The sequence below is a fragment of the Electrophorus electricus genome, chromosome 5, assembly GCF_041902795.1.
Source record: "Electrophorus electricus isolate QZ-2024a chromosome 5, ASM4190279v1, whole genome shotgun sequence".
In the NCBI taxonomy this organism is placed as follows: domain Eukaryota; kingdom Metazoa; phylum Chordata; class Actinopteri; order Gymnotiformes; family Gymnotidae; genus Electrophorus; species Electrophorus electricus.
The window spans coordinates 26433064-26577242 of NC_137501.1; the positions used below are offsets into that span (position 1 = coordinate 26433064).

The 144179-nt window shown below is 38.8% G+C and overlaps 6 protein-coding genes and 3 long non-coding RNA genes across 22 annotated transcripts in view; 5 read left to right on the forward strand and 4 right to left on the reverse strand.

The window, feature by feature from the left end:
* Positions 1–301: 301 nt before the first annotated feature.
* Positions 302–2986, reverse strand: LOC113585488 (uncharacterized). 2 transcript variants are annotated; one of them, XR_004776492.2, is made up of 4 exons: positions 2771–2986; positions 1250–1359; positions 983–1076; positions 302–674 (listed from the first exon to the last, which is right to left on the reverse strand). It is a non-coding gene; the product is annotated as an uncharacterized LOC113585488 (long non-coding RNA). The 2 variants fall into 2 exon arrangements; XR_004776491.2 differs by lacking the exon at positions 2771–2986 and adding an exon at positions 1467–2757.
* Positions 2987–17814: 14828 nt separating this feature from the next.
* On the forward strand, positions 17815–29999 carry LOC145658016 (uncharacterized). Of its 2 annotated transcripts, none has more exons than XR_014123954.1 (3): positions 17815–18137; positions 18244–18462; positions 29923–29999. It is a non-coding gene; the product is annotated as an uncharacterized LOC145658016 (long non-coding RNA). The 2 variants fall into 2 exon arrangements; XR_014123955.1 differs by lacking the exon at positions 29923–29999 and adding an exon at positions 19700–19791.
* Positions 30000–32336: 2337 nt separating this feature from the next.
* On the forward strand, positions 32337–47254 carry wu:fc17b08 (uncharacterized). Of its 10 annotated transcripts, none has more exons than XR_014123845.1 (8): positions 32337–32438; positions 35446–35511; positions 37472–37548; positions 37830–37959; positions 38585–38924; positions 39148–39244; positions 40774–45307; positions 45418–47254. XR_014123845.1 is itself a non-coding variant. In XM_081714599.1 (8 exons), the coding sequence occupies exons 6-8, from the start codon at positions 38858–38860 to the stop codon at positions 45242–45244; spliced, it is 4635 nt and encodes a 1544-aa protein (XP_081570725.1). In that variant the 5' UTR covers positions 32337–32438; positions 35446–35511; positions 37472–37548; positions 37830–37959; positions 38452–38696; positions 38834–38857; the 3' UTR covers positions 45245–47254. The 10 variants fall into 10 exon arrangements, 9 of the variants coding, with proteins under 9 accessions (XP_081570725.1, XP_081570726.1, XP_081570724.1 ...); XM_081714599.1 differs by having other exon boundaries at positions 38452–38696; positions 38834–38924; positions 40774–47254; XM_081714600.1 differs by having other exon boundaries at positions 38628–38696; positions 38834–38924; positions 40774–47254.
* A 9245-nt stretch (positions 47255–56499) lies between these two features.
* On the reverse strand, positions 56500–86887 carry LOC113583886 (tripartite motif-containing protein 2-like). 3 transcript variants are annotated; one of them, XM_027020483.3, is made up of 12 exons: positions 86737–86887; positions 77141–77319; positions 75138–75378; positions 74136–74287; positions 73550–73730; positions 72572–73073; positions 71852–71955; positions 71550–71717; positions 71273–71441; positions 70945–71015; positions 70447–70587; positions 66391–68595 (listed from the first exon to the last, which is right to left on the reverse strand). In XM_027020483.3, exons 3-12 carry the CDS (start codon positions 75255–75257, stop codon positions 68443–68445), a joined length of 1761 nt encoding a protein of 586 aa, XP_026876284.2. In that variant the 5' UTR covers positions 75258–75378; positions 77141–77319; positions 86737–86887; the 3' UTR covers positions 66391–68442. The 3 variants fall into 3 exon arrangements, with proteins under 3 accessions (XP_081570728.1, XP_026876284.2, XP_081570729.1); XM_081714603.1 differs by lacking the exons at positions 77141–77319; positions 86737–86887 and having other exon boundaries at positions 75138–75625; XM_081714602.1 differs by lacking the exons at positions 66391–68595; positions 71550–71717; positions 71852–71955; ... (4 more) ...; positions 77141–77319; positions 86737–86887 and adding exons at positions 56500–59628; positions 60341–60473 and having other exon boundaries at positions 71208–71344.
* A 6590-nt stretch (positions 86888–93477) lies between these two features.
* Positions 93478–100220, reverse strand: fgg (fibrinogen gamma chain). Its single transcript, XM_027020479.3, has 9 exons — positions 100092–100220; positions 99934–99990; positions 99537–99720; positions 98692–98776; positions 97915–98045; positions 97327–97460; positions 96674–96858; positions 96061–96338; positions 93478–95734 (listed from the first exon to the last, which is right to left on the reverse strand). The coding sequence occupies exons 1-9, from the start codon at positions 100149–100151 to the stop codon at positions 95556–95558; spliced, it is 1293 nt and encodes a 430-aa protein (XP_026876280.2). The 5' UTR covers positions 100152–100220; the 3' UTR covers positions 93478–95555.
* A 15565-nt stretch (positions 100221–115785) lies between these two features.
* On the forward strand, positions 115786–117759 carry lrata (lecithin retinol acyltransferase a). Its single transcript, XM_027020461.3, has 2 exons — positions 115786–116368; positions 116694–117759. The coding sequence occupies exons 1-2, from the start codon at positions 115853–115855 to the stop codon at positions 116844–116846; spliced, it is 669 nt and encodes a 222-aa protein (XP_026876262.1). The 5' UTR covers positions 115786–115852; the 3' UTR covers positions 116847–117759.
* A 12472-nt stretch (positions 117760–130231) lies between these two features.
* npy2r (neuropeptide Y receptor Y2) lies at positions 130232–133222 on the forward strand. The gene is made up of 2 exons (XM_027020487.3): positions 130232–130476; positions 131188–133222. The coding sequence occupies exon 2, from the start codon at positions 131200–131202 to the stop codon at positions 132325–132327; it is 1128 nt and encodes a 375-aa protein (XP_026876288.1). The 5' UTR covers positions 130232–130476; positions 131188–131199; the 3' UTR covers positions 132328–133222.
* A 2353-nt stretch (positions 133223–135575) lies between these two features.
* On the reverse strand, positions 135576–141665 carry map9 (microtubule-associated protein 9). Its single transcript, XM_027020486.3, has 13 exons — positions 141269–141665; positions 141088–141181; positions 140270–140875; positions 139648–139835; positions 139248–139350; positions 138949–139007; positions 138696–138766; positions 138309–138468; positions 138143–138232; positions 137601–137762; positions 137171–137316; positions 136437–136572; positions 135576–135904 (listed from the first exon to the last, which is right to left on the reverse strand). The coding sequence occupies exons 1-13, from the start codon at positions 141341–141343 to the stop codon at positions 135785–135787; spliced, it is 2010 nt and encodes a 669-aa protein (XP_026876287.2). The 5' UTR covers positions 141344–141665; the 3' UTR covers positions 135576–135784.
* Positions 141666–142790: 1125 nt separating this feature from the next.
* LOC145658000 (uncharacterized) overlaps positions 142791–144179 on the forward strand; it is a 6982-nt gene continuing 5593 nt past the window's right edge. Inside the window, exon 1 of the long non-coding RNA XR_014123926.1 lies at positions 142791–142821. This is a non-coding gene — a long non-coding RNA (uncharacterized LOC145658000). The remainder of the gene's footprint in view (positions 142822–144179) is intronic.

The window sequence follows — 144179 nt, forward strand, 5'->3', positions numbered from 1 at the left end:
CAGTATGCGAAATGGGAAACAATGGAGGATGGTACGTGAGGGGTTTTAAAAAGGGAGAGAGTTCATTAGAAGTAGGTGATCGTGATGGTTGATAAGTGTGTGATTGTGAACCGAGCAGTGGTCGTGGTAGGTGATTTGTGCGGATATGTGTGTACGTGTCTGTGTGCTCGTTCCTGGTTGGGTGCGGACCAGAATCTAACAACTTGTTTCCACTATGTGTCTTTGCTGTTATTGAAAAAGGCCAGTTGAAATAAGACCAGACAGTTATGGACTGTAATTAAAATGAAACTACATGATGATATTGGAGCTATATAACATCCTTCTTTAATATAGTATTCTCTAAAATAATGTAAATACATTGAATATATGAATAAAAGTGTAGTAAAATTATCTAGTGTTGTACTTTATTATTTTCAAAGCAGGACCTTAGTTATTTAAAGCCAATGAACTGTGTCAAATCAATTTCCCCTATTACGATTGAACGTTTACTATTACTATTACTACTAGTCTGCACAACACGTTTTCAAGCGTTCAATGCTAAGATTTAGCATTATCTAATTCAAATCTACAGCTTAGGAAGAGTGCTATATTACACACAGTGATCATTGTGAGTTTACTCTGTAGTGGATCTGATGCTTCTTTATAGTGAAGTGCCTGGTGCTTCTATGTAGAACCTGAATAAAGGAAAACATAGACAAAGACTTTATTAAGACTAAAACAATGAAACAACAGCACATTGGCCATCCAGTGCAATTCTCACTAGGCTGGACTTCTTGACATAGATGTAAAATCTAATAATACTAAGGAGAACTTAAAGGATTCATTTACATTTAAATTAAAAACTTAAAAAATTACATGCTAGTACACCTGCTTCATTATGACTAGTAGAGTTGAGAAAAGGAAAAGCACAGTTCATGCTGGGGTTAGTAAAGTTCCTGTGCCTAAAACAAAATAAATCAAAAGAAGCAGTGCAATTACTTACACAGATCTTCAGGAAAAAGAAGATTTGTAAGGGTATTTTTATGCTCATACTGCAACAACCGGCATTCAGCTTGCTGATTTTTTGATGATCTCATCTGTTTTTATGAAGGAAAACATAGGAAAATGGAGTAATCAGCAACAGAAAAACATCTGCCTAAGTGAGTTTATATCTATTCTTATAACTTCATGACAGACTGCATTTAATATTTAAATACAAATGAAAGCTACAAAGCATTGCAACCTTAAGTCTGCTTTGCTGAGAACTTACCCATCTATGGTGTCTGCTTTATAAAAACTGACCAGAACCATTTCTTGGTCTCAACATGCAAATGCAGTGATTTCCATGAAGCGTACTGCCCTGGCAAGGTCTGGTGAAGTCTTCCAGTCAATAAAGGAATATTGTAAAAGGATATTGATGAAACATGTAAATGTATTTATTTATTTGATATTTATTTTTATTAGTGAAAGACAGAAGATGCACTAACCAGTGGAGGCTGCTAAAAAATGTACTAGGTACGACTATTGTCATTTTCTGCAATCATTCCAATACAACTTAACACATACTATTAGGGGTCTGTGAAGTAGCCAGTCATTATTTAATTTGCATTAAAAATCAACAGAATAATAAATGACAATTATCTCTAGTTGCAGCTCTAATTTGTTCTGATAGAAGGAACAGTATGCATAATTACAAAAATATTTGAATCTTTCGTTTACTGTAAAAGAAGGCTTGCATTTTAAAAGTTAATGCAGTGGCCTTTTATTATCTAGCTATACATTGGGTATCAAAAATGACACATTACAACTGCTTAAACTTCATAACTGGAAAGCGAGCTCAACATAGTTCAGTTCGCCAGAACCACCACTAAAACACACAGCTAGTTAGCTAGCTAGCTAACGTTCAAAAGCTACTAGCTAAACAAGATAGCGAGCTAACAGTTAGCGAATGCTCGCCAGTTCAATTCACTAGAACCACTAAACTAAACCACCAAGTTAGCCAGAGAACCAAGTTAACGTTAGCTAAAAGTTAACTAGCACTAGCGAAACCTAGGTTTCACTATCTTAACTAATTCATTGGTACTATAAATGAAAAACTAACACAAAATACACAGTACACAACTTGACTAGCTAGCTACGCGGCCACCTCAGGAAGCTCCCCAGTAACGTGCAGTTCACCAAAGTTCTCTTGGGTATATAAATGAAGCGCCATTAGGCTTCAGATTCGAGGACGCTGATTGGCTACATTTATGTTGCTGTGTGCGTGTCTGGTGTCAGCAACTGTCAGGAAGTGAGCAATTGTAAGTAGCAAGTGAAATTGCAGTTTCACACAATGTTTAGCATGACTAACGCCTAAACATTAAAAAAATAAAATAAAATTAAAATTATATATTAGGGGTGGGACTCGATTAAAAAAATTAATCTAATTATTAGAAGCTTTGTAATTAATTAATCGAATTAATTAATCTTCACAATAACCTGTTTTACTTCCCTTTCCTCATCATACAGCTGCTGGAGCTTTTTCGACATTGCCTTTCTGGACGGCAGTTCTTAACTTGCATCAGATGACGCAATTTGCAGCGTCTCTTGTAACCCTTTATCTTCGACCAGAGAGCGGTCTACAGTCCACAGCAATCCATCTCGCCCGTGAATTGGTCAATTTGTCTGACGTGGACTTTGACATTTTGTTTCTGAATGTGAACCCCGACATGTGGTCGAGTGTTGACTGGCGACACTGTTTGTTCGTACTAGGAATACTATCACATTTAGCAGCTAAGTTAACATTACTGACCTGCGCGCTATATCCAACATGTTTTGCGTTGAGGGGGTAACGAAGTGTGGAAGTGCTCCTGTGATAAGCAAACTCCTTCCTGCCTAAAGTGCAAATAACAACATTTTTGTTTGTACTTCCATCTGGAAGTTTCTTGTATTTAAATTTCCCATCCACCAGCGTAACCTCTTCCGTCACATCCATCATGCTCATCACATTGTGCGTCAATATAATCTGTATGCCTGGAACTGGCACTGAGAAACGTTCCACGGTGCAAAAGTGTGATTAATTAATCGAAATTAACGCGTTAAAGTCCCACCCCTAATATATATATATATATATATATATATATATATATATATATATATATATATATATATATATATATATATATATTAGCTGTATACGATCAATATTCAATTTTTATGTTAACTGTGTGTGTTAATATTAGGCTAGTAATATCCTGTGATTTACTCTACTATCTAGCAGGCTTTCGAATCTTCTTAAATGATCATTTAAGATGTCTGTGTACTAACAAAAACTAAAAGAAGACGTGAGCATGTATTTTGCATTTTAATTAGACAGCATCCACCAGTTATCACAGACCCCATTAAAGATTAATTTCAGTGGCTTGTGTAAAACATCATACCACCAATTATGAATATCTAATCTGCATAACCACTAAACAAAAGCTTGTAATGTGTCAGGACAGTGATCATATATATTAGTCAACATGATGATACACATTGCTGGCTTTGCCTCGGTGTAAAATGGTCATTCTTTAATTGTCATTTTCAGGTTCATGCCTCTGTGAAACACTTGTCTGAGACCATTGAGGCATACCAGTGGACTAAGTGCAGCAACTTTTATTGCCCTCTGTGTCTGTTTGTTTGTTTGTTTGTTTGTTTGTTTGTTTTCGGTGACCACGGTTTTATCACGGATAGGTATGTGATACAGAATGGAAGACCGACCTATTCATGCTCTGCATTCTTGCATATTTATTTATACATAACGCAGCCTTAAAATCGTGGGATGAAAACCCCATTTAACTTAATTTGGGCTGTTTTACAGCCAGAGTAAAATAAATAACATTCTCCTTTTAATGTTACATTTCTTTAAATGATAAAAATCTAAACTATGTTAGTGTTTTAGTTAGCTGCAAAAATGCTCCCATTTTGAAATTTGTATTTCAAATGTCACAAGAAAACTTTATTTACATATCTCTACCTATTCAGCCTATAGAAGTTTAGCACACCCACTTAAGTTGCCTTTCTCAGGCATCTCAGCTGAGTACCTTTTGATTGAAGCGCAATACAGGGCAACCAATCATAAAGGAGCTCATTTATCTTACATCCGTCTTAAAGGTGCAGTAGCAACAGGTGCCTGTTGAATTCCAAGCGATATCTATAGAGGTTGGAAATTGGTTGTGTAAAAATGAATTGTGATTGTTAAGTCACATAGATGTAAGTGGACATGAAGGGAAAAAATAGTGTGGGTGCCAAGTATGGTGATTGTATCTTAAAAGTTGTAGGAAATGTTACATTCAGAATGTTTGTGAGACAAAAAAATAAGATATAATTACTATCCATGGTTTAATTGACTGTGTTGCAGACAACATAGGCAGGGATTAGACTGAAAAATGTCAGAGTATTCTTAATGCTGTTTATTGCTGTTGTCAGAGGTTATGAAGCCATATCCTCCCTAGCAAGTACGGCTTCTGCTTCTAACAGTTTGGCTACCTGCAAACACAAGTACCGTGTTGAGCAATATTTAATTACATCTACTTGAAATGCATATTTCATTGCATTGTTATTATTTATGGAAAACAAGTTTTAGGATTGCTCTGCTCCACTGCAGACTTTCACACTCTAGCAAACATGGCTTCCACCTCCTCAATACAGTTATCCCACTCCAGTTCCACTTGTAGTTATGAGTAGAAATATTGTTGAACAGTATTTAAATACATTTAATTGAAATATGACTTTAATTACATTTTGATACATTTGTAATTTATAGTTTGTATTGGACTGGAATGGAAACAAATACAATTTTTATCGCATAGCTGTTATCACATAGCCTGCAGGCCTAATGATGTAAAAATGTGCCCCCAAACATCAAATGTTCAACAGAAATAACAGGACCTGACACACTAAGGTACCGTAGACCCATTCAAATTGTGCTATTGGAATAATAAATTCCAATGCATTCAGTCATTTTAGCTAGTGTTGATTTTGATTCTAGCCACAATTATAGTAATAATCTGTTACAACTCAGCATGCAATGTCACTGAACAGTCGACTGTTAATTCTATAGTAATGAGAATGTAAAAAAAACCAAAAAAACACCAACATTATTTTTTTCCTGTAACTGACAAAGATTGCATATGCTAAATGTATGTGTCCTAAATATTTTCTAAATACACTTACATTAGTGTTTTTAATTAATTTCTCGAACATTTGTTGAAATGCATTTATAATTTATATTCAGAGACCTTTCAGTGTACTTAAGTACAAGCATTAAATTAGCATCACTGTTCACCATAGCTGTTTTTCCCCTTTTTGTGGCTTTTGTCCCTTGCCTCAGTATGGCTTTAAATCTTTTGTCTTGGTTCTACTTTACATACTATGGCTGATTCAGTTCTCTCAGAAGTCACGTCATTCTTCATTAAATACTTTGTTCTAGTATCTGTTTAAAAAGTAACAGAAAATGTCTTATTAGCGTGGTGCGTGCGCACGCGCACACACACACACATACACACACACACACACACACACACACACACATACACACACACACACACACACACACACACATACACATACACACACATACACACACATACACACACACACACACACACACACACACACACACACACACGGAGAGACAGACAGACAGACAGAGACAGTTCATCCAAGTGGTGGCTGTGGTCAGAATTTACCCTTAAAGAAGTCATCATCTGAGGTGGTGTTCCTTCTCTTAACACCCTTCTGACAACAGCAAGTGAACAATAGCACAAGCTGCGTGAATATTCTGGCAGGGATCTGGGCTCGTGTCTTTTCCGTCTTCTTTTTCCTATATTTACCAAATATCCCGTGCTTTTCCTTTTCATATTTCTCAGAAGGAACCGGTTCCTTGCGTCTTGGTTTACAACAGTAACTACTGGACTGACCCATAATAAATTTTGTTTGAAAATCCAAGTGTAACTGTCCCTACTTGATAACAGAAGAGATTGTTTGTCTAAAACAGAAATGTGATCTGTAGACTAAAAATGGTTTACAGAAATTGCTCATTTGAAGAATCTGTTGGTTGGCTACATCATAATCGCATAATTGATGTGGATGCATTATGAGGTCTCACCAACTTTAAAGAGAAAATGATTAGCAAATGTAGTTGCTAGTGATTGTCTAGTGATTGCAAGGCACAACAACCAAGTGACAAGCAAGTTTTTAGGTTATAGTTTTATCACAGGTACCTACCTGTGTGATACAGAATGAAAGACTGAACTATTCGTGCTCTGCATTCTTGCGTATTTATTTATGCTAGGCTGTATATAATGCAGCCTTAAAAACATGGAACAAAAATCCCCATGTAACACAGTTCAGTTTCTGTCTAAATACCTGGCTAGCTAGCTAGTTATTTTACAATCCCATTTAACACATGTATCGCTGCGAATGTCCTGAACACAACACGCTGTACCTAATCCCCATAAATGACCTTTAAAAGTCGTTCTTACTGTAGGCCTGTTATAAACAACATGGCGGAAATTAAAATAAAGATACTTGAGTTAGACAGTGGACACAGATTGTTAATAAATGAAGTAAATGAAACTGGATGGACTGCTTATTTATGTAACAACACAACATGTATAGTGACGAGGATGTTTCACACATATACACTCTTAAGTGATGCTAACCTCAATATCCATATTTCACATTGTTACTGTAACACTATAGATGGACAGGATTATGTCCGGCATTGACACACGTCCCCTGCGCTGACCAGTACCACCAGAAACCACAACACATGTGGAGACGTAATCCTCTTTAACTTCTTGTCCTTCCTCCACGCATACACACTCAAAACTCCAGTTTAGAGTGGTTAATGCCACTTACGCCAGCACACTACCGGTTTGTCCACCTGTAGTCGGAGATGCACAGACCTGTTGGCGCGTATGCGTAACTCGGAGCAGGTACTGCTGCTGGTTATACTGCTGCTTATTGTCACTCTCTCATGAGCACAAGCCCTCATCTACTTTAACAAGGCTAAGTCACTGATAATGTAATAACAAACATGTTTGACAAAATACTAGGTCATGGATTGCAGTCTGAAGTACTTCTGACCTGCTGAGAGTTAGCCTGATTTGATTTAGTCTGTTCCTAACCTTTTTTTTAGTATGTTATGTAAAAGCTCATGGAAATATTTCAGATGTAACATACATGTAACTGATCATTTTCACTGAGAGAGACTGGTAGCTACAGGATTACATGAAGCTACAATCAGAAATCATTTCTAGTCACTGAGCATTATTGTTGTGAATAATTAGAATTTTAATTAATTCATGTTTTTTTAATTATGTAAATAAGTTGTAATCTTGGAAGACAGTTTGTATTCTGTTTCTATATGACAGTTATATATTTGTTTGTTTGTTTTCTTAATGTAAATAACAATCGTGATCTTATAGTTTGTTTTCTAACTGTGTTTCCAAATTTCCGTTGACTGCTGTATGCCTAATTGTAGCATTTAGCCCCTCATTTCGTCTCTAATTTTTGACATGTACTCTTGACATGAGTCTTGCATAAGTGGAAAGTTGATCAGCCCCCGTTTAAAAATGGTGAGCTTTTACTGTCACGTTAATAACATCATGCACATGCACACATAATGCTTCAACTGTTCTGCACTTTAAATATCTTCTGCACATTATGGAGGGTGTACATAGTTACTAGTTCACCTTCATGCAAAAGGGTTGTCTTAGGTTTCTGCATGCTAATGCAGTAAAGACTAATGCACATTTGGAATCCTTTCTTTTGCTGAGATGTTACCAGCTCACATGATACTCAAAAATGAACACAATCATTGAAATGCGGATATCATTGGGTACAGGGGTGCCTAGCCATGTCATGAATAACTGAATATAAAAGGCTGAACAATCGACTATAAGCAATTGCATATTTCATTAGGTTTTTTTTTTTAAGAGGCTGTAGAAATTTCAGGATCTCAGGCAGGGGCACATTAATATATATGAGTGGCTATGCCACACCCACTGAAATAAAAGCTGAGGATGTCATTGCAGAGGAAGGAGGAGCCAGAGCAGAATATTACAGAATATTACATTGCTTGAATAGTGGTTCTGTCTGCCCTGGGGGTATTATTCAAACCCAAAAGCTGAAAGGATGGGGAGAGAGAGAGAGAGCGCGAGCATGTGTGAACATAGTCTTGTCACGGTATGGCCCCTTCCCCCAAACGTCTCCCCGTGTGTGTTTGTGTGTGTTCATCCGTGTGGCCACGCCCCCACGTGTTTCACACCTGCTGCTTATTGTGTTGTTAATGTGTGCATATATAAATCCTTTATGTAAACATTAACGTTGCCAGTGTTTGATCCCATGATAGCCTTAGTGCTATGTTGTCTTCCGTGTCTCTAAATAAACATCCTTGTATGTATCACAGCTCCTCTTCTGCATCTTGCCAAGCCTCCCTGCGTTACAGAAACACTGACCGCGGAAGGATGCCAGGGAAGAGGAGCAAGAAGAAGAAGAAGAAAGGGAAGAAGGCGTGTAATCGTTCCTCTCCAGCCCTAGTGGGGAAACCCCCCAAGTTCTTGAGAACTCTTCACACCGGTACAACAGCGAAGAGTGCTCCTGGAAAATTTTGGGGAGGCCCTGAGTGTAGTATGGGGTTGGACTCGGCAGAATACTACAGACCCTCGACGAAGTACCGGAACGGGTATGATGGTGACCGGTTTTCGGGGTCAGACTCCGTGGGGTCCTACTATCTGTACTGGGACTACCGGGAGGACTAGGGCGGGTATGAGTAGAGTGAGGAGTGTCAGGACATCAGCCTCCGGTCAGACTTGGAGGTCGACCGTTTGGAGAATCCCGTGAAGGAGATAGAGGATGCCCTCCAAGAGGATTCCCCTTCTGTGATGGGCATGTGGTCAGCAGATTCGGAGAGCGACAAACCTCCAGCGCCCAAGGCTCCACCCAAGGCACGTCGCACTAGAATCAACAAGCTGCCCCACGTGACTCACAGAGAGGTGGCCCCGTCATCTTCTGAGGACACTCCCTCACCTGCTGCACACAGCTGCAGGGCTCGTGTGCCTGTGCGCAATCCTCAAAGAGGAAAAAGGAGGTGACACCAGTGCCCGTCCTAGAGGCAGGCAAAACCTCTGGTGCGCTTCCTAAGGTGGGTGCCCCAAAGCCAGAGAAGCCACCTCCACCCAACTCGGTGAAGGGTGATCCCCACAGCAGAGTCGGACTCCGACCCAGCCGACGACTGGGAGACAGGCTGGTGCTCCTGCCAGCTTCCCTGGATTTAATCATAACCCATTGTTTAATTATGTGCATGTACCTATCCCGGTCACTGTGCTGGTCCCAGTCACATTTAATGAGTGCGTCACTTTGTCTCCCTTTGTGTCTGTGCCTGTGCCTGTGTGAGTATATAAGTCCTTTGTGCAAACTTTAACGTTGTCATTGTTTGATCCCACGATAGCCTTAGTGCAACGTTGTCTTCCACTTCTCTAAATAAACTGCCAAGCCTCCCCGCATTACAATTCTGAACACGGCACCGTTTTGTCTGTGCATCAGTGTCAATGATGTCTGAACTCTCGCATCCACAAAAGTGTTAGAAGCCAAAATAAAAAAGGGCATTCTGACCCAATCTAGCTCTGACGCAGAAACAGTCTTGTCGAATTATTAGTCATTAAAGCCACATGAAAACAAGTGATGACCCAGCCTGAGCATGGCAAGCGTCTGAGCCCATTATCCTTGCCATAAGCAGCACAACATAGCTTGCTTGGAACGGGAGATGGTCACCGTCTAAATAATACAGTCCAACGCAACGGCTGTAGGGAGTGTGTAGCGAGACTTGATGGACATTCAATCGGTCAGGCTGCATTGTAGGAGTGACTTAGCAATTAGCAATATTTTCCTATGTGGCTATCAAAGTTTTCAGGTAACAATTTTGCCAAGAGTACTCTGTGAGATTTTAGGTTCAGATTTAATTTGATCTTATTACATACTTTTGCAAGGTATGCCATTTTTAGGTACTCATTGCTGCTTCCTGGGACTAAGAAGTTTTAACAGTATTTGGATGAGTAACGAGCAGTAGAAGAGCTTATTTACACACACACACACACACACACACACACACACACACACACACACACACACACACACACACACACACACACACAGGTGTGGGAGGAGGGGCTGTACCTTGACAGTAGTTTTTTTTCTTTTTCTTACACACATCACATTTTTATTACATAAAAGCCAAACATAATGCTTAATAATTATGAATAAGTGAGAGCATATTCTTAGAAAGCCCATGTGTATTCATATTTACTCCACTGTAGGATATGACATTGCAGTGGATCCATATCCATATCCAGACTTAATAGCTGTGTTTTAGATACTCCAGGATATGAATCAAATGTGATAAAAATGTGATGAAAATTCATTCTTACCATTAATGTCCTGGTCATATCTAACGCCAGATTATAAACTTTGATAACACTGGAATTTGCTATATATATATATATATATATATATATATATATGACTTGCTTGCACTCACATCCTGCTTCCTTTTCACCATGTCGTTAGAAAGGACGATGCTGAAGGACACCTTGTATTTGTCACGGAACGCCAAATTTGGACACAGGGAAGATCTGATAGTAAATATTCTGGCAGGGAGAGGCCATGACGGCTTAGGAAAGTTTATAATGAAGGTTAATTACACAATTCCATAAAATATAGATTCAGTTAAAATGATCAAACTTTTAAGTCATTCACTTTTATTTTTATGTAGTTAACCCTTTCTTACCGACTTAGTACAATGACAGGAGTTCATCAGAAACGCTCTCAGTGGCATTTCTGCTTGAATTGGCTTGACTTAGAAATGGTTGGCTAGAAAATTCCTACCATGAGATCACTTTGGACATAGGGAAGATCTGATAGTAAATATTATGACAGGGTGAGGTCATGACTGCTTAGAAAAGTTTATAATGAAGGTCATGAAAGGTCAGTTTTGACTAATAGAAAAAAACGCCATTTAAACTTTCTCTCTTATCAATGTAACTACCAGGGGACAAAGTTGTGGATGCAAGCATAGAATTCATATAGCAAGATCACTATCCAAAGCCACAAAACAAAAGAGTCCAAAATCATCCAAGTCATGATTATGCATAATCCCACTGAGGCTGTATGAAAATCTAAAAAAATAATTCCATAATCATTCCATAATCTGTGCAACAGCAACACAAGAGAAAATAACAGGACAAAACAACCATTATAAACATGACACAAATGAATATTATCAAAAACAATTCTTAAGAAGCAACTTGTTAACTCCATAAAATTGTTTCAAAGTTATTAATGACCGAAATTAAAACGTGACCCCGGAGAACAGAATAATTTCAGGTGATCATGTTTTCTGTGGGTCGGTTTCAGTGTGAATCCACATTAGAATGGGAAAGTCAAGTGGTCTGTTCGAGTGTCATTGCTGTCTGAGGCAAACAGAATGGAAAAGCTCCAGTGGGCAGAAGAGCAGAAAACTAAACAGTGGAACATCATCTTGTCAGATTAATCCAAAATTCTGTTGCACTATGATGACGGGAGGGTAAGAATTTGGCACAAGCAGCATGAATTAACGAGTCCTTCCTGTCAGGTGTCAACAGTTCAAGCTGGTAGAGGTGGCATAAAGGTGTGAGGAATGTTTTCATGGCACACCCTGGGTCCTCTGAAATCAGTAGATGTTTGAACAGTAGGGCTGTTACATGTGCAGGTTTGCAGTTAAATTCAGTGAAGTAAAACACTTTAGGTTATTGCAAACAACAAGCGGATCAACAAACTCAAATATCAGAACTAGGGCAATGTCTCGGAGAACTCACCTCCCGGCTGCACATGACTCCTCCTTCACAGTCCATTCCCACGCCGGCACCTAGTACCGCTGCGACCAGTATTCAACCGACCTTCCCCGTGAGTAAACTTGGAAAAATATGATGGCTCCCCAGACAAATGTTGAGGTTTCCTGCTATAATGTTCATTATACTTCAATAGCCTTACATCCCTTACCTCTCGTCTCTCAGACAAAGCTCTGGATTGGGTGATTGCAATCTGAGATAATGTACAAACAGCATCGTATGACGATTTTATCGCTCAGTTCGCTCAGGCAGTATTCCCCAATCCACATGAGGGAAGAACCTGCGGGAAGATATTCATCAAGTTACGCCAAGGCAATCGTTCTGTGTCCGACTACTCAAGAGAGTTCCGTACTGTCGCTGCGGGTAGTGGATGGAATGAGGCGGCATCGATTGTCACTTTCCGGACCGGCCTCAATTCAAAGGTCCTACATGAGCTAACTTTCTGAGACGATAAGCTAGATTTGAATCAGCTGATAGCCCTACCCATTCGTCTGGATCGTTTCATTCAAGAACGAAACTTCATAGAGCTAGCAGTTCTCGCCCTGCCTGTCCCTCTCCCAGTGATGGACGAGAGAATACAGTGGAATGTATGCAATTCATCATGCTTAACCGAAGAGGAGAGGTCTGTGCCTTTACTGCGGATCCTCAGGACATGTTGTCTGGGATTGTCGACTTAAACTCAATCGAGCCTCATTGATAAGCCATAGAAGGAACATGCAGCCCATGTCAGCATAAAACAAGGTATAGATCTTGCCCCCAAGTAAGATGATAACTAAGTCATTATTAACTTTTATTAATGTCTTTCAGGCCTTCATCAACGATATCCTGCGTGAATACATTGGAAAATTCATCATTGCTTATATTGATGACATCCTCATCTATTCCCCCCGATAGTAAAATCCACGTACAGCACATACGAGCGGTATTGCAGACTCTTCTGGAGAACGGGTTATATGTTATGGGGGAGAAATGTGAGTTCCACCTTCCAACTACAACTGTTCTGGGATATGTGATCAGCCACGGTGGAATCACTATGGATGATAAGAAGATCGAAGCAACCATCCAGTGGCCCGTTCCTGTTATCATTAAAAAACTACAGAGCTTCTTGGGATTTGCAAACTTTTACCGACGCTTCATAAGGAATTTTAGCAGCATTGCAGCTCTTCTCACAACCCTCCTAAAGGGAGCAACAACTAAGCTACTTTGGACTCGGGAGGCAGATCAAGCATTCAGGAGATTGAAAGAAGCTTTTACCATGGCTCCTGTACTTCAAAATCCCAATCATTCCATTCTGTTTGCCATGGAAGTTGATGTTTCTAACATTGGGGTTAGAGCGGTACTTTCAAAACAGTACGATAAGACCAAATTACACCTAGTGGCTTATTTCTCCGGTAAACTGTCCCTGGCAGAACAAAAGTATGGGATAGGTGAGCATGAACTTTTGGCCTTTAAACTGGTCTTAGAGCAGTGGAGGCATTGGTTAGAGGGGGCTAATCATCCTTTCTTAGTCATCACGGACCAAGGGAATCTGTAGTACATACATACAGCTAAACAACTAAACCCACGTCAAGCCCGCTGGTCTCTGTTCTTTTTGAGGTTTGATTTAAGATCATGTATCATCCTGGGACCTGCAATACTAAAGTCAATGCCTTGTCCTGCATTTTTTGGAGACAGAAAAGGAATTTTGTAAAAAGGAAACTATCCTTCCTAGCTGGATACACCTGTCTTCTATATGATAGGAGATAGACAATAAAATAGAGCAAGCCATGCAAGACACAGTCATCCCAACAGAATGTCCGTCAGGAAAACAATGTGTACACACCTTCTGCTGTGACCATCTATTTATGTGGGCTCATTCCTCCAGGTTTCAGGGCATCCTGGGGAAACACGTACTTGACACCTTCTAGCTAACCGGTAATGGTGGGAAACTATGACAACCTGGTGACAGAGTGTGGCTCTTCCGCAAGCCGGGGTAGTGTTGCAAGTTAGGTACCAAATATATTGGTCCATATGAAATCACAAAGCGCATTACCTGCTCACTTTCAAGTTTCAAGGTCTTTCCATGTGTCCCTTCTTAAGCCTGTAGTTCCAAGGCCTTTGGATGAGGTGTCTCCTGAAGTTACTCCTCCTTAACCGATTGACTATGACGGCACTCCGATTTATGCAGTACGCATATTTTGGATTATCTTTCTGTGTACCAAATCCTCACTTTGTATATCTCGTTTCTGATTTTTGTGTACCCCTATTGGATTCTTCTGCCTGGATTTTGGATGGTCTTTCTGTTTCTACATTCAAGTTACTCCATTCCTTGTTAGTTTTGTGACCTGCTACGTGTTACCACAATAAAGCCATATCGTTTATCCGCAAGCATCTGATTTTTGCCTGGCCCATTACACATAATGGAAAAAAACACTGTTCTTAAAACCCTTTTCTCTGTTTTGTTGTTGAGTTAGAGAAGTAATGTTGTACTTTTATTTTGTTTTTCTTTTTTATTTAGGGTTTTGATAAACCACCAGTGTGCCACCACTTGTTTTAACACATCTGAAGCTAATTCATCAGTTGTGCTCAAATAACTACTCATTTCAATGTTGTATGACAGTTTCCTGAACCTGAAGTAATATATAATTTGCGTTGGTCAAATCAACACTCGATGCCCAATGACCAAACTGCTGAGGACAAAGCCTCATTAGATAGGTGGGGCAAATTTCCTTTTTTGGGGGGTTCAATTACTAGAAATACTGAAGGTTTAAAAATCAGAGAGTTTCTAAAGCTAGTGGTGAGTTCATGTGCTTGTTTTTCTTTTTTGAATGTGTAAATTAAGTGGAACAAGGATCTCCAGCTCCACTTGTTAATTAGCTGACTCCGGCATGTTAGATTGTGTTGGAACTGAACCCTGCAGGAAGGAGTAGGGAAGAGCAGGAATCCTAGGTTCAGATTATCCACATCTCTCATGCCTCCACTAACAGCCATGTTAAACTCATTGCATTACCAAACCTATAGTGCAATGCAAAATTCACACATTTCCAATTAAGTATGGATGTTTTAACAATGTTTAAAACTTCATTACATGCCAGCTGTGCAAGTTTGTGCTTTGTATTAGTTGCTTTCATTGTTGCAGGTAAACCAATGAAAGGCCTTGTGTGCAGAAGTGGGGGTGGGACTTCTGCTTTAAAAGTGGACCTCCTGCAGAAGTGGAGCAGAGCTGATCTGGGGCATGCTGGAGTGTTGTATAGTTAAGGCATCTTGCAAATGTGTGTGAATGCTACTGTTGTTGAGTATTACTTATGGGATTGCTGTTAGGTTTTTCCTATCTATCGATGTGGACAAGTAAGGTAACATGGTCACAGGCAATTTCAACGTATAGATGTGGTAGATCGGGGTGGGTGCCACTTTGTAGCATGGTTAATCAGGAAAGGTATATGGTAGGCAAGGGATGCTGTTTTATTATCTTCATTTCTTTGGCATCGTCCACAATGTCCACCCGTACTTCTTAACCACTCACAAAATTTGTTCTTATTCCTTGAACCATGCACTCTCATCATTGATGTTTTTATTGTTACAAGTAAATCAATATAAATGCAGATGTTACTGGTGTCAGTCTCATCCTAGGCTACTTTACATCCACACACTCCTCTTAAGACTGTTACATCCCTGTTGTCTTGCCATCAAATGGGAGCATGTAACATTCATATAGGCTTTTGGTTACTCTGCTTAACATTCTACCTCTCTTTATAACCAACCATCTGTCCACCTGTTGTCCATCTGTCTACCTGTCATCCACCAGACATTCACAAGAATCTGAAATTTAATAGTTAGTAAAAAATCTGGAAATTGCAATGCTTTGTTTCCTGATGCCACTCAAAAACAGAGGTGGAGCTTCCTCTACAAATACCACAAATATGCAGCTCCAACTCATGAACACATGGGCAGAATGACAGCAAACTTTATACACATGTACCTCAAGGGGGTCTGGGATAGGGCAAAACATTTGTTGCACCTGCATTACTTGGCGCTGCTATAGTATAAGAAAGTGACCCACACATCAAAATACATAATCTGGCACATTGCCTATAAGTGTAACATCTGAAAAATAGCCAATGTCATCAGCCAATCAGCTTTAAGCGCACTTTTGACAAACTTAGCATTGATTGGCCAATCGACATGAAACTTGAATGGTTTGTGCAGGTACATACTCTACTCTAATGTATTAAAGTTTTATATGAATTTGCCACTGGGAGGCACTACTTATATTTTCAAACATGTAAATTGGTCTGTGTCATTTATTTACAAACATGTCTGCCTGATCTTGGCAAATAATGTGGCTCAATAAATCTGGCAACTCTGCCTTTTCAATAGTTGTTCTAAACATTACAGTTTTTGCACATTTCACCATTATTTAAAACCATTGCTTTTTGAACTAGTCCTAGGCATTTTGCTCAGTTGCCTCAAAACTGGTCTCATTGTAATCTTTGGACACTCAAAGTAAATAATTTTTTTTTTAAAGTCAGTTTTAGTACAGTGGGGATGCTGCATGTGAGTCTATCAATGTGGCTGGAGGTATTGTATTGCATTAAACTGTTCTAGGCATCATAGGATTTTGACTAAACTTGGCAGATCATTATAGTTTGACAACCTGAGGAGGCATACTAAGTTTGGGGCAAATCAGCCTCTGGCACTAACTACAATGGTCAATTAGTTGAAAACAAGGCAAAACTAATATCTCTTGTTTTTTTACAATAGAAAAAAAAATCACAAAACAATGAAAAACACATAAGGGTAGCAAACATTTATATATGTCAATTTCTAAATTATACAAGTAATCAGATACATCAATTAAGTTCTATTTACACCACACCATAAAAAATCACAACACTTAGTTCAGCCATCAGTCAACTTCACATATGTGTCAACATCTTGTTAGAACCTGACAGAAATCTGACTGGTATGAGTCAGTCTCATTCAATCATTTACTGGAATTTAATGCCATACACTAACTGTAGTTGCATTGGATGCCCATCTTGTGGTCATATTATATAATAAGGGCAGGCTATTATAGCAGAAGGTTTAAACCTAATGTAATAGTATGGAATTCATTTCCAGTAAGTGTTCCACTGAGTCATATTGATATTCATATTCATATTGATAGTCATATCAATCAGACTTAGTTGAGGGCTTCAAATTAATTTTATGGACATTGTTATACAGTCCTGAGTTTTTTATACTATCCCTAGCTTTTTATATTAGATGCAAAATTCAGGATGCGCATTTTAAACACACTGACTTCTCTTTAAAATTGATAAAATGGAATTATTTTTATCGACTCAACACATTCCATATAGGAGGAAGAACATTTTATTCAGGTGGGCAGCCTACATACTTATGGTTTCCTGTCTTGCACTTTTCTGTCTGGATACCATAGCAACTATGTTGCAAGATCTGATCTTGTGGCCAGCTGAGGCTCTAACTTTGGGTGCAAGTGTGCATGTACTTAGTGCAGGATGATACATGAAAAAAAAAAAACTGCATAAAGTTCACCAGATGGACTGGATTGCGGACAACATTAATTTCAGAACTTAAACCTTTTTGCAACTGTAACATGGACCGATCACGCGGTGGACGCATTCTGAGATTTATTATGGGTAAATCCAAAATCAGGGTTGATAGTATGGTTCAAGGTCATAGAGCCAACTCAGAGAGTATGTGCGTACATGACACAACAATTCACACAATACACACAAAGACAAAAAGGAAAGTAGGAAAAAAAAAAAAGGAAACACAAATTACACAATCAACGGAATGAACAAAAACAAGGATGACTAGCGAAAACTACGGCTAGGCCTCCGAGTTGCTCTCACTGCTCTCACTTCCTGGTTTCCAGATCATGTAAGACTAGAGTATAAGGAGCTGCAGTGGATGCAGGAAGAGTAGTTGCTTGGCACGATACCCATGGTCACATCCTCGGAGCTCAACGTCAACGCCGCTCATGGCGCCGACTCATGATTCAGATGTTCAAAATGAACGTGTTTAGTACCAGAATAATAATAAGAGAGGACCCAGACTCCCCCAACCTCATACAGGAGTGGCTCACCACGCTCACTAGGAGCAACTCGATGGGAGCAACACCAACACACGAAAAGGATGCTGATGTGTTTTTCATTTTTTTAGGAGTGCTCAGGCAGGCTACGGGATGTCTTGGTCTGATGTGTATTCTTCAAGCGAATCTCAACGTTTTCCTGAGGCTATACTGTAGGTTATTTTTCATTTTTGGGATTACTTTCTGTTCTTTTTTGTGTTTATTTTTGAAATTGGTTTCTAGTTGTTTATATGTATCAGTATGTCCTTTACTTTCCAGTTTCTTTTCAGGACGACACACATCTGTTACTTACCGGCTGCAACAATCACTCTATAAAGACAGACCAGTTACAGACCTGTTACAACAACCTGAAAACAGAAAGGGACCAGTTACAGACCTGGTATAACAGCCTGACTACAGAGAGAGACCATTTACAGACCCGTTCCAACGACCTGTTTAAGGAGAAATATCAACCCCAGAAAAGGCTTTCTGAACTGTGTGAGTACTTTTAGTTTTTAAAACAAATTTTATGTTCATAAACAACCTTGTGTCAGCTGTTGGAATTTACAGATTTGTTGTTATGCTTTTGTGGCATTCATGCATGGATGATCAGAGAAAAAAAACTTAAAGACCCTGACAGGGGCATTTAAATTTGTTGCCAAATCAAAGATTTGCAAGGTTGATATTTCAGTTACTTTCCAAATGTTATTCACAAATATGGTCTTGAAAGAAGAATTTTGCCTTTTTTGCCACCTGTTTCCATTCTGCTTTGTGGAGCCAAATGAGAAAAGCAGCAAAATGGCAACAAACCTGGATAACCTGAACATGGAGCACATAATTCATATCCAAATCATTTTCACTGAAAAATAAACTATTTACTGTTTTGTAAAAATGCATTAGTCCAAAGCATGTGAGTGCATTCCAAACACATTAGATGTCTATGACTTTGTTTCCTATTACATTTATTGTGTATTTAGCTACTTGGAAGAGGGGCGATGGGTATATAAGATAATTTGTCTATTGTCTGACTCATGTTGAAGCATTGTGAGCAGTTACAGCAGATCAGATAGCTTGGAAGATAATAATCAATGTCACTTACAATAACTGGTTTGTTATAATACAAGGATTCAAATGAATTATCTTTGTTCAGCAGTTAAATATTCAACTTGCAACTTTTCCCCAGATAAAAGCTTGCTTTTATTTGAAATCTAATTTTATTTAAAGTTAACTGCCATTTTTAAGTTACTTCTCTTTTTTAAAATAGTTATCTGTTTTTGGCTGATTTTATTTAAGTGACTTTTTTAAAATAGGCTTTAATTTTGCCTTTTTATGTTTCATTTACTTACATATGGGTATTAGCATAAATAAATTAAAGACGCAGCCTCTACCAGAAAACATCAGACATTTGGCTTCACTTTGCAATTGTCGCCATGCATTTTTGCATGCACAGTTAGAGCTCTTACCCTATGGGTAGCTGTAGTCTCTTTGCTGTCTGGAGCTCAGCGAGCTGTGGTATAACTTATAGGTCACGAATATGAAATGTTAGGCAGACCGTCTTTCCTCGGTTGCCAACTGTGTTAAATTCATGTTGTAGGTATCGACAATTATGTAATTCACAAAATATTATATTTTTATGTAGCTTTGACAGATAATTGTTACAGTGTACTAGGTTAACATTTTTTGATAAAGAAGGAAAAGTACTATGTAGTACCTTTTAATATATTCTAATGGACAGGTGAAAATCCAAGATGGAAATACTTCAGCTGCAGTGTTTATTACCTCTCTACTGAAGAGAAGAGCTGGAATGTGAGCAGAGAGGACTGTAGAGAGACCACCGAAATAAAATTTTTAACATTTTAAATATCCATTTGAGAGGGTTTTGTGTGTTATATGTCTCTTATTTGATCTTTTCAGTAAGGGAAAAATTAACCTGTCACAACCCAGCCAGGAACAATGACTTTTTTCCAAATATTCAAATTCATATATTCATATATGTTGAAATAAGAGGCCTTCACTAAATGCATATTGACAAAACTAGTAAGTACAGTGAAAGAGCTTTACAATCATTTAGCTTAAATATCAATTGTGTTCTTTGTTTGGTGCCAAATGGAGTGTGACATCTCTTTATATGCAAAGAGAAATTGGAATTAAATAAGTTCAGAGGGTTTCTGAAGTATTGAGTTATGCTGCTGCTGATGATGATGATAAGAAGAACAAGAACAAGATTTAGAAAGTTACTTGGTTTTGCATTAACAACTGTCCTAACTTGAAAAAAGGCCTTTGACTGACTACAAAAATGGTGCCTGTATCCACTCCTGAATACCAATGGCCATGCCTATTTTTTCAAACAGTTTCAGTGATAGATATTTCAGCTTCCTGATGTTAGCTGACATTTGGTACCGGATCTGCAAAACTCAGCTTCATCCACATGAATAACTGGCCAAATAAATCACGACTCAGTGTGCCATAATATTTTCTGCCTGCCTGCTCGGTCCTGCCCATTGGATTGAATTACCCAATATTAAAGGTGGTGTATACCTTTGTAGGGGTTTCACCTACTAATCCTTTAATCAACCAATGTCATTAGATCCATCTCAAGTTATCAGTCTAATATATTCAAACCAATCAGAATCACAATCTTTAATTTTTAACTAAAGAAAGTAACACTAATGATTTGATTCCTAATCACCATTACTATGATTAATTAATTAAATTAAGAAATATGATTGCTGTTAAATGTCCAGAGAGAGAGAGAGAGAGAGAGAGAGAGAGAGAGAGAGAGAGAGAGAGAGAGAGAGAGAGGTATTTAAAACACCTGAATTCACCATGGTCACATTCTCAGAGCTCAACATCAAAGCCACTTATGGCTCCGACTCATGATTCAGATGTTTAAAATGAACGTGTTTAGTACCAGAATAGTAATAAGAGAGGCCCAGAATCTTTGCTGATGGAGATGCCACATATTGGATTGCCATGGTAGCTACACTTTTTCCACAAGTTAATAGAGTTTCATTGGATCTTAATGAAATGTCTGTGAGATGCTTTGGTAAAAATACCACAAGGACCAAGCACCACTGCATCCTCCCCATCTTGTTGAAACAGATCTGTTCTGAATGCTCGACTTAAGTACCTTGTTCCTTTAAATGATAATGAGACACTGCTCCATGGCAACTAATGTGTGAAACTTGAGAGAAACATGCCTGCTGGTGGTGCAACCACATATATTTAAATGAGTCAGACCCTGAGACAGACACTGAGCAAGTAGAAGCTCCTGAACAAGTTTCAAAATCAAGGATACAACAGAATGTTTCTGAATGCTTAGTTATTAACTTTATTCACCTTCCATTTCTTTTTGTATATTTGTATGTTGGCTCACGTCTTATGGTCTTGCTGAAAATTGTGACTGTGTGTTGCAGACAGCCCACTCCTAGTGATTTAACTATGTGTAATATAGTGTGTTGATGTACTCACATTATTCATGTGTGGATAAGATAAAATTTATCTTGCAGACATTGTGTGAACAAACTAATGGTGAAGATATTCAGTGAATGAAATCTCTGGTGGTAGGTATCTGAAGTGTTCCCATACTGAGTATCCCTGTATTACATACAGAAGAGTCTACATGGGTCTGTGCAGGAGCCCATGTGAGACAGTAAAATTCATTTAGATTGTCTAGAAACCTGGACTCATCACACAGAACAAAAAAAAAAAGTGTGACAGAGTTAATAATCTTCTTTAGGCCTTGTTTTCTTCCTCATGGAATTTGCACTCAAGCTTGTAAGTGAAATCTGCCTTGGCCTGTTTCACAGCTCACTCATACTTGGATTGGGCATCTCTGTAGGCATCTGTGTCCCCTTTTGTAAAGGCTGTTTCTCTCTTTGCAGAGTTTTTTAACCTCCCTGATCTACCATGGCTTTTTGTTATTAAAAGTAGCTGTTCAGTTCTCAGGAAAACATATTTTAAATAGATATAGTGTCACGGACTGCTCCTCTTTCCACTGGTCATGTGGTTCGGCCTGCCGCGTGTAGTGGGAATTCATTGTAATTGTTCTTGTTTGTAGCCACGCCTCTTGTGTCTCTTGTGTAGGGAACTGCACCCCTTGGGGAGGGGTTGTCTCATGGATTGCTTCTCTTTCCACTGGTCACATGGTTCAGCCTGCCGCATGCAGTGGGAATTTATTGTAATTGTTCTTGTAATTGTTCTTCTTTATTGTAATTGTTTGTAGCCACACCTCTGGTGTGTGCGCATACCTGAAGATGGTTTAGTGTGTACTGTTTGTGTGTATTTAAACCAACGTTGTTCTGTGCTGTTTTATCAGTCCTTGAACATATAGAGTGGTATAAGTACATTTGTCATTGCTCGTTAGTGTTTGTGTTGACAATGTTTTATGTGCTTCGTTCTCATGTGAGTGATTGTCTTCCATGTTTCTCAATAAATGTCTATTACCGTCGAGGGAGTCTGAACGTCTTGCTCCTTGCCCTGCTGCACTTGGGCCGATACATAGAAAGTGACTATGTTCACATACACATCAATATTAGGGCAAATGTGTTTAAAAACAGCCAACTCTTGTCTTGTTCTTTTGGTCTCTATAAGATATATAAAAAAAAAAACTTTGTTTGACTCTGAACCCTTGGCTTGTCAGATTTCAGTCTCTGACAATATTTGGGCATTAAGGGTCAGAGAGTCCAAAGAAAGTCCAAGCAACAACATGCAAGGCCTCGGTAATGACCCAGTAGCAGGGGTCAAGGACTTTGTTATACCTTGTGGTGACATGAATGTGTTGTTAAAATCTGGGAAGGTTTCTCCTTATGTCAGGGTGATTCAAAGATTAAAATCCCCATGAATTACCACCTTGGAGTCATGAAAATCATTCTCAACATCTGAAATCCGATGAGTCTACTTACTGGAGAAGAGCAGCTGCCACAGGGACTTGAGGTGTCTGAGTACATTAAAAAGTCATTTTCAACCTAGTGCACACACACACACACACACACACACACACACACACACACACACACACACACACACACACACACACACACACACACACACACACACACACACACACACACACACACACACACATATATATATGAATTAAACATTAAAGGAAACCAGATTATCCTGTTCACATCACACATTCATTAACTCTATTACTATATGTTTAGTTCCTTTCCTGCTGCTCCTGTTCCTCTTGCTTCAAGTCTGTGTGCAGCTCCTCTCCAGCTCCACTGTCCCCATTCTGCTGCTCTGTAGCACTGAGCTGCAGGGACACCAGCTCTGTGTTCTCACACTGCACTGCTGCTGCCCCTTCTGGCCTGTAGGCACCACAGGAAACACAGTAATTATCCATACTCTCTTAATTAGGGATCTTCTTTCCTACTAGAGTACTAGAGTACAGCAGCACTGTACAGGTTAGTATTTCCCTTTTTCTAACACACCTGATTTAACACTGCACATTGTAGTGATTAGCTGCATCCCAGCCACTGAATGTGTATCCTCATCTGAAATTTCAGAAGATTAATCACCAGGGCATTTTTGTGTATTTAAAAAACAACAACTGCTTTGCTTACTGCCATTCTTTCGAGTAGTCAATTATTGAGTTTCCTGTGAAGAAATGTCTGTACTTTCTGGAGGTCAGAGAAATGAATGAGCGTTTTTCCACCATCAGATACGACAAGCACAATTATAGTGATGGCTGCAGACAACAGAGAATCTGAATCATACATATAAACAAGAATCAACATGAGTGACATCAAAAGACCAAGTCAAATGTATTTATATATCGCTTTTTACAACAGTCATTGTCACAAAGCAGCTTTATACAAGTCTGAGACCAAGTCCCCAGTGAGCAAGCCAAGGGCAGCAGTAGCAAGGAAAAACTGCCTAGAACATGAGGAAGAAACCTTGAGAGGAACCAAGATTCAAAGGGAGGGCCCAGCTTCCTCTGGCTGACAAGATGAATATTGGGATACTGTTAATAAATGATGTTAATAAATCATTAATAAATTATGGCTATAACAAATAAATTGTGCTATAATATGGTCTATGGCATGAGAATAAGATAATTATAATACTAATATATTATCTAGGGTTACATTCACACAGCAGGTAAAAGTGGTCCAAATCCGAATTTCTGACCAGATGTGATTTTGTTAGGCTGTTCACAATACATTTTTTAATTTGACCTATAACCGACAATAGTCAGATCAGGCTCCTATCAATAAACAATGCTTCACATGACATGCTCATCCAGAGATAAACAATCCAAAAAGTCAACAGTAATTGCCAGTAGCCTAAAGTTAAAGTTAAAGTCTTACACTCAATAATAACTGTAAACATTTACAGAATTTTTTTTAAACCTAAAGTGAGTGTAAATGGGTATAAACTGAGTTAAAAACAGTGTGGCAAATACATATTTAAACTGTTTTAATTGTCTGTTGGAGACACTCATCCTCCACCAGGAAGCTGTGTTCACACATAAATGCAAGGGTTACGAGTGACAGTAGGCAAAAAATATTTTTTCTCAAGTAATGTTAACATAAGGACAAATTGCCTGAATTTTCCTTAGCCTGTTCTCTCTGGTCCCACCATCTGCCACACCTGAATCAGTTTTTTTCTTTACACATTAGAATACATAGATAGAAAAGCAGAACTACCAGTCATAGAATATTCCAGTAGTACAGAAATATGTGTCTAGAAGTAAAGACTAGCATAAACTGGTTTGTTTGTATGACATTGCGTATTAAAATAATAAAGAGTGTATAGAAGGTGTACTGTATACAAAATAATTCTCCTTGTAGGAAATTCTAACAATGTTTCAAAAAAATCAAAAACAAATGTTATCAATAGTGTTACCAATGATGGCAATGAAAAAAAATGTAATACAGTTTGCATTCATTAGAATTGCTTCACATGATGTGCTTTACAGTAAAAAAAAAAGAAAAAGAAACAATGACATCACTAATTTTATATGAGGGCCATTACCTCATTATCTTCAGCCTATGTGAGGGCTGTTAGCTCATTATCTTCAGTCTATACAAGGGCTGTTAGCTCATTATCATCAGTCTATACGAGGGCTGTTACCTCATTATCTTCAGTCTATATGAGGTCTGTTACCTCTTTATCCCACCACTGAAATCCTCGCTCACTGCTGTTGTCCAGCTTTCCTTCCCAGTGCAAAATTATGAAAAATGTTGCATTGGATTGATGTAAAAATCACATGAATTCTGATCTGCTGGTTCAGGCTGTGTTCTACATAGCCTACTACATACTACTCACATACTGATTGGGCCCCAAATTAGTATGACCTATCCAGGATGCGACCAAAATGATTTTTTTTCCAGTATGTGAAAGATAACCAGATGACAGACTACTCCGGCCAAATATTTCAGTACGTGACCAGAGCGATCTTTGTGGTGTACCACATCCCATTGTGCAAAGATGGCAGAAAGTCTTTGACAAGTGGGCGGAACCTTCATATAATTGTGTAACCCTGTAGTATGGTTTGCGTTTGTTGCATACTGGATACTGTACTGCATACTACTCTGGGGACCATTATGTAGTGTACAGTATATGCTGAGGTATACAGTATGTAGAAGGCTATTTTAAACATAGCCTCCGACTCAGTCACACTGTCACATACATGATCCATGTTGAATTTCAGTACCACATATGAAAGTGACCCAAATTGGATTTGAAAATATCAGATTCAGTGTTTTCTGCTGTTCACACTGCTACTTATACTTGCTTTATGAACATAGCATATATCTACAACGGGAAAAAATTCACACTCATAAAACACATGAAGACCTGAGCTTAAGTATTCATCTTATTTTTTATACTATATATCTCACCTGAACAGTTAACTCCAGCATGATAGCTGGTTGGCAAAATATTTCTATATTTCTAGATCCAATACACCACAGTGTACCTGAAGAGCCCATTCAGTTTTATCTGGTTTTCTCTTTGTAGCTGCAACAGCAGATCCATATTTCAGCTGTGTGCACACCACAGCAGCCTCTGTCATGGTCCACTCATCTTCCTTCACTCTCCTCCACTCTCTGCTATGAAACATCTCCACAGTCCCAACACAGCGACTGCTCCCATCCAATCTCAGATAATTATTTCCTGATAAGAGACAAAGTAAAATGTCATTTATACTCACCAAACTATCTCATAATTTACCAGAAATGTATAAAATCTAGCTCCCTACCAACTACCTCTGCATCCTGGCAGAATCCAGCTCCACCCTCAAGAAAGCACAGGAAAAGAAAAGTTTAAACTCTCACCTGAGCAGCGTGCAGCTGTGCGGATGTTTAGGAAATTGGAATGGGTGTGAATGTTGGGATGGTACTGCGGAAAAGTCTCTCTCTCCGTTGCCCCCTTTTCCTCTACACCTTTATTTCCAGGAGCAACACTGACTGCATCCTCACAGTCCAGCTCTCTGCACAACACCACAGCAGGGAAAGAAATTACTCTGCTCTCCTCCACTCTCTCTCATAAAAGAACCTCTAGTCTCCTAGAGAAGCGACCATCACCATCCACCAGTCTGACCCCAGTCATCTCTAACCAGAGAGGAATAGAGAAAATCAACCACTTTAACTACACGGATTTTAATTACAGTAGTTAAATTAATCACAATAAGTCTAAAACGTACAGAGGAATTTATTTACAAAAATGAGATGAATGTGAAATGAATCACAGTAAGAGTAAAACAGGAGAGATTAAATAGGATTGCCATGGTTAGAAACAGGTGAAATTAATAATCCAGTTACGAGGATCTGGTGAGGTTGGGCTGTGGAAGCCGGGAGTTGTAGCTATGAACGGGGCAACAGCCTGACAATATGAAATTAATATGATGCCACATATTATTAATCTGTAATGATAAAATACAGACAAGCCAAACCCTGCCTAAAATCCAGCACAATCTACAAAGACTCATGCAAGTGATCTACAAACTCGTTACTTTTCACAGGAACATAACACATGGACTTTATTGACTTATATTATTATTTCATGCACCAAAACCCTCCTATTAAACTTTAACATGTTGTCTTCAGACAAAAAAAAAAGTGTTTAACCCTTTGAAAGATTAACTGTTAATATACACAGGTAGTTTCTGATTTTTATAAATCACTTATTTGTACTCAAGTTGATAACATAACACTAAAGTGGCACAATACTGCTGTTTTTAAGTTTTCTATATCATTTTTTCTTTGCTGTTCCACATTTTTTGAGTGTGGTGTGAAAGCAGTTGGGAAACACTACCAGGACCAGACACTGTCACTAGTTCACAACAGCGAGGGGCACAGACGTTCATTCAACTATATAACAACTTAAATGGTCTACAGTAGGATTTTTATTATGTTAGCAACCATATGAGTCAGAATAAAGTATTCTGCTCAGTCAGTTTATTTGTCATGTACTTGACAAAGACAGGGTTCCCACTGTTTTCTAGCAATCTTTTTTGTGAACTTTTCCAAGACATTTTCATGATGATCTAGCTAGCTGGTATGGCAAACAGGAATCATGCCATACAGTAACGTGTTCCTCGCTGAAGCCTACAGTTTTGCCTACAGACAAATCTAGACTGTATTTACATACCTAAATGTATGATTCAAAGTTTGATGTAACATAAGGTTTTCTTAGTGGTACTGTAACGCGGAGGCTTTAAGGAGGATGCAGGGACAAGTAGTGTGACAGACCGACACACGTTTATTTGACATTCAGACGCACACTAACAGAGGCAAAAACCGACAACACAAACATGTAAATGACAGACCTTTATACATATGATAACGACACAATAAGGAGCAGGTGTGCGACGCAAGGAGGGCGTGGCCACACTGACGAACACGCATACACACGCACGGAGACGTTTGGGGGCAGAGGGGCCATACCATGACAGGTACAAACAAACTCAGGTCACTTTGTATGGGAGACTTGTAGAAAAGGACCTAAGCGCTCAACAGTTCACAGAGTTACAAAAAGCTAAAATTTAAAAAATATTAATAAAATTTAAAAACTGATCTCGACTGTGCCAGAATGGCTTCACTATGTGAGTGGAGTCAAAACAGAATACTCAGAAATAATAGATACTCATTATCATCACTAGTGGGCATTCAAAAATAATTTATTGTTTTCCTGCCAAATGAGTTCTCTGGAAAAGTCTTTGCATGTATGAAAGAATGGGTCTACAACCCCAATTTTCCCACTTAATCTTTGCTTTGTCTCCAGATCCATTTCCCCTTGTCACAGTATCAAGCTGCCCTTGATCTCAGCGGTTCATACTGAGTTCAGTTTTAAACAAGCTTTGAATCTTTTCAGAATTTTATATACTAAAAAGTATTTGATGTTTTTGTAGGATGGTAGCTAGCAGTCAGGTACTTGAGGGCAGCACAGTGAAGTTAGCAAAACAATGCTGAAATTATTCATAAAATGATTTGCTTAGAAATGTTATTGCTCTATAGTTATAACCTAAGCTGCACATAATATTGGAACTAAGGTTTTGTTTGTCAGTACGTACTATAGACTGTAACAGAAAAATCGTGTCACTATCTCAGATAAGTAAAGGATGAAAGAGATGATAAACTGGTCTCCCCTTGGGATCAGGTCAGGTAGCTAGTTCTAGGCCCATTTTTGGTTGGTTGGCTGGCTGGTTAGCTTGCTAATGCTACTTTTGCAGTAGTACAGACCAAAGATTGTTTATTTATTTATATTTATCACCAGTAAGAGTAGCACACATAGAGAAACAATGTTCATTCATCTTATGTGTAGCCTTTGTTATTGAAAGTGAGCACATAATGTCCTGGTTAATGTGTCTATTTTGAGGTTTGATAAATTAAATACAGCAGGTTTTTGAACATTTCAAGGTCTGTTACTTTGGCTCATTAAGACATATAGAATTACAATTCATGTGTTTTAAGCAGTAGGCTACTGTAGAAAATGAAGATGTTCTTGTAAGTCAAATATACAGAAGATGATAGACCAGCCTGCTCTGGTGATCTGGACAGGTGTGTTTATATGTTGTTATTATTATATATTATGATGTTTAAAATGTTTATATACTGAGATGTGAAAATAGCTAAAAATTTAATTGAGAAAAGTAAATTATTCTGTTGTCAAATGTCCCTTTGTCTTTAAAATTTGGTCATCGAGATTATTAAACATAAAAGCATCTACAGCGTATTTGATTGTACCAATGAGCATTGTATTCTTTGTATTTAAGTAACATATTTAGAATTTAAGTCATGTAAGGTCTGTGCCCAATACAAATTTTGAAGAGAGATGCCTGATATAAGCCAATTTCTCCAAACAGTCATATTTTGATATCATGCCTGTTTCGTAATGGAGACCTTTAGGTGTCATCTCTGTCATCATCAATAACTCCTTATCTTCTGGACATGTGCCAAGTGCATTCAAAACTGCCAGGGTGGTCCCAATCCTCAAGAAGGCCACACTCGATGGCTTTCAAAAGCCCTTGAATGAGCAGTTTAGAATCAATTATCTCTATTCCTCACCCAGAACCAGCTGCATGATCCCAATCATTCTGGCTACAAACCATCACATTCAACAGAAATGCAGTGACAAAGAATTTTCATTCTGCTAAAGCTACCAAACTGTCATCTGTTTTGATTCTTCTAGACCTTTCGGCAGCCTTTGACACAGTAAAGCACAGCATTCTCCTCTCTGTTCTTTCCATCCTTGGTGTGACTGGCTCTGCATGGAAATGGTTTCAGTGCTATCTAGAGGGACGGTACTATCAGATAACATGGAGAGGATCCACATCGAAACCATGTAGACCCTCCACCGGTGTTCCAGAGGGCTCAGTATCATAACCTCTTCTCTTTGTATACTCGTTGTCTTGGTGATGTAATATCTTCTCATGGTTTCTCCTACCACTGCTTTGCTGATGACACTGAATTATTTCTTTCTTTTCCACCCTCTGACATGTAGGTTTCCAGATGTATCTCAGCATGCCTGACTGACATTGCATCATGGATGACAGCCCACCACTTGAAGCTCAACCCCAGTAAAACTGAGCTTCTGTACATCCCAGGAACTCCCAACCCTTACCATGACATTACAGTTTCCTTTGAAAACTCCCTGGTATCATCATCGGAAGCTGCCCATAGCCTGGACATAACTTTGGACAATTAGTTGTCGTTCTCATCTCATATTGCAAATCTAACCCAGTCTGGCAGGCTTCTCCTTTGTAATATGTCTATTGAGTATATAGACAGAGTTGCCAGTTTATTAGGCATTCTTTTTCTGTGACTATGCACCACCAATCCCTTTTGGTCAATTTTAGCTTTTTAGACACAAATTTTGGTTTTCACAAAGTTTACTGCCTCTGTGTTTTTTCCAGATGTTTATATGGTATAGTGAAGTACACTTATAAGCATTTCATAAGTTTTTAAAAACCTTTTATTGACATACATCCAGTTTAAGCAAAGAATTAATATTAACAGTGTTGACCCTTCTTTTTAAAGACTTCTGCCATTCGCCTTGGAATGCTGGATAACAGCTTCTGGGCAAAATCTTGACTGATGGCAACCCATTCTAGCGTAATCAGTGCTTGAAGTTGATCACAGTTTCTGTGTTTTTGTTTGTCCATCCTCCTTTTGAGGATTGACCATGGGTTCTCAATGAGATTTAGATCTGAGGAGTTTCATGGCCATGGACCCAAAATTTCAATGTTTTGTTCACTGAGCCACTTGGTTTTCACTTTTTCCTTGTGACGTGATACTCCAACATGCTGGAAAAAGCATTGTACATCACCAAATCGCTCTTGGAGGATGTTTTGATACCATTCCTTATGCATGGCAGTGTTCTTAGGCAAACCTTTGAGCAAACTTTGTGAAAACAAAAATTTGTCAGTCTCAACTTTTGGCCACGACTGTATTCAAATTCTATACTCCTGGCTTTCTGAACAGTTTTTGGTCCCATTATAATTTCTTATTATGACTTGTTCTCTTGAGCACTATTTAGTTTCCCCCTTTTATATGTACAATACACTCCCAATACATTTTTCTCTCTCTGCAATGCAGCCCTCTGCCTTTTATGGACAGTTTACCTGTATATGTATATTGGCCACTGTATTAGGCACACTGACACAGCTGTACCGGTTCTCATTTTGTCGGCACTATTGTAATAAGTTATTTGTTAGCAATTAGTAACTTTGCAGTCTAGTAACTTGACTTGTGCTGTGCTATATGTGGCTTTTCTCACGAGTGACATATTCTGGTAACAGGGCACATGTGATCTGGATATTTGCGTATGCATATACATATATATGATTTATCATCCTACAAATAGAACACTGTCTATTATTATACTTACAATATAACACTGCAGAATCCTCCATGATAATGCAGAGACAGCATTCTTTTTCAAGGATCCTCCACTAATCTCCTTCAGACAAAACAAAAACATCAAAGATATGCTCATCAAGATTGAGTTAAATGATCATTCAGATAATAACTGTAGTACTGTAGCCTGCAACCGCTCTAGATTTGCTACATGTAAATTTATTAACACAGTCACCAAAATAACTGGCACAAACGTATTGTTGTCTCCCATTCCTCATACATTACGAGTGAGTTGTCTTCTATATTACTTGCAAGAGATGTAATCAGCTTTACATTGGAAAAATCCAAGAGAAGGCTTGCTGATCAGTTTGTTGAACTCCTTTTGACCATCAGAATTAAAGTTGTAACATTTCCCGTGGCAAGGCATTTTAATACAAATGGACACTGTGTTAATGACACATCTGTTTGCATTGCCAGATGTTGCTATGGAAGCAATGAAATTGAAAAAAAAACAACAACTTTAGAACCACATGGAATAAATGTTATGATTTAAACATCTACATTTTCATATATATCCTGGATTGCCCTACTATTAATTCAGAAGCACTTTGCTTGCACAGCTGGTGAAGGACCTCTGTCCGAAACGGCCTGTTTGTGTACACTATACTATACTATACGATACTGCGGAGCGTATAATACAGGCTATATGCCAGTCCTCTTTCACAAACAGACCAATGTGTTATCAGTGATGTGTAGTGATGTGCCTAAAATACATAAATACTATGCAACCAGTCCTAGATCATAGGCAAAAATAAGCAACTTGGATAATCAGAAAATGTATCTTGACGGGTTTCAATATCGAGTTAGCCAAGACAGGATATAGAACTGTAATTTCATTAATTTATGTTTCAGATTATAAAATATTGAATAAACCTTTGATTTAGTGGTAGATATTTCCATGTTTCAGCTTGATTAAATCATTTGAGATAGTCTCTGGGTTGCGTGCATCGTGACGTGTACTCCTTTTCCGCACGATTCAACGTGCGCGTACTTGAGGGTAGAAAATGGCGAGTTTGTGCAAAAAGCAGATTTGCACAAATGCGAAGCACGGTATTCGTCAGGACTCGGATTCGTGGCGGTGTACACTTATTCGCTGTGTGGGTAAGCTGATTATACGTGGCTTGTTTGACTAAAGATACTGTTAGTGGTTTACTGATTATGTTCTGCATGTGCGATAAAAACGGACTGTCTGAACCTGGTAGCTAGTTAAGTTAGCCAGCTAGCGTGCTAGCTAACATCGCTTAAAGCAGTTCTGCGACTTATTGTGTTTTTTGCACGACTCTTTCAGTGACTGTCACGCATTCAGCAACAAACCGTTGGGTTGCCTGGCATATTCCGTTGTTCATCACCAAATAATGAGTTATTATTTGTTTTATTTTATTTACTTTGCCATAAATTGGGTGAAGTTCCTGTGTCGGAAACTAGCTAGCGGTTGTAGCCACAGAGGGAGTGTTCACGGCAAGATGCGGGAACGAGCAGTCGCGTGAAGGTAGATGCGCGTTCTCATGAGTGCGCGCGCTTGACAAATTTAGAGGTGTACTGTGTTTTGTTTTGGGGGGAGGTGACGTGCTGCTATTTAAACTCGTGGTCGTCGCCTTACTGAAAATGTTTTTAAATGCTCGGAAATATGCTTTGCAATTTGTTGTGTCGGCAACTGCCATTTCCAAAAACTAACAGCTATAATAGAGACAAGATCTTGTCTCTATTATAGCTGTTAGTTTTTGGAAATGGCAGTTGGAAATGGCATATTTCTGAACTGAAAAGGGCTTTGGGTTTCTATCTTTTACACTTCCCACTTTTGCCCAGTTGTTCGTTGGGTAATATCTAGTCAGTTTTTACATGTAAAAATCCATTAACTTAAACAGATCTGTACTGTTGTTGTATTAGATAGAAATGAGATTTTGTTACACTTATTGTTAAAATCCATTGAATATTTAGGCTTCTTCCACTACACTAAAACCATAGTAAGTGTGCCTGTTTGGGAATGTTCTATGTGCTGTGGTCTCCAGCGAAACAATGCACCGTTCAACTTATCATTTTCATTACTATATCACCATTTTAGAGGTATGTAGCCAGCATTCCCTAGGCCATCACATGTTTTGTTGACTTTGGGATAGGGAAATGAAAGTTGCTTCTATTAAACAGGATGAGCCTTTGGTGGTTTGGAGCAAAAATGCAAGCTTCTTGAAAATGTTTGCCTCATTTTCGATAGTCAAATGCATTTTCTATCCTCTGTTTGCTGTCTGTCTGCTCATTTTCTGTCTGTTTTCAGTTGGCCTACATACTTTTCAGATCTTAGTAGACTGCTAGTTGTAGTCAACCAGCTTGCTTGGAAGAAGGGGAGAAAAATGGCTTCTCCTGCTTACCATAAACTGGTTTGTGCATTAGCTGGTGGATGAGCTGGAGGCCTGGGAAGGCTTTGAACGACTAGTTTGTAAGATGTCTGTTTACAAACTTTAAGTAACAATAGCTAGCAATGTAGCCTAACCAGCAGTGCTGGATAGCTTTTCTAGAGCTCCTTAGTAATGCACCCCTTCCCCCCCATTTTTCCTCTTCCTGACCTTACTTGGAAAATGATAAGTGGCTCCTTTTATATATCAAAAATGGCAGGCCTTGTTTCCTCCATGCAAAGCAGTATTATCTAGCTGGCCAAGTTAAATGGCTCTTTAAGGGGTGGAGACTTGTCTACAGTGGTGTTTCTTTTTCAAGAACTGCTGTCCACTGTCTTAGTACATGAATGTTTTGTTGTGATATGAATTGGGTGGTGTGATGCTGTATTCACAGATAATGGTAGTTTGAATGTTTTGCTCATGTAAACCTAACTCAGTTTTCTTGGCTAAACAAGCACTTGTGCACAGCCTAACTGTGCCCAACTAGAGACTGATTTGCTTCCAACATCACAGAATGATGAAAACGAGTATCAGGTTTTGATGATTGGCCTACAGATTAAATAATTGAATTTACTGTGCCTAAGCACAAACTGGCTTTCAAATTTAGTGATTTATCATTTAGGTAGCTAAATTAGTCTAATTATAACTTTGATCCAATGGTCATTACTCTTTATGCTGCTGTTCAGATAACACAGCTGTTTGGTCCCAAGTTGTGTTGTACCATACTATGAAACCCATTTCTGTTTGTTCTTGAGTTATTTGGTCTTATTTTGAGCAAAGTCATCATGTCATTAGTAGGCTTCCTATGTTGAAAGGACAGTTATTGTCATATCTTTTGAAATCTGTCATGTTACTCTTACACACTGTGAGCCCTGATATATATTTAAAACAAATGTTATGTCATTACACTGCTTCTGCGAATGTAGTGTTAACATACAAATGAGGCAGACAAAACCACACAACTTGCTACCTATGTCAACAATGCCACCACAGGATGTTGGTATGTAGATTGCCTGTCAGGTGCCTCAAAATGCTGAAGTTCAGGAGGAAGGGGTTTGAGGTTGCAGTCATGGCAAAAAAGTAGGCCCAATGACTTCTCTGTATTCTCAAAATCTAGTATTCTAGAAATGCCTCTGTCTACAGAGATACTTACTATTGTGGAGAAGCAAAGACTTTTAGAGCCCACTTCATTTGACAGCTTGTTTTGCCACTACTTGATCTTAACTACAAGTTTCTTGAGCATGTATCCCTTCATGATGACCTTTTTTTTTTTTTTTTTTTTTTTTTTTTTTTATTTTTTTTATTTATTTATTTTATTTGTTTGAGTTTGCATAGTCTTGTGAATCTTGATTGCATGTGTGCCTTTTTCTGTCAGATCAAGGTTTTTGTAAGCACTGTTGCAAGCAAACAAACAAAAATGAAAAATTACAGAAATCTTGAACACCTGTGATGCTGACTGGGAGATGTATTGAAAAAACCTTTATTAAGTATGACACCTACTAGGCTAGTCTGATTTCTTTATTCTTGTTAGTGTGCACCCTTCTGTCTGATCCTAAGATGAACCTGTCAAACTAGGAATGACTACCTTATGCCTTTAAAACTTCAAAGGTTCTGAAACTAGAGGCTGAGGCATCTTGTTAGATATGTTTGGGATTTTGGCGTTATGCATGACACCAGAATAGTTAACAAGAACTCACAATAGTTCCCACTCTGCATAGGTCTTGAGAAGATCTTGGACGTGTTGCATGGGACAAGAGTTTTAGAGGACTTGAGGCTTTTTAAAGGTATGTATGTTTGTACAAAAATGCATTTTCTGAAATGAGTGTGCTATGACAACACAGACTTGCAAAAGATTTTGCTGCATTTCATTCTAAATTGCATTTCTATTTTTTTTAAGTCATTGTTGAGAGACAATAATAACAATAAAAAAACACAAACCTTATATGAGGCCACTTAAGCAGCAGCAGATCTTTGGTGATCTGCATTCCTACAGAATTCAGTTCCAACATAAAATGAGAACCATGATTCAGTTAATCAAGGTGTTCTTCAGCTTGGCCATATTTGTGGTGCAAGTAAACTAAGTATGAAGCTTTGTTGGTGACCACTGTTTTTAAGGTTGTTTCTTAAATATAGGTCAAAGTTTAGACACACCAACACAGTTATCTGTCTTACGATTTTAATATTAGATGCCTTTTAGGTTAGTAGTCAAGACCTCAAAGCTATGAAAGCGTATGTGGACTTGTACAGTAACCAAAAATGTGCAAGGTTCATTAGAATAGCCACCCTTCTCACACTCATGACTCTCAGCCTACATGAAGCCACATAGGATGCTTTTCCAAAATCCTATGGGTGAAAGAATTTCCAAAATTCAAGATGAAAATCCACTTATTCAACCGGTATCAGCTTCAATATGTATATTCATCTTGGAATCAAATTTACACCTTTTAGATCAGCATCATCAAGATGATGGAAAAACTTGCGGATTATCAAGGTGTGTCCAACCTTTTGTCTGGAACTGTATGCAGACATTGCTGCACTACGTTCTGTGCTTCTTTGCATGCCCTTTAAATTCTTGTGGAACAAACAGCAGTATTTTCAGAGTCTGCACAGAAAAGGGCACATCTGATTGTTAATTACTTTTTAAAATAATATGTAATGTATAGTTTTGTTTACCATAGTCATGGACACAGAAAATTTGTATTTGATGCTCTTCTTGGTTCTACTGAGATCATCCCCACATTGTGGCTTGATGTACATATTAGAGGGAGGATAGCAAGTTTTGTTTTATCTGTAACTGAAAAGACCCTGGAAACATTAGCCTGTTTACACTCATTAAAGCGGCTATAATCGATTTTACAGTTCTTGCTAATTTCCTAAAGACTTGGCCACTGAAGGAGACTGCTTACCTTTTAAGTCTCGCATTATCCTTATAAAGCCTCCCCATCCAAAGATATACTGAGAGCTTGGTGTGCCCTTATATGCACTTGCAGGAAGTAACCCTTCTGGCAGAGAATTTCCTCAGTGATTTATATTGTCACACTAATTTTTATTTATTTATATATATATATATATATATATATATATATATATATATATATATATATATATATATATATATATATATATAAAATAAAATGCTGCTGATTACACAATCTGCAGACCACCAAGATCTATAAAGGATTCAAGATCTATAAAGAATTTAGCATTCAGGATGCAAAGCCAACTGTTTTTGAAATTAAATGGCTTACAACAGTTTTAACTTGTGGGTTATTCATACTCGTAGGTCTGCTGCTGTTCCCGGAGTTAACAGGGACATACAAACATACAGAGAGTGCAATCTCACTAATATTTCAATGTAAAAGGTATACAACTCAGCCTGCTAGGCAGTCCGATGAGCTCTCTGCCAGGTACTGATGGAAAGGTGAACAGGTTTTGTGTGCTTAAGAAGTTATGATCTTGTGCAAACTTTCATAATCTCCAATCAGATATACAGTGAGATTTCTTGTGGGATGACATTGAAATTTAATTGACAAGATGATATGAAATGTTTCTTGGTGGCTTAAGCCTGGAACCAGTGGTGAAGACTCTATCAAGGTTGAGCTATAATAAAGGGTACAACCATAATGTTTCAATTTTTTTCTTTAACAAGTTGTGAGAGCACAACAATGGTCACACTAAGGGTACACAATATTTCCCCTTCCTAGCATCTATAGTTTAATTTTTACTTTTCTTTTGGATCCACAGATTATAAGCCTCCAAGTGTGTCAAATTGGTTTGATGAAAATTGTCTTTTCTGCTGCTTAAGACGAGAGAAAGTGAAGGTAGTTTCTTTTTGTTTCTTTGTTTTCCTCTCTTGATTAAGCTGTTCTGAAATTGAGAGCAGCATTTTGTCTTTCAAATTTGCATATTCAGTAAAATCTGTATGCAGGGCTAAGGCTGTTTGCCTTAGCCCCTCCCCTTAACACATTTAAGTTTTATGTTTTGAAAGATGCAAACCTATGGTTTAGGGAAAATTGGGATGGGAAATTATTTTTTTTTATACTATCTTGATCTGTCTTACTTGCTCATTTGTCTTAGTTTTTGTGTCCTTTTCAACCCACAGGAACATGTAGTTGCACTTAATAACAAAATTGTGGAAAGTGGAGGCAAGCCTTTACTTGGCAAGGATCATTCTAATATCAGACTTGAATGGCAAGTAGAAGAATTTCTCAATGCAGTCTTGCACAGGAAAGGTGAGTATTCTTTGTATGGGTCCTGATGTAAAATCTAAGGCACCATTTAATTACCAAATACAGTTAACAAACATTATAGAAATGTTTATTAGAAATACCGTGTAGGCGTGAATTTAGACATTATAGTCTGGCTGCTGCTAAGAACAGTGTATGTTGGCCCTCCAACTCAAATGGTCAGTTTTCTTAACGAAATTGACTGGATATTTATGGGTGGTAGACAATCCCTAATTTAGCAGTGACACTGACCTGCTGTAAAGTATACTCTAGCAGTGCTGCTGGATCTGATCTACATTCATGAATGAGGTAGAGTGAAACTGACACATTGTAGGCAACGGATGGGCTACTGTTTGTAATTGTATACCTATAAAATGACTAGGTGTCAAGTGAATGTATGTTTACAGTGGACATTTAACAAGTGCCATGCATAAATTTGTGCATGTTACACAGTATATTACATTTTTGGTGTTTTGTCCCTTTCTAATTATTTGGCAGGTGTGTGCGTGCGCGTGGGCTTTTTTTGTTTGTTTTTATATGTATGTGTGTATGTATGTATGTGTGTGTGTATAATGTGTGTGTGTGTGTGTGTGTGTGTGTGTGTGTATCTGTGTGTGTGTTTCTTTGTTAGTTTATTTTCTTGTATTTTCAGTACCTTGTTTACAATCCTACAGAATACACACCGAGGATTCCGGATCCTCACATACCTGTGGTGGCGTGTGATGCCATGCAGCAAATGATTGGTCAGTTAGTGGTGCATTATACCTCAAACAACTCTCAGGGCTCACCTTGGCACAATGGGAACACAGACCAAAGCTTGTTGAAAGCGCGCTCAATCACGACACCCACCATTGCTGCTACGGCTGTCGCCTCTGTGCAGAATCCTGTCCTCAGTAAGCTCCTCATGGCAGACCAAGACGCTCCCCTGGACCTTTCAGTCAAGAAGGTCAAACCAGAAATTGCTGAACTAGGTATGATGTTGATGCCATCTTTTCAGAGGATGTTAATTCAATTATAATCTTGGGGCCGGTTTCTTGTTTATGGAATAAGACAATTCCTGGATTAAATTGTAGGGCTAATGGTTGAATCACCATAGGAAATTCTGATTAGCCTAGGTTTTTGTTGGTTTTAAACTGGTTCTGGGTAACTGGGCCTTTTAGTATTTTTCTTGGCATTAATGATGTTAATTTTCAGATGGTGTTCTGGATCTTTCAATTAAGAAGAATCGTAATCAAGATTGCATGTCTCCTAAAAACCCTCATATGGATTTCAGCACAGCATTTGGTACAAGGTTAGTGCATCACGATTATAGAGTTGTGAGAAATTTTGTAAGCCCTTTGGAATTCCCTGGACTTTAACATGAATGGCACCTAAAATGTCATCTTTTCACTCATGTTCTAATGATTATGCCTCATGATCACATGATGGCATCAGGACATTTTGATGGTACATCTTTTTATTTACAATGTGTCGAAATGCAATACAATGTGCATTTAAAAGAAACCAACTTTTTTTTCCCTCACCTATCCACAACTCCAGTGGCAGCTGCACCTAGTGGAACATTATGGGTAGTCTCTAGTAAACTTAAGATGTGCAGCAATATGGTGTGGGTTTTTTTCCCCCCCCCCCCCATTTTTTTGTGTGTGGGGTCTGATTGTGTTTTTGTAAAGAATCAGTTTGTTCTTCGCCATGGTAACCTCCCAAATACCACTCTTGGTCAGTGTTTTTCTTAGGGTTAACACGTGAACAAAGTGCAAAGCATGCCTGCCGATCCTTTCTCATGTTTGAGGTTTTTGTGGCATGCACATGCACTCATCTTTGCAGGAAGCTCAATCTTTGGCACTGGTGCTAAATGTTTTCCATTTTGGCCTGACTGGAGTGATGGGGAGACTTTAGAGTTGTCTGAATCACTTTCATATAACTTCAACAAAATTTTCTTGTAAGGTTCTCTTTAAATCTCATTTTATTATGACACATTGTAATATATATTGCTCCATTAACACTGTAAAGAGGTTATTTTCTTAGGTTCATGTACTTGTTTAAGCCATATATTCACAAATATTAACATATGTTTGTCAAAGAAGCCTTTATTATTTAGACAGATTTTATCACCTTTTAGGGGCCATTTGTGTAGAAATCCTAATTCAAAAGTATTCAAAACTTTGACTTGTAGCCATCTTATTAATCATGATCAACAATGGCACATACAATGAATTGCAAACGATGACAGATACTGCAGTTTGTAAATGCATTCTGCCCATAGATATGTCCTAGGATAAAATCTACAAAAGTGAGGAACAAAAACATGGTGGTGGCAGTATCATACTTTGTGATTGTTTCACTGCAGCAGTGACTAGCAGTTAAGATTGAAGAACAAAAATATCCAGTTTTAGATGGCAGGGCAGAAGATAATCTGGTGTGGTGTTAGAAATTGAAAGTTTGTGTTCAAGTTGACCAGTTAAAGCCCTGAACTGAATTGTTTAAAAAAAAAAAAAAAGCACCAAACAAGTGTGCAACACTAGTATAGCTGAAGAGAAGATTCCACTTAGTCATATTTTAATTTTCTTGCTGTTAGGTGTACCTTATTTTACCCAGGGCTTTAGGCCCAGGTTTTGTGTAAAATGTAAAAAAATAAATACAAAATACCCATGTCTCTTTTAGTTTAACAAAATTGGACATGGGTAAATTCTGGGTACTTTAGCAGATTTGCAGTTCAGTGTTTCTGTGAACTTGTCAGCCTGTGCAATATAAGTCACTTCAGCAGTGAAAATGCCACAGTGGGAATGTTATTTATCTATTTATTTATTTTTGTGCCCCAAGGGACTCTCTGGATCCGGGTCCTGCTAAAGTAAAAGATCTGCAGTCAGCTTCCACATTGGAACACTTCATGGCTAAGCTTTGTTTGCATCACCAGCGGCAAATTATTGATGCATTTGGGTTCTTACAAACTGAAGTCAAGGCTGTGGCTTCTTCTAGTAACTGTCAGGTGTCGTCTTCAGTTGTCCAGGAAAAAGCCCAAAGCTCAGGCTACAGTGAAGCAACTTTTGAAGAACAACCTGAAATCCAGGCATCTGGGGAGACGCACACTTTGTCTGTAGCAATAAGCAAGCCTGAAGTCCATGAATCTGCTTTTGGCACAAGTAATGAATTTTCACCTGCAGAGCAGCCCTTGAACCCTGATGGGTCTTTTATTCCAGCAGTCAATATCGGACCTCCTATGGATCTTAGTAAGACGGGTATTGGAGATGACGCGTTGTCGCCCTCTAACACTGTAGGTGTTGAACACAGAAGTGCAAATTTTCAACTTAAATGTCCAACTCTCCTTATTGTAAAAAACAGAAGCTCTGGCAGTCTTGAAGCCAAAAATGTATCTGAGGTGGGCTCAAGAATTCGGCATAATGCTGGCACTTTAGAGCACGACCTGTGCACTTCTGACACACAATTACAAGCAACTAGCAGTGAGCCTGACATTATCGAGATGTCTTCATTGTCTTTAGGACATGAACACTCTGAGCCCAAATATTGCACCATACAAAGAAGCCTTCCTGCACATGGCAAAGATTCTACTGTTAGACCCTGTCCAGATCAAAGGATCTCACATGTAATATCTCCTATTTTCCCAAGAACAGCTAGGAAAAGTAGGAGAGCATCTCGCCTTCGACAAAGGGGTAACCTAATATGCCCTCTTATAAATGATCCTGATATTAATTGTGACATTGTTTATGTTGGCAAACCAATTACTGAATGTGAGCGTCAATCACATAACAGTATGCTTCCACGAAAAAATGCTCGAAAAAGCACAAGAGGACATGTGTATATTGGGGAATGCTGGGAACTAAAAACTGTGCGAACTTTGGCACGCAAGTCTGCTGAGAATGGTAGTGGGAATTGTCATGTTCCTATACCGGAGATGACCACATCAGTCACCCCAAAGCAGGCTCTTTCTAAGCCTGATGGTGTTCCTCCAATGGACATTCCATTTACAGGGGAATGTATGGAAACCGTGATGAACAAAAAATCCTCAGATCAGCCAGTGGAGACAGAAATGCCTGGTGATGTTGTTGAAGTACAAAATGACCATTTGATTGTTGAAACCAGTCAGACGGGTCAAACCCAGAGTAAAGAACACATTTCCTCTCTACTTCCAAGTGAGCAAATTGGTGCATCTGTACAACAGAACTCCAATGCAAGGATACATGGCAGTGTTGCGGACAATGTTGAACTTGAAGATGAGCAAGGAAACCCTATGGATACTAATATAACAAATATTAATGGATCCACTGAAAAGGTGGAGCCTGCAAAGGAATCTGTAGAGGCTCCAATATCCAATATCCAAGATGGCTTAGAAAATGAGATTCAGAGTCAAAAGGTAGCCACAGAGTCATTGTTGGGCATAGTATCTACAGATATAGCCCAAGATGACAGATCAGATACAGAAAGTACAGGAGTAAGGATTGATTTGAAAGAGCAGAATGCTGCAGTGGATGATCTACAAACAGAGACCCTACAACAGGTGGAATGTCTAGAAATGCCTGTTGGGACCTACACTGATAAAAATGCAGAGTTGCAAATTACTGGCATGACTAAAACAAATCTCCAAACAGAAGATGGTATCAGTGTAACCCAAGATAAAATTGGGGAATCGAGGATGCCAGATTTAAGTGTTGATGAAATTTCTCTAAAAGAAATGCCTAAAGAGGGGCTGGTGCTGAATACTCTTGGAGGTTTTACTCCAAAAAAGGTTGTTCCAAAACATGCGTTCTCAGACAGATGTTTGCGTAGCAGAACCAATCAAAAAATAGTTACTGAAACTTCAGGTCAGAAGGAACTGGGAGATTTGCAGTCAGATGACCAAGATCCCAATACTCTAGAATCTAAAAGACATTTGAAATCTTTTAAATTGAAACCAATTGAAGAAAATGTGCCCTGTATGGATAGTCAGAACAGTGCAAATGCTACAGAGAATGTTGAGGAAACACAAAGGTCTACCCTTGTCACAAGCAGTGATGTTTTGGGAAAAGTGGATATGGTATGCACGAGACAGAAGCAAAGGTTAAAAATGACTGTGAAAGAAGCAGATATTGACAAAGGGCAGAAGGTCATTGAGTTCCCAACTCCAAAAAGTGAGCCCAAACTAGAATCACATGATATTGCAGATAATGTGGGGGTTGCTCCACCTGAGACTGATAAGTCACCTGAAAATAAAATCCCTGGCAAGTCATTAAGGGTTTTTGAAAGAATGCCTCTTAGAAACAGGACTGGTCAAATTGAACAACCTAGTAGCAAGGCATCTTGTTCAGCTGTCAAAAATGGTGCACAAGCCAGTGAACGAATGCCTTTGAGAAACAGGAACAGCAGTGCTGTTGATCAGCTGATTGGTGGAGATTCTGGCGGTTCCCCCACTGGAGGCCATTCGGAGCGGTTGGAACGGATGCCTTTAAGAAGCAGGAATGGCTGTATCGCTGAACAGACTGTCTGCAAAGATTCTAGTATTTCTCCCAATAGAAGCAGTTCAGAGGGTGTGACGCGTCTGTCCCTGAGGAGCAAAAATAGTAGCACAACTGGTCAGCAGATCACTGAAGAATCCCCTGATATAATCGGAGATGCGTCAGGTTCTCTTGTTGAACAACCAATTAGTGAGGACCTTGGCCTTACCAGTAGAAAAATGGAGAGCACTGGATGTATGCCTCTAAGGAGTGCAAATGTTTCAGTAGCAGAACAGTCATCCAGTAGTAATTCATGTCCTTTATCAGTTGCTTCAGAAAGTCCAGGTCGTATGTCATTAAGAAGGAGCAATACTTCTATTGCTGAAAAGCCGGATCACTTGGCAACTCCACCCAAGATCAAAAAAAGTTCTCAGAGACCTCAGAGATTGTCTAAAACATCTGTACCTCCCTCGCACTTGGAGGCAGAACAAAGTCCTAACATTGCTAAATGCAAAACTGATAAGCTTTTTAAGGGTGGAATGAAAGACTCTTCTTTGCCAGAAAATTCATTAATTTCTGTTAACCTACCGCCTGTGGTTCCTAGTCAATCCAAGTTTTTGGAGGCATTAAACAGAGAAGAGAACCAACATTTGATTTCAGAGTTAAATACCAAATTTGAAAAGATGCAGAAAGGGTGGGTTCAGATGGATAAAGAGGTACAGCCTGCACCACGACCAAAAAACAGGGCTGACAGGCTAAAAGAAATCTGGAAAAGCAAACGTAGAATTAGAAAACCAAGGTCATTAGAGCAGCAAAAATTCTCTCCTGTGCAAACATTATTTATGAAGTCTTTTGACCTTCCCAGTATTTGTCGGTGGTTCTTGCAGACAACTGAAACAAAATCTCTAGTCATTGTAAAGAAGGTAAATACTAGGCTTCCATCTGAAACACAATTGTGTTTTCACACCTCTGCATCTGTGCCTGGGACCTCCAATGGAGTCTTTCCAAGTCTTCAGGCTGAACGCTTAAAAAAGCATCTGAAAAAGTTTGCTATTGTGTCTCCTGTGAAGAGCAACCCCAAAACCAAAAGGCTAATTGCTAAAGCTTTAGCCCATGAGGCCTTGATATCACAGGGTAAAATAAAAACGGAGTCGATCGCTGCCACCCGGATCTCTTCGAAGCCTCACAGCTATACAGGTCTGATACAAACGCAGCTCCCTGAGAGCCATAGCAAGGGCACAGTCGTGAAAAATCCAGCAAGTGCCAGAATTCTGAGGAAATATTCCAACATGCGTGAGAAAATGCAAGTTCAACAAAACACATTAAAACACCTGGGGCGTTCACGGGAAGAGACAAAGCAAGTGCATATAATGCCAAAGAATGTCTCTAAAGAGAAGCTGTCCACAGGTAGAAGACAAAAGTCAGCCATTGTCACAAAGGTAAAAGCCTTGGCTAAAAAAGTCAAAGAAAAGTCTGCTGTAAAAGTGAGGATCCCAAAGAGGAGTGTCAGTAGAGCACTAAGAGATTTAAATGACAAAGATGGTGTCCCACCAAAGGGGACGCTCCTAAAAGTGGCAAAATTCAATCCTATAACTGCTACTAAAACTTTGAGTAAAAAAGAGATGCTGATGAAAACTGACAAGTCTCCACAAGCTAAACCAGACATCAAGAAGTCACCTCTTTCTAAAGCTTCTGATTTGTCTCCATCTCAGAATGCCAGCATGAAACCTTTATCAGAAGACCAAGTATTGACTAGGTCTCAAAGAAAGATTGAAGCCACTCAAACTGGATCCCCAAAAACAACCACCAAAAGAGGCACTGAACCCTTGGTCACTTCAGCAAAACGTACAAGGACTTCAAAATGATTGTGAAAGATGAGCAGATACGGACTGCAGTTGCAAATGAATACTGGTTATCTGTTTCAGCAAGTGAGATTTATTCTTTTCTGTATAGACATGCTTGAAAGGAAACTTTTGAAGGGATATCCTTTTACATGCATCTTCTATACATTTTTTTTTCCCTCTCCTCTCTCTTTCAGTGCTGGAACTGTGCAAGTTGTTTTGTGAGGTCCCACAAAAACAGTGCACAGTGCAAAGGTTTGCTACTATTTTCACAACCAAATGTAAATTGTGCTTATAGTACTATTTTTTTTTTTTTTTTTTTTTTTTTTTTTTTGCTGGGTTAGTTTTTTCATGGATATTAGAACTGTTTTATTCTGAGTAACCAGTGGTATGCACTTGTTATTACAGACCTACAGTGCAACACGCTAATGTCCAGATTTGAAGTGGTTGTCCGTTGGTCTTCATTACAAATAATTGTGGTTGAGTATATGGTGTTTGGCGGAAAATATTATTATATTTATAATTCATCATTCCTGTTAGCAATTAGTAATGCTTGTGCAACTTTGATAATGTGCCTTATTAAGTAACAGACTGTTTCTTAAGCCTCAACATCTTTATTGCACATAGATGTCATTTTGTTTCAACATGGGCCTTATATCCAAGGTCCACCTGTGAGCTCTGTTTCATGCAAACACCACACATATTGAATTATTTCTTCTAAACTTGTTTTTGAGTTCTTGGTAAATTCTTTATTCTTTTACACCTATAGGTGATACTCAGAGCATTAAATATAAAAAAAAAACTTCAACACTCTGTAACGTCCTTGTGGTTGTGTTGTGGTGATGTTTACTGGTGTCATTGTTATTGCGTCTTACATGTTTGTTCTTTGCTTTCATTGCCTCTGTTCCATTAGATCATTTTTCTCACTGATTCCAATAATTAGCTAAGTGAAGCTAAATGTTTTATGTAGTATTACTAACATGAAACATAAAATGGCTAACTATAAATGATGATCTGAAATGACTTGTCAGAGTAGTATTACTTTATTTTGTATGTTAAAATGTCAGCCATCTTTCAGTCTTCATTCTACTGAATATCTTGACTAATTTTTGGATCATTGTACAGGTTGTTTTTGTTTTGCTATGAGGCTTACAGCAGGGTGGAGGCAGAGGGTTTTTATTATTTATTTAAAAGCTGTGTATACAGTGGATGCTTGAGCTGGATTTCCTAGCCTATGTTTGACTCAAGATGGAAAGAGAGAACTTCACTTTTGTGTTCCTTAGGATTTGAAGTCTATGCATGCACAATAATGTGCCTCTGAATATTGTACAGAGAACTGACTTTTTGGTTTGAAAAATCCTTTTTTTCAATGTTATGTCTACTAAATGGGTCACCATTCAATACAGGTAGATTTGACCAGAATGAAAATGTGATTGCTTGGAGTGTATTGTCCACCAGCTAACAATGCAGGTTTCGGTGCAGATACTTCCTGTCATAGATAATGTCAATTTAATTGTGGTCAAACTTTTGTTTCAGTGCTGAGTCTAGTTATTACAGAGTTTGAGTGAATATGGTATCAATTAGCCTAATTTTTAAGTCTTTCAGTTGACTTAAACCTGTTTTCCAAAATTTGATTTGCTACCATTAGAAGAATTATTTACTCCCATTACAGGAGTAAACCTGTGAAAAATTGTTGTTCTTTTAGGGTGCTATTTGGTGGCGTTGACTTGTCATCTCAGTCTTTTAATATTTTACTTTAGCACAACTGTCTTTGTTTTTCTTGCTTTAAAAGTAATATCTTGTAAATGCAAAGCTATTAATCTTTAGATTTTTATTGATATTTAATGTTACCATGGGTATCATTGTCACAAATTGATTCACCCACCAAATACCAGACTTGAACATTTTACTCTTTACTATTGATATTTATAGTTTTGGGGTTTGTATATTTGAAAAGAGAACACAGATTTATTTGTGTATTGTTTTTAAGTTTGCATTTTCTTGCTATAACTGAGATAAAGTGTTTGAATTGAAGTGTTTCCTTGGTTGATTTTCTACATGTGCTGTGATTCAAGATATAAACGATTGTTGGAGCAAAGGTTCATCAGAGTAAGATATGAATCTGATGATGATGATGATGATGATGATAATAAATGTAATCGAGAGATTGACAATGCTAGTGTGGGTTACATGGTAATGTACAGGTAATTTGTCATAAAACAATGGTCGTTTTGGAAACAGTATTGCTAACTGAAATTTCAAATGCATGGTTTATTTTGTCAAAGATAAAACATGATCCTTTGGTAACAATTTATTTACTCAAATATTTTACTTTTAAACAAATACACATCCCTCAGTAATTAATGGGTTCTTAATTGTTATAAAGGTTAAAAATTCACTGTTGCAATTTTTCCTTGTTTTTTTTTTCTTTTTTTTTTATTATGAGTACAGTCATTCCCGTATTTCCTGGCCACATCCCAATAGGATGAAATGTTGATTTATATTGATCGGGGGAGTATGATGACCTCTGGGATCAGTAAAAAGTAGGATGTGATACAGTTGAAATCATAAATTTATGTACACCAGGCCAATTTATATACAGCCACATTCATTAAAACTCAGTCCTAGTACACATTCCCTCTCTTGGGTCAGTTAGGATACCTCCTGTATTGTAAGAATGGGAAATGTCAGAATAATGCTACAGACAATAATTTATTTCAGCTTTTATATATTTAGCACATTCCCAGTAGCTCAGGTTTACATACACACATGGTTAGTTTTGCTTGCATGGCCTTTAATTTGTCCAACTTGAGTCAAACATTTCTGATGGACTTCCACAGGCTTCTCACAATAAGTTCCTGGAATTTTGGTCCATTCCTCCTGGCAGAAAGGGTGTAACTGAGTAAGGTTTGTAGGCCTCCTTGGTCATGCACGCCTTTTCAGTTCTGCTCCATTTTCTATTGGATTGAAGTCAGGGTTTTATGATGGCCACTCTGCTACCTTCACCTTGTTGTCCTTAAGTCATTTTGCAACAACTTTGGAAGTATGCTTGGGGTCATCGTTCATTTGGAAGACCCATTTGCACTCAAGTTTCGTGGCTAATGTCTTGAGATGTTGCTTCAATATCTCCACCTATTTTTCCTTATTCATAATGCCATCTTTTTTTTGTGAAATGCCTCCGTCCCATCATGGTTGAGATGGAATTCTTTTGGCTTGCAAGTGCCGCGCTTGCATATTGTCTTTTGAACATATGAATCTGGTCCCTTTCGACATCTTGAAATTGTACCCAAGGATATACTAGAATCTGGAGTTCCACAATTCTTGGCATATTTCTTTTGATTTTTCCCATGATGTCAAGCAAAGAGGCAAGTAGGCCTTGAAGGTGGGCCACAGGTATACCCCCAGTTAATACAAATGATGTCAATTAGCTTTTCCAAAGCTTCTAAAGCCATGACACAATTTTCTGCAATTGTCCAAGCTATTTAAAGGCAGTCTTTAAAAAAAAATAAAAACTAAAATAAATTATATATATATATATATATATATATATATATATATATATATATATATATATATATATATATATATATATATATAATTTTTTTTTTTTTTTTTGTATGTGAACATCTGACCCATTGCAAATTTTATATAATCATGTGAAATTTGAAAATTGGTTGGAAATGTAGACATCCTAAACAACTTGCTAAAACTATAGTTTGACATGGAATCTGTGGAAGGGATGTTAATGACATCTTTGAGTTTTCTGTACAGATGAGGGTTTTTTTGCGGGGGGGGGGGGGGGGGGGGTTGGTTGAAATCTCATATCTTGACATGAGATGAGCTTATGAATCTCTTGGTTTTGGTTTTCTCTAAACTTCTTTAAGACCTAAAATGAGTTATGCTTTCATACTTTTATAAATATTTAATACTTGGGCAGTTAACAAAGTGGGCATACCTTCAGTAGATATAAAGAGTTCAAATGAAGCTTTCAGGTAATCTTGGCTTAAGTGTTTATTAAATACTAGCCATACATCCATGCAATATCTATTGCAACACACACCTATAGCCAACCTTCAGCTTGCAGTGTTCAATTTTTTGATGACTCGTTGGCCCACTTCTGGGCTGGATATTTTTGTATGAGGACCACTCCTAGCGGTGGCAATGATGCATGAAAAAACAACACTTTTTGAGACTAGTAAACCTGTCAGCGCAGCAACACCATTCATGCCGCTAGTTAAAACTAATATCCAATCGGTAGTGCACCTTTTAGTTGGAAACTTGTCAGTTGCCTTGGGATGGATGATGAACTGCATGGCAGCAAATGGGCTGTAATTGATATGACTTTAACTTCAGCAACTCTACACCTGCAGCACTGCTGTGTTGATCTTTGGTAGTGATTGTAGCGTGGAACATAGTTTGGTAACCAAGTGGGTTTCTTGGCCATTACTTGGTCACCACTGATCTTCCAAAGATTCTCTTCAGGGTTTAGATGAGGATTATCTATCTGTTTATTTGAGTTCTCAGCTTCCCAGAAGTGCTTTGCCGGTTTTGCTGTGTGACAATGGGCACTGTCTTGCACTAGCTGATTGGGTGTTGTTGAAGGTGGTTTTAAACATTAGCATTCACTGTCATGTAGCTATAGAACACAAACTGTGACACTTCCTTCAACAAACGGAATTGGCTTCACACACTTTGGGTTCAATCCTTCAACACCAAATATGTTTCCCATCTGAACCTAACTAAATTTGCTAAAGTGAACCTTGGACCAGTTCTCAACTGTCTACATATGCTCCTCAGCAAAGGTTAGTTTAGTCTTTTGGATGCTGAAACGCTGTATGCTGAGACATAACCATTTCCCATTCATCATTTAATTGGCAAGCAATTCCAGTTGCAGTGTTGAACCGATTTCCCAGTAAGAGTTTGTATCATCCTGTTGTCTCTGGCCAACCAGCATTTTGTGGAGACTTGAATGAATTATTGTTATTGTAAAGCTTCTATATTCAGACTCTTGGAACAAACAACTTCTCTTCAATTGCTGAAAGGGTCATCCCTTTAGCCTTCATCTGAACAACCTACAGGCATAGGGTTTATCACCTGAGAGAATCTCAATATCATGCAAAAGGTTGCCAGATAAATAGAATTTGTCAGATAATTAATAGGAAATTAGAACCAGGTGCCAGATTATCAAACTAAAGTACCCAAAGTGTTCTCCTATTTTGATCACAGCTCTCTTTCAAATTTCAAATCTCTTTCAAAGCTGTCTTTGTCAGTGCACTGAGGGCATTAAGAGGCATCATTCAAACAACCTTCATTCCTCCAGAATCAACCATGAGCACCACAATCTCAAGAGGTGCTAGGGCGATGCCATTTGCTGTAAATGTACTCTTACAAATCCAGTATTATAGCAAAAGATTAGGCTTGTTCTGTCTGATATTCACCTTTTAGGTTCTCTATATAGTTATATGTACTATAGATTAACTGAGCTGAAAGAACACACCACCCATATGTGCCCTACTGTGACATTTATTTTAAGGCACGCACTATTAGTCTCTTTATTACTTCTATTTGGTGTTCATGAGGAGTCAATTAAATTTAAATAGCAAAAATCTGTGATCAACATCTTTTCATTTATCTCACAGTTTTCTGATAATTGGAGAATGCTGAAGCCTGCATCCCAAGTGCACACTCTGGAAGTTTGCAAAAAGTGTGCATTACCACCCTGATGATGTAGATGATTGGCAGATTTTGAAAGCCCTTTGGCCCTCTCGATTTTGCCAGGAACAGGCAAGTTAAATCCACAAGTCTACAAGTAATGAGAAAATTGCATCTTCCGACTGGACGCGAGAATCCAGGTCTAGATCCCTAGTGGGCAAGCCTATTGGACTGTGGCAAAGAAAAGCTCTCTGGGAGCAAGAGGAAGAAAGCTTTATCCAATTGATCTAGTCAGAGTCCACCCAGGAAGCAGCTGAACAAAGTCTAGCAGGAGAACGAATGCAGGTGGTTATGGTCTGTTCACAAAAGACTAGAACATTCAGCAGGCATTTCAGTAATCTTGTAATAAAAAAGCATTTCTTAGTTTTGCAATATTTCGATGATTAAATAGGACTCTCAGAAGAATTACCTTTACACTGCATAATTATTAGGCTAGTTGTATTTCTGAGGATTCATTGCATTATTGAACAACTACAGTGCTCTCGGTCAATCCAAAGTATTAATATACCTCAAACCTGAATATTTAGGAAAGTAAAAATGAGGTTTTGGCTTTTTTCAGAGACTGTGCAAAATTATTATGCAACTAAATGAAAAATTTAAATTTTCCCATCTCACTTTACCTGTTAAAGTGAAAAAAATAAACAACTCAAAATTTGCATTTCTGACTTTTTTTTTTTTTTTTTAATCAGTGACCAATATAGCTATCTTTTCAATAACAGTCATAAGCCTTCCATTCATTCATCTGTCAGTTTCTTAATCTGTTGGCGATCAACTTTTTCTGCAACAGCAGCCACAGCCTCCCAGACCCTGTTCAGAGAGCTGTACTGTTTCCCTTTAATTTATATCTTCTATTTAATAAGGCCCCACAAATTCTCAATCGGGTTTAGTTCAGGTGAGGAAGGGGGACATGCCATTATTCTTTCATCTTTAAGGCCTTGTGAGGAACATTGTCCTGAATAAAAATCATGATCTTCTGGAAAGATGCAGACTTTTTCCTGTACCACTGCTTGAAGAAAGTGTCTTCTAAAAACTAGCAGTAGGTTTGGGAGTTGATTTTAAGTACGTGTTCAAGCCGAAAAGGTCCAACTAGCTCATCTTTAATAATACCAGCACATAGCAGTACCCCACCTCCACCTTGCTGGAGTCTGAGTCAAAGTGGAGTTCTGTACTCATTACTGATCCATGGGCCCGTCCATCTGGTCCGTCAAAAGTCACTCTCGTCTCATCAGTTCATAAAACCTATTTTAATAATCTGTATTCGGATATTTCTTGGCCCAGTCTTGATGTTTCACCTTATGCATCTTGTTCAGTGGTTGTCAGGTTTCAGCCTCCCTTACCTTGGCCATGTCTCTGAGTACTGGACACCTTGTACTTTTGGGCACTCCAAGTAGGTTGCAATTCTGGAATATGGCAGAACTGGAGGATAATGGGTTCCTGGTTGCTTCAGGTTTGATTCTCCTCAAATCTTTTGCAGTTAATTTGTCTTTTGTTCTCAACAATTTTCTTGTGACCCTGTTGACTATATTTGCAACAAAGCGTTTGATGATTCTGTGATCACACCCCAATATCTTAGCAGTTTTAGGAGTGCTGCATCTCTGTGAAAGACTTTTTACAATTTTTGACTTTTCAAGGTTAGTTAAATCTCTTTTTTGGCCCACTTTGCCTGCCGAAAAGAAGCTGCTTAATAATTATGCACACCTTGATTTAGGGTGTTGATCTCCTTAGGCCACACCCTCCCTCATTACACAAATACACATCACCTGGTGTGTTTAAATCCAATAAGCAGTGAAATTTATACAGCTTGGAGTTGTAAAATATGCATAAAAATGATGTGGTCAAAGTACTCTCTTGCCTAATAATTGTGCACACAGTGTATGGGAATCATTGGGTGGGTCAGCATAGTTTGACACCAAGGTTTCTCACAGCTCTCAGTACAACAAAAAGACTACCAAAATTTAGCATCAATTCAGACAGTTTGGTTCTAGCAGCCTTAGGACTAGAAAGGAGGACATCTTTTTTTCTGGGTTTAGTACGAGGTTATCAGGCATCCAGGCTTTTATGTCTAGATGTTATGTCTAGATAGATGTTTCACCGTTGACATTTACAAATTCATAGCAAACAGTTTGGTAGAATATAAATGAAAAAAAATAAATGGATTTTTGTTATCCCAATAAGCTTAGCCTGCGTAATACGATAGTGATGCAGTCATATTAAGCAAAACCAGCAAACTTTGGTCAGAATACAGTAAAAGATTGCTTGTAATCTTCACTAAAGCTGTGTCTGTATTGTTATATGGCATATATCCCAAGTGATGTTCATGGTGAATGCGAGTTATCTGGTGTTTTATTTAGGTTAGTCCCCAACTCTGAAGCACACACGAGAAATAAAGATGCTGACATTTATTTCCTTGTTCCTGCAATTTTCCTGCATGTTGTGCACATCACCCATCATCTGATGGTGCCATAGAATGTCTGAATCAGATAATTGAAACAGAAGTTGGCAAGTCGGTGTACAGCCCTAATTTGAGAGTAGGGACTTCCTTTTGTTCAAATAGAACAAAAGTAATGATCCGGATATCTGAATATATTAATGAGTTATGCAAAACTCTCCAGTCTGTGTAATTACAGGTACAAGTAGCCTTGTCAGCACCCACTGTGAGATGGTTACATAAGCTAGAGTTTGGAGATGGTGGTGGTCAAAGAGGTGAGGGTGACCGATCCAGTGTAATTATAGTCATTTCAATACTGTGTAACACAAAGATTTGAAAGCTTCACTCTTTCCCAAGGTCCTGCATAAACCATTGAATTCACCTGTTGTTGTGTACTTTGTAACTCAACATTGCAGTCAAGCCTTAGCAAATTGTTCATTTTGTTCTGGGCAAGGGGCAGCAAAGAACATTTTGAGTATTTTTCTTCTGAGGCTTACTAGTCAGCTACTGTTCTAAAACCTGACTGCCCAGTTCTTTTCCCCACCACCCTTCATGCATTATACCCTGCAGCCTACTTCACTCTATTCTAGAGCCCTGCTTGGGATTTGAGCAAGCAACCTCCAAGCCAAGGAGGCAGTGCTCATACCACTGAGCCACAGGTACTCATGCTCCTGGTGTAAATTTGAGAATATTTAACTTTCAGCCTAAAGCAAGAACTGTATTATACTCAATACAAAAAGACACAACTTCAACGACCACGTCCATAACCACCACACCACATACAGGCAGCTGTAATTTATAATTAAAAACAAACAAACAAACAAAAAAAACCTTGCCGCCAAAACGACTGTTTTGGCGTTCTAGTCCTTACTGGTCTCTGGCTGTTTATCAGTTTTTTCCTTGGACATTCTCCCTGGAAACCGGCAACTTTGACTAGACATCGAAAACTACTTCTTCATAAAAAAACTGCATCCAAAGAACATTTTTCTTTTTCTATCATGGCCGCTTAGGTCTCTGTCATTGTGCATAGTGCAACATGTTTAGCTATTCTTGGTCCATTGTTAGTGATAGTTTTATCTGTGAGAAGTGTAGATTAATTGCTACTCTTATGGAGAAATTCTAGCATTAGAGGTGCACATCCAGACTTAGAAAGTTTTAGACCTATTGAGGAACTAGAACTACAAGCTCTGAATGACTTAGGTGAGGTTAGCAAGCCCTCAACTCGGGTACTACAGCAGGGTGACGTTACGGCGAAATAGCTGATCTTGGGCTTGCCCACAGGAGCGCCACACATCTCCAATTCGCGTGTCCAACAGCTTTGCCCCACTCAACGAGGCACCCACTGAGAAGCCTGGTGAAAGAGCTCTAAGCAGAAATACAGAAAAAGAAAAACATTAATACCCTAATTAGTATTAAAGTAACTGATTTTACAGAACACTGCCTGCACCTTTCATCTAAAGCCGGGTTTACTAAATGTTAGATCACTAACCTCCAAAACGCTCATGATAAGTGAAATCCTAACAGATCATAGATTTAATGTACTTTGTTTAACAGAAACCTGGATCAAGCCAGATGAGTACATAGCTTTAAACGACAGGTGTCCTTCTGGCTACAGCTAGGTATATCACCTGTTTCTATTCTCTGAGTACACTCACTGCTGGGCTTTTCTCCTGTGTTCCACTGTTGTCAATATGACAGTTGTGAAAGAGGTTATGTTATGGTTATTGACTGTATTTTCTGTATTCTGTAAAATTCTGTATTTTCTGTACATTTCACTTCATTTCAAAAGGATGGTGGAGTTATTGTTAGCTCCAACAACACTTTGAGCTACCTGCGTGTCTGCTTGATGGGGAGGGTATTTCAAAAGGCCTCAATTTGAGAGTGTGCTGCACATATCCAACAATCTATGAATTATACATGTAATGCACTTCCAGAAAATAGTGATTTTGAATATTAGAAACCAATCTCTCCCAAAAATAGATTAATAGATTAATATTTAATTAATAGATTCATGTAATTAATGTAACTAATGTAACAACATAGAAATAAATACACACATCTCTCATCTTTTTGTTTTGCTGTCAGTAGCAGAACAAGAAAAGAAAGTGTGCCTGTATTAGTATAGGTGATGTTAACATGAACTAGCTGTTTAACACTTTATTTGTCCTTGATGATAAATCAAGAAGAGTAAAGCAGCAACGTTAAAATCGTTAAAAAAAAAAAAAAAATCCCGAGAATTAGCTAGCTAGCAAACACAGGTTAAAATGGTATTCAAAGAAATTTTTAATTTCTGATTAGTTGTAATGGAGAGACAAATCACATGATCCGTAATGACTCTCTCTGGCTGTGTTCAAAATAGCCTATTGCATACTATTTGCATACTGACTGGGCCCCTGATCAGTAAGCCGTATGCAACCAAAATAAATTTGACCAGGAAGCAAAAGATACCCAGATGATATACCACTTCCACCATATAATTCCAGTATGTGACCAGAGCTGTCTTTCTGGTGTACTGCATCCTGTTGTGCAACGGTACCGTAAGTGGGCTGCAACCTTCATACGTTCACATGACCTTGCAGTATGGATTACATGTGTCACATACCTATTGCCCAAACCACTATATGACATGTGCCATATGTCACATACCATACTGTATACTACTACGCAGACCAGTATACAGTATATACTGAGCACACTATTCAGTGTACAGTATGTAGTAGGCTGAGAGTAATTCATGTACTTATTTTTTCCAGGGCAAGCGGCAATCTTGATCTATCAGATCAGGTTTACAGAAGAAAACAACATATTGAACAATTCCCAAATAAACAAGCAAGTTGGAAGAGAGAAGCTGAGTATTTGGTTACCAGCATAGCAAAGAAATATTGTATAATGTAAAACAAAAATGCTTTATTTGCTAAAACAAAATAATAAAAAACACTGCCAAAGATATAAAACTTCTGTCTATGCATTTCTGTTTAGTACGAGCAACAATCATTTACAGTGTAAAGGTGGCTGGAGATGGAATCCTGATCCTACTATTTCTCCCCAACATTATCATACATTTGTAAATAAATACTTCTCCTAGAAGAGAAACATTGGCATTATTCTTATGTCTTCACAGGAGGGAAACTTAGAGGTGTGGTTATAAAAGTTTATTAATATTGATTTTGAAATACAATTTAAAGATCAATTCCATTCTGTAAATTAGGTACATATGCTTTTGCTTGACATGGTACACATGACACAGTTTTGTTTCTAGAAACTACATACTAATATGAAAGTGTGTAATAACAAATAAAGGTAAATGACAAATAAAGCATGCAAGGACAAATAAACCATTTATATTATGGGAAAAGTTCCAATTTCAGTCTAGTCTCATTATAGTATATATTCTATGTTCACCTTATAAATCAAAAATGCCAAAAAAAAAAGAAAAAAGATCAGAAATAAAAAACACTCTCCAGAATGATAGAAAACTTGATTATGTTCTATGCACAGTAAATCTAGTTTTTTGCCTCTTGTTGGGAGCTTAAATCAAAGACATTCTACTCCTTCAGCCCCTGTATCAATAGTAAATCCTTTTCATTCATTGGTACATGCAGTTTTCATGCGTATGTTATAAGCCACGGGTCCCTTGATGCTGAAGCCAAGGTAGAAGGAGACCGGTCCGTTGCCACAAACCCTGGCTGGATGGTTGGAAGAAATCCTGATCCGTTTCTGTCCTCTTAGAACAAACACATTATAATTCCTCACCTCTCCTTCCACACGTAAAAGATCTTTGATTTCATGTCCGTCATCTCCTTTAGTTAGATGATCAATCATTGTTCTGTCAAGTTGTAATGTGTGAATGAATCTCTGTAGTCCCTCTCCTTCTTTGAGTAAAAAAAGGGGCACTAGATAGCGTGAGTGAAGGTAATTTTTGTATGTATTCTCAAATGCATTATGCATATATGTGAGACATTCTGATATGTCTATTAAATTATCTTCTGGCTTTCTCCCATCTGGCCAAAACAGCAAAAGGACCAGGAGGTAAAACTCTGGGCTTCTTTTTTCTTTTTGCTCTTCCCAAAGGCCTTTTAGCAGGGACTGGAGTTCTCCCAGTGGTCGCAGAACTGCAGATGTGGGATCTTTTTGACTCAAGATGATGTTTGCTAGAATGTAGTTTTGTACTACATCAGCATCATTTGGTGAATGTGAATGCATTTCACGCCATTGTTCTGTAGTCAAATTAAAATCCCCTGAAGTGTGTTGGCAAGTCTGGTACAGCCCTGCAAATGTGCTGACCTTTGATTCTTTGAGCATCTGCAGCACTGTTTTTTCCTGCTGTTTTTGGATGACATAATTGCTGTAACAGTCATTACAATCTTGCCAGATATATTCTGGGTCATCTTTGTAAATGCTTGGCTTTGAGTAAGTGAGATACCATTCAAAAAATTTAAATTTATTCTCAACTTCATCTCTGAGACTAGTAAGGAGAGACTTATACTCCTCATATCTACTTTCGTTTATTAAACTGGACAAAATTTGGGGGCTTTCCTTTGTTAGAACCTCTGACCATCTCATGTCAAGTTTTGTAATCTGGATAAAAATGATATTTGCCACCTGAATGTAGCCAAAAAGTCCCCTATTGTTGAAGTAGTTGGATGGCATTTCTGGTCCATTCTCATTTTCAGCAACGTTTGCCTCATCTTCAAAAGCTTTAGTTGCCAGTTTCCCAATGTGCAGGATTTCTGAAGCACTTTGTGGGGCTTCCTTTTTAAGCTTATTTTTATACACTTGTCCAAGTGTGTCTCTAATGAAAGAGTTGCTCTTTTCCCTGTTTATCGCAACTTCAGCCCAATATTCAGCACTTTCAAAATAAGACTTCTCAATGTAATAGAAACGGGCTAGAACTTGCGGGAGAAATGGATCTGTTCCAAATATGTCTGAGGCCTGTTCTAACACTGAAACACACATCTTTTTTCCTTCTTCTTTTGAAATATCTTCAATCAGGTTGGAAAATTTTTTCTGTCCCTTCTGACCCATTTGACGCTTTGTGAGTATTTCTTTGAAAGTTTTCATCAAATACCTTGTCACTGGGTGACTGAGCTCTGCCAGAAGATTCTTTGTAGTATTACTTCTGGTTACACCTTCCAAGGTTAGCAATTGTAGACACTTATCAGCAATCATAGGGTGTGCCATTCGTACATGTGTCTCTCCTTCCTGTGTTTGGAATATGACCAGAATGTCATTAAAGGGATGCCTTTTCTCCACCAATGAGAATGTGTCATCAGCTTCAAGCCTATTCCTCTTTTCAACAAACCTCTGACAAAAATCATGTGTGAGATAAGAGCCAGGGACATATGAATTAACCAGAGCCAAAATGGCCAGAAGCTGGTCTTCGTGGGGACTCCTCTTTTTCTTGGTTGGTTTGATCATTTCGCATATGCTTGAAACAACAGATGAACAGAAATTGTTCTTCATAATATTATAGGCATGAAATTGAGAATGCCTGTCTCTATGTCTTTCAGTGACCTCAATATGCTTTTCCTGAAATCTAGTTTTCTCCTCTTCTGAAAGACTTCTGTGCAGGATCAAAGCTTCTCTTTCTGGCAAGTTTATCTGGTGGAGACAGTTTAAAATTATGACCACAGGGATAGTGGCAGTGACTGTATGTGACATCATCTTGATAATATTGTCTTCAATTTCTTTCCTAAACTCTCTTGTTTCCTTGTTGTCCAGAAGGAGAAGAACAGTGTTTTGGTTTTGTGGACCTCCTACATTAAATAAATCCACCACTTGTGTGGCAATAGCCATTGTGTCTGTTGTGGACTGTGTTACTTTGGCACACCTGAGTTCTCTTCTCAGGTTCCATAATACTTGCATGGCCAGCGTGGACCCTCCACTACCTGGTGAGTGGAATAGTTTAATATTAGCAATGCTCCCACTTTTACATTTACTCTCATTTATCTTCCTTAGTATATCATCATATAAATCTCTTTTGACAAAAGGGGTATTCTCTCTTTCAGCCCAATAGAAGTTCAGCCATTGGGGTGGAGCTCCTCTGTAGAACTCAGATTCCTGCTCCTTGGCATTTTCAACGCTGATATTTTCACTTTCAAACTTATCAGCCCACACAACATCAAGCGCTGATAGTCGGTCCCTAGTATTTGTTTCTATGGGTATTAGTTTTCCTTTTTGTGAAGGGACAGTGCAAAGTTCCATCGGAGCTGTGTTAAGAGGTAACACCTTGATTTTTGTGCTTGTACAAAACTGGGTTTCTAAATGTCTGTTGGAAAAAGAGAGCGAGAGAGAGAGAGAGAGAGAGAGAGAGAGAGAGAGAGAGAGAGAGAGAGAAATTAGAACTGATTGTGGACTCATTTTTATTTCAGCTTTAATTCAAGATGTTTAAAACTATAGCAATTGCAATCATTATTTCCAGGACCTAACATTTTGAAAAGAAAATGCTGTGCTTTCCAAGGATATTGGAAGAGTGAAGTTACATAATGCATTTCTGTGCTTAGACTAGTGCACTGGTATCTCAGTGGTTAAGATACTGTACTAGTAAGTAGAAGGGTGTTGGTTCAAGCCCCCCTAAACACTCATGATAATTAGGGGCCCACACCACTAAAAACTCAGTTGGCACAGCAGGAAACTAGCACTTTCATGGCTTTAACTTCTAGCAGTGGTAGCTCAGTGGTTAAGGTACTTGACTTGTAATAAGAAGTTTGCTAATTCAAGCCCCACCACTTCCAAGTTGCCATTGCTGGGTCCCTGAGCATTAACCCTCAATTGCTCAAGTTGCTTCGGATAAAAGTGTCTGCTAAATGCCACATATGCAAACCTTTGAAGGATTTAAAATCCTTTAACCCTTCAGTGAATTACTGCATTTTTGATATCTGTATTTTTTAATTTAATTTTATTAGTTATTTTTATAAGCAGTTATAGTCATTTTATATTATGAGTAGAATGTATTCTTCTAATTATGTCAGCGATCATACCTCAAAAAAACCCTCTTTCCCTAGGGTTTTTTCCAAAAGTTGCAGGATGATATCGGTTCGCAAAAGCACACGGCACACTGTGTACTTCGGTGCTGAACAGTTCATGAACGGTGTGCTGCTGAAGCATCAATCCCTTTACACAAACATGTGAAAATGAAATGCAGTTAGTTAAAAACTATTTGAGAAATATAGGCATAGTTTGCTTTGCAAGACAATTGCTTTGCAAGCTGGCTAGTACCAGCTAAAGTAAGTACACATCACTTGGTTTAGCAAAATTTTGGCTTGCTTGATGCTGCTTTCTCCAGGGCCTTTACAGTAAATCTCCTTTCTGAATACTTAACATTTCAAAAAGGAAATGCTACGCTTTCCTATGGTACTGGAATAGGTAAGTCACTCAATGGCACTGGATGATCTATTCAAAGAGATTATTTGCCGGCTGGGCCTTGTGATGCTCCACTCAGCTCGTTAACCTGCGATGTTTGAAATGTGTGAGGAAGTATGTGAGGCATATGCATATGAAATATAATCAGCAAGCATACAAGTACCTATAAGTGTTTAAAGGTGGATTTTTAATATAAATGCTGATTTATGGATCACACTTTCCTAAGATGTGCATAACAGAGTTGGTTCTCATGACTTGTCAACTGTCAGCCTGTAGGGCTGTCAGCTGGTATTAGAAAATAGAAAAATGTATATTAAATAAAAAATTAAATAATTGAATATTATTCAAATTTTAAAGCCATTTTGAACTATTTTTCACAATACAAAAAAGGGTTATATGCCAGATATAGATGCCAAATTTTTAATGTCATGTTTAATGTTATGTCTTTTTGAAACACAAGAGGGTGCTCAATATCTCAGTTTCAATATGCACACAAGCACAGAGAATAGCCATACCATTTATTGCAACAAACAAAACCCATTTAAACAAAAGTGCTTTCCTGTAAAATTAAAAGTTTATTGTTTGATGATAAAAAGCTGACTGCTCCATTAACTCATTGATAGACATAAGATCAAAATTGAAATGCGTATTCTTTAGATACAGAAATAAAGCTCAGTATATAAACATTACAGTGTATATTCAAATATATTTTTTCTGCCACCCTAATGACTTGTTATTCTCACCCCAATTGTCTTTTATGTAGTTTTCTGTGCTTCCAAAATGATTTTGTATCTTTCTGTTCATTATCTAATTTTTCCACCAGCAGTTCATTGAATAGTAGTATGCACGCTAGGTCCAGTGAAGGTTTATCTGAACATTTATTCCATATATGTTTTACTGAGAGAACAGTATCTAATCTGATTAAAGGAAGAAAAGTTTAATACCTACTCATCATTGTATTGGTGACTAGCATTTTATTATTATATCATTTATATGCACAGATAGTTGTTCACTTACCTGTCTGTTGGGACATGCTGTGTTTAAATGTAATTTGAATGTGGTCTGGTTGTATGAATAGTAGAGAAGGTCTGTATTTTATCTGATGACTCTGATCACATGTTATCTTGCCCCACCCCACAGAGGAATATTCACAAGCTTTAATCAGCGAACTTGTCCAACAAGAAAAATATTTAATAATGATTAAATGGAAAAGAGATTAAAGAAAAGATGGAACACTGCTTTTCATGTCATGTTGATCTGTAGGTTCAGATTTATGATCAGAAACAGATTTTTTGCTTTGGGGAGGTTGGGGGAAGCTGTAATTACTGAAAAAAATGGTCTTGATTAGTCTTTGATTAGAGACGGGAAACTTTGTATGTCTTGACTGAAATATATTCTTTAAAATACCTCTACTGTTGCAGCAGCTGGTTTTAACTGAATTTTTGCAATCATGAGCAGTTTGAATGACATCAGTATTTTGAACAAGCTGGAATCTTTACTGAATTTTTGACTTTGTAAATATGTCTGCAAGAGTTTCATTTTCCTTTAAAAGCAACTCCTCGTAACTCATTATGCTGCTATGGAGACTTTGCTCAGCCGCATGTTTGTGGCTAATCAGATAGAGTGTATTTCTGAAGTAATGAAACTGAAACTGAACAAACCAGTAGCCCATAAGCACAATTCTCTTCCTCCCATTAAGCCAACCACAGACACATGTAGACAGACACACCTGCCAAACCCCTTATAAATGGGGCGTAAAATAAAAGGCTTATACAAGGCAGTACACTTCAGTAACACTAGTTATTGTCTTAATCGGGGAAAACTGAAAAACAGTAATCAATGGAAACAATAGCAGTGCGTAACAAGCGCCAGCCAGTGCCTCACCCTTGGCTTCTTGCTCGTCCACATCAACGGTGGTGAGTGTTGCCATTGTAAATTCTCAAAACCCACACAATTAACCACACAATTAGTCCAATCAAAAACCTACACACCTGCCTGGGTGAGTAGACAAACATTAAACTACAGCAACATTACCAGTTTGGATGACATCAGTATTGAAATATTACTGCAAGAATTTCATTTTCCTGTAAAAGGATACACTCCTTGTAACTCATTATGCTGTTTTAGAGACCTTGCTCAGTCACATGGTTGGGGTTGATCAGACAGAATCATTGTAACAGCATGTCTATTAAAATATATGCAGTGGCACAGTGTCTGATGAAGTGAAACAGGTCAAACTAAACAAGTCACTAAAACTATTCACCTGCCAAACTTTCTATCTTTAACTCACAAGCTTTTCAGTCCATTTTAAATGTATGCCTACTGTAAACAAAACAAAACCAGCAAAACCAATCCTTCCATTTATAGTGTGAGGAAATGATGACATTAATTTCCATTAACCTTTCAGTCTTGCAATAGAAACAGTGCTCTACCTGGAATACTAATTTAGACCATTTCATTGTTCAAACTGAAGCAAAAGTGGAACCTCTGCTGGTAAAGGTGAAACTTTCAGTTGAGTAAAAGAAAGAAAAGCTTAATGTAAAATCACTCTGTTAAAAATCAAAGGCAAAGCAAATTAATAAAAATGTGATGTGATAATTATATGTGGGCCATGCCACTGAATGTGTGCCATTTCTGTTCCAAGGACATTATATGTAAAAATATGCATGAACATTAACTGTACAGTACATTTTATTATGATAGTGACCTACAGTGACATTGTTGTAATAGCAAGTTTAAGATATATATTTAAAAAAAATAATAAAAACTACATACATCACTGAAAAAATAACATTTGTTACCTGCCCCTGCTCCATAACTAGACACTTTACCATCGAGTATAATCACCATCGAGTATAATCACTTCAGAAAAAAAAAGAAAGTTATAACTTTTTTAGAGTCTTTTTTGTCACAAGAAATCCATAATAATATGCACAGTTTATTCATATCCCCAGGTTTTCACTTAGTCCTGTTAGCCCAGCACAATCCCTCTTCTTAAAGATTTGAAAAATTCCAAAAGTCACATGATAATCATGAAATTACATAATCTGGATCTACTCAAGGCCATGGGAAGAACAAAAATACATTTTTTTTCATATTTATCTTCTGTATATTTGATGATATTTTAACTATGACTGAGAAGGTTAATCTCAGCATATTTCCCTCTTACCAAAATTATTTCTTAGTTGTTACTTATTTTTTGTACAAACATACATTTTGGGTACATTGTTAAAATGTGCTCAGAGACCTCATGCTATTAGCATGGATGCCATGCGGGTACATTGAATGTATTTGCTAATTATGTGCTGAAAATTCAGTGCTGTTACATTTAGCCCTATTACTTTTAATCCTTTTACACATGTAAAGAGTAACAGGACTGAGTAACAGGAATGAGTAGTGTTGAAGTTGTTTAAGATTAGTTTTACAATGTGACTACAGGGAGGCAATCAACTAAGTGCTGCAGAGAAGCAACTATAGCGCTCAACGTGATGCTGACCCAGAGAGGAGAGAGAAATATTTAGAGAAGGAACAGGAGAAATACAAGAAGGACCTAGAGTCAGGCAGAAAGAAAAGTACACACACACACACACACACACACACACACACACACACACACACATTGACACACATTCCTGTTACTCAGTGTTCATAAAGTGTTATTCTAAAAATAAAGGTAGACCACTTATTTTTAAAATTATATTTGGTCCATGATTTATCCAGTTGTTTTTATAAATGACATTTTTTATACATTTGAGGTTTAGTTCTTATTTAAAGGGAACTATGGTTTTGCATATTTAGAAAAATGTATAGTGACTTTTAGTCACAAATGTCAATTATTTGAACATGTAACCAACCATTTCTTTAAAATACACACTTTCTTGAGGTCAAAACAAAGGAATTAGTTGACATGATTTTAAATGACACATGAGTTTGGTAACAGGACTGAGAAAAATGTAGCCATCTTCTTAAAAACAAAACAACTGCCTAAAAAAAAAAAAAAAAAAAATCAGACGTATAATTTGAAATGAAAGCTGTCTGAGCCGTTCACTTACATGGGAATGGGCAAGGTTAAAAATTGTACTGCAGCCAGCCACTAGAGAGCATCAGACACACAGTGTCTTCACTTTTCACCCTCTGTCGTCTGGTCCACTTCTATATACAGTCTATGACGAAAAACCTCTCAGGGCAAATGCTCTTTTGTTGAGTTTGACGTACAGAGGAACCACTTTCTTAGTCTACTCAACATCCACACATCTCATTAGCGGATATTGCATATGTGTATGCCAATTGTTTTCACTGTCTTACTCCTAAGTGCAGAGGCACCACATGCCACAAAACATGGCATGCAATTGCTTAATGCCCTGGGCCAGTGAAGGGCCCCCCGAGGGCTGACAAACGTTAAACTACAACTGTGGCGATGCGCAAAGTTTGCAATGACAGTATGAGACCTGATGTTTGTATTGCACCTTTTACAACAGGCGTTGTCACAAACCAACTTTACATATGTCCAGGTCCCATTGATCAATCCAAGTGATCAAGTCAAAGGCACAAGTGTTAAAGGAAACCTCCCTAAGAGCATGCTTAAGAAACCTCACAGGAATAAAAGCTCAAAAGGGGAACACTCTGGACAACAAGAACAAAATATCTTTGTCAATAGGAAAGGAATGATTAGGAACAAATAATGATTAGGAACAGGAGACAAAATTATCCTAATGAGTAGACAGATTACACAAGGGCAAGTAAGGGACTGAAAATAAGGGCAGATGGGTGTTCTCTGGAAGGAGTAGGAACACGGATTAGTTCCTGTTTATGAGGGGTTTTGAGGTATGGTATAGGAACACAGCATGCATTGTATAGAATTGAATATCATCTCTTCCAGACGTCGAGTAGGTAAGAAGATAACTGAGGGGTTTTGTTTTCAAGCTCTGTGCATGCAGGACACATTAAAAGTAAATAGTTTTCTTAGAGAACTAGTTCATCACCCTACAAGTGGTCTGTATATGTGATGGAAAAGCATCATAGGTGGTGCCTCATGAAGCTGGTTAAGAGAACACCAAGAGCTTGCAAAGCTGTTATCAAAGTATAGGATTGTTACTTCAAAGAATCTAAAATCTAAATCACCACTTGACTGGAATTTAGTTCCAATCCAATTTAGTTCCACAGGAGAAGCTAATACTTTAACAGGACAGATAAGACCTGATGGAAGTCTGATGGATAGATTAGTTCACACTAGACCTTTTAGTCCCCCTGCATCCTGCTCTTTAATCATTTGTCTTTAAGCGATACATGCATGTGCTGAATGTGTTCATGATTCTGCTTGTATACCCTCTTTGTAAACACAGTCTGATTGTTATCTTTTATATGTGAGTCTTTTATACAGGTGAGTACAACAGGGGAGGCAGAGGTGAGAACACAGAGCCTGTTTTGTTTTAAAACACAGACGAATGGGAAAAGAAACCGTTTTGAGCAGGTTTTCACTCCTCAGTTAGGCTTTTCAGTGTTCTGCCAGTAAATAGCTATTAAAGCCATTCACCGTTTAATAACTAATTCAACGAGAAAGTGGTATAAGTGGGCTGCCGGTAATCACACACAGGTGCAACCAATTGTAATCACCCACTGGTTTATCCAGGCTGTCTCTCCACCACACAAATGACCCTTGGCCATGACACCACTGCCACAAGATGTTTTATTTTATGTATGCTTGGGATGAAAAAGGTTGAAAAGTAGCCTTCATATTTACACCGGTTTATTTAAATTTCAGTTGATAATATCTATCCTGACTGTCTCTGGCAGTCAATAAAGTAATAATCAAAAAATAAAACGTACAAAAAACACATCTCAAAATGAAAGGAAGACATGATTGCCAGTTTAATCTGTCATGGATTCCTTAATCTGATAGACAGTGTAAACTATTTTTCTGATCATGTGCAACACCAATTGGTCTTCATTTTATGATATTCTGCTCAGCCATGAAAGGGAGTCAGTGAGACTTCAATCTGGCAGTTATACCAAAGAGGAAGAGAAAGTTAATCCACTGTTTTTCTGCATGAAAACACATAAGGACCATTAGTGTATACTATACATCACTTTACTGTATTTTGTTTATTACATATTTAAACTAAATTTAAGAAAAATGTTAAAAAAGAAAATGCAAACATTTCGCATATTAAATGTATTAGTTTTTTACTACATTATTTTTTTCATGTAAAACCTATATACACACAAAAAAAGTGACTCACTTTTATTGCAAGTAATATACAAGTAGTGCAAGTAAACTGTGAGATAATTCTTATATTTGTTATATTATTTTAAAGCACACCTGTGATTTTCAAAAATGATAAAACCACAAAGTAGGCACTCATCATAACCCAGCTATGTGCAGCTCAAAAGAAAAAACATACCAACGTAACATATAAAACAATATATTTTTCCCCACAGAGTGTAACATCTCTTCAGGTTATCTACAATATTTAAGCAATGAGGAAAAAAAAGTGGTTGTATAACTAAAGATTTCAGACTAAAAATTGTTACACATCAAACATGCATCTGCAAGATGGCAATGTTACTTGTTTCAGAAGGCAGTGCCTAAAAGGTGTTGTGATAAGTGGAGCAAAAGACTTCATTTGGAATGTATGAAAATACCACATTAAGGAGGTACTGGCATATAGGTAGACAATGACATTATGTGAAAGTTAAGCTTAAATGTTATGTGAATGGACTAACACAGGTGGTTGTCTATTAATGACGGTAACTAAACCACCAGAGAGACAAGACTCAAACAGCAAAGGACCAATCCAATTGTCATGTAATTAAAGTGAATCAATGAAGTTGTTGACAGATTGTTTAGTGCACTAATGGACAAAAAAGCATGAGGAAATAAAAGTTCTGTAACTTAATTACAGAAATCAGAAATAAAGTTCTGTAACTTAATTACAAACAAAATCTCCAACATAACAGTATGAAAAAATCCCCTCAGCTCAAATAGTTTATATCTGTCAAATATCAAGTGCTTCCCTTTCTTGTTGGATATGGTCAACTGCCTAAACACACACACACACTCACACACTCACACACTCTGTGTGGGCATCACACCCTGAGCAACATGGTGAGAAGTTTAGTAAAGTGTCTGCACAATTCTAAACTTTGACCCTGATTTCAGCTGGAGGATCTAACTGCTGCAGTGTGTGTGTTCACTATGGTGCACAGGATGTCACATGCCTTTAAATATCTCTCTTATATTTAAGTGCATTGCATATATATGTTTTTTACAGTCAACCTCTTACACAGAATCAGATGGTAAAATGTGCAATTTTGCACACATATTAAGCCTAATATTAGGCTAGGTGTGCCTGCACATAAATGGCTAAAACAAGATTTGCCCTTATCTGGAACAGTTTACACTCAGGATTAATTTCTTAGTACCATAGAAGGTGGAACTATTAGAAAAAAAATCCATTCATGATATCCATGCTATGATATAAGAAAACAACCATATCCATACAGTTACCGTACTATAAAGCAGCAAAGCAGTTTTCAGTCTCAGTTCCCAGGCTGAAGAGTTCCTCCAACTCACAGCCCATTTTTCCCTCTAAAGATATATGTCACACTTCTTCTATGCCCTAACCAGGAGGCAAGTCAAAGGTCAAAGGGCAGAGGTGACAGACGATGGTACCATGGGCGTGCACTAGTAAAGTGGTGTGAGGGTGCTGTCTCTGGAGTTCTACTGGAGATATCGGTAGACTTTGAAACAGTGGTTGCCAGAGTCGGCCACCACCACGTGGCCGTCGGAAGTCAGGGCCAACCCCTGGGGGCCGTACAGCGGGTCCGCCGACGTGTTGATGTAGGACAGGAATGAGCCACTACCATCGAACACCTGGAACACGACATATCCAATTACAGAACATTTTATACTATCCAGGAACACTTCAGAATAAAGGGCCCTTATAATGCAGTTTTACAGAGCCAGTGTGGAGGAAGTAGAACAGAAGACCTTTTGAGCATCTGATAGAGTGGAGCAAATGGATGGTGAAAAAACAATGGAATGGTTTTCCTTTTTTTGTATAGGCAATTAACTACTCCTTGATACTGCAAATGTAAAAAAAAAAAAAAAAAAAAAAAAAAAATTTTAATTAAAAAAATATTTTTAAAAGCACATTTTTATTAAATATATATAAAAAAAGGAATGTTCCATTATTATTAATCGTATGCACCTATGGGATTTGTAATATGGTCACTTGCCACAGCATGTTTATTATGTACTTGGAAAGAAGGAACACCGGGACTTGAAACACACTTTTGATAAAAGCTTAGCAGCACTTGTTGGATTGATCAATAAACGCTTATGTGAAACACTTTGTTTTATACAATGCATTTATTAATATATAAATATACACTATATAAGACAGTTATTTGTAAGTGAGAGTGAGTCTGCATAATTTGCTGTCTCAGACATGGGAGAGCTTTTCCACACTTAATTTCTAGTAATGTGTAAGGACTGCCCATTGTAAGCAGTGAAGTGTCGGACAGGTGCCACCTGATGTCGTATAGATACTGCATAACCTTACTTAAGAACAGATTTGGTAAGATATTCTTGCTGTCTCATCTTTAGGCTTAACATTAGTACATAACAGTTGAAACTTTTAGTCTATAATAAATTCAACAAGGGCTTTTTGGAATCCATTATAATTGTGTTTAAAGTCAAATGGTTTTTGCATTCTTTTCCTAGAACAGGAGAACAAACATGGGGTTCAGCATGAGTTGTGAACAAACCTAGGTCACCTTACATTGTACAAACAGCGTGAGCCACCCACCCATGGAGAGGGAGAGAGAAATGGTGAGCAAGTGTGTGTGTGTGGTGGGGGTGACCCAAGTGCAGAGCCACTCTAAAAGATAATTAAAACGATTAATTTAGAGGACTGCTCATGGGTCAGAACCACTTTCTATGATGTCCTTGAGGTGTGAAACCCTAAGCTCTCTATTGAAGGATGCTACAGTGCACTCAGAGAGGGAATACAAAACATGGATTGGTGGTCCTGACTGGTGGTCCAGATATGGAGAACAAACAAGGAACAAAAAGAGGTGCTGATGAGCTTGTACAAGAGGGAGAAAATAGACACGAAGTAATGCTTACTCCCAACCAAGAACACCAAAACTGGAGAACTAAAGAACTGATGGGCAAAATGTAGAAACACAGACATGATCCTGCACCATTAAAAAAAAAAAAAAAAAGATTCAAAGTTCTAGAAAACATGACAGAAATCAGAGAAACTCTAAGGGATTTGATCTGGCAAAGAAAGAAAGAAAACTCAAGAGAGCTCTTCTTGAGTTTTCTTTCTTTGCCAGACAAGAGATGTACAGTCTTGGATGTTTCGCACTTTTACCAGCTAACCTTGTGTCAGACTAAATCAAAATCTATGTATGAGGCAGCCTGCAAGCTCTTCTTAAGTAGGGGCAGACACAGATGTAGCTGATAACCCCTAAGTACTGTTGAGCAGCTGTGTGCCTCCCTCTGCAAGCATGTTACAGGAAACAACACTACAGGAAATGTGCCAAAGTTATTCTGTGTGGTAATGGACCACATGGTACAGACATAGCAGTAAGATGTTAGGTTGACAGATTGTGGATTATAGCTTTGAGGCAATTCATGGCTACTGATCATAGTCAGGGAAATGAGTCTTGAGTGATTCTGACTGGAAAACTGGTGAGTGGTACAGGTCTTTGGTACCTGTATTCGGCTGTTGCCCCAGTCAGCTACTATGATGTTGCCATTAACATCCACGGCGACTCCGGTAGGCGCGTTAAACTGGCCGTTCCCCTCGCCATTAGACCCAAATTTTAGCAGGAACTCTCCCTCCGAGTTAAAAACCTGTAAATTGCAGGTTAAAGTAGCTTACATTTGACTATTATCTTGATTTTATTCCTATTTTCCCCCATTACTAATTCACACTCACTGTGAATGTGAGAGCTAGTGACCTCACACTGACTGAGGGAGAATTAGTGACATCACACTTTAAACAAATAAAGGGAGAAGGAAATTAGTTTGACCTTCCTGCCCAGAGACCAGGGCCAAGTACATCCAACTCCCAGCCACTTAAGTATTACAAGTTATTAGGCATCGCAAAAATGGAACAATCGGATTAAATCTGGATCGTATGTAGATGAAAAAAAACCAAAAAGATTTTAAAAAGCATGAATTAAAAAGGAAAGCAATGTAAACCCATACCTTCACAGAATGATTGTGGAAATCGGTTATGATGATTTCATTATTCTGGTTAACTGCTGCAAAATGAGGACCTACAAAAAGGACAGAATGAGGAAGGAAGACGGACAGAGAGTGTAAACACTGCAACATTTACACACAACTGCAAGCAATGCCTTGTGAGTGCATTGTAATCAGTCTCTACATTCCCTTTCCCCCCTTTGTTCCTGAATGGCTCTCCTTATCAAGTGGCACATGAAGTGATGAAAAGATAAAAAGATGAATACCTGGAAAACATAAGATGGAAGGGGTGGGAGAAGGGATCTGCTGCCAGTGTCAGGGCAGGAAGTACCTGCGAACTGTTTGTCGCCATTGCCGCGGCTGCCGAACTTGGTGACGAGCTTGCCGTTTGGCTGGAAGATGAAGACGCAGCAGGCCTTGTTGTCTACCACGACGACATGGCCGTTTCTGTTGATGGACACACCCTTGGGACCCATCAGCTTCCCCGAGCCAATCTTTGTCTGGGGGAGGGAACCAAAAAGAGTGAGCAAGCCTTTTTTAGGTTTACAAAGATCTCCGTTTTGATTTGTTAGCGGATAACAGCCACATTTGTCTTGCCCTTCACCCACCTTAAATTTGCCATCACTGGAGAAGATGCTGACCCATTTATTGTCATAGTCTGCGATGATGATGTCACCGTTGGGGTGCTCGGCGACGCCAGTGGGCCGCTGGAGTTGCCCTGGTGACCGGCCCCGTACTCCGAAGCGATTCCTAAACTGCCCGTCATTGGAAAATATCTACAAGCGGATAAAACAAGAATAAGAACCAACAAAAACTCCATAAGGTCCCAGTAAGTGCTTCTTTCTTGTAATGAATAATGCTATGTATTTTTCACAAACATTATTGCATATCTGCAGTGATACTGGCTTACCTGAACACACTGATTGTTACTGTCTGCTATTAAGACCTTGCCAAGGTTGGAGGCAGCCACACCCTGCAGATTGGTGAATTCTCCCTTATTTCTTCCTTTAGTACCTATATCACAAGACAAAAAAAAGCTTTTACCAATAACAGTACAAATATTCCATACTTTGATATACTTCTGCTTTTGAATATTCTACTTTTGAATATATAAAAAAAACACCACATTTCAGTTGCTTGGTTGTAGGTATTACAGCTAAAAGACTTTATTAAGTAAGGAGACAGTATTGTAAATGTTTCAAAAACACACATATTGTGTGTTAACACACAAATACACAAGTATTTGCAAATTAAACTGTTAGCCAGGATTATTTATTTGTTGTTTCAGAAAAGGTGCTTAATCAGTGCAATGGAACAAGATGTAAAGGATCAACTTATACATATTATATACAAATTATACAAATTTATATAAACTGTGTAAAAGAAAATCCCATTACAGTTTCATCCTAACACAAAAACAAATTTTACTCATTGTTTTAATTAAAGGTTACATAATTTTTATTTACAATACTGCCTATTTGCTCTGTGGTGCCATTGTAAACACACATAAAATAAGTTTTTATTTTCCATCTTGTTCGTTTTACATTAGCGTAAGCCCAGAATATCTGTTTAAGGCTATTCACTAGACTTTCTCTGAAGGTTTGCTTCCTCCAGCAGTGACTGTCCATACCGATCCGGAATACGAGGTCGTCCTCAATGGGGTTTTCCTTCCTCCTCCCTGAGCTGTACTTGCTTCCGGGCCGCTTAACGGCGCGCTGCCTAACATTTGCGGGGCCCAGGGTCTTGACCTTCCTCCCCACAGCGGCGTCAGGCTCATGCTCCTTGACTGTGACGGTCATGCGGGCTGGACGCCCGACCACGCAGCCCTGTACGCCCTCGCCCAAGGGCGTCCCCGTCTGGCCAACGGAGGAGACGCTGATGTTCACGGCACCCAGTGTGCGGATGGAGGCACGCACGGCCTCCGTCTCAGCGATGAAAGCTAGCTGTGCATTTTCCTCGGGCTGCAGCGGTAGGTAGTGGCCGGCCAGCTCATCCAGGCGCTCGCCCAGCTGCCTGGACGTCAGCAGCAGCTCGGCGCCCGAGCCACGGAGCAGCGCCCGCTCGGCCAGGGTGCAGCCATCATGCATGCTTTCACGGCCTTGCAGCAGGGAGGACAACTGCGCTTGCAGCACCTGCACAGCAAAGCACACACGCGACATGTGGTGACAGGCGAATAAAACAAGCAAGTAAGACTTTCCTACCATGGTGAGAATAGTAGCACCAGCCTGGTGAGCTCACCAACTGTCTGATACAACCATCTGCTCAGGCACAGACTCCGCACATTTTATCAGACACACAATACTACTGTACTGTACTCCTGAGGCAATACTGGTGTCGCATGTCAGACATATCTGTTAAATCATAAGGATAGGGAGGTCGTTCACTGAGATTCATACAGGCTCACATCGCCACTTGTGACTCAGCTTCAGGAAGACCTTAATATCACCCAATGGGAGGAAAGTCTGATGTGTGAGGGAGGCTATCCATGAAAATGTCCAGCGCATCATCCTTGATGTATTTAGTTTTACAGGAGAAGCTTGTATATTAGCTATGCTAGGTTAGTATTCTAGGACCAATTTAATTATTTTAGAGTATGCGTGATACAAACTTTCTGTTTCAGCCCGTAGTTGACCTCCAGTTCCATGAGCAGAACTTTCTTGCGCATGTCGAGTGTCTGCTGCAGCTCCGTGAAGGTGGTGTGGATGTCCTGCTCGATCGAGCTCTTCTGATTGGCCATCTGCTGCAGGGTCTCGGACAGCACCTGTAGGGCAGAATCAATCTCCGGAAGCCTGAGCAGAATAAAAGAGAGATCAAGTGATTCATCCTCTTTCCCACTCTCTCTCTGTCTCCATTCATCTGTGTTTGATTGTCTCTCTTGCTATCTTTCCCTTGCTCTCACTTTCTTTCTCACTTTCTCTCCCTGTTGCTGACTTTTCCTCTGCCTCTCCACATCTATCTTTTTTTCTCTCTCTCTGATGCCCAACACCGCCAGTGTACTCCAAAGGCACTGGCAGGTTTATCTGGTTTTCACCATTTACTAAGGCGCATGATACCATTTACAACTCAACGGTTAAATTACATTAACACGTATTAGAAAGCGTCGTTAAGTCACCCTGAACGACGGCTTCTAAAACGTCGTAAATGAATATTACCATTGTCACAGACCCCGTCCTCACACCACTACACCTGTTCACCTGTTTTTGACGGCGTTCAGCTGCTCCTGCAGGGAGAGCCTGTGCTGCTCCAGCTTGTTCCTGAGGGGCACGGTGGTGTGCTGAGAGTGCTCACCACCCGTGCACTCCTTGCATACTGCCATCTCACACGGCAAGCAATAGAACTCCATCACCTGGGAGGGGAGGGGAGGGGGGGGGGCTAGGCTGAGCTTTGTGACAGGTGAGCACAACATATTCTGGCAAAATATAATAGAACAATTTACTGTGTCTCTATTTTTCTTTATTGTTCAATTTTACATGTGTGTACACCTGTACTCACACACGCACGCACACACACACACAAAGACAATCCAGTGGATAATCCAGTCTTGTGGAATCAGCCTAATTCTCCAAATTTCCACATCATGCCGAAAGCCACGCCACCCTCAGAGTTTGGCATGTTAACATTCCTACTTTGGGCACTGCTGTATATGAAAACTAGATGCTGAACATTCCAAGTGATAAGGCTGTAGCTAACATACTCCTTCACACAGTTCCTTGTCTAAGCTTTCTACATACGCACACACACGCACATACAGGCACACGAGTAGCTTTTGTGCTAAACACAAAATTTCCAAAAACACAAACAAAGAAAAAGAAATGTCATTGTTAAGATTGAAGTCCAGTGCTGCCTAATGGGAATGTTGGACCAACATGCCGAATTCCATGGTTTGTAAAATCACTTTTAGGAGATTTTATTTGTTATTTCTGTTATTTTGGCATTCTGGACATGGTAAAACATTTAAACTTCCCTTTACAGAAAAGGCCCATTATTATACAGGTATTTTCAGTCTTTCATAGTCTTTATGACTGGGTACCATATCACAGTCTTATATGTCTATCTTGCTGGCAAAATTACTACAGTTCCCTGTAAACTGTTACTGAAAAAAACCCCAAGTCAGCTTCGTAAACTTCCGGAACAACAGAAACCTAGGGTATTGGCTGCTTTAGTGGGACCACCCCACATATGCTTAGGGCTCGTACATTGCCTTCGTGACTGGGGCAGGAGAGCAGCCGTCCCGCAGTGGAGGTGTTGGTCGGGTGCGGCCCGCCGTGCCCCTCTTCTCCCTGACCTCCGCACGGGCTCGTCTCCAGCACCTCCATCAGGCCCGTGATGAAGTTGCTCTGCAGGGCTGTCAGGCCCTCCTTCGGCAGTATGGAGGTCCTCCGGCACACGGGATACAACAGTGTCAGGCTGCGGGAGGGGGTGTAGTTCTGCAGATACCTGGACCACATCCCCACGTGACACGGACCGAAGAAACCGATCAGCTATGACTCACCCCAAACATGATTGCTATGAACATCCCTGTTAAAGACTTCATAAAGGTTTTATATCACATATATGGCTAGTACATGAATATCTATATAAATAGCCATTTGTACAAACTTATGTCAGTGACTACAGTGTTAATTATCTACACTGTCTACAGTTGTCTACATAAGTATAAACTGTGTGTGTGTGTATATATATATATATATATATATATATATATATATATATATATATATATATATAGGACCAAGTCCAACTACCTAAACTGTAGCGTTTCTAATAGGACTATCAGAAAGAGGTTCTGTGGGTATCCTTTTTAATTTGCTAAGGCAATGGTGGGAATCCTGTTCTGCTCTGTTGACTGAATGTAACTAAAGAGAATTAAAAGAATGATATAGGTAGAAATCCATCATGATATAGGTAGAAATAAGTTGTTTCTGCTTGTATGGTAGTGTTTATAAGTCTCATTTATATGACAGAGGTTGTTCAAAATATTAGAGTTTGACATCATTTGGCAGACAAAAGAAACAAGATGTTTTGTATAATGGTGTCAATCTATTAAAGACATTTATCAAGTTAATTACACTAAGAGACTGGTTATTCATGATTAATTATGAAGTTAAGAAATGTTATACAAGAGTAAAATATTAATACAATATTAAAATAGTAATATTCACTTGGGAGGGGAGATAAAACAAATACATGTAGCATTGGAATAAAGGAATGCATGATAAACATGAAGAATCTTTGTTTTTTAACTTTATTACAAAAACACTTAGTTGAACATTAGTCGAATAAGATTACTTGTGAAGTTGAACAGTGAAGTTGTGTGACAAGTTCATAAAGTCTACTTTTCTTTTTAACCAGTTTCTCTGGCCAACTAGACTTACTGACATTTTCAGATGACATGTATAAGCTTATATAAGGTCTAGCCCAGCTGTTGGGTTTTAAGCCTGATTAGTGGCGTGGTTGACTCGAGGCCTCCCTCTGGTGGCCGGAGGGGGCCTTGGCCTGGTGCCAACCCTTACAACACAACTGACCTCTTCTTTTTCATAGTGTGGCCTGCCAAAGTAAAGAGTCTCTCACATGGCACTGTTGAGGCAGGTGAAACCAAGTAACTTTGTGCAGCATGGGCCAGTTTACCATGGGCATCTTTGTGTGTGGTCCACCTCTGTAGTGGACATGACTATGCTGACACTGGACTCTGCCCTAAACCCTGTCTAGATTTTTGTCTGTGGACAGTGTCTCATCATCAGACGAGTCTAGGGATGACTCTAGAGATGACGTTAATCCTTCAGAAGAAAGATCGTTCATCACTGCAATATGTGCACACTATGTTAGTTTTATCTAAACAAAACCTGAAGTGCAGCATCATGGATTATCATATTACCATATTAGTGGGCAGTGGTAGCTCAGTGGTTAAGGTACTAAACTTGTAAACAAAAGGTTGCCAGTTCAAGCCTCACCACTGCCAAGTTGCCACTGTTGGGCCTCTGAGCAAGACCCTTAACCCTCAATTGCTCAAGTTATACTCAGCCATGATTGTAAATTGCTTTGTATAAAAGCATAAGAGAAATATAAATGATTACATAAAACATGTTAAATAAGAATTAAAGTGTTAATGCCTTAACTTTGTTAGTCAAAATTTTAAAATGTAAGGAAGACTTATTATATTTACAAAATACTTTAAATATAACATTATACAGGCACATACTTTTCACAGAAGGTGTGGAGGCAGGGGAGGACCTTAGGGTTGTTCTAGCGATGCAGACATATGCTGCAGATCAGGAACTGCTGGTCAATCTGATGCACCACAGGCCCTGGACTTGTACAGCCTTCACTAGCCATCCTAAAGCTCTCACAGAGCTATCATACTGCCTTTCAGCCAGTGGCCTGGGCACGCACGCACACACACACACACACACACACACAGACAGAGAGATGAGAGATGAGGCCATTGTCATAAACCACATCATAAAACAGTCACACCTGCACAGTCCAAAATAAAAAAAGAAGAAAGGACTATGGTTGGTCAGAAGGTGTCACTGTGGACTTCCATGAGGACAGGCTATAACTTACTCTCGCGTCTCATTGCACAGCCTGCATATAGGACACACCAACAGACACAAACGTAAATGATTCTCAACATAAAAAAAAAACCGAATATACGGGACTGTAAGGTTGACAGCAGGCAGTTCTAAAAGGCAAAGCCCTGAAACAACACAAAGCAGGCCTACGTATTTTAAAACAGCAACACAGTTCGATGTTCATTCCAAAACCCCTCCCAGTAGCAAGTGCATCATAAACAAGCATTTTAAAACACAAAAAAGGTTGTGTTTAAGAAAAAAAACACAAAACAAAACAAAACCCCCCCCCCCCACACACACACACACACACACAAGTGCTTGAGAGACCAGAAGAAAGCAGGCCTGGTGGTAGTAAATCGTTCAGTTTAAGAAGAGAAAGCGAGAGGCAGTTTGTTTTATTGGAGACAGACTGCTGAGTCCTCAAGCCACACTGCATCATCTCTGTGCTGACTGGATTGGAACTATACAGCTGGGAGTGTCTGAGAGAATGTGTGTGGTAAGCCACAAAGCAGCTCAGACCAGCAGTTTCATGATTATATAGTCTTTAAACAATACACTAGTGGCTCTGATTGAAAGAAACTGTTATTCGAGCAATCAAAAGAAGAAATGAGGGTTTATGCTTAAATGTGATAGTATAGAAAGCAGAAATCTTTGTGTGACCAGTGCATAAACCTCTTCTGCACGACTGAGGCAAGAGCCGAGGCATACCCATACTCCATCTGAAATACGAAAGTACCAAAACATTAATACTGAGGATAAACACCGAGTCTGTGCATGATTTTTAATAAGTGCCATTTTTTCTTTAAGTTAGTGACAATCTCAAAAAGAAAATACAATACAATACAATACAATACATAAATGATTGTTTTATAAAGGCAAATTTATAGTGTGATTGAAAAATAGCCAACAGTATAACAGATATACACACATACCTATTTAATCCAAATGTTTTTTACCCATCCAAACTAAATCTTAGTAATATCCTAATGACTAGCTCCCAGGCCAGTTCAGACTTTCCAGTTCAGCATTGGCCAAAGTAAAAGAGGCACAGATGTCCCTGCCAGCCACCTTTCGGCCACCCCAAGGACACATTTAAAACAAACTGGGACATAATTTAACCAGAGAATGAGACCTCATCATCATAGCAACACCGACAAAGGTTGCAAAATCGGGCCAGCAGAGTCCGAGCGTCAGATGAACAGGCAAGACATAGTTGCGAGTGCGAGTCACCACCAAATAACTGCCAATGCTCTGCTCCACTCAAAAATCAAATCCAAAATGCCATCAGAGAAGAGCTCCTCCTACCATTAAACTTATGCTTTGTGATATTGTCATCCATTTGTTGTGCGTCACTGCTGTGGTATTCTGTCCAAATATCTGTCTGCAAACTGAATAGAATCAGTTACGGAATCAGGAACAACCTCGTTAATTAGAAATAGAGCTGTGCATCCCACGCCCCCACAAAATAAATAAAGTAGAAGTGATCATGAAATGGGCAGAAGGCTTTGAATTTGAACCAGACACTTAGGGGCACTATATAGTGACTGGACTAACCAAATTAGTCAATTTGCAAAGGGGAAGCTCTACTGAACTGATGCATAAAGTGTAAATGCAAAGTAATGGGCATGATACCCTGGCCACAGAATAGCTCAACTGCAAGGAGGTTACCTTGTACCATAGACCAACAACATAAACAATATAAATACAAATGCATGTCATCATGATCAGAACTAAATTGTTGTGCATGAATTTAAGAAAACAAACCAGATGGGTTTAGAACTGGATCAGCAGATGACCCGTTTTGGTAAATAAATTCAAGTGCCCAGAGGAGTTCTCTCATATGACGTCAACCTGCACTTTTAATTCCTGCACACGCACTCTATTATGATCGACTCACTGCACCCACTACCTAACATAAACTGATCAGCACTTGGTCTGTGTTAAAAGCACATCTTTTGGGAATTACGTCACAATGACTTTTGCAGCAATAACTACTCGGATTTTGTACTCGTGAAAACCCAGTTTTAGGACTACACTTTCTTTGTTGTAAAATTTAAAGTCTGAATGAAACAATAGTTTCTGTGATGTTACACAGAATATTTCTTCAATGACCTCTGCCGTCATTTCAGCCAAGTCACATGCAACATCTGCTGAGACCTGTTACATAACATTTACATAAGATGGAGCGTGGCATCGAAGTGAATGACATGTAGCAGCACACAGCAAGCACCTGGGGTCACTCATTATGGTCGCAACCAAAAGAATGTTCAATTCCTAGTCATTCAAACAGACACAGCATGAGACATATTCAATGGGTGCATGAAAAAAAGCACTTTTGTTCTGTTTATAATGCACCTTTTCATACACAAATCTGTGGAACAATATACAGTAGAAAGACAGTCAGCATAGTATCAGCATTATATATATATATATCTCTGTGAATAAGATGCACGTGCAGTGTGTCATCACACATAACCCACTTCTGAAACAAGCAATGGCAAAAACAATGACCTGCAAAATATGCAGTGGAACGCAATAGACTGTTCAAGAAGGCGAGTCACCGAATCCCTACCATCCACCGGTCATCCTCAGAAACCTGCAGTGCACATGCTGCCCTGTAATGATGGTGTGCCTGTGGAGCTGTGCAGGGATTAGAGCGCTGAGACCAAGATAAGCCCCAAGGAGATGAGACTCATATCCAGCTACCGCCACAGACAGGGATTACTGAATGAAGAGGGCAGGCTCATACAAGTCTGCTAAGCAGACCCCCCACAAGTCCTCATTGATGCTATTCTCTTTTTTGCTCTCTCTCTCATCTTTTATTCATTCACCCACTCACTATTTCCTCCTCTCCAGCAGCTCTCATTCCTTCTGTCTTTTTTTCCTTGCTCACCCACTCTGCTTCTCTCTCTCTCAAATCTGTCCACATGTTAACTCACTGCAACCTCCCTTGCAAAGTATTGAGGGATTTGGGATGCAGAGGCAGGCGGTCGGCAGCATGGGTCACAAGGGTGAGTGCAAAATTAGGCAAGAACGATAACATGATAGAATGCTAACGTACAGGGGGGGGGGGGGGGGGGTCGGGGGTGTACTGGCATCTGCCAGCACACATCATTAGTGCTGAGTCACTGTACAGCAATCAAGCAAGAGGAAGAGAGACAGAGGGATGGAGAGAGAGAGAGAGAGAAACAGACAGAGGGAGAGGAATCAAGAGAGGGAGAGCTATAGAAAGAGAGAGCAAAGTATAAAGACATGAACAGAGAGAGAGAGTCAGAAGAGCAAGAACAAGTGTGTGTGTCATTATGCGAAGTCAGAACTGCCGGTTCGCATGAAGGACAAATATTAAGGAGACAACGAAGCAATGCTGTGAATGAGGGGAAGCGAATGACACTCTGATGGCCAAATTACAGAACATAAAAGGTTATAATCTATTCAAAGTGAGAGAGTCCATTAATCTAAATTTTTTAACATCACTGATGAGTCTCTGATACATGCATAAATTAGCAAAGGGCTGAGCATCCATTAAATGCAGTACATAGTAATATAATACATGTAAGGAGACGTGTTGAGGGAGTGGGATGCCGAGGCAAGTCTCCATAATGAATAAGGTGTTTATTTGCAATTCAAACAAAACCGAAACCAAAACAAACTAAATCGCAACAGCGTAGGAACTAGCAAAACCAGACAATACTTTGCGTGAAGCATAACGTGCAATACACACAGGGTCAAACACCAAAAACAGAACAATAGGGCTTTAAATACCTGTGCTAAAAATGAACGTAACTAAGAGCAGGTGTGGCACGAGTAATTATCAGCCATACATCAGAAACGGAGGCGGTTGAGGCAGCAGCACATAACCTGCGGCCCAGGTCGCCATTGAAACGCGCTGCTACGATTTGCTCAGGAAGCCTTGTGCGACTCAGTCGCTCATATCTGTGTCAAGGCGAGATGCGTCACAGCTGTGCCAGTAAAAACAGAGAGGAATATTTATGTGGAGGAGCTCAGAAGAACACATGAGCTACATAATTCAAAAACGTACAACCATGGCACAATAAGGCACAAAATGCATATGTTTGCTACTCTTTACTAAGGGGACATATCTCACTACTACTCTAAGGGGACATATGCTTCACAAAGGTTTATTTGTTTCCTGAGCTCTGCATTAGCCAAGCATTACTTCACCAACATCTGCCTCAGCAGCCTTGCTCTGCTACGCTAGGCCTGTTATGTTCTAGTACTGCCCAGTTCCACAGACCTTTCCAGAATCCTGAACTCAGCAGTTTTGAACAGATCTGGCCTGACATAGCATTACAGAGCATGCAGGTCCCAGCCAAAAGCTATGACAATGACTCCAGACCTGACCCCTCATCAGAACACAGCCAAGAAAAACATGAGAGTTTGAGGTAGGAGGGTGGGGGGTCCACACTGTTGCACAATGCTATTGTACACCAAGATTCAGAGGGACAAACAAAACAGTGATGCAGTGATCTGGAGGAATGTACATGCTCTTTCCGGCCAAACAGGTCCTCGTAAAGTTCTTGGCAAGGCCTGCAAGACAGTTCAGACAGTAGGAGACACGGAGGAACTCCCAAAGTGAGAGCAACGCACAGCCCTCTGCCACATAGTTAACTGAGGTTTTATGTAAACATGTATATATATAGACACACACACACACACACGCACGCACGCACACAGACAAGCACGCACACGCAAACATACGGATACACAGACACAGTTACACAAACACACACACACACACACACACACACACACACACACAAATTTATGAACACTTGAAAAGATTTGAATGAACTGTCTTCAGTGCTGGCAAGTGTGTTTCAGTTTGGATCTAGCTCAGCTGATCCTATAACTCCAGCTGACACACACAAGCCTATAAACAATATATTACACAGACAAAGAAGCAAATGCATAACAGATGAAGCAGGCTAGGTTTCAAATACATCTAAGCATTGTTTAGACTACATTTTACCCAGAACTCTGCATATATTTGGATATATATCTAACTACTTTTTGGCAGTTCTTACTCCTTTGCCACATGAACACATGGGTAGGATAAAAACCTCTAGATTTAAAATATATAGTTAGAAACTGCATAGAAGTTACACAAAACATTTGCCACTTATTCAAAGGTGACAGAACTGTCACTGAGACCCTTTGGCATGAAAAGAAGGCAACAAGAACTTATATACTGTTATATACTTATAATCTTATATACTGTTACCAAGAACCACAGTGGCTACTGTAGATATGAGTAAATGTCAACAAAAGTAACAGCACATTAAAATTGGCCATTGTAATCACCACCTTAGTTTAAATATCATCTCGAGTGAATGACTGACATTTTTGTCTTGCCACTGGCCAGAAGAAGGAACCACTGAACACTGCACTTTAGGAAAAAAATGCTTTAAGCACTCAACTCTGTCCCACTCTCCTATAAACTGATGGATGAACTGGCTTGTGAATGCAGACACAATACGTTCTGAACTCCTACAGTGCTATTTTAGTGGAATACAGAGTAAACGCAGACTTCCCTTCCTCAAAGATGATCCAACATCATATGGCCACTTCATACATGATAATCATCCATGACCAATATTAAAGCAAGCCATTCAACCATTCAATAAAATGGATACCAATAAAAGTCAAAAAAAAAAAAAAAGTTAAACACAGCACATTAAAAATTAAGCACAGAAGGAAATGAGCCTAATAGTAAAGCATTTGCAGTCAGGTCCCTCCTCCTTCAAACCAATCATGGGAACAGGCCCCCCTTCCAGACAGTGTGATCTTTGCTGATCTGTGCTTTTATGATAACAGGGACAGGCACATTTTATTAGTCAGCAGAGGAAGAATCAGGGTTCATGAAGATCGAGATTGAGCTCTCTCTCTCTCTCTCTCTCTCTCTGTTGTCTATCCTCCCTGCCCCCATCCTGTTCACTAAATCAAACAACACGCTCATGATGACGTCTCTTGACCCTTCCGCTAGCCCTTCCCCCGACTTAATCGCCTGAGGAAAGCTTGAAGCTACTGGACGTGCACATGAGCCATATAGGCCTTAACACTGACCAGAAACACTGAACCGCAATACTGAACACCTTCTAATCGCAGCTGAACCTCAACAGTGCCATGAACTCCCTCTCCCCCCCCCCCCCCCCCAAAGAAATCTAGCAGCAGAATGGATCATTACATCTTATAACAGGGAAGTCATATATTGGTAACAGCAACCAACTGTAAACAAAACAGTCAATTTTCAGCAAGATATCAAGCGTGGTTTCAGAACTTTGCTACAAAAACATTCTTCGAAAACCTTCTACAGAAATGGTAATGTTTTTCTTAGGATACAGAACTTGTGATGTAGGTCAATGATTTAAAGTGTGACAGCATGAAAAATGTAAAAAAAATGTTCACAGAATCTTTGGTTCATGAGCCTAAGAAGTGATGCTTAATCTGTTGTCTCAGGTCCCTATGGCCTCTGAAGGGACATAATACCTTCAGAGCGACTGAGGAATTACTTGGTGGGGGGAGTGCTGTAGCCCTAGAACTCGAATGCACAGATTTCCTTCACCCATAAGTTATAGCGCAGCCAACAATGGTCGGTCATTGTAACTGTGCTAGTATCCATGAAAAATGAACTCAGCAAAATAAGCGCAATGGTTATGTAACAGTAACCATAGAAATAAAATCCCATTGCTAATAGTGATGACACTTTCTGGCTTCATATAATCATATACAATCAGGACAGTGGATCTGCTATTTACTCATCTAATACCTGCTATATCTCTTTTGCTGTAGACAGCCATTAAAGCAAATGCACACCTTATTATTATTATTTTTTACATTCACGATTACCTTGGCCAAGAGACTGTATGAACAAGCAGTAACATGAGCAGACCTTTATGATAGAAAGTTTATATAGGCAAAATACAATGGCAGAGAATGTTTACAAAGGAGTAATGTAAATGTCCAAAAGAAAAGATAAACCCCAGAATGTCCCCCCACCAATTTGGTCAATGGTCAAAACATAACCTAAATTTCATAGAGTTTTGCTTAAAGCCAAAATATTGTTGTTAAATGCTTTAAGAGTATTATACCAGAGCTCAGAGTATGTTTTAGCATAAACTTGAATGGAATGTCTGAGATTAATAAGGATGTTCACAGCACACAATAACAACCCATAACTAGATATAGATTTTATTTTAATATTGCAACCTGCTGTAGTATCAGTATTAGCAAGTGTCACGGAACACTAGCCCCCCATGAGTCACGTGGTACGGCCTGCTGCGTACAAGAGGAACCACGTCTGTTTGTGGCCACGCCCTCCGTAAGGACACACACCTGCATGGGGTTAATCGTTACGTGTTTGTCTGTCTATTTAAAACCCAGGTAGTGTGTGCCTCGGTGTGGGTCATTGTAGGTGTAAGCGTTAATGTTTTTTTTTTATAAATCACTGTTACTGTTGTTTAGCCTTTGTCATCGTTATTAATGTAATATTGTTCACCATTAATCTTGTGTGAATCTCATCGTTGTCTTGCATGTTTTATGTCATTAAATGTCTTTCAATGTCGAGGGGGTCCATGCGTCCTGCTACGCTCCCTGCGGCACAGCAAGTCCAATATTGCAACAACAAATAAAAACAAACAAAAAAAATTGCATGGCCATAACCCCAAATATTGCCAAACTACAGTCAGCAAAGCTATGCTAAACAAAGGCAACCTGTGTCAGTACTGAGGAGATAAGAACAAATTATAGGGCATGTTAATTTCAGAAAAACTAAAAATATAATCAGTTTCTGCCTTCTTTCCTTCCTGCATGAATGCAAACCAGGCCAATGTGCCTGTCTGCTTTCTATGTAGTAGATACACACTGCTGGCCAGAGAATTAATCAGTATTCAGTATTTTACAGCAGCAGTGCTATGTTCAATATATGGGGGCCTAAAAACACAGAAAAAGGATGAGACATTCTAAATGTCCTTTTTAATACATAAAACATGTATTTGCCATGAGTTATTGCCTCATTCATTCCTTGAATATAATATCAGTTTGATTTATGATCAGACAGAGGGCAGGGGGTGTCAGAGTTGCCTGTTACTGTCCTCAAGATTTACGTCATGGACAGTGACCACACACACTTATCATATCCAAGTCTTCCTGCATGGGCATCAGCACGCAGTCTGGCAGTGCTGATAACCTCGAGCCAACCATTAGCATGAGAGTTGCTATGGGGATTATTCTCCATTACACAGTCTTATTGCCTTAAGGAAAAACCAGACCAGGCCACACCAAATATACCCCCACAGACATGCTCACTTACACTGTATACAAGCCATTGCCAAGGATGTGGAGTTGCTTTAGGTTTCTTCATATCTTCTTCACATTTTTTTATGTTAAGCAAGCTTTGTAGCTGGTTTAGTAAAGTGGTCACACATTACAATCACACATTCAAACTAGAGAATTTTTATAAAGAAGCTTTTGTGATCACTGTAAATGAGTGATATTAGACAGTGATCTTGCTCTCTGTATTAATTTCAGCTCGACTTCTAACTTAAATTATTAGCCATAGAGAAGCATACTGAAGCACTAATGTCTCAGTTGTTTGTAAAACTTGAATATTTAAAAAGTTTATTTCTCAATTTAGTTTTAAAAGTTTAAAATTCTTAATCTCAATACATTCTACATAATACATACATCCAATTTAGCTTTAAAAGTAAAACATGTAGTCAAATATTATGATTTTCTTCACAGAGAATCATATCAGAAACATAAATTTAACAGTCTACCAAAGATCACTCTCGCATCTCTCATAACAATAGAAAGTAACTAGTCTAGTGTCCAGTTAATTTAGCTGTTTAGTAAGATAATCTGCAAACTGCTTCGTTTCTGCCTATTTAACACATTTAATTTAAAGGGGCGAAAAGGAATCCCTCATGATGCTTTATCTGTTGAGCCTTAAATTGATCCTATTGAATACAATTCATGAACGCACACTGAGGAGGACGTACTATGCATATTCAGTTTTTAAAGCTACATTAATGGATGAAACAGTGTATGAATCGAAATGACAACGTTCGCGGACACTTTTGACACATCTCGTTGACAAACACGCAAAATCTGTCCGTCTAATCGAACGGCTATCCTGACATCAACCTGTTTTCCGACGTCCTACCCCCTCTCTCCGTCTGTTTCTCCAAAACTCTTTTTCACTTACGTGAGCTCCATGACCGCTTTAATTCTGTTGCCGAATAATAAGTTTAACGTGCGATCATCTGTTTCCAAACCGAAACAACATCGACCACTCTGAAGACCGTGACGCTCACAGGAACCACAGTGCCACTAGGCAGGCACTCTCATTAGTTCTCAAAAGCTTGAGCACTAAAGGGAGGGGCTCAGTAAAAATCGGAAACCTGGCCAATCAAAGAACTTTAAGAATTTAGGGCGGGCTCATTTGATGTGACTTTTAACCCTTGCCAACAATTCTATGCTGACCTAAAATGCTCCAGTGTGACGCGATCGACATTAATTATGCAAATTGTGTGTTGCGAAGCTACACTACATACGTTTAAACATTTTTGCCCCCCCCATTGGGAATTGATCACATATGCGTAATTTGGTTCCATCTGATATATTACATTGGGTACTGTCCCTTACAATCAATAATGTATGTTTTCACAAAAGCTCACGTGAAAGAAAATACCAAATGTAGGCAGCCTGCCGCTGTCATTGTATCACAAAGTGTTTTGGGCCAGAACAGTTTACCTTTTGGGTTTGGTGCATCACCCTGAGATGGATGTTTGGATGGATGGATGACTTCATTAATTGCAGAGGGCAATTTACTGGTTACAGCAGTAACCATTTGTTTACTGGTTCAGTTGTTCATGAGTTCACTAATTGCTTTGCATTAAATCTACAAGTGCCCCAACAGACCCTACTCAGCTGTAGTCTAGGACTACATATGACAACCAGTTAAATGTGAAATGTCTTTTCATGTGCAATATATGCCTTCACATACTAGCAAAAATCTAACCCAGTGAAGTGACCCTGAGCTCTGGATTGGCCCAAGCAGACATTCATTTAAACAAACGATAACTCATAGTCATCTAACACCATCCCAGCAGCTTTCTTTTACAAGGGACACAGTACAGCACTTGTTCAGCTTGTGCCTTACAGTGATAAGTGGGTAAAATGCATCAGCTCTCAGACAAAGCCCTTGGGCACTATTGCGCACGCGCACGCACACACACACACACACACACACACACAAATTCGCTGAGTCATACTGGGGCATTCTGCGAAAAGTCATGTGAGCCCACAGATGGGGAGAGGACCTAAAAATTAGTATTCAAAAGTGTTTGATGTTACTGCCCAGGACAAAGATCAGCTCCATATATTACAATTATTTTGGTAGCAAAAGATTACATTAAAGCAAAAAAAAAGTGAGCTCCAAATTCTTATAAAAGAAACTTTTTAAAGGGCAATAAGATCAAGTCAAAAAATATTGCATGTTCTGCTAGTCAACCGCTGTAATATCCTTAGCAAGAAATGTAAATAGAGATTCCATGACGCTAGAGGAACCTGGAGGTTATTAGCCTTTAGAAACACAGGAAATTGAGGGAGAGATATACCTCCTGTTGCTTCCTTCAAAGGCACGCCCCACACCCAAACTAGCACGAGAGATTTCAACGCCCTGTTCGATGCAGGCAAACCATTTCATTGTGAGAGTTTAGGGTAGCTCTGCACAGTTAAAGCCACCCAACCCTCTCTTTTTTATCGCCAGCTCCGCTTATTCACTGACTAAAAATGTGACACTGGCATCGTATAAAACCCAGCTCAGTGCTTGTATGGTGCAGTGCATGGCAACAGATAATGTTTAATTAATCTAAAATACTGCTATAAAACAGGTGCGGCTCCATTGCGTCTAGGCATAAGGTGTTTCTAATTAATTTGGTGGTGAGTGTATGGCGTAAGCAAATAACCAAATTAGGCTAAATCGCTTGACCCCATACTATGCTTTAAATAAGGCCTTCTTCCTGTACTTGGCAGGGCCTTAAACAATGCTATGGAAGTCCCAAAAGATGAAAGTAAGGCAACAACTAGCAAAGAACATTTAGAGAGATGAACCGGAACAACTGTCTTTTCTAAGTACAACTCCCAGAAAGACCAAAATGTTACATTGTTCTATAAAAGCAAGAGCCCTCTGAATTGTAAGTACAGGGTTAAATTGATTTTGCATCAAAAATGTGCCTAATTCAGCTCACGTGTCAATTTTAAGCAGCTGAAATCCACACGTGTACACGAGCCACACTACACGAAAGAACAGGCGCATTGACGCTAAAAACCTAATAGATTACTACCCTCTAGTGGTTTGAGTGGGAAGAACATCAATAAAACGTTTCAGCCACTGCTCGCTCGCTCGCTCTCTCTCTCTCTCTCTCTCTCTCTGTATGTGTGTGTGTGTGTGTGTATGAGAGAGAGAGAAGCCAAAGGGTTTCAGAGAAAATGACTGAGAATGAGAAAGATAGCAATACAAAATGCGAACAAATGTGTAAAATGTGTGAAACATCCTGGTTCAGTCATTTTTACAATTTATTACAATTATTTATTAATTTTTTACAGTGTTTCACTGTAAATTAAAGTAAAAGCCTATTGTTCCATCACACCACTGTATATTAGTCACACTGTCTAAAATTCCTGCGGGTGTAAAGAGTCAATAGGGCAAATTCTTTTGCCATCAATAGAAGATCAATATGAAATCAGCAATACTCATGAATCCAGCAATACCTAAACTCCAAACAATCAATTGTTAATAGTTTGTAAAGTTAAACTTTCTTTACACTCCACTTGAGCCTAGGGGTAAGGTATGTGTTTCTAATTAATTTGGTGGTGAGTGTATAAAATGTTTTCCAGCAACATTTTTGAGAAATTGATTCTTTTAATTTTGGATATGGAACATGTGATCCATTTTGCTTGTGGAAGTCTGATTAGTGAGCATGTCTGTAAAGGTATATTTGGTGTGGCCTGGTCTGGTTTATTCTTAAAGCAATGAGACTGTGTAATCCTGATCCAGGTCTGTGGGCTGCAGTGACTAAATGATGTCACTTCCCTACTTCCTCTCATTGCAGATGAGGCAAGTTGCTGGAGGCAGAGAGGGGACATCTTTAAAATAAATTGACATTTATTAAATGCACATATGTGTATATACTTTTTGCTTTTGATGTAAAATTCCACATTTAGCTGCTATAATAGCGATGCATGACAAAATGTGTGTGTGTGTGTGTGTGTGTGTGTGTGTGTGTGTGTTTAAAGAAAAAGCTGTACTGTGGTATATTTTATATGGTTATTTAAAGAAGCTGCCTTGAATTGTGTGAAGAATATTTTACAATGTAATGGGAGAGTTTTGCACAGTAGTATATTGAGATGTTAGAGCATCCGCTGCATTCCATTATCAGGATCTTGAACCATATAACACGTCCAGCAATTAAACCATGTGAATAACATAGTCTGGGACATGACCTCCTTATGTAAAATTGATTAGACAAAATAGCTTTTAAGATTAGGAAATAATTCAGACCTTAAACATCAAACCAGACCAGACAAGCTTCTGAGGCAGTAATGGGCCTACACAGGGCAAACACATTATATATAATTGCAGGATTTCAATTTACATACACTTAACCTTTAAAGTCATTATGCCACACCTAGAAAATAATTTACTACATGCTGGTTTGCCCATCAACATGACAATCAGATGACATGTTAAATGGTGCATTTAGCCAGCTCATGTACTTTGAAAAGAAAATGCATCAAGACTGGCAGAATTTTAACATTCATAGCAATCTTCACCACTAGAAGAGAATCATCACGGGTGCATCAAAGACTTTTTATAAGACCATTACAAGTCACAGTGTTCCTCAAAATTAAGAAAGACCTTGACATATCTTGTCAGTAGAAGCTATGCATTTTTTCAACTCTGTGACAAAGACAATCACCAGAATGAGTCAGCAGATTAGATTAGGTATCGTATTGAATCATATTTCATATTAACATTTGCACAAGCAATGAACTAGTGCAACAACTCAACATGTATGATAACTTTGACTGCAAGAAATAATACTCTATGCAATGTAAAAGATACTTTTGAAATCCAGAAAAGTGGGTAAAAAGTATTTATCCAGCATGATCCATATATCATGATTATTAATCATCCTTTTAATTCCGTTAAAACCCAGATATATTTACAAAAGCACTCAAGTAAAAAAAAAAACATTAGTTGTAAAGAGTGCGTGCCTATCTTTAACTTATGCATCCTTACAGGAAGAATACGCTTGTCATTACAGACAGGCATTCACTGTGCACGAGCACTTAAAACAGCGAACTTACAGAAAGCAGAAGTGCATTGCAATGCACACATGAACATCCAGGTAAAGATGTTTTTGTGTTTTTGCACATCAGTTCCTACAAACATTGGACTATTACAATTACTTTTCCATATTCTATGGCAATGTTATTTTTACACAGGTTCTTGTTAAACAGAGAGTAAACAGTAGTCTTAATATTCGCATGAATACATCACAGGTCAGAGGATTATACTGAGTGAATGAACTTGAAATAAACGAACTGTCAGCATCTTCCTTAGCCCATAATGTCTACACGACCATTCAACTTACGTTTCCTGAATAGCCACAACCGTTAAATCCTTGGTGCGATCGCCTTAATAGCAGCTTACACCCTACACCAGCGATCTTGAAGCGAGAGGGGGGCTGCTAATTCTCTGCACTTCTTACAAAGCAACACCACCCACCCCCCGCAACTTGCTCTGTTCCGAACATAGCATGGAAGGGAGTTCCCAATGAGACACCCAGATAGTATGTTCTTTCTAAGACAGTTTGTGGATTATTTAAATACTAATATAATGTGAGAGAAGCACAAAACAAACAGAAGTGAGAGACAGACTTCATTTAAAACTAACTTAATTAAAACCTAAGACAATGTCTGCACAAGTAAAGCTTGCAAAATAATATTTCCCTCTTTATACTGACTTTGTATGATATCACAATGAAAAAGTCTGGGAAAGACAACCATGTATAAAATTACAATGACAGATACTTTTAGTTCCGACAAGATTGAGTTCAAGCTCAGAAAAGTAATTAAACTAATTTAAGAGGGATGTCTGCAATCATTCCTCCCCCAAATCTTACGGTAAGCCTTAGTTCTTTAAAACGTCTTATTCCTCTCCTATATAATCTCTGCACAATAAAGCAAAGATATAAAATAACTCCTTAGTAACTTTAAGGCTACACTAAGATTACAATAAGACATTGCAAATGCCCCTGCATGATGAAAAGGGGAAAAGCACATGTAACCCAAGTTACCAAGGGAACCATTCAGCAGTATGACCCCCTAACCTTTGGGAGGCTGTTGCCATGTCAACAATACATTATGCATCAGCCCCATGAAATGAAAGCCATCTAAAGAGGGGAGGGTATGTGCATTCCTTTTTAATTCAGGATTTTCTTTGATACTGACAGAAGACACTAGCAATGAATGTGGGTTCAGGCGTACTCTCCCTGTGCTTGCCCCATTTTTTGTTTGTAATAAAATTGAAAATAATCACATTAAGAAGGTGCATTTCCAGAAAAAAAAAAAGTATGAAAACTTTGTTTTCTTTTCACACCCAAAACCTTCAACATGTTTTCAAATCTTCCCCAGACAATATGCATGCTTAAAGTGTGCATCAGCATAGATTCCAAGCTGGTCACAACTGGTCAGTGGTTATTTCAGCCACTTACCAATACATCTATTGATTCTTCTTACTCTGTTGCAGGAATTCTCTGTTCCAGTGGAGTCTCAGCATGCTGACATTTATGAGGAAAGATGTAACTCGCACCAGTATTAAATCAGATAATAGAAGGATATTACGGTAAATGATACTGATGAAGAAGCTAGCTAAATGAGATGATGCAAAAGAGCCAGTGTACACACAAATGTGTTTTTGATTAATACAATGATATGCATTGTAGGTATGACTGGTCGGATTACACCATTTTATTAAATGGTGTAAATCAAACCTACACATTGCCAAAAGTGCTTAGATATTAACTTCTGAGGTCTCCCACAACACAGACACTGGGATATAACATGTTATAATATTTTAGAATAGAAAGTTAGAATAGAACACATGATCCTATATCATATCCTTTTTTATTGAAAATGATATTTAATTACAACAGTAAAGATTTAGTCTGGACCCTGGAGATTACTGCACTGCATCCTGAGGGCGTTTTTAATCAATAGCACTCATTCCTGTATATAAACTGATACATCATCCTTTGGAAAATATTTGTCTTTATGAACCTTTGTCAATCAGATGTATGAAGCTATTTACAATAGCAGCAGACAACAACCACAACAGCATCAGTAACAGCAACATGAACAACAATAACAATTTTCTGTTTATTTGAGTACAATGATTGGGCATGAATTTCCTTTCTCATTTAAGGGTTGCATCCAGTGAATACATCTGGAATGTCACAAACAGCATTATGTGCGACTGAAGCAGCACCTAATTGAGATTGGTTAGAGTGTTCCACAAATGATCATTGTCATACCGCTGCAGTGTAAAGCTGTGTTTGATTACATTAATCTAGATCAGAGCTATATGTGCTGAGCTATGAGAGAGCTATGGGTTTAGACAGGGGTGACACAATTCAGTATCTTACACTTCCGACATAGGTGCAGCATCTGCGTGTATCGTAGCGGTAAGGAGGCGGATGCATGTGCTAACAGGAGCGAGATTTAATAGGGGCAAATCCAAAATTAGGGTCGTTTAGGCAGTCCAGGGTCACAGAGCCGACACGGAGAGTACTGGGATACGTTACATAACAAAAACACACAAAGGCAAACTAGGGAAGCAGGCTATAACTAAGGTAAGGAAACACAAAGTACAAAGAAAACAACATTCAAACTTTAATTCAAAATGAAGCAGTCAAACCTCCAAACAAACAAACAATGAATAGCCACGACCAAGGCACACAACAGGGTTTAAATACATGAAATTCACAAAACTAGAAACGAGGGACAGATGTAAGCAATCAATGTGAGGACAAAACAAAACTATTGAATGGAACAAAACACAAGACATGGAAAACACAGAACACGGAAGGGACTGAACATGACACTGTGTTCTAACATCTGAAAGCATGAGCCTTTAGTCAAGAGATTAAAGGTAGGATGGAGTTATTCCCAAAGGCAAGAGCAGAGAAAATTAATCCACCTGTCTTCTGCAGTTGCATGAACAATCAGCTCAACTGTGTTCAAATAATTGTGGTAGAAAATCACTTTCTGTGTTTTTACATATTTTATCTACATTCATGTTTATGTAATATATGTTTTTATAGACCTGAATGGATCAGTTCCAATTTGTATGAACATGTAATTGCTTTGCAAGCTCTAAACTTTACTACCATACTTTATGGTTAATTTTACTTGTATATATTTTTATTCTGGAATTTTGCCATTCTAAACCCTGCTATCAACATCATAGCAACTGAATATTTGTGTTTGTCAAAGAAAATCGGTTTTAGTGTTATCAAGTAAGCTATCATAGAAATCCCATCAAAGTGCAATAATAGCTTTGTTTCATAGAACATTATTTCTGATCTAGCCAGTGTGGTTCGGGTACAGGAGTGATTCATTAAAACATTAATGAAATGGTCAAAATGCAAATGTTGTCATTTGTGGTAATTTTGTGGTAATTTCTTTTGTCAAAGTTATCAGTCTGTGTAATCTTATTTTGTGAAACAAGGCCCAAAAAAGGGCAAAAAACACAATTTATTGCTTTGTTAAGATAGTCATAGTGTGAGGACAGGTTCTTTGTTACAACAATAAGCAGCTAATTTTCTACACTATAATTGTGCCATGAGACACTATTTACAGAAAACATATGAGCCACTGATCCTAATATGGTTGAGTGGATCTTGCTGGAGAAATACCAAAATCTGAAAGTATTTTCAGAAATGTATTTTAAAACACAAATTCCTGCTTGAAAACACCAGGAAGGACAGACATTGTAGACAAATGTTGTTCTATGTAGCTGGTCTAAGAGTTATCTGTAAGTTAATGCAGACCCACCTGTATTGATTCAGAGGACATGTCACAGGAGCATACTGAGTGCATGTGTCCTGCGATACTACCTTGAAACTGCTGACTCAATGTCTGTCAACTGATGGGTAGCCCATGACCTGGATGCCCCCATGGGGGTGAATTTTTAAAGTGAAGTGTGGCAACGCTGACCTATTGATCATGTTGGTCATGGCTAAAGTCTCCCGTGCAGAAGTAAATACACCCACACAGCTGGACAACTGCAGCTGGACATGGCGTACAACAAATACAAACATGGTGGACAACAAACACACACACACACACACACACACCTTGTCTATGTCTGTGGGTGGCTTCTAGATCAGCAACCAAATTCCTCGCTTTATTTTCATGCCAAAAAACAACATCTAATTGATAATTATTGTGAAATAATAATTTGCTCTGAGGTGACTTTAATATAGTATGTGGAGTTAGTAATCCATTTAAGCAATCCATGCTTCTTAAAGAAAAAACTTTGTATACTTTTCACAGGGTGGCACAAAGAAGCACAAATCTTTCATTTAAAAAAGGAGGAAGAATTTATTTGTCTGAAGTCCAATATGGAAAGGATGAACATGTATGATCAAAGGACACGGAACACTGAACAAAGCTGCAAAGTCTGTGAAATGGGAAAACATTTATGTAGCCATTGTTGTGGAACTAGAATATAGTGTGATGTAGCTCTACGATGAGGGTCATGTTTCCTCGAAACCAGGACACACAACGTCTGGGTGACTTGTGATCTGAGAATATGAAGTAATATAAGGTGCAAGAGACCCAGTATGCAAGAGATCCACGACATGAACACTTGCAGTCAACTTGTCTTACAGCTCTGATAGCATCAAAACAGCATACTGGGGATGAAGATCAGTTGTGCATCTAGGATCCTGGCTAGATTCCTTTGTCAAAGCTATCGAGGCCACCCTGTTGGCCACCAGTTTGGATCCGGTTGATAGGAATGATCTTCATGGTCGTCTGCTTCAAGGAGTACCAGCGACTGTGCCATGTGGCCCAGATGATGCCATTGTCGAAACCATTCGGGCCTGCATCCTTTGCGGTGTACTTACCACCTGTGGGAAGGCCATAAGGATCACTTACTTGCTAAATATTAAGGCTATCACTTTCTCGCTAATAATGCAGGAAAATGTCAGGCGCCAGCCATCCTAACGCCAGTGAGTTCATGTGAAGTGGGCTACATTCGCTTTGCACTGGCAGGTAGGTGGACTTAGTGCCAAAGGTCATTTGAGCATTTAACATCAGAGAAGAAGAGTGCTGTCCTTTGGCACTCATACATTCAACAACTGCTCATTCAGTCACAGGGCTGGGAAAAGTTACATGTAAAGAAGAAACCTCAAGCTAGTGCCTGAAAGAATGTAAGGACATCATGATTCCTTACCCGTGTAATATTTTCCGTTTAAGTGGGCAGCATGGCAACGATTCATCCACCAGCCTGAGCCATCCTGCTTGGCACAGTTTCCTTGGTACTTGTCATTGTCTCTGTCAGCTGTGCTGAACTGCATGCCATTGTGAGCTGTGTAGAATTTGTCACTTGGGTCATCTCCGAAGTCAAACCCGTCAAAGGCGTCACCGGCCTCTCCACCAAAATAATATGCATATGTCAAACGATACTGGTCTGCCTCTGGGGCTAATTTGAACATGGCGTAGTCAGCGTATCTGTATAAATAAAAACAGCAAGATATTCATGATATAAAAGTTTCTAACACAAAACACTACTGAGCACAATCATCTGTTTGTGGTATGGACTGAGTTCCATCTCTGAGTTTATTTGTTTCAGTGGAGCTACTGCATTTTGTAACGTGTAACTTGGCACTGACTTCATGGAGCAAAGTTCTTTATAGATTCTACAGGGTACAACATGATCAAATGTGCTAAAAACAACTTTAGATCATTTCTGTTCAGTACGCAGATGCATTATCCAACTTCCCATTGACAAAATGATTTGGTGGTTCAGTGCTGGTTATATATCTACAGCTCTCCCAGTGCCTTACCTTTTGGTGCCTTCCCAGTCCACCATCTCCATTCGGAGCACGTAGGGTACCGTGGACTGGACTGACAGCAGGTGGATCTTCTCATTGCCTAGCCAGAATTCAGTGGAATCATCAGGTGAGAGATAACCAAAGCCTTCTTTATACGGAACCCACTTTCTGTTGAAATCAACACTCCCGTCACGTCTCTAGAAAACACATAAAAGTTTGGCTTATGCCCCTGGAGTTCATAATAACACACAACCTTATTGTCTTCATCAAGCTATATTGTCTTAACAAAGCTAACACCCTGTCTTTCCTATATTTACCTTATATCTTCAGTGTTCATACTACATTCGCAAAGCTTTACTTAAATTTATATAAACATGTTATTCTCTAAATGCCCACTTGTGGTTTTGGTATTGATTAGCCTTATGGTTTTCATGCAATGGCCAATCAAAGTTGACTTTCTCCCCATAGATTTTAATGGCTTTTCACATTAGAAAAGTCCCCCCTCCACCACAATTTTAATTTCTGTTTTATTTGTCCTGTGCTCTTATCTTAGCTTATTATTTGTCATAGATAGACAACACAAAACTTGAAAACAGAAGTCATGCCTCCCTAGAAAATATTTTCAATATTTAAGGCTTTCTGCTTCAGAAGAATAGTTTGCATACCCTCTGCAGTACTGTCCATCCACGGCCAAATTTGTCTATTTCACAATAGACAAGGAAGGGGGTGGGTGCTCTTGCAGGCTGAACGTAGTACAGACCACTGACTTTGCCACCCTTATTTGCAATATCCTGGCAGTCTGAGCAAAATTAATAACAAGAAAATTTATATTTATTACTGTACTGCAATTATTAGTATTTATTTGCCACAGAAATCTGAAAGCAAGAAGAACATATGAGGACCAGAAGTAAAATGTGATCAGAAATTGGTGTAATAGCAGATTCAGTTTGATTCTATTTGATTTTCAATATTTCATGTTTTTAAAAATGCATTGATTCTACAGAGCTTTCAGTATACCATAGAGATTGAAATTTCAGCAAAAGGTTTCAAAGAAGCAATATAAAAACCTGATCTGTATTATGTAAAACCTTATATATTGTAGGCCTTCTTCACTCAAGGGAGTATCAACAAGTTTTAGATTTCAATAAATTCAATTCAATTCAAAGCTTTTTTCCATAGTATATTCAAATAATTACACCCTTAGTAGCAGCAGATGAAAAACAGAAATGGAGCTAAAGCAGCCAAGTTTCTACCTTTGCCTGTGATGGTCTGGATCTCCACTGTGTCCTTGCATGGCATCTTGCACTTGGCATCAAGCTGCAGTGACATCTGCCTCAAGTCTGTTATGCGCTTCTCGTTGGCAGCCAGAATGGACTGCAATTCACTGAGGAAATGGAAATGGAAACATTTTTTTTTACAAAAATTTACAAAACCTTAAGCATCAAAATTAACCAGCTGATTAGATGTGGTTAGTGTTAGTTTCCACCATTATGTGATAATAATATAATGTGAAAATGTTTCTAAGGTCTTCTGACATTTCAAATTTATAGTGCTATGAGATATTTAAGAGACATAAAATAGAATTTTTATGAAAGAAAAGGAAAGGATGTTTATATTAAAGCCATCTAGCAGGAATACAGTTTAAAAAGGTGTCTAATCTGGAGGTGTATCTGTAAAATTATGTAGGAACTGTACTCATCATTGGTACAACAAAATAGTTTCATAGAGTAATTTGGTATACAATCCCTCTTGATTTATCATGGCAAACATATAACAATGTTTAAAATAAAAATAAATTTAAAAGAAAAATGAATTAATAAATATAATAATGCAAATTGATATGAGTTCAAACTGCAAATGTTACTAGCATATTTTTAGTGAAGATTGTAAGATTAAAAGGTTTCGATAATTGCTTAAGAACATTTTTCATTGTTTCTTAAAAGAAATTACATATTAAAATGCATACATCTTTAAATGTATCAGTTTCAAAGCATCTCTTTTGTGAACATTGTACATCATGAGATACTTACTATATTTGCTCCTCCTGAGTTAGTATGCTTTTCTCAAAGCGAAGCACATCATCCAGCATACTTGAAGATTTCCGGATGTACAGATCTGTAAGAGATTCATTTCCAGAAAGCAATAGCATAGATTTCTGTTATTGTTCTTCTCCTTGAGTGTTGACTAAACAACAACTGAAAGTTGATCCCTGGTAAACCTAGCTACCTGCACAATACATAGTGAAAAACTGGAACTCTGGACTCTGATCATATTGGCTATCCTAAGTCTAGAATCAGATTCCTGTTTCCATATTTATCACATTTATTTGAGCTTAGATCACAAACGCTATCCTATATTATAGGACATATCCTATATCCTAACACTATATTAAAATCTTAGGAGAATGAGAAACAACAGTAGAGTCTGAAACACATAATAGCTAACAAACAAAACTGATCCAAGATGGACACTTAAAAGCATAGCTCCTGCTATCATTGCAAGAAATACTATCCCTTGCATTTTTTCTTACATTTTCAATTTTTTTTTTTTTTAATGGTCTCTCATTTTGCTTATTTGTTTATTTCATTTATCCATTTTATGTTATTTCTTTTGCCCTATAAAAAACTAACTGCTTGGAGAAAACTAACAAATTATGTATAAAACTAATTAAAAACTAATGCAAACTAAACATCTTAAAGTTATGGATATTTGGGCCAAAAACCACAAAAAAAACCCCACAAACCTCAGATGTTTTTACCCCTCCAGTGAAAGATTATTCTTTTTACAGTTACAAGGTTTTCTCACATGGTTCTGCTGGCACAGCTATGCCTATATTGCTGAGTAGTGCAGTGCTGCTCCGAACGAGATATGTCACCTGGAGAGGCCTTCTGAGCCTGTTTCTCTGTGTCTCTCAGGTAAAACACTTTGTCCTGGGCTCCTCTGGTGAGGTTTGCGATTTCCAGCAGGAGTTCTTCCATTTCGTTCAGGTCCCTCACAACCCCCGGCTTGTAGCGGTATAGATAATCTGTCACTCCGCATGTGGTGGGACAGTACTGTCCCTGAACCAGAGGACAGGATCATGTCAGCATGCCTTAGTGGTTGCATTCAATGTGGTGGTGGATATTGCTTTAACAGCCAAATTGTTAGTGCCCATATTTTCAAAGAGATACCATAAGATACTGAACAGCAACATATTATCTTATAACAGAATGATTATCATAAGATACAATTACCAATTATGGATATTTGTAATATATTTGAAATGAACTTACAAAGCCATCAGATGGAGAACATGAATCTTGGGATATGGAGTAATCTCCTCTTGGTTGCTGTAGAATGAGAAAAAAGCACAGCAGCAACACTCAGTGAAATCTATTTTGACTTAGAGCCCTTGTCATTGTTAATTTTGCAATGATCGTATATTCCTTACTGCTGAGGCTAACGTGCACAGAAACAGAATGTAGGCAACTGCATGTGAGAAAGCAGTCATTTTGGTCCTGCAGTCGCAACGTTGCTCCCTCAGTTTGTGTGCGACTGTTGCTCCTGCAGGATATTTATCTGATCAAGGTCCTCGGCAGGGATGGAGATAACAGTGTGCTGTGCAAATAAGACATTTGCTCACGCATGGCAAAATCACTGCCTCTATTACTCACAGCCCATCTCACAGCCTTACCATAATCTTGACAAAAAATTAACCCAGAGAGTCAGCAGAAAATCAGGGGTATATGTGTGTAGAAGCACATGTTAATGTCATAGAAAAACATGTAAAAAAAAAGGTTACTGGGCCTTAATAAGCATGTGTATAATGTGTGATCTTGATAGACTGACTTTGTTATATGCTTTTGATATTTCTTTCTTTTCTATATATTGACCTATATGCTAAATAAATTGTAACAGCTCATAAGAGCTTGCATGAAATATAATGTCTCCCTTCACTGAGGTCATCATTGACATTGTCTTGACATATGCTTTTAACTGAATGACTTGAGATAGTGCAAAACTTTAAACTGGGAAACTGGGCTATAGTTTTTAAATGGCCTGAATTTCACAAATGCAGCTTACAATTACACAGCAAAAACAATCTGCATTGCTACACATACCTTACAGGTCTGTCTCCTCTAGAGTCCGAGTTAATGATTACATGTTTTTTTTCCTTTCTGTGAGAACAACAAATAAAGCACACAAAACCACCCACTTGGTTGCACACACACACACACACACACACACACACACACACACACACACACACACACACACACACACACACACACACACACACACACACAGACAGATCCAGTTTTAATGTTTGATTACAATGAGTCATTTGTCACTGTTAATTTTACTGGTAATGACCACAGTCATATAGTGAAGAGTTCATAGAGTTAATCTATGTGCTGTATGGGTATAGTTAAATAAATTTGAGACGTGAATTTAATCTAATAAATGTATAGAAAATCAAACATTTTACAGGATTTTTAGGACATCATTTGTTAATCATAATGGTGTTACAGCCTTTGTCATCATTGTCCAAATAATTAAGACTTTTCTTAGTTATTAAGACTTCCCAATATATATAGCATGGGCAATGTTACTCTGCAAGTGCCAGTTCCACCTTCAGCATCTATAAAATTGTAGAATGACACAGAGATAAGTGTTGGGTGTAAAAGGATTCTCTCCATCAGCCAATTTCACTATCTTTTTACTAAATGAATGCTTTGAGGATTATTGCATTACATTGAATTACATTGTATAGTTCCTTTTTGCCACTGTAACAGTTTGAAGAGTTCTATCTTTCAGTACAATGGCAATAGCTTATGCTATGACAAACTAAACGCACTGCAGCCTTGATTTATTACAAATTAATGTCTCAGATCTATAATGTAACCATGTACCATAGCAGTTTCATCCAAACACACTTTTTTATAAAAGGAGAATCACAGATTTTTTTTTTTTAAATGAAACACATACTGCTGTAGATGGAAATTGAATCAGATAACACTGGCTTCACAGATACATAACACTTGAGGAAATCTGTGGCAAATGTAATACATCTCTTTGATCCCCATTTTAAGGCCACTTTAAGCTTGTAGAGTAATAGCATAGTTAAATTATAAAGAGCAATAGCACACTGAAGCATTATAAGGTGCTAATGTCCATATAAAATGTAATTTCCCCCATTTGTGTGCAAGCAAAAGATCTTTTTTTAGGTAGTGAATAATTAGTTGGACTGACAAGGCCAATGGTGAGATCTAAATGTCTATTCTGAGAAGGCTATATAGGTTTGCTGCATTGCACAACCTTCATGTAACTCTCTGTAAAACCATAAGGAGTTTTTACTGTGTGTGTGTATGTGTGCATGCTGTGTGTGTGTGTGTGTGTGTGTGTGTGTCAGCTTTGTACTCTTTTTTGTGTTGGATTTCAGCCAATGGTGTCCTTTATGAATGATTCATCACAGTCACTCAGATCGGAGCAGGACAAAAAAAGACCTCTGAAGTTAGACGGCTTCTGATGTGTGCTTGTACTCAGCTCAAAGAGAAATAAAGTAACACAGTTTGAATCAATTCACACTCAGCCTGGGCTCTTGAATGAACCACTCACAGAGTCCTGGACTTAGTTAAAATAGTAATTAGAGCTGAAGGATTCAGTTCTATTTGCATATAGTTTATATCCCAATGTTCTGTCTGAGAGCCATCAAACAGGGAGAGTAATAGATGTTCACTCTATAAAATTACCATATTATAAATGCTAACCATTAGGATCTTGTCAAATTTGTGATGTATTCTGCCAGTTGGCTAAAATACATTCCAAATTGGGAAACTCCCATAGCCTGCTTCACAGATATTATCTGAACTGCACAATATTGACAATATGGATGTTACAGAGGTCTTAAGGACCTTGGTTGTTAAACCAATGTCCAGATGATCGATCAGTTCCCACTCTTATGAGCTGTGTCTGAAACTGTGCCCTATTCACTATTCCCTACATGTGAAAATCTGCATCACTACATAGAGCAATATTATAGGGAAAATGATTTGTCAAGATAGTGAAATGTAAACAATAATTTAGCAGGCTAGCTGGCTAACTGGGTAGCTAGCATGGAAAAGAGATTTAACATAAAATGATTTGACCTAAACACTATCAAATCTAGATACCAATAAACTCAATATTTAACTACAGAAAGAACTTCAAAAAACTGACAACATTTCTTCAGTTAGCCTGCTATTCACATTTGTAATAGGTCCGTGAGGTAGTATGTGAATACCGAAGATGTAGACATCATCGCTCAGCCTTCCCCAGAGCAGCTGTGTGCCAGTCTTCAAACCTAACAATGCAGTTTGTTAAGGATATAGTGCTTGTACGCAACTGATTGTGATGCATTGTGGGATTGTTCAAGTGCACTGCATATCCCGCACTATGTTTTTGGACACTACTACAAGACGGTGAAACCCCAGAGTAGTGCACATACTGAATAGGCCAAAGTTTCAGACACAGATAGGTGTAGTGCTTGTTTGCTATATTGAGGACAGCAAACCACTTGGGCCAGTGTAGAGAAGGAGCCCATTAAAATAAAGACTTGGTTGTCCCTAACCTAAAGACAGAGACAGGGCACCTACTGCCAAACCCTTCAAGAGTGTGCAACATCTACACCTTCCCTCCTTGGTCTTAAAATATCTAAATATCTTAATATATATATAAATATCACCGGCAAATACTACAGAAATACAATTATTCATTTTTTAAAAATAAGATTAAATACACTGAGAAATTCCACCATTCCATGCAGTCATATTATATTCATATTATTTTATGATTACAGATCTTGGGCTATAATTCAATGTACATTTGATGTACATTTTCCATGAACCTACTGTTGGATTGCAAGTCAGACCAGATTTCCATGGTTCTGAATAAACTAAGCTGGATGGCCATCTTTTTCTTTTCAAATCTTAACCATAAAACAAACTTTCGCTTTAACTATCAGGTCTCAAATAAAAAAGGTTGCAGACAGCAATAACAGATGCTATCCACTAGAGGGCACAGATAAACAAGATTTACAATGTACAATGGTGGCCAAAAGTTGAGACTGGCACAGTTTTTGGTTTTCACAAAGTTTGCTGCTTCAGTTTTTATGGCAATTTGCATTAACTCTAGATTGTGAAGAGTGATCAGATGAATTGCAATTAATTGCAAAGTCATTCCTTGCCATGAAAATGAACTTAATCACAAAAATTACTGCATTCCAGCCACTGCATTTCAGCCCTGCCACCAAATGGCCTGCTAGCATCATTTCAGTGATGATCTTGTTAGCTCAGGAGAAAGTGTTAACCAGGATAAGGCAGCTGATATCACCCTGTCATGCTGATTAGAAGTGCAGATTGATTGCTTTAAAAGGGTGGTGGTGCTTGTAGTTTTCTTCTGTTAACCATTGCATTGCATCAAAAGGGATTTCACAGGCAAGGACATTGCTGCTTGTAAGATAGTATCTAAATCAACCCTTTATCGATTCATCAAGAACTTCAAGGAGAGAGGTTCGGCTGCAGTGAAGAAAGCTTAGGGGCATCCAAGAAAGTCTAGAAAGCACCAGGACCATCTCCTAAAGAGGATGCAGCTACAGGACTGAGTCACCACCAGTGCAGGGCTTGCTCGGGAATGGCAGAAGGCAGGTGTGAGTGCATCTGCATGCACAGTAAGGCGAAGGGTTTTGGAGGATGGCTTGTTGTTAAGAAGGGGAGCAAATAAGCCTTTTCTCTCCAAGAAAAACATCAAGGACAGACTGAAATTCTGCAGGAAGTATGGGGATTTGACTACAGAGGACTGGGGTAAAGTTATTTTCTCTGATGAAGCCCCCTTCACACTATTTGGCACATCTGGATAAATGATTGGAGAAGAAAAGGTGAGCGCTACCATGAGTCCTGTGCCATGCCAACAGTGAGGCATCCTGAGACCATTCATGTGTGGGGTTGCTCAAAATTTTGCCTAAAAACACTGCCATGAATAAAGAATGGTCTGAAAACATCCTCCAAGAGCAACTTCTCTCAACGATCCAGGAGCAATTTGGTGATGAATAATGCATTTTCCAGCATGACGGAGCACCATATCACAATGTGATAACCAAGTGGCTCAGTGAACAAAACATTGAAATTTTGGATCCATGGCCAGGAAACTCCCCAGATCTCAATTCCATTTAAAACCTGTGGTCAATCCTCAAAAAGAGGGTGGACAAACAAACACAGGAACTGTGATCAACTCCAAGCACAGATTAAGCAAGAATGGGTTGCCATCTGTCAAGATTTTGCCCAGAACTGTTATCCAGCATGTATGAAAAAAAACTTATGAAATGCTTAATTGTACTTCACTATACCATATAAACATCTGAGAAAATGATCTAAAAAAACGGAGGCAGTAAGCTTTGTGAAAACCAAAATTTGTGTCAGTCTTAACTTTTGGCCATTACTGTATATGTATACTGAAGCTAGATGTCAATAGGACTATCGGATGTGTTTGCACTAAGCCTTCCTCTACTGAACCTAACTACTCAGCCTGTGATGACCTATAACTATAAACAACAGTTATACCTCCGGTAGTGTAGTCGTCTGACCTCCAGTGAAGTTCCAGATTAAAGGGCCAATCTGAGCAGAAGTGTAAAGAGTGCATATATGGAAAGTTAGCACAGCCTTAATTTCAGTTGTGTTTTTAAAGCAGTGTCCTAGGCTCCATGTAAGGCTGGAAATTGGCACCTGAAACAGTGGATACAACAGACTAAAGAGGTATAAATAAAGTCAGTTGCATCCATATTGTATATAGCCTTTTACCCTTGAGACAGTTACCACAAAAGGAGAACAAGTTCCAACAAAGTGATTGGAGGCTTGTATGTAGTAACAAGTGACAACAGCCTGTAGGCAGAGCTGTAACTAGGTATGATGGAGTCTATGTTGCATAAAAGCGACCTGATCAACAACACGACCTCAGCTGAGTATTTACTTGAGTATAGACTAATTGTCATGTATTTGTTATACATTACACTAGCTACTAAGCTGGAACTAGCCTAATGGTATATGATATTTGTCCCCACAAAATATCCTATGCAGGCAGACATTGACCTCTAAAAGACATTGCTTCTTTTCTTTTTTTGTGATCTGCCCATTGTTAAACTGTTAAACGGGGCAAATTAAAACTGGTTTAATCTAAAGCAAGGCCATTAACATAAAAACAAATGTGAAACTATAGATTGATAATTAAACTATAGATAAATAATTTTCTTGTTAAACAATTAAAGTGCAAAAATTAACTGAATAAAAATCAAGCTGTCTAGCTGAATTGAAGTTTGGGGAAGAATGGCATGGTGAAAAATTAATGAAGTGCTAATCATAGTACATATCCCTATGGACATTTTTATAAAATACAAAGAACAAATAAAGCACTGAAAAAACACCAGTGATTTAGACCTACAAATATGCTTCAGTGTGGTTTATTACTTTATATGAAGTAGCTTGCACAGACTGTAAAACTCTGTAAAACAAATGAGGCTAAAAAACTTTTCTTGGTTATGGTCATAAATGTATGCAAACTAATCAATCAACTAAGGAGATTTTTTTTTACCAATACAGATAAACACCACCAATGATTTGACCTGGTAGCCTCTAGATTTAGCAATCTCTCACTGATTTATCAATGAGAGAAAACTCTGACCCAGTTTGGTTTTGTCTGGAGCCTGGAGTTGCACCATTTGACTGAATCAAACCTAATTTTAGAAAGGATAGGACATTTCTCCTGTACAAATGGTCATGCCTAATTACCCACTTGATATTGTGATCAGTCAAACTTTTGCCTGTCTCTGTGGGAGGGTATACCGTACCTAGGGTAAAATGTTACTAAATTTGTGGGGTGGGGGTTATGAGGGTCCTGATACTGAACTAACACAACATTCATCATCTGTTCAAACCTCTTGCACACATAGTGCTGTGTTCCCACTTTTCGCAATTGTAAACTCATTTTATCCTGCAACTTTTGGAAGAAACCACTACCATAGGGAAACTGGGTGTGCTATTTTTTGAGACATAATTAAATTGCATAATTAATGTTAATAATTAATATTAATGTTTGAATCATAATATAAAATGCCAAAAACTTCTTCTTATTAAAGATAGTAATAAAAATATATATATAAATATAAAAAATACAGATGCCCTTCTCCAAATGGGCATGATACCCCTGCTGACACGTGCTGTATTCACTATTGTCTACATACTCTTCACTGGCACATGTTCATTTCTGTCTACATACTCACCACTGGCACATGCTGTATTTCACTATCATTTGCATACTCCCTACTGGCACATGCTGTATTCACATGCTACATGAGCAGTTATGCAAGTTACAAAAAATGAGAGAGATAATCGAATCGTATGACATCACCAAACCCAAAATACTCATCCTTACAACGCTTCCATTCAAGATGAAATGTGAAATTTTTATCAATTTGTAAATGGGAGACTATTTAGAGCCAGGTCAACCTGCTGGGATATCTCTGCTCAACCTTCATCTATACATCGATGGTGCATGTTTATGCACTCAGCCTGTGTTTGGGCCATGTGTGTCCTTACAGAATTTGGCTCCAGATGGAATTTCGGACCTAGACACTCCTTAACACCACAACAGACCCACATTCACTTTGTGCTTTCCTTCTGTTGTAACTGCCTGTCTGCAAGAACTGCTTAGGATTCTAATAGTACTCCCCAGCCCCATGGGCAAAACTAATACTGATGGGCTTGGTTTTTTTTTGTTTTTTTTTTCTTTGCTGTACCTCACCTTCTTTCTTCTTCTAAGCAAATGTATTTGCAAGTCTTCGTTTCAAGATGTAATTTGTAAAATACTCATATATGTATAGACCGTATGTTATATTTTTGCTCATTAGAATTGCCGTATCACTGGCTTTTCTGTCCATAGACAGTACGAACATGTGTCTGGAGAGAAAACCTCTCCACATTTATTTAGTGTATCATATTTAACCATATCAGGTTACAACAATAGAATCCCAAATAATTAGTACCAAGTAATTCTCATTTTTCTTTATTGTAAAATGCTATGGAATTATACTGTGATTTGCAATTAATCACTGAATCGCTTTGCTGTAAAAGTATAAGAAAGTCCATCAAAATGCAGATGTGGGTAGGTGCCACAGTGACCTGTTCCACTGCTGTGCCTCAGTCTTAGTGCACCTGAATATATTTTGCCTAATTTCTTGGTCCATACATTTGTGCTAGTCTCACTAGCTTCCCAGCAATGAAACATAAAAAGCGCCATTTAGGAAACCCAGTCACTTGGTGTGGTAACACATCATTTGGCTGCCAAAAACCATCTGGAGTTTAAAGTTCGAGCTGTGTCAACATTTTGGAGTAGAAGATATGCTCACTGTTAAAACTGCCCAGGTCACACAACGGCACCCTAAAGAGCCACTTTGATTTTGTTGGTGCTTTCTGTCGAATGCTCACTATGTAGGTTTGGTTTTTGTTTGTTATTTCCTTCTAGTGAATCACATATATGCCCAGGTGGGTTTCAATACAGAATGAGGTGAATGACAGAATGAAATGAATTAAACAAAGGCACTGTTCCGACTATGTGTGGTGCGAGTTTGCAGATGACCCCACAGCTTAATGAAGTTTTATAGAACTGAGAACTGAGCATTGGCTATATACCTATATACCTACAGCAACTGAGTCTAGAGTCTCAGGAGGTGAGGCTTCTGGACCAGTAGAACAGAAGAGCTATTTTCTTGTCCTCCTTAAACATCTACACTTTACCTAGACAACGCATAGCAGATGACTGCCACTGAGTGAGTGTTGTTTCCAAGACAGGAAGGAGGCACCTGGTGATTACAAATACAGCTTAAAGCTGTTATATCAATTGCAGGTTTTATTGCCAGTAATGTATTCAGGTATATGACTTATTTTTACATGATTTAATAACTATAGGTGACTATTTTATTGCAGCTTTATACATTGCTAGCCTGTTTCTTATCACTACCCATGGCAAAAATATCAGGCTTGATGCATTGACCAACATACTATCTGTAGTATCCAGTGCTAACAGTACCATTGTTTTTCTGACCGCTTTTTGACCCTTTTTTATGGTATGACAGCACATCGAATGTGGAAGGCAAGAGATATATGGGGGGGTGGGTGGTTGGCTGACCTAAACCTCAACTCTCTATTGCCCGTGAACCTAAACAGCTGTGAACTCTGCCTGAACTTGCAGAAACAAGCGGATGAAGAGATGCCTGCCATTTCTCAATTCTCCAGAAGAAGCGTGTTCCCCAGGCCACCACAAAACAACAGATAAGGGACGCCATACAGCGCCGCTGGGAGTCGTCGTGGTGGGTCGCCTGAGTGACTGGAAAGGTCTCTTGTCAATTTTTCATGTTAGCACAGCCAAAAAACTGAGGCAAACACTTGCAGCATATGCCTCACTGGATTACCCTATGCTAACAAGAACACTAAGCGGTTTATACAGCAGAACAGGCACCAAGGCACTCTGACACATTAAGCAGCTTACACTCAATGATCTAGTTCAACATACAAACAGTGTGTTGTTTTGCCTGGTGTATGCGGCCGTGACAGTACTGGGTATATACAGTACACACAGCACTGACTATATCCGCATGGCACTGGCTACCTACACACAACATTGACTCTTGTTAAAGTTACCTTATTTTAAAGTTACATTGCGCAAATGCAGACTGAGGGACAGTTACACTTTCTTACTGGTTCTCATAGGTCTAGTGTCTTATCATGACACTGCTTGTCATGTCATGGCGCTGTTGTTAGTCTGATCAGAAAAGAATAGCATTTCTGTCCAGCTCATAGATCATAGTGACCATTTGATCATAGCATGCCATATTCCATTGTTTATCGTTTGGCCAAAAGTCTAATGGATAAGTCTACTTAGTGCACCTTTAAGCCTTACAGCTAGTATCACTGGAAATGTAAGTCATTTGAAATCAGTTGTTTTCATACTAACCAGCCAGGATTATTAAATGTAAATGCCAAAAGGTGCTAATAATAATAATAATAATAATAATAATAATAATAATAATAATAATCATAATAATAATAATATTAATAATATACCAGACTTATTTATATAGCACCATTCTCTGAAACAAGGTCACTTCACAGAAACAATCTAACAAAGATATAGAGTAATAAATATAAGGTACAGGTTGAGGTACAGGTAGACACAAGTAACTAGGGACAGACAAAAATAGTTATTTAGGGTACAGGAAAACCACAGAACATGCATTGTGTTCATGAGCAGGATCTAATGTAGATGGCACTGGGCAAAGAGATTTTAGATGGAACCAGTTATTTATTTATTTATTTGAGGATTTTAATACTGAAAAGGAAAAATAACACAAAGACCAAAGGGAAGCTAACTCCAGGATTTTGGGTTCATAATAATGTAGGACAGAGTCTAAACCGGCAGACTGACAGAAGTTCAAACAAGTGTGAACTAGAGTCTCAGTACCTTTGCTGATGATTATGAGTCAAAGCCATGACATTTTGTGCAGGTTATCAAAGGACGCCTTAACTAGAGAACTGATTTGATTCTGAAAACCAAGAGACAAGCCAGTAATGGCTCCAAGACTGTGAAGAGCTAGAAAGGGTTGTAGGAGAACATTTACATTTACATTTAAGGCATTTAGCTGATGCTTTTATGTAAAGCAGCTTACAATTATGACTAATAAAACTCAAGCAATTGAGGGTTAAGGGCCTTGCTTAAAGTGTACAGTTAAATTGAAAGTAAACACTTAAAATAAGATTCACTTTCTCTCTGTCTAGAAAACAGACACCTTTAAATCACCTAAAAAATTAATGGTACCTAGAATTTTGCAATATGCCCCCATTTCTACATTTAAAGGACCTGTTCTTACATAATTAATTTTACATATGCATTGCTGAGCTAATAAATATATTGCAATAATAATCATCATTAGAATCTTTATAATAAACTTAAATCTGAACTTAAATGATCGAAGTGTTTTACACAGAAGAGATTTCATGATAAGGTACATTGCTAAAATAACTACTGCAAATAATTAAATATAAAATAAAGCAAAGACCCCACAGGCTTTGTATAGCACAGGCTGAAAAAATGTATTTGATCTAGATTTAAAAATAAATGTAGGACTTCCTAATATTACCTGGATCACTGCTCCAAAGTTCAAGTTGAGGGTTAAGGGGCCCAACAGTGGAAAGTTGGTAGTGATGGAGCTTGAAGCAGCAACCTTCTAATTACAAGTGAAGTACCTCAACCACTGAGCTACCACTTCCACAGAAGTGGTATTTATTATTTATGTGTTTATTGTTTTATATCCTTGCCCTGATATATGTTGTACTACAATTTGATTGAAGAGATACATAGAGAGTTCATTGGATGGTTCCAATGCAATGTAAATTGTGGGTGCTTATAGATCCCAGTGAGTGCCTTTCCAAATTATTGTATGTCCAATCAATTCAAATTGCAACCAGTGGACTCCAACTGAGTTCTAAGCATTTCTCAAGGATAATTAAAGCAAGGATGCACCTATCAACAATCTGGAGTGCCATGGCTAAGGATCTGAATACTTTTGTTAAGAAAAACATTTCAGTTTTTGATTGTTTTAATTATAGCCATATAAGCCATATAAGCTAGGACGTGACCAGAGATGCCATTTTCTTTCAACAGAGATGCTCAAGTCATCAACTAACTCCTTTCATGGCCTGAAGCCAAGTAGTGAACTATGGAGAAGAGCAAGCAGAGGTTCAGGCATTCCAATGAGTGTGTGTAATAGTCTTAACCTGCTGTTTGAAGTTGTGATAGTCAGTAACATTCAGATATTTTGCACTGGCAGTATTAAAATGTATATTAAAGTCATCTTAGTGTATTAAAGGCTGGCACAGATGCTGCTTTGCTCCAGTAGAAGATCAGATTACTCTGCTTATAAGGAGCTACTTGCATGGACACCATTTCAAACATGAAAAAAATATGTGCAAGAAAATGACTCTCAGAGATGCTTTCATGCCATCAGAGTTTTCACAGACTCTTTCCAAGTCTGTATTTTGATATTTCCCATAACTGGGTAATTAGGAAAGGGCCTGGATTAGAAACACACATAAAAATGAAAACAAAGTTAGATTCCAAGTTTGTAGTTGAGTGTCGCAAATGTTTTCCTAAGTGCTCTTATCTGGCATCCCATGACAACGAGGCCTGTCTGTTGATGGGAAGGGGAGGGGTCATGATGAGGGCAGTGGAAGTTCATTGGCCGGTGACCTGTCCATGACTCGGGTGTCTGGCACGTCACAGCTCAGGACCACTGGATGACATCTGCCCTTAAGGCCTCGGGTCTTTACAGGGATCAGCATGTTAAATATTTCACTCTGAAGGTATGAATTCTGAGGGCCAGTGTGACTCGCTTTTTGGTATCCTTTAGCATTCCAACATTACAGATTTCACAACTTAAACAAGGACATTTTTACTTCAAGTCATTGTAATTATGCACATTTTTACCAGGACAGCACACAAGACAAATATGCTTATCTGATGGAATACTTTACACAGTATATTTTCTTCTCACTTTCATTTTTAGGAATGGCACATGTTTTAATGCATGTGGCTAATTGGGGTCTTAATGATTTCCTGATTTCATTTACTCAAAAATATGAGTAACTTGGTACCCTAGTACCTTGACCCTTAATCCCAAACAGCTGCTCTGAGCCTCTGGTATAATAAATATAACTTAACAAATACACACCCTAGTCAGACAGCAATTGCTATATGACCCTCCATAGTGCTCCACTGGGTCATTACCTTTTCAACAAAAGACTGCTGACACTGAATTGCTAGTTAAGTGGCTCATTTACGTTTGTATTGATCTAGTTCCTTTAGACACTCTTAATGGCCACCAGAGTCAGGACCAAGAACCAGGGCAATCTGAATCTGTGAGAATTCCTGTATACTCATGGTCACATTTTTGTGATATTAAGCCTAATCCTTAGAAGTAGACAGGAGCAGACAGTTTGCCCATTGTGTAAAAGCCAATAGCATTTTGGGTTTCCCAGAGGCTCATGTTCACAGAGCATTTTAGCACAGATAATCGTCCAAGATTTATTCACAGGTCTGTGCACCTTCTTTTCAACTGATTTTCTATTCTGAAATGAAAATAGAAAAATGAAGAGTAAAGGTAATATTTACATCATTGTTTTAGTACAGTAAGCCATGTTAAGCTTTTTTCCTTTTAAATTGAGAGGGAAAAAAGCTTCATAAAAAATACTACTGTATTCTTAGGTTAGGTTAATTCTTTTGGTAGTAGAGAGTACTCAAGTATTTTGTTGTTACTATGTCATTGTCTATATATAAAATTTTATTTTTTGTTATGCAAAATGAACTTGGTAGTTACTCATACATGCATTTCATTTTGCTTTGGAGTATGTCAAACGGTTCATCAGCTGTATGCTACAAGATCAGGTTGAGAAGATGGAAAAAGCCAGAAGACTAACTATTGTTTTTTTTTTTGCAGCTAATGTGAAAAACCACTTTTTCTCTCCTCCATTGTTGTTTTGATATTGACAGTGCTAAGATCGTTCGTACAGACAAAAAGCCACATGAACTCAAATATGACTGTTCTCATTCAAGTCGCAAGCCCACAAATCAGATACAAATCTAGGACCACATACGAAAGTGACTCAAATCTAATTTGAAAAGATCAGATTTGTGTGTCCACATGGCTCTGAGAAAAAAGATCTGAATCACATTAATGGGGAAAAAAAAACTGTATTTGAGTCAATTTAGAATGGTAATGTGAATGTAGCCATAGACCAAATCTATCTGAATCACTTGTAGGATAGAGGCTTTGTTTCTCAATGAGGCCAAGTAACAAAATGAATTTTATATTTTCTGAATATGAATGTTATTTTTATATAGCACCTTTCAAGGAACACAAGGTCAGTTGACATCCAGACACAAGTGAGAAGCAGCAGCCAATTGAGCACAGCGACTCTCAGCTGGAAACCTCAGCCCACTGCAGGACTGAATCAGGTGCAGGCACGAAAACAAGGACAGAGCACCGTCCATCACTGAGAATACAGACACACACATGCATGCACAAGGACAAGGACAATTTGTCTGGGCTAATTCACCTAACCAATTCAACTAACCTCCATGTTTTTGGACTGTGGGAGGAAACTCACACAGCAAATCAGGAGATATTGAGGGGTTTATAACATTTTGACTGCAGTGTAAGGCTTGCAGGTTGATGGATTCAAATAACTGTGTCAGAATACTGTGAGGATACCTCTTTATTAATATCCAGTCAATATTACATGAGACATTTGACCAGTACTACATTTTACACTGCCAATATGTTTCTAATGCACCATGATTAGTGTGGCAGAATATGCACAATATCATATCGAAATCATATCTGATTCACCATATTGCTGTAAAAAAAAATGAGGCAGGAGTTTATTTTTTAATTGTGCCTTGCATCTTGCAGCAGAGTAGGAGATCATGTGATGGCAGCAATGCTGTAGTGTGTGATTTCCTGCTTTGTTTTCCTAGCATCTATGTTCTCATTGTAGTTCTCATTCCTTTCTCTGGTGCATATCCTAAGTTGTAGTCCATATGCTAATTAAGTTTCTGACTCCTTTGTCTGAGATGGCTCTCAATTGCCCACTCATCCTATTTTACAATTGATAGCCCTTTTATTTCTGAACTGGAGTGTCACGCTGTGGCAGAGGCGTGGACCTTTCTTCACAACTATGGTAATTAAGATATCAGGTGGAACAGTTACATCAGGTTTAACCAGAATTTACATTTTGGGGTAGATTCATAATTTATTTCCTTATAGTGCAGTCCATAACACAACATAATGCATTTTTTGCTGGGTTTTTTTTTTGTCTCTATATTCCAGTAAATTGGGTTAGAAAAATAATGAAAAGGATAAAGTGCAGAATGCCTTAATATAAGGATATGTACATTTATACATGTCAGGGAGCCATAACAAAGTATCAACTTTAATACTAAATTGCAAATCCATTTCAATTAAATCCAGACCTTTCATGCAACAGTTTTCAGCTCGCACTAATTTTGAGGGCCTTTTGCTTTTATTCCTTTCTTCAATAAGGGGAACTGCATGCTCAGTAGTGTTCTGGTCAAGTGGTCGAACATTCCACTTTTTGCCACTGAAAACGTCTATATGTTTCATGTCCTACTGCAAGATAAAGGACTATCCACTGTGTTTTTGAGGTCTCTGGCTGGATTCAAGTTATTGAGATGCTTCTGTGTACCTCCGAATCCATCTTGCTTCCCCATGCAATCACATCATCAAATCAATAGAGAATTCCTCTGGTGGTCATTCATGCCCATGCCACTTTGTTTCACTGGCAAGATAGCATGCTTTGGATCACAAGCAGTTCCTGTTTTTCTCCACATTCTCCAACACTCTGGTAGAGTTTAATATTTGTCTCATCTTTAAGGCTTTTTTCCTGATCTCTTATGTCTTGTGATAAAATCTTCCTCTCTTTATAGTGCCTTCTTCTCTTTCCAGTATCTTACGCATATGCCACAGTAGATGGTGGTCAAGAGTGGTCACTGATTTTTCCACGGTCTGATAGTGTGTTTCTGCTTGGTAACAATTTGACGTTTGTTTTGGCAGCTCTAATGTTTAGGCTGTTTCTCTGATTGATTTATCTTCAGTCTTCTATCTGATGGCTTTCTTTATTAACGACTCTCCTCCACCTAATTTTCAGAGAACACACCACTAGATTATGGAAAACAATTTACGCATTTTCTAGCTCTGCTGTGAGTGATCTAATGATGCAACTGTACACATTTAGCCAGTAAATAATTTAGCAGCGATCCCTAATGTCCCTAAATTTGGGGGGGATTCATGGTTCAACCAAAACTGAGGTAAATACCCTGTTGACAGTTTTATTGGTTACAGTTTTAATGTGGTTATGTACATAGCCAACACAACAAACGCCCTTGTCCAAAGCACTCTATATTAAGTAAGTTTTAAAACGTGAACATTTAACGATGGACTTATTATTGCGGGAAGAGCATTTGCAACCAATCGGATTGTTCCTCACTTCAGTCTCCTCCTTACGGATATAGAATATAAATCCTGTGTCGATTAGCACTCGCCTTACGCCGAAAATGCAAGACTCGTTGACATTTTTATTCGAGAAGATCTTTCTTCTTTGTAATGTTTTTAAAACTTCTTGGTCGCCGGACGAGTGCGCACCAAAATGCGCAGCGCCCTTGCTCCGGAGAGGTGATTTATTGGAAGTTGAGCGCACGCTGTTCATTCATTTCGGCATCTATCTGGGAGATAATAAAGTCGCACATTTGATGCCCGACATCATGCCTGTGCTAACTAACGACAAAGAGCTAATCAAACCAGTCGTTACAAACAAAAGACTAATTTTAGGTTGTATTTACAAAAATGCGAGTGTACGTGTCGATTCAGTTGAGGATTTTGCGTACGGCGCAAATATCTTGGTGAACGACATGGATAAGAAAATTAATATACACGCAATGTCAAACGAAGAAGTCGCGAAAAGAGCTGAAAAACTTATCGGGGCGATCCCGTATAGCTTGCTTTGGAATAACTGTGAGCATTTTGTCACTTATTGCAGATATGGAACACCTGTCAGTCAGCAGACTGAGAAGGTAAGATTCCTTTTGATTACTCGGTCTTCGTGAATTCTACACAACTCCGGCCTTTCCTTAATATTTTGCATGACAAAACATATGACACAGGTATCTTAGTATACGAATTATTTCCTGCGTTATTGAAAATCAATTAACCACATTGACTGTAAATCAGTTAATAATGCATTATAATGGGACATTTGAATTTCATCCCCCTTGTATCTTTAATGCCCCACAGTACTAAGGAGTACCAAGTTATCTTGCAGATATTTTTCACCATAACAAATGCAATTAAGAGACTGTTTGTTTTTAGCTATTGATGAATTTTCTTTGTCCTTTTCAGTTCTGTAACTTTCTGAAAATGGCCATTCGTGACCAGAGAAGCGTACTTCTGACCAGTCTCCTAGGAGTCATGTCCATCCTTTACTTTGGTGTTGCCCCTACAACTACATTACCCACAATCCTCATACCATTCACTCTGTGGATGGCTGGCTGAGCAACACTTCAAAGACTCCAGCCAAGAAACACTACCTTCCAGATGGCCTACTGATGTATCATTCCAGCAGTCCTGGAATCTAGCGAAATGTTCAGGCTGATTGTTGATCCTAGCGATGTTCACATGGTGTGTACACTCAGCAGCTGCTGTATTACAAACGCCCACTTCGTTATGGCCACTGTATGTACACCTGTCTTCTAGGTGCATTTTGTGTACAATTATACACACAGTTTGCCAGCCATCCTCTGGCAAGCACAATTTCAGTCACCCTTCACCCCATTCACAGTGAACCTCCAGAAACTGATTATTTGGGTGGTGAGCCATTCTTAACACAGGTTTAACACTGACTTGGTAGTGGCATGGCCAAGGGTGTTGAGCTGGTAGTATGCATGTTGGGCACAGTTGTTTCAGGGTGGTTTTTTTATGTATGCAAGATGTAGACATGACTGCTAGATTGAATGTGGCCCATCAGTCAAAAGTATTCAGCCAGTAGTCAGAAGCTGTCCACGAGTCGGAGGATGGTTAACCCAAACCTTGCAAGGCAACAGATGGGATATAGAATTTAATACAGTAGTGTTTTTAGTGAAATGGTGGGTGAGTATATTTGATGCCTCTTAAGTTAGTCCCTGATGGGCCATAAGCAGAGTTATCTTTTGCTTCATAGTGATTTGGACATGCATTTTACAACTTGGGTAAATTTCATGTTCATGTGGAAGTAGCTTATTTATCATTATGGAGGATTTTAATTTGGCTTTTTTTGTATGTAGATTATCATGTAAGACATGTACTTGCACACAATCTTTATTTTTAAAGCACTGACTCAAGCTGACTAAATCTGTTTAAGAACAGTAATGTACATGTGTAATATAGTCTATTGAACTTGGGTCACATAATAAAAAGGATTGTATCCACATTGTACATTGACTTGTCAAATCTTCCTATAAACTAAGTATTTAAAAACAATGGGGAGAATTCCAAGAGACACATAGGAGGGCATGTACATAATAGTAACATGAACCATTACCAGTTATATTAATTCAGGGGTGTGTGGATTGGTAAGACTTTTTTTTTTTTTTTTTTTTTTTTTTTTTTTTTTTAAGCATCATGTGCAGTCTGTTATTTGCCAAGTGATAGCCTTGTATTTTTAGATGTGACACAAAATTGACAAAAGCATATACAAACAACTGAAGCAGTGCAATGATGACAATGAAGAGTGGCTTTAGAATGTTTTTGAAGTAAAAGGGACCATGGGCTTCCATTTACTTTGTAGATGTTTCCACAGAGGTGCTGCTGGGGAATTTTAAGTTCCTTCTTGGCATGAAATGATCCCCCAAACAGTGGTGAAGCAGAGAAAACAGAGGCCACAGGTCACAGAGCCATTCCAAGCCACTTGGAGCTAAGATATGATTCTAGGGTAGATGTTAAACAGCTAGGTATAAAGAATTATGATTATTTTCAGTAGGATTTAAAAAAAATATCCTGTATAGTAAATTATACTGTTCATCATACAGGGGTAGCCTCTTTCCATAGGAATGGATTGCTCAAAATCAATAATGTAAGTTAGACGCCAATATCTCTCTTAACCCATGGCTGGGCATGTCCTCTACCTCTTGGGAATAAGCCTTTTTCCAACAGGCCTTTTTCAGCCGTTGTCATAACTGTGGAACACCACCCAGTTTGAAGAGAGCCAATCATGTCAGTGTTCAAATATGATATTTAGAGGGTGATGCTGACAGTTTAGATGTTCTATCAAACCAAACTGCTTGGTCCAACCTGTTTCAGATGGTGTATCACAGAAAAGGCAATCGTCACATTTAGATCATCACCTGTGGAAGCATCACCTCGATACCTACATGTTTGTGGCAGTAAAAAAAAAAAAAAAAAGTTTCCTTTTTGAACAAAGAGTGGTTGGCCTATATTTTATTAAATCAAGCTGCCTGGGGCAATATGTTAAGCATAATAAATAAGTAAATAAATAAATACATAAAGTGAAATGCTTATAATTCCAGAATGTCACAAACAGATTAGAAAGTTCACTGCATGATACTCCGCATTATGAATTCCTCAACCTATTGATTGAGAACAAAATATGGTTGTCCGAGTATGTGTCTCAGTGAGAATTAGTTTGTCTATATGCTTTGAGTCACTCAAACACGCTTGTGTTATGAGGTTACATGCATTTAGAGCTTAGTCCCATCCGCAAACGTGCTTTTATATATCATCTGGAACCTGAGCTCCTGTGAGAACGTTTGTTTAAACAACTTTGCAAAAAATTCACATGCTCAATGACTACAGTATTTATACTTTCTAATCCCATAAGCATGTGTGATTTGGCATGTGTACAACCTCTAAGATCATGGGCTGAAAGATTGATCCCAAATACTAAGATCCCTCCAAGAAAAAAAAATACACTGCAAACTACATGTTTGGCACTAAAAATCAAGACAATTCAGGGTCCCCTTTATTTTAAAATATCAAAAGTTTTATACAATTCCCATAACATCCCATTTTGCACAGGAACTACTGCATTATATGTAGTATTTTCCCTTGGTTTTTGACATTTACATGACTATGTTCTAAACAAATGTATGAAAACCTGTTTAATGTAATACAGAAACACTGCAGTCTAGACTCTGAAAATGATGACAAACTATTCATAAACTGAAAATATTTTCAAATCAACTATAGACATATCTCTATCATGCTACGGGAGAAACCCGCTGCAGTAGGCAGCAGCACCACCTAGTGTTTAAAGAAACACTCAATAAACGCTTGCGCGTGATCGTTTGGACTCGAAATGAATGGAAAATACGTTTACAAAGAATTAAATAAATTCCACAGTATGGACTTCAGTAGAAAAACAGCTGTCCTTCAAGTTCTGAAACAACTATCAGTAAGGTTGTTCCCAGTGGCTGTGACTCCTCTCACTTTCCTCTGCCTTTGCTGATCCAGGACCAGCTATTCTAGTCATAATCTCAACCTAACTCATTATAAATAGCAAAAACCTACACACTAAGTAGAGTCCTTCCTGTCGTTCAGACACTTGCTTGGCAGTTGTGTTCTAAGAACATTACTGTGATAAATTCAATGGCTGCTTTTAGCAAAGGCCAAAAATCATGATTTTATGACACTTTGCCTATTCTGCATACACTAATTTTTAGAAGCCACCTCGGAATTGCAGACACAGGAAGTGCTGTCTATGCTTCACGATGAGAGGAGAATTCATAAGGTGGGTAATGAGGGGGATAATAAGGGACAGGTGTTGGTGATGAGTGTCACTATGGAGACGGCTAGTATTCTGGGGATGAGGACCTCTTGTGTTTAGAAGCAGTATCCATACTGGCAATATTGTGATTCCTTATCATCTTACAATAACAACAAAAAAAATGTCTTTGAGTGTATTATTGTACCAGATCAAAGAAATGCATGTTCTGATAGCACATAACCGATCTCTAAATTGTCCATCATCCTAGATATGACAAAGCTATACTTTCCTGACAAATTCTTCCACATGAGTTCTATAAATTATTCATTCAATAATCCATTCACTCCCTATCCAACATATAAAATGTGACACCTTGGATTTGTGAGTAGTTAAAAATGAGCAATCAGGTAAAAATGATGTCACAGTATGAATTTTTATCTAAGTGACTTGCTTGCCGTTCACTTAATGAATTCAAAGGGGGAGCCACTGTATATACAGACTGATCCAGGTTTGATGTAAATAGCCCCTGATTTGTCATGATAAATGAAGGTGACCAAGCCCCTGATTTGATTTGCACTGAGTGAAATGAAGTGGGAGACAAAACCCCAAAATCTATTGTAAGTGTATGTAGAGCTATTCCTCTTCCAGGGTCCAGGACACAGCCCTGATTCAACTCCTGAAGGATAATAAGGCAGAATCCATTGTTAGAACATGCAAACATTCAACTGTGCTGGGTTGTGTCTTTTACAACCTAATGTTTGGTTGTAGGCAGTTGGGTAGAATTGGTTTGAGCTGTCTTGCTGTGACCATGTGAGCTGTATGTTGTGCTAGTGGAAGTGAGGCTGAATTGTAATCGATCTGAATCGATAAGGGCTGCATGGGGCTTTGAAGAATTACTGCCAACTTGTCTGTGCCACGAAAAGACTCTGTGTTGATGTGAGTCAATTCATTCGTGAGTCTACCGGAGAGGCATCCAGCTGGTTGCCCCTGCTGTGTATGTCTGTGAGGTGAAGTTGTTCATAAACTCGCAGATGCAGGCTTGGAGATAAGATAAATAAAATAAAAAGGGTTTATCCATATTTCTTCCTTTGCCTTGTGCACAGGCTGCATTTGATATCTTACATTGGCCAGGTTCTATGTGACCTATTTAATGGTGTTGTACAGTTGCTGGATTTAATTGTCCTACTGTGAATTAGGGCCGCCTTCAGCCATAGTTGCCTGTGTTCCATTTTCATGGAGCTTTGTCCTCCTTGCTGGTAGTGCTTGACATTTAGTGCAGTACGTATGTGATTGGACATTCACAGTTAATTTTGCTTTGCCTCTGTACTGTAGCAAAGTAGATTAGAAACAAAATTATAGCTATGACGATCATGTGCAGAATGTCAGATTTAATCTGAGGGTGTTTACTTCTATTTTCGGTAAACTGTACAGTAACCACAGGCCTTGCTCTATATGTAGTTTCCTAATTCCCTACACCATGTTAATGAACATGAACTCAGACTCAATTGTCATGTATAGTACTTGCCTCTGAAAGTGTTTAGTGTTTTTTTCACCGGATGCAAGTTCTACATCTACATGGCTTGAGACATGGTTATTTTCTATCCCTGCTTTCTTCAGTTCCTTCCGTCCTGTGCCCATAAGTGGAGCATATGCCCGGGTGACTGAGTCGACCAATCAAGAACATTCAACTTTTTGGCCCAGAAAAAAAATTCCATGGTTGTTTTAGTCCTGCTTTTGTGTCTTGCAGTAAGGTGAAGCATCACTCCCCAGCTTTTCAGAGTTCATACTGCCACTGCTTTAGACTATCACAGCTGTCTGGTAGAGGTTAATCTTTACCTCATATGTTCAGGCTTTTTTTCTTTTTTACATGCAGTTTACTGAACTGTATCCTGGGCTTTCTATTTGTGATTATTATCAGTGATCTGGGTTTTGTGCTAAACCCGGCAAAACCATGCTAAGGCGCTCTACTCATTATGGATGTTTTGTCTATGCACACATCCAGGATATTGTTCTTGATGAGTTCAACAGTTTTTCTTCAGGACAAGGTATTCTCAAGTCATCCACAACTGTGGTCTTCCATGCTCTGTGTGTTTTTGCTTCTTCTGTGGGTTCTTGCTTCTTCTGTGGGTTCTTTCTTCTTCTGTGTACTGAGGTGCACAGTGAGGTGCTACACAGCGGGCCAAGGAACAACCTTTTGTTTCACAAATTGGAAGGGCTGTGTATAAAAACTCTTGTAATTCCTACCCAGCTCTCCTGATGTACAGTACCTTGAACTGAAGCTGACACTCCACACCTTCAGTCTATGACTTCACTGTTATTATCTCATTTCACATCCAATGTGCTAGACTACAGAGTCAAAACAACAAAAATTGTGTTACTGTCGTATTACTTGGACTGCACTCCAGGCTATTGTGACTCAAGTTGAGGACAAAGTCTTGTAAACTCTCAAAATTCAATATATTTCTCTTCACATTTATCACAAAGCTCAGTGCCTGTTGTGAATACCATCTTTCAGCACAGTTGCCTGTCTCCATCTGTTAAGATAGCTGCCAAACCAAACCTGTATATGTAGTACAATCACACCATGTTACAGAGTTTAAATACGCAAATGTCCACAAAACGTTTGAATATGGGAATGTTCTATTTACCTTTGTGATATTAAATACTGTAACTACTATTCACAAACACAAGTGAAATGGAAATGGTGATTTGTATAATTTTACCAAACATTGCAGTTCTGAAAAAATTAAGCAATTATACTGGTAGCAACCATTTCCTGAACCATTTTGCATGACATCACAGGAGGGGTGAAAAGCAAAACTTCAGTTTGAAGGTAGAGGGTTAGAATCAATTCTCACTAAACTCATTACAAGATATCTTTAGATTGTTTGTCTGCTTGTTGCACAACACAACGACTTGATTGTGTTAACTAAAGCATAAGCATATCCAACAATAAAATAAGTCATCATCCTAGATATGATACACATGATCACTGGTATCTGAGGCACAAGTTGCAGGCACTGACAAACCACAGGTCCAGATAATTAAAGACATGACAATACGTTCAATGGGATATCAGAAGACAAAAGTTATGATACCCCTTTCCCCCCTCCCCATCCCAGTTCCCGGATGGGGCTTTATGCACTACAACAGAAGTACCACAAAATGATAAATCTGACAGATGTGTACCAAATCAGCAGCATTGCAGAATGACACAATCAGGACAGCTGCTCCTAAAAATATTTTTGCAAATATGACTCTAGCTGAGCTTACTTTAATGCTAGATGCAATCATTAGTCATTAGCCTAACAACTACATAGAAGTAATTGTTTACTGAACAGTCTCTTACTTCTTCATGCTACACCCGTTCAAAGGGGCCAGCAGAAAATAAGAGTTCACAAGGCTTGTTCAAAAGCAGTGGGTTAGTCTGACAGAGCTATAATGGGATTAATTATGACAGATTGCATTGGAGGCAGAGATATCCAGGCAGACAGTGTGTCTCATTAGCCAGGAGTATGAAAAAGCCTGTGTCCAGTAACACAGATTTAAATGGATTGCAGGAAAGGGCTATTTTGATGGGCCTGGTTAATCTTGTTTAATGGTGTGCAAATTGTCTGCAGTTATTTCTACAGTAAAGCAGTGGATGGCAGTTGGGGAGAAACTGACATAGACATGGTAAATGTTGAGATCTGCATTTGGAAAATACTTTTTTTTTTTTTTTTTTTTTATAAAATTAGGGCCTTGTGCCAGATTAACTTTAACTGATTTTTTAATGGGTGAATATTTAGACCATAAACTATTTTGTGTCCAGAATGCTCTGCTCACAGAACACAATATCTGTGATGTATTTCCAGAGAAGATTTCATTTATCCCCATCAAACGTAAGAATGATGAGGAACAATGACTGGGATATGACAACACAGGCTGTGTGCAAAACCTGACTCATTTTTTTTCCCCTTCATGTTGAAGGAACATCAGCAAAGATAGGTCAAGAACCAGTCAGTTGGAGGACAATTTGTGCAATTTAAGATACCTTTTTTAGGCTGATGTGTGTAGTTAACTATCAGTATATGTGTCTAGATAAGTCCAGTCAGTTACATATCCTGCTTTGATACCTAATTGCCTAGATCTACCTTCTTGGAACATTCAGTTTAGGAGCTGTTTTCCCCTTTTCTATAACCAGACAGTAAGGAGATGACTACAGAAATGGGATGACTAAGTTTTTATGCAGATAAACAAAAGCTGTTACCTGTACTGATTTTTAAGACCAATTGCTCCAGAAATATATTTTTTGTTATGTAAATGTAAAACTTACATATACTGCACTAAACCTATGTGGTAAATAATACAGACTTAGATTTAGTTAGTTTAGGAGACTTGTACAAAGGTTGATTTTCCAGCCTCTCTGAATGTACCCATTTTGTCCTTTGAAAGCCCTGCAAATTTCCTGCATTTACAGCATATCTAGAATGACCTTGCTGCATCTGTGGCAGATACGCTCAAATAAAACATGTTTCGGACCCAGAAGGAGACAGAAAGATCGTGGCAGTGAGAGAGAAAGAGAGAGAGAGAGAGAGAGAGAGAGAGAGAGAGAGAGAGAGAGAGAGAGAGAGAGAGAGAGAGAGAGAGAGAGAGAGAGTATAATCTATACTCAGTGTACCTTCACTCTCTCACACTGTCTTGGTCTGCAGAAGTCAATTTGCCATCCCTACTCCAAGGTCTCCATGACACAGAAACAATAAGTACTACCAACAAAAAGGACAGCAAGAAAAATGCTATCAATCACTATCAATCACTTACTTAATTTCACTCTCCTAGTGAATTTTTCCCCATATCTTGATTACTCAGATGGATGTGTTTCTAATAAAAACACAATTTGTTTTCTCACATTTAAATATCATAATATTATTTTTAAATACATTCTGAACTATAGCTAAAACTGCTGTGGTGAATAGCACCTACTTTATGCAGCTGAAGCATCTTGAGTTTGAATTACTACTGATTTTGGTGCCTTACTTGCTCACGCTTCTCATACAGATTTGGTGTTTGTCAGTTGTCTAAACAGAACTGTTTAAACAAGTGGATTACCGCAGTTTGAATTATTCTAATCACTCCAAAGATGCTTCAGTTAGACCTGTGTTTCTTAACATATGCCGCTGGTCAGATTCACGGTGAAATTGAAACTTCCTTCTCAATTTCAGCGTACTAGCATTGGTAAGGCAGGTCAAGGTCCAGATCTTTCCAGTTCTTCCTCTTTCCTCATAGCCTTAAAAGTGTTGATGGAAATAAATAGGGTACAAGGACACTTCCTCCACTATGCTTTCGAGTAGAGGCTCATTGCAGGTACTACGCTGATATTTAACAGGTCCTTCTCTGAAAGGCCTTGAGGCAAAGTTGCTTTTGTGATCTTGGTGACCTTTTCTACCTGACACGTCTGTACTTGTTCGTGTAATCTTGAGAGGCGAGCAGACCTACGCAGCATGCCAGTGGTCCCACATTCCTTCTCCCTCTTAAAAAAGGTCTTGTTAGTTGTCTGAAGAGTGCTTAAATCCTGTGAAATGTTACTACTGCAAGCCTCTACTATCTGCCTTTCCACAATGTTTCCTCACGGATATCGATGACCCCTTAGTTCGAAAATTACTGGTGATTAAAGAAGCTCTACAATAATAGCTGCAGTAATTTAAAACTACATTTGAACACATATGGGGGTCATCATCCTAAATTGGTTAGATCTGAGCTCATTAACAGTTATTGTTATATGCGAGAGATGGAGAGAGAGAGAGAGAGAGAGAGAGAGAGAGTTGCTCATTTGGTTCATTTATGCAAACAAATACAAAACAGTTGGGGCACATGACGATTTAGTGCATCAGAGCATACTTAATTTTTAACAGGTGTAAAGACTGTCTGGCACAGAATCATTCTAATGCCTCAAAGGATTGTTAAAATGAGCTATGAATTCTGACGGGAACAGCCACGAGGCTACAAGTCCAGGCAAAACAAGGTCTCATCCATGCAGCATAAAACCTGTAGCCCTGCAATCCACAATGCTGTCTAAAGTGAAATGAGATCTGAAATGATATTGCTTTAACTCTCTCTGGACAGTCAGCCACTTTGTATATTTTTGTCTTTTCATTCTCTTGTTTCCAGATGTATTGTGCAGTGCCATCTTAATGCCATAAAATAGAACAGCTATCGGTATTATGGATTGGGCCTGTAATGACCAGCGCCACCTCCCCAGGTTATTCCTGGCTGCATGTTCCTATGTGGTCAGAGTTGTACTTCGCCTAATCACGTCAATTAGGGTGGATGTACATGTATTTTAGTCCACCGTGCGGAAGTAAATGAAATCCATAACACTTAATTACATAGCCTTCAGGTGACTAATGCAGCCTGGTAAATTCTATTAGAGGCAGGTTGCACTGAGATGGGGTGGGTGTGTTTGCCTGGTGCCTTGTGGACATGCAATGAGCATTGCATAATAAGGCCTAGAACTACACTCAAACCTATCATGAGCAGTTTTCAAGACTGGGAAAAAAATTATTGCCTCAATTTATAAATGCTTATAAGCAATTGCCTGTATTTATACATTCCTTTTTATACTTATGTATTACTCATATTTATAAATGCTCCAAAGATGTTAATGAGTCCACAGTACATTTCACTGACACATCCAAAACTATTGTGCTGAACTGACACATAATGTGCTCCATTAACAAGCAGTGGCCACAGATAGACATGAACATTGTAAAAGTTGAGTACTGCAGGTGTTAAATCAATGCTGGAGATTTATATGTGCATTGTTTGTCATGCTAGCATTTTTGGGTGAAGTGGTTCTTCCACAGCTCATGATGCCAAAATGGTGTTAGCTTCTGTTCTATTTTAGAAAGAAAACAGCCTGGATCTTTCATTATATTTAGAGAACCTAGTTTCCTGTGATAGTGCTATTAAGAGAGCGGACATAGAGGTGACTGACATAAAAGTCTCCCAGGAAAAACAGTCTAAGGCAGCTGCATCTCTGGTTTAAGATAATATAACCTTCATATGATTTTAAGTGCATGATTTGATTTTGGTGGTACACCATAAACTGTTAATGGCTACTGCACCCAATCCAGCCTCATTTACTTATTTAGGTTACATTCTATCTACACTTGTGCAGCTCTGCCATATTGTAATATCTTCAGTGGTCATTTTTAAGGCCTGGAGTGTCCAATAAAATACACCCCTTTTTCCATCAATATTCGCAACAATACAGAACTGCTCAGTGAACATCAATATTTCTCTTGGTTAATATCACCATATCAGAACCAAAGAGTCTGTCTACAGAGCAATCATGCCTGTTTTTGTTGTTATTGTTGTTTTTTAGATGAATAGTTTTTAAAGTGTCCCTGTTCTGGGCCATCATTGTGTCAGATGTTGCTCTCTTTGTGGTTGTTAGTTGTTTTCTTTCCTGTTCTAACAGATTAAGGGCTAGAGTGAGTAAAGCCAGTGTAAACAGGACAGCCCCTTTGCGATGCACAGTAAGCTTGCCCTATTTTACAGTTCATTCTTAAGAGAAATAAATCTGCTTGGATGTGCTGGTATATGGCAAGGATACATACATAAAAAGGCCATGTGAAGACACCGTGGTAGCGCAGATGCCCATAGTTCCATAAATACATAATATATATTTTATCTAGGAAATAATATTGAGTGTACTTTAAAAAAAAAAAGAAAAGCTAAAATAGTTAGAGAGCTTTGTCATGTGCAGTATAAATTGCCAGTTTATTGATTTTATCTGTTCTTACCTGTAGCTTTTGTACTCAAAAGTTCACTGAATGCATCAATAGAACTGGTAACTTGTTCTGTCCTCTGCACAACTGTGCCATGTTTTCACTGGCCTCTATGAACAACCTATATAAAAGGGGGGCAGGTGATGTCTGAATATTTTCTATATATATATATACCTATAGAAAATAGTCAGATATCACCTTAAGAAATTTCTTAAGAATAAGAAATAAGTAATAAGAAATAATAACGTAAAAGGCACTTTGCTTCCACAGTTGATGAAGAACCTTTGAAATGTTCTGTTTCTCTGGAAATTCTGTGTACAGAGACTTGGGAGCTTGAGGGTCCTGTGTAGAATCTTAGCTGTTCCCAGGACTGGACTCTTCCAGATGCCGATCTTGGATGTTGTTCCTGGGATCTGCTGGATCCACTCGTGCAGTTTGGGGGTCACAGCCCCTAGTTCTCTGATTACCATGGGAACCACTGTTGCCTTGACCTTCCACATCTTTTCCAGCTCTTCTCTCAGCCCTGGGTATTTTTCAAGCTTTTCGTGTTCCTCAGGATTGCTAAATCACTACAGCCCTACAGTAATGGTTATCCATTAGTAATTTTGTCAGTCTGGATCAGAAAGTCCCATATGATCTTTGCTCAGTCATTTTCTAACACCTCCAGGGGTATGTCCCACTTTGACCACAAAACTTCCAGCTTGTACTCAGCACAAATGTTTCTGTATACTATGCCGGCAACTTGCTTATTGCATTCCATGTATACTCTTGCGTGCATTCTGCTGTTATGTGCTAGATTTTTTCAGGGGCATCTTTCCACAGCTTACATCTGGGGTCCTGTCTGGTGTGGTAGGTCCCAGCCTCATATTCAGCACTTCTTCCTCTGATTGGTGTCTCCATGCTGTCTTTCATTCCAAATTTCTCCAGCCATTGTTAGGATTTCTCCATATCAGCCACTTCCACTATTTGTCCAGTGATGATTCCTTATCCTCCTTATTCATATCCTCTTTGGGTTTCTGCTATCTGTGGTACTCACTGAGCACTACATGACTTGGGGCCATCTTCCTGGCATATTCCTGGACCTATGATGTTTCATCCTGGATAGGCTCACTAATCCTCAGCCCCCCTCCTTCAACTTAGTGCACAGTCTCGAAGTGCCCGATTTGGAATGAAACCCTACACATGACCCTCAAGCTCCCAGGCCTCTGGGAGAGGAGTAGGAGTATTTGTACTTACAGGAATCTTTCATACATAAGCTATAGAGTAGAAGTACCTAATACCATCAATGAAAAGATGCATGCAAAGCCTGTGAAGGTAACGTGGGGTTTTCTTCACTTCCAGATGTTCTTTAAAATATCTATGGCTATTACAACAGGTAGAGCAAAGTGCAAGGACCGTTATTCGATTCATAGGGAGCGCACAGGCTGTCATACTAAAAGTCGCGGTGTAAATGTAACATAGGCTGCATACATAACAGTAGGTTGGTGGTTCAGATGGGATTTGCAGTAGATCGATCACTCTGATGAAATATATGGTCAGTGAATGATAAATTACACCGAAGGCAGAACAGAGAACAGATCTGCTAAAAGTGCAGCGATATATTTACAAAGACTTGGGTATCTTATAAACTGTGACCTTAAAGGACAGCTGTAAATTTTACATTAGATTGTTACTGCCCTTTCTCACAGTTATAGCTTATGCGTGTAACTAGTCTGCTTAAATAGCAATAAAAGAATTTCACGAGTGAATAACGGTAGATCATTTAAAACACAATACTACGAGGTAATCAGCTATTTTCAGAGTTCTGGCGCAACCACCATATACGTTCAATTTAAACTGAAAGTTTTACCTGTCGTACAACAACGTAATAAGATGAGTGCATTTTTTTGCGCGGCTGTACAAAGCCCGTTGAAGTTTAATTTCATTTTAGACCTCACATGCGTCTCCATTATCATTTCCACCTAATAAGAGCCAATTCAATGGCCTGTTTTTGTATAACGAGTCCCTTGGCTTTAGAATAATTACATTTCCTGGCATTACAGCCTTCACTGTGAACAGCTGTAGCTTTTGTGAGAACTGTATAGGACAAGGAATTGCCCTGACGGAAAAGTCTGCTAATGCCTATTACATAATTATTTGTCGAAGCCATAAGCCCAATTCGATGAAACAACAAAACAATCATAAGCATTATTTTAGTGGTCCCAACAATTCAATATTTTTACGAAAGTAACGGTTGATTTATTCTTCATAGGCACATAAACAACTGAAACTTATTATGCAGGCTAATCGTGAACCGTAAGGGGAATAAAAGTCCAATGCAATGTACGCCCCTTCAGGTCGCGCGCAACGGCATATAAAGCCATCGCAGATGCACGTGCTTGCGCTTTCTACCCCTGTCCAAACATCAACTGCAGTCAATATCAGTTTTCTTAGATGTGAACCCATGTGCAGTCACATGCTCTGTTTGTCCTGTGTCAAACGTCCTATAGGCAGGGGGATCGTAAAGGAAAGTAAGCTACTTACGCGTGCTTCCTTTCAAAGAGATTTCATTATGGATGCATTGCCTCTGAACGCACATCTTTGTGCTCTATGGAATGACTCATGAGTTAAACGTTTTGTGATATAAAGTTACTGGAGCATCTACTTTATAAACCAGGTGAGATGATGATACTTCATGTCTTGTATCGACAGACAAAGTAAACTAAGTAGGCTCTAAGTTAGTGGCTTTGGCAACATAAACCTTTTACAGACTACAATAAAATTTTGTTTACGCGAAACTGAAAACAAAATATATTTAACTACAACTGATACGCAACTTGTTATTTTCATGACATGGTATATTGTGAATAGCGTTAATGTTAGGTATTAAGTACGTAAATAAGCATAGCGATACTTATTCATTTGTATAGAATTAATTTGTATGTTTGGAATTGAGTATATTACAATGCCTTTGGCACGATTTCCTGTCTACAGCGTTCAATGGAATATTAAAATGTTAAAATACCCTCCGCAAATTGTCCGTGCTGTAAAATATTTTAAAGACCAATACATCTGGCCAGTATATCAGGCTTTAATTTTTTTAGATCTCTGCTGTGAATTTGGGATTTAATGCTTCCACCGCTGTTTTGGCTCCACGCTTCCTACTTTATTAAACACAACACTCCTTAAATAAGGTGAATATAGCGCACTCTGCATATAAATTGTTAATAAGGGTAAAATTGTTACAGTCAGCGCTCTTGCCAACATTAGCACCATACAGGCTTCATGCAATCTCGTGTATCTTGATGTCTTTTGTGGATTTAAATTTAGTTCCCAGATTCATTTCATAATTTGATTGTGCCCACCTCACTGATGTGTCTTTGTATAGCTTTTTGCATGGATGCAAAGTATGGATACAAAAAGTCAAGAGAACACAACCCAAGAGGACACCACAGCCTCGGCAAACTGCTGTTCACTAGCAGATAAGGGCAATTTGCTGGACGATTTGGAGGACAGCACGAAACTCGTTGGGGTTCAAGTGATCCTGATCTTGGCATACAGCATCATCATTCTGTTGGGCGTGACCGGGAACTCGCTGGTTATTCACGTGGTGTACAAGTTCCGCAACTTGCACACAGTCACCAACTTCTTCATCGCGAACCTGGCCGTGGCAGACCTGCTGGTGAATGCACTGTGCCTGCCCTTCACACTCATGTACACGCTGTGTGGTGAGTGGCGCTTTGGCCAGGCCATGTGCTACCTGCTGCCTTTCGCACAGGGCCTGGCCGTGCATGTGTCCACCATCACACTCAACGTGATTGCGCTGGACCGTCACCGCAGCATCGTCCATCACACGGAGACCAAGCTGTCCAGAGACGCGTGTGCCGCCGTGGTTGCAGCCACATGGGCCGCCAGCGCTGCACTGGCCAGCCCGCTGGCCATCTTCCGCGAGCACGTGACCTTTGATGTGGCGCCCGGCCGCACCATTCAGGCGTGTGCCGAGAAGTGGCCCGGCAGTGGTGCTGATGGCACCATCTACAGCATCGCCATCTTCCTGCTGCAGTACGGCCTGCCGCTCTCCGTGCTGTCCTTCGCATATGCCCGCATCTGGAGCAAGCTGCGGGGCCACACCAGCCCCGGAGCTGGTGGACGTGCCGCTGATCGTCAACGGCGACGCCGCAAGACCACGAAGATGCTTGCGGCCATGGTGGCCGTGTTCGCCATCTGCTGGTTGCCCCTGCATGCCTTCCAGCTGGCTGTGGACGTGGACAGCAGTGTCCTGGATATGAGGGACTTTAAGTTGCTCTACACGGCATTCCACGTGGTGGCCATGTGTTCCACCTTCGCCAACCCCATCCTCTACGGCTGGATGAACAGGAACTACAGGGTGGCCTTCGCCTCCGTCTTCCGGTGCGCCCCAGCAGAGAGCGGCCTGAAGAGAGCCTACAGTGGGGGTGCACTGAAGGAAAAGGCCCTCACGCACCAGAGTACAGTCAGCGTCTTAACACAGGCTAACACAGAACTCTGATGGCTTTCTGTTGTAGAACCCATGCACAGCTATAGGGGTAGTACACTGTGTTACCAATGGAAATTAAATGTCAGTCTTCAAAGACAGTATTGATAAATTATTTAGCAGTTTTAGACATAAACCTCTGTACACGCAGTACATGTTGCCAGGCTTTAAAGCTGTAAAAGGGGCTAAATGAAGGTTAGCTTCTTAAAGCTCCCATTTGACCATAATTTACTGTGGTGTATAGTGTTATGGCAAAAGTGAACTCTAAACCAATGTGAGAATAAGATGTCTTGTTATATGTTTGTTCCAAGGCTTATTTTGTCTCTCAATTTCACTGCATTAGTTTCATGTTATAATAAGGAGATTATGAAGAATTTACATTTACAAATATATTAGATTAATGAGGTTAAAAAGTAAATACAAAAATAAATAAATAATAAATAAATACATATGATATGATATGATGGATGCCTGGTTGTCAAATGGATGCACCTGCACTGCATCATTTGATCTAATTGTCACACAAGGGAAACACAAAGACAACTCAGTTTATCAATGCTGACATATGATAAGCTTCTTTTGAAAAGAATGGGTTCCACATTGAAATACAAGATAAGTGCATGGATTGGAATTCATTTTTTTATTTCGAGAGTAAAACATTGACATTGTTGGACACACACACACACACACAACACGTACACATGTGAAGGCTTTTACATCAATGACACAAAACTGACTAACATCAATGTCCCTTAAGCCTCCTCTACTAATCGATTCAAATCTGTTGTCTCGGAAAAGTCTGGAAGGCCATCACAGATCATTTCTGAGGATCTCTTTTCCGGTGCCAATACATAATGATCTACGTCAACTGCTGCATCATGGCAAAAAGACTCAAAGATGCATCTGAAGGTCACATGCAATTTTTGTGCATGTGCATCGTTAAGCTGCCCAAACTGATTGTGTGCAATGCTATAAAAGACAACAGAAATAGCACACCTGTACTTAAGTCATTTCCTACAGTTCTAGAAATGCTATGGAGGCTCAGTTTAACGGTATTATGAGGTTGACTTGCTCCTCCTTATACCACAGGTAAGGATGGAAATGGTTATGACTCATTATGTGTTGCATCAAATTAATTATGTTGTATCATAAAACATGTAAGCGCTATTACTGTTAGTAAATGTAGATATCTACTATCATATAGGTGTGATTAACTATGATTATTGAAGGCATAATTTCATGATAAAATGACTTTGCAAGTACATTTTGCAGGGTCACAAGAATATAAATGTAATACTATATGTCATGTTGTGTTTGTGCACCCAAGACAATCTTGTCCTTAAGATCTATGCTGGAAGTACTCTAAGTCAATAGTGCTGTGACTTGCGATGACATGGGGATTCTGCTTAAAATAACTACTTCAACTATCAGAGATAGATAGTTAATCTTTAACAAATATGGCTAATTTAATTGATAGTCTGAAATTACATTAACTATTACATAAGTAACTGTCATAAAATATTTGTAAAACATGTATAGCACATTAACACCTAGTTAAACCAGTCCAATAGTCTATGAGAAAGTGCCAACATGTGACCTAAGTCTTTTGGAGACTGATAAATTATGGTTATGGAGGCCAGTTGCTCCAAGTAGGCTACAAACGTGGCTCCTTAGCGATCGCCCCTGCACCAAAGACAGCAAAGACACCGGCCGACCTGACGGCAGCTGTTCAGAAGCAGCGCTTTACACTACGTCCGGCTTCAGATACATTAATCCACTCAGTGGATTAATAATAAAATAATAAAGGATGCAGGGTCTCAGAAGAAACCAGAGATTACTTTAGGATGGGAAAACCTTAGGTATAGTAGTCACAAAAACTGGTATTAGGTGAACACTCCGCGACCTGTTGTGCTGCCATCTAGTGGACAATATCAAAACAGGACAAAGTTTTCTGTTTACTGTGCATTAAAAATGAAATAAAATTGCATATGGGGTTCAATACACCTAATTAATACACCTACTGAACATTGACTTTGGTATTTGCTGCTGTGTTTGTTGTGAACACTGAATATGTAGAACCACTGCAATGTGCAAGCCTGCAAACATCAGCTGCAAGCTTTACTATCTAATAGCAACTGCCTGCAATTTAGCACTCTCACAGATGCTGCGCTCCCTTCATTGGCTTCCCAGGGCTGCCTGCATCAGATTTTAAACCTTGATGCCTTCCTGCAAAGCCAAAAATGGACCAGCCCCTCCATATATGATGTCAATGGTCAAAGCATGATCCACACCTCAAGTACTTTGAACCTCAAGTATGGCTCGGCTTGAAATACTATGCTTCGAGTGTCATGTAAGACAAGCATTTAAACTATTCTCTGTCCTGGCTCCCAGATGGTGGAACGAACTTGTGCTGGCTGTCTGGACAGCAGAGTCCCTTGCAGTCTTCAAACACAGACTGAGGACCCATCTATTTGTGGAATATTTAAATAACCACTGATCCTGCTCCTATGTTGACTAACTGAAACTCTAGTACTTATTGCAGGGTATTGTTTATTTCACTTATTGTTGTCTGTCATAGAACTTATAATGTGTTTTGCATTTCTAGGCATCAGCATTGATCCCTGTATTTCAACAGTATTCTAGTTCAATGGTATTTTGGACTCTAACATACTGTACTGGCTGGTTGCCTTCTATGAGTAAATGACACAGCACTTTTGTAAGTTGCTTTGGATAAGAGCATCTGCCAAATACCGTAAATGTAAATGTAAATGTTTTTGTCATTTAGCCGGTTGCAATTTAACAAAGGTTTTAACATTTTGAACAAATGAGGTGCATATTTGTTTATTAAAGGAAACACTGATGTAACTCCAGCTACGGCTGGTCTCATTCCCCACTGCGTAAAATGTTAATTTCATTGAATCGAAGAACTTCAGATTTACAGCCAACCAGCATTTAGTTTATTCCATTCATACAGTGTGACCGACTGGGAAGCTAACCAGAGACAAACCGATGCATGTGAAGGAAAAGTAATGAGTAGTACATTTTTGTTTCAGATCACAGTAGTGATGTACTGATTAAAGGAAATGGATATTAACCAATCAAAAATAAATCAGCGGACAGCATAGTTCATGCCACATCCTAGACAACCAATGTTTTCTGTGGAGTGTGACTTAGCATTTTATAAATAGTATTGAATGGGGATTATTTACAGTGAGGACCTGTGATTTAATATACATGGTAATGATAAGGAACTTCAGACTGACTGATGTTTTAAGGACTTTTAATTAAAAACATCACAGATGAGCATGTTGCATTATACCGCAAAACAGCCGAGATGTGTAACCATGATACCACAAATTTGTCCCATAATTCGACTGGACTGGCAGACAGACTCCTGCTGTTGAGTGATTTCATATCAGCCTGAAGCATCAGTCATTATGTAGATATGGTGGCAATGTCAATTAGATGGTGCTTATTTACCAAAAGGAATGGTTCTGCCGGGGGGGCTCCATGGGGGAGGGGTCTCCTCCTCAACTATGGCCCTGATCTTTTTTTCTTGTTTCTCTCGCTTCTGTAGAAACTCTTTTCTCCTCTGTGAAAGAAGAGAGAAGCACACATATTCTAGTAACAGTCCCGGGGGCACCATCCTCCATACAGTTTTTGATTTGTTTCTCCTGCTCCTGACCTGATGGGTGTTTCTGCTAAGATTAATTCAGTGTAGTAGATTCAAGGAAAAACACAAAAAAAGGACAGAGCATGTGGTCACTGTCACACAGCACATATATAAGATCCCTGTCCCTATAATTTCCCTATAAGAGCCCTGTCATACAGCATACCTGCGTAGTCAGACCATCAATAATTTCATTCTCAATGTATTTCAGTATCAAAAGCTGAAAACATTTAACACAACACTACAGAACCATCACAACATTGTTGGGTTTTTTTTTGCAAACCCTACTGTGAACACAATCAGCTGCATCAAAGTCATGCGCCTCGTTGACATCTCCAAACGCGAAAAACCGGAAGCCAATGTCCAGTTGTGATGCTCGTCTGCTCTGCACGAGGAAAACTGGCCAGGTGGAGGAGGTGGTGCACCTACCAGGTGGATGATGTGGTTCACCTACCAGCCATTTTTCGTACGTTTCCAAGGCTGCCATCTCTCGCTCTTCCTTCTCATATTTCTCCTCCATCTCCTTCTCCACCTGCTTCCTGCGCTCTGCCCTCGCCTTCTCTTGTATGGCTTCCTTTTTCCTTTCACTCCTGAGAGAAGTTTATGGGAGAGCAACTGCAGTTACTGTCACTCCTCAGCAACACGAACTTGTGAGTTTTATGCACCAGGTTATGCAGAAATTATTAATACACGAGTGACAGATGACCCGTAAAATTGGACTGGATATGGTACAGTACAGCTCACTTGGTAGAGCAAGGTAGCGCAAGCTTCTAGCAAAACCAAGGTCATGGAATTGATTCCCAAGGGAGCACACATACTGTAATACTGATAAATATGTAAGTCTAGAGTAGAGCATCTGCCAAATGTTGTAAATGTAAATATATGTAATTGCTTAGTACTAGGGCTGCAACACATAGACAGCACTTTGTTGTGATTCTTTTGCTAAGATACCTTACACATTAAAAAAGAAATTGAACCCGTAATGTATTAAACCACCCAACAACACTTGTATGGACCATCTGAGACCAGCAAAGAAGTTAAGGACCAATAGGAAAACTATGATTTGTTGAAATGACCCCTTAGCAGCCTTCTGTAACATCAACATTGCAAATGAAATGTTGTGGTAACAAAAAAGATCTAACATTAATACTATATTTACACAATCCTGAAGGATTAGCATTTGCTCACCACTGGCTAAAGGAGGAGCTGCATTCTTTTTTCCTCTCCTCTTGCTCCTTCTCGTTTTTCTCCTGCAGCCTTGTTTCCACCTGCACTTGCCTTCTGATCTGCTCCCGCAGAAGAGTGTCGTGTTCCTGTTTCCATTTCTCAAAAACCTGATACAAAAAAAAACAAAAAAAACCACATGACAGACTCATCCCAAAACTGCTGCAGCTGTTGAACATAGCATGCCTGTCAATGAACGTCCTCTGCCTTGCCACCAACGTGTATTCACTCCTAATGAATCTTCTCAACAGTTCAACAAACTCCTGGAAGCTTCAACAGTTGGCGCGATCAACATAATAATCTACTGTGACTGTATACAACTGCACATAATTTCAGCAGCATCAGACAAATATTTGAGAATAGCAGCATTCCGCAGTCCCATCTTCTTACTTGCCTTTTTTGCGGTCTCCTGCTTCTCTTCTTTCTCGGCAGCTTCTTGTTGCTGTTTTCTCCGTGTCTCCTGCTTTTCTCTCAGCTTACTCCTCACGGTCAACTGTTTCTTTTCTTTCCAGGCCAGGTATGAGGCTTCTGCTTCCACTTTTTTGCTGGTCTCATCCTGCAACGGAGGATAGTGCGCGTTTTTCAGTATGCCATGTTGCCCCCTGCTGAAGTGTGTGGAGGTGAGACCAGGGCCAAAAAAAAGCAGTTCCACCTATTCCTTTCATAAATTCAAATATAGTCACTGTATTTTGTGTTTGTGTAAAATTAGTATTATATTTAAGTCATTTAAATGCTAAAAAGTCAACTCTTTTAAGCTCTATTTCAGGGTTTTCTTTATGATCTTTGGAAAGATTTTAAAAACTTTTTTTAAGCTAGCTATTGTGATATATTTTGAATAGTGACCTATAAATGACTGTAGTCTACAACAAGATGAAACTTTACCCATCAAGTGCCCATCAGCAGCATGCAACCTTTTGAAAATCTTTATGACAATACCTCTGTCTTTTTGTCTTGTTTCAGTTCTTCTTCTTGTTTCTTCACCCTCAGGGTTTCTTGTAGTTTCTCCTGTTTCTTCCTTAGCCAGTCCTGATGGAAAACCAGAACAAGCCTTACAGACACTGGGCTAGAGGAATCACAGAGAAACTCATTGTTTCAATCCAACCTGGTAGGCAGCTGCCCTCAGGGAATCAACAGCATTTTGCTGGATCTCTTCGAAAGATGTCTTCTGGTCTAAAACCTTCAAAGTTCCCAAATATCTGGATTTTGCAGTGTAGGTAGCATTCTTGGACTTCCTGGAACTCACTGGGCGGGAACTTGAAGGTCTGCAAACCAAAAGAGATCAGAAGTCACTGTTCTACGTGTTTGATGATGTTGACTATGTTACTTGACTAGTAAGCAGAGGTTTGCCAAGTTGCCACTGTTGGGCCCCTGAGCAAGGCCCTTAACCCTCAATTGCTCAAGTTGTAATCAGTCATAAATGTAAGTCGTTTTGGATAGAAGCATCAGCTAAATTCCATAAATGTAAATGTAAGTAAATAAGTAAAAGGACCTGTCTTGTGAATTGATGGTAATTTCACTTTGTCTACTTGCTGTTAGGTGAGGCATATCACGAGGACCTTCCTGGTTGAAAGAGGAGTTTAAATATGTTTGAGAGTGGAGCAGGGCAGCTTTAAGTAACAGTGATGCTACGCTATAGCATTATGATAGCAATTAAACTGAATCCACATTTCAGAGATGCAGTTTTACTGAAATCTAAGATAGCTGGGAGAGGATGAGGGACAGAAACCTTCTCGAAAATGTACCTGATATTCTTTAAAGGGCATGGAATGTTCTTTATTGTCCTGTTTTGTTCCAAACCAATCTACTTTCAAAAATTAAAGAGAGAGAGAGCATTGGCAAAGTAGGTTATATAATGGTATGCCAACAAATCTAACATGTGATGGCTTGAGATGGTAATTTAGAATGACAGGAAGCATGCATTCATTATCCAATGTGACATGTGGTGAATGAGAAGCAATTTAGAGTGTAAGAGAGAGCCAAGGAGTGAGGGCAAACCACAGAGCGAGAGAGAGAGAGAGCACCAACATCTTTTCTCACTCACCAGGGCCTTGCAGTGAGCGGTTATTGGCCTCAGACCCCTGCTGTAGTGCTGAGGATGAGGACATGCTGGCCTTCTGAATGGCTGTATGGTGGTCTTCTTCACACTGTAGCCAAGACCAACAAAATATTAAAGAAGATGGCTCAACATTCATGACTATAATATCCATTTCAGGCTATTATATACAGTATCAACAGACAAATTCAGCAGTTGAGGATGTGACTCCCTCAACTAGAATCATAACCCAATGTATGGCCTCAGGACAGCTAAGGTACCTGCCATTTTCTCATTCTGAGTCAAATGTCCGATGTCTAATACAATCTCAGACATTAAACTGACTCGACATGTCTCCAACATGTTGACATATCCACCCCAGAATGTAACAGGTTGTTTTTCCATTCACCTGAACATAGTTGCTTCCAGCAGCCCATGCTGTCTCCAAGGGGGACAGGGTAATGGATGTGGAACAGGAAACAGCTTTACTACATGATGCTTCTGCTGTTAGCCCATCCCCTTCGTCGCAGCCACTGCTGCACACGTGAGATGTCCTCTGCCTGGGCATGGGTCTTGGAGGCTTTTCCTCTGATAAACCTGCAATCACAAAAAAGTTCATTTCCATGGCATGTTTCACTGTTGGATTGGCTCGTTTTTACTTTCTACGATGTCATCCATTAGTCATAAAACTATATAAAACCATGTAACACTATATCAGACTCACACATGTTAATTTTGACATAAAGACAGTGATTAGATCCCAAAGGGGTCTTGGTCATGTCTCCCGAATGTTGTCTTTGTGTCAATGTGTAAACTGAAAAAAACATCTAGTGTTGTTTTCTTATTCTAGTATGTTTAACCTTTATGGTGCATTTTAAATTCAACTAAAATATAAGGATAAGCCTCTCCTGAGTTATCTGTAAATTTTCAATATAAAAATTGAAAAAAGCACCATGTACTATTGGTACATTACTGCAGTTGTACCATGTCACTGGACTAATAGTGCAGCATTGTCACTGCTCGGTTCTGACCTCTCAGGGATATTTGCTTGCCGCTCCTTTCTCTGGGCTGTGGAATAGGAGACTCCCCATTCCCTCCAACAACCGCTTGAATCGTACCCTCTCCTTTTGCTGAGGACAAGAGCAGTGGAAGGTCCAATAGTGAACCCTCTGACAGGTGCTCCCACTGGCTATTTTCCGAATTCAGAGGCAAGGGAGATTCTGACAGGCTCTTCCTAGATGTGTATGATTCTGATTGGTTTTTCCTTCCTAGGGGTAACTCCATCTGGCTCATCCATGCTGCTTGTGATTCTGTCTGTGAGGCAAATAACGTATCTTGATGCTCTTTCTCTGGAGTTGGAAGCTCTTGTGTACTTTGTTGAGTGTTACTGCCTCTGTAGGAAAGGAAAGATCCTGGACTTTCTGCACTGCTAGTGGTGTCAGTTTTCCCGGAGTCAGCTAGCACGTCCTGCACAGGTGAACTTTTCCTTTTGGTCTTCATGAAGGACACTTTCTTGGGTTTGACATTTTCCTCCTCATCATCTGACAGTTGGAAGTCGTTTATCTTAGCTTTCGTTCTTCTGGTCTTAAACATGTCGATCTTCTTTTTCCTCGTCTTAAGCAGCTCACTGAGTATGTCTGCAAAGAACCATTCAGCAGGGCAGAATGCACACATAACACATTGTTCATGTTACTAAACATCCATTCATGATTATGAAAAAATTTAATCGTATGTGTTTTGCCCCCTTTGACTGCCTTTTTGTTCATGTGTGGGACTACTAGTAAATAGTGTGATGCCAAATGTATCAATATCAAATACTTTTGGCTTAGTAATTATAATTCCCACTTACCATCTTCATCATCATCAAAGTCATCAGAGTAGGCGTTACTGTCAGCTGGTTTATGTCGACTAGCCCTCGCAGAGACAGCTGATTCCAACTCTTCCTGCATTTATAGATATAAAAATATTTTAATCAGACTTGAAATAACGACCAACGTTAGCTGGCATGGGTTTCCACAGAAAAGTCATACCTGGAAAGTAGTTCTTCTGGATGTTTGGGGACTTTTTGTGTATGCAAGAGTAGTGTTAAAATGTTCGTCGCCCATTATGCAAAACTAAGTTGAACACATTAAAGCTTAGTGACCGTAGCTTGACACTGAGTCTTGCGTTGTCTGGGAGCTAGCTAGCTAGCAAGCCAGCTAAATAGAACGTCAGATCAGTCGAAGAAACCATTAGCGAACATCGTAATCCAGAAGAAACGCCTAACCTTAAGAAGATGAGCTATTTGCCTTCCTGATAGAGTGTCACCAAAATAGTCTCATCTTGAACAACACTTATAAAAACGTATTCACTTCAACTGCAGCGCCATCTGTTTCTACGTGTTACCAAGCGACGGGAGAACCGTCGGAGGTTTTTACGCAATAACCGGAAGCACGTCGTCAAAATGAAAACAAATGAAACAACAATGGAGACCACAAGATGGAGGTAAAGACTCAAAATATTATTCTCTGTAGCCCGGCTTAAATATATGCATGGCATGAGGTGCTCAGCTCAGCATCCTGTTAACCTGTTTACTAGCTAGTGTGTCACTGCCATCTGACCATTCAGAGAGGTAACCTGAGACTGATGTTATGTCAGTCTTTTAGCTGTTAGTCATTTTCCACATTACAAAAGTGTTCAAATGTATTGTGCGATGACTTTATCATACAGTCATGGAAAATCTTAAATAGGGAAAATCTTAAATCGTAATCTTAAATAGGGAATCATTTCCGGTTCCGGACCAAAATCATAGCTACTGTTACAGACTCTCTCTCTCTCTCTCTCTCTCTCTCTCGGACAGACTGCATCGGATAGACTACCACTTAGCCGACTATAATCTCTCCTTTAGCAATATAGGTAACTTTACAAAGCATTATGTTAATTACATCTGTTTATGTTTATCACAATGTCCGACTCATCCCTTCATTAAATCCGGAACACATACTGAGCATCATCCTCTCACATCCGCAACTATGTTTGTTTATACTCTTATATAATCAAATATCTAAAATGGCAAAAAAAATATTTTTGTGCTGTTCTATGGCTCTCCCACACTCAGGCATACCGGAACCACACACCGCCGGGCGCAGATTGAGACGATACTGTCAGAATTGTTTAGTTTTTTAGTTTTCAGCAGTGTTGGGTTGCGTATAACTCTTGGCGCTCCGGGCGAGCAAAGTGGAACAGTGGACATGTACCATGTAATTATTCTGGTTTCATCTTCATATTCTGTCACTAACATTAAAAAAGCACCACAGTCGTGCGGTACTGGAGGCCTTGGGTTGTGTTGCCACCCCTCATCCAACCCATTTTTTTAAATCTTGAGAATCGATGTCAGGTAACTGAAAGATTGCCCTATTTTTTTTCCTCCCTTTTTGTTCATAGGTAGGCCTGTAAGTCTAGTTGTACCAGTAAACAGTATCTTAATTACATTAATCATTATCTAATGTTTATATATTTATTTATTTTATTATTTACTGCTCATTATGCCACTTTTATTCACAGAGCTTTTGTCTATGAGTGAAGGGAGAAATGATAAAATAAGGTAATAAATATTATTTTAAATGTATTTATTTATATTTATGCACACCCAAGAATTTGTCATAACTTGTTTTTCCCTATTGATGCAAAGTTTACCATACAGTTAACTATTACAAAGCAAAAGGATGAAAGAGCATATAAATATTAATTAGATTTTTACGAATGTTAGTAATTCCAGAAAAAAAAAATGTTTAGTGTAGAATGTGAAAACAATCCACTAATCCACTATTGATAAGACTAATGTAGTGCAATCTTCAAGCTTCAGTGATTCATAATGCTTCAAAATATCTGTTCAAATGAAGCCATGCTGAAGGGTATAATGACTGTGGGTTAACCTGCAATGCCTACAGTTTGAGTCACAGCTGAGCCGTTGAGTCCACGGCTGTCCTGAGGTCAGAAGTTCTGACTAAACTAGCTGACACTTAACACCAAGGGAATAGCACAAAGCCGGTAAGCTCTGGGGAATTTTAAAGGCTCGTTCAGATGTGTCAGACTGATGTTTGAAGCAGATGGATATTTGTTGTCTGATTTAAAAGAACAGTTTGTGTCAGGGTTACTGACATGTTTGATTGAGCTTGTTCTTGTGTGTCACTGATACTTTAAGGACCTGAGCGCTCTGGCTGGACTATAACTGATGCAGATGCACTTGGGGAAGGAAGAGGCTTTTTTAATGCTCACGTTTTTTTTGAGTTACGAGTTGTAAGGTCTGTGCGTCACTGGTTTGTATCATACAGGGGAAGTAATAAGAAGTAGGAAAGAATGCAAATTATGGGACTGTCAGCTTGCAAATAGCAGTAGGGCCTGAATGGTCTCTGTCTTTGAAATGTAAAGACGCTAATAATTATTGTCCTCCCGTATCCAGTGACAGAGCGTAAAAGCTAAAATATAGTTGCAAGCAGCAATTATGGGAGCCAAGCACTAAAGAGCAGTCATTTCATAGCCTGAAGGCTTTTAGTGATTAAGACACAGAACTGCATGGAAGTGGTATCCTGCACATAAGAGGCAATGACAGGTGTAAAGTTATACTTGTAAACGTTTACTGCCAGATAGCTTAAACAAGGTGAACTTTCTGCCAGATAGCTTAAACAAGGTGAACTGTTAACTACAGTTACTACCCGGAATCTTCCTCAGGTATAGATGACTGCAAATTATGCAAAATTATGCAAATGATTAACTAAATATAATTTGGCTTTTTGTAAGTCACACTCTTGTAAATCTCTCTGGAGAAGAGCATCTCATAAATGCAAATGTAAACAGAAAAATGAATTGTTACATAGTAAACCATAGTAGAAGAAAAGAGAAAGAAAATAGAAAGGATTACATTTTGGTATTTGCTACAAAAAAAAACACGACATACCAGAC

What these genes read in the sequence shown, in the direction of transcription:
- wu:fc17b08 (XM_081714593.1), top strand. Translation starts at nt 37,939, where the DNA reads ATGCAGTCTTGCACAGGAAAG. An exon ending in TGCAGTCTTGCACAGGAAAG is followed by an intron (nt 37,960 to 38,584) that starts GTGAGTATTCTT and finishes TTTCTTTGTTAG; the next exon opens with TTTATTTTCTTGTATTTTCA. An exon ending in AGCACAGCATTTGGTACAAG is followed by an intron (nt 39,245 to 40,773) that starts GTTAGTGCATCA and finishes TTGTGCCCCAAG; the next exon opens with GGACTCTCTGGATCCGGGTC.
- LOC113583886 (XM_081714602.1), bottom strand. Translation starts at nt 59,564, where the DNA reads ATGGAACTTTGCACTGTCCCTTCACAAAAAGGAAAACTAATACCCATA.
- fgg (XM_027020479.3), bottom strand. Translation starts at nt 100,151, where the DNA reads ATGACTGCTTTCTCACATGCAGTTGCCTACATTCTGTTTCTGTGCACG. An exon ending in TGTGCACGTTAGCCTCAGCA is followed by an intron (nt 99,991 to 100,091) that starts GTAAGGAATATA and finishes CTCATTCTACAG; the next exon opens with CAACCAAGAGGAGATTACTC. An exon ending in ACTCAGGAGGAGCAAATATA is followed by an intron (nt 98,046 to 98,691) that starts GTAAGTATCTCA and finishes CCATTTCCTCAG; the next exon opens with TGAATTGCAGTCCATTCTGG.
- lrata (XM_027020461.3), top strand. Translation starts at nt 115,853, where the DNA reads ATGCAAGACTCGTTGACATTTTTATTCGAGAAGATCTTTCTTCTTTGT. An exon ending in TCAGTCAGCAGACTGAGAAG is followed by an intron (nt 116,369 to 116,693) that starts GTAAGATTCCTT and finishes TGTCCTTTTCAG; the next exon opens with TTCTGTAACTTTCTGAAAAT.
- npy2r (XM_027020487.3), top strand. Translation starts at nt 131,200, where the DNA reads ATGCAAAGTATGGATACAAAAAGTCAAGAGAACACAACCCAAGAGGAC.
- map9 (XM_027020486.3), bottom strand. Translation starts at nt 141,343, where the DNA reads ATGGGCGACGAACATTTTAACACTACTCTTGCATACACAAAAAGTCCC. An exon ending in AACAAGACAAAAAGACAGAG is followed by an intron (nt 137,763 to 138,142) that starts GTATTGTCATAA and finishes CCTCCGTTGCAG; the next exon opens with GATGAGACCAGCAAAAAAGT. An exon ending in AGCTCCTCCTTTAGCCAGTG is followed by an intron (nt 136,573 to 137,170) that starts GTGAGCAAATGC and finishes AACTTCTCTCAG; the next exon opens with GAGTGAAAGGAAAAAGGAAG.